The sequence below is a fragment of the Pan paniscus genome, chromosome 17 (genome assembly GCF_029289425.2).
Source record: "Pan paniscus chromosome 17, NHGRI_mPanPan1-v2.0_pri, whole genome shotgun sequence".
Classification (NCBI taxonomy): Eukaryota; Metazoa; Chordata; class Mammalia; order Primates; family Hominidae; genus Pan; species Pan paniscus.
The window spans coordinates 50,040,266-50,184,444 of record NC_073266.2 but is presented as its reverse complement, the minus strand read 5'-3'; the positions used below and the strand labels follow the sequence as shown (position 1 = coordinate 50,184,444).

Sequence of the window (144,179 nt, the reverse complement as noted above, 5' to 3'; positions counted from 1 at the left end):
CTTGATGGTAGTGACAATGTAAAATATTTGCTCGGTGATAAGTCATACTTAGAATAAGATAGAGAAGGATTTAGACTTACCATCCCTAGACATCCAGTCTCCTGGTGTTTCAATCTATGTTACTAGATGGACACCTTTGAATGAAATCTTAGAAATATTTTCTATAGGAGTTTAAGTGTATTTTTACATGAGCTTGTGTTATTGCTGCCTATAAGGCCTAATCAACAAAACAAGCAAAGAAAAGATTGAGTGACTTGGTTTAAAAAAAAATCAGTGGGGAGGCAGGTGCAGTGGCTCAGGCTTGTAATTCCAACACTTTGGGAGGCCAAGTAGAGAGGATAACCCGAGGCCAGGAGTTTAACACCAGACCGGGCAACATAGGGAAACCCCATCTCTACAAAAAATACAAAAATCAGCCTGGCATGGTGGTGCACACCTGTAGTCCCAGCTACTTGGGAGGCTAGGGCCAGACAGTTATGTAAGCCTGGAAGTTCGAGATTACAGTGAGCTATGATCGCACCACTCCAGCCTAGGAGACAGTAAGACTTTGTCTCAGGGAAAAAAAAAAAAAAATCAATGGAAATAGCCAAGCTGTTACCTTTACATGTTAAATAAATTAACATATTATTTGCATTCTGAAAGGGATTTTGGATAAAAATTCCTGAATAAAAAATCCGAGTTTATAATAATTATTGTGATAGTAGTAGTGTCTAAAATGAATAATTTTTCATCTATTATTCTTAAAAGTTGAGTATTTTGCACTCTGAGATACGTATTGTCATCCTCACTTTACACTTGAAGTAACTATGTCTTTGAGAGGTTAAGTGCCTTACCCAGGTTCATACAGCTTATAAGTAGCATTACACGGACTCAAACTCAAATCTACAAATGCTAAAGAGTGAGCATCAGTACTATATTTTATTGCCTAAAAATAAAGTGGCAGATTTAATCCCTAGGGAATATATAAACTCAGAAATCCAGATTTGCAGACAGCTTGCAAATGCTATATTTTAATGTTCTCACAAAATATCCTTCATCTAATCCAAAAACTATCCACTTGTGGACTCAGACAGACATGGGCATCCCTGCAACCAGCTCTGGCCTTAGTTCAGAGCCATGTGAAGGGCTGAGAGCCTCAGGACCACTCAGCATCAAACTCATGTCTGCTGTTTACATCCTATGCTTGTTATTCAGATCTTTTGAATAGCTTCTAATCTCTTGTTGTTGAAGGGTTTTGACCTGGACTCGTGACCCCATGTTTCAAAAAAACTTTTTTTCACCTCCTGACCTTGTAGTTTCCGCAATCCTAACCTCAGTATCTGATCCCTGATGCCTGTCTCCCTGGATTCTGGACCTCTTACTTGCTAATCTCTCCCTCAGCTGACCTCTCTGGAATTAATCAGTGATCCACCTGCCAGTACCTTTTGTGCCTAACCAACAAACCCCCAGTCCTGGCCTCTTTGGCTTTATCTCTGGTCCATTGTCTCCCAAACCCTGTTAGAATATGCTTTGAAGAAATGGTCTGATTTTCAAAGATACAAAATCAGTTTGAAACTTTGTAATACATGACCCTTGAAAATAAGCCTAGATACAAACTCCCAAACTGAAGACATTTAGTATGCTGACTACTTGTCAACAGACCATAACATCAGTCATGAGTCAAAAGAGGAAGGTGAGCAGGAAGGGGGACAGATATCAAGGAGCCACTTGAATGATAAAGTATTTTCAAAAACATAATTATCTATGTCTGGCTTATCTATTCTACTAAATTATAATTCCTTAAAAGCAAAGACTTGAATTTTTTCCATTTTAGATTCCACACAATGTCCGTATGGTGCCTGGTACTAGCTAGGCACCATATTATTGAATTAATGAATATAGCAATTGATTAGTGTTTAATGAATTGGCTACAGCCAATTGTTGTTCAGGCATATTTACAAAAAAAAATCTTTCAAGGTTTTTCTGGACAGATTAAAGTGAATTACAACTCAAGGGAAAAGTAAAAGAAAACAAAACACTCCACTCTCTAACATATATTTGAGAACAAATGGAAAATAACACTGGGACTTTGAAAATGAGGAGCGTGGCCCTGAGGATTTCAAAATGGACTGCCTTCCTTCTGCTGGAACAACGGCACCACACAACTGAACAAACAGCCAAGGGGCCGTGTTCTATCCTGCAGCCCCCACATGTTTGCATTAGTGAGGTAAGCAGCTCAAAGGGGAACTTAAAAGAAGACTTGTATTGTTCATGGAGTCTTTCAAGCGTAGTAAGGGTGGAATTCCATCTGTTCAGTTCAGTTCGGTTCAGTGAGCCGGTTCACTCGTAATGGTTCACTGAGTTGTGACACCTAGTAGAAATTACTACCAATGTTTTTAAAAACCTTTATGTTATCATTTGTGAAACTGTGTGGCTTGATCACTTTAAAGTTTTCATCTCCTTGTGTTTTTGATCTGTTTCCAGGGTACCTCTTTCCTGGTCTTTAAAAAAAAAAAAGTGAAAAACTAGCACTGAAAATGCCACTAAAAAGAGGAATATATTCGTTGAGCTCTGTTTTGCATACTGGCTTAATTTGTGCACGATTTCAGACAAACACAGAAGTTACAAAGCTTTCACTCCGGGTTTGCATTAACCTTGTCTCCCAACCATGAGCTCTTTATACACAGAAAGAGCCATGAATGGCTAACACTCTTTGCAGCAGCTTAGCAGATAGTCTGCCTTGAGGAACAGGTAGAATTCCACACTACTCGCTTGAATGACTCACTGAACAATACCAAGTTATTAAGTTTTTCAGGACCAAGATGGTGATGGGGGAGGGCACTCCATTTGATATCTGCCCAGTGGCATCTTACAAAAAGTCTCTGTGCTTGCACGGAACTTTGCAGGAGGCCAAGTACCGATCAGCAATGATTATGATCTCAGCCAGATCATCATTTTCACTTACCTGGAGGAGAAGAAACAAAGTGGTAAAATGTGACAATGATGTAAAGTGATGGATGGTTATTTGAGTGCATTTTGCAAACAGCACATTGGGTATGATGAAGGAGGACCTTTGTATGAAGTTCAACAAATAACAAAAGACATTCCCACTATACTTTGAGTAACCTGCCTCAAAGGTGCCAGATCTATTTCTCACAGGGTGAAGGAAGCGTGCAACCTATTCAGAGAAAAAAAAATGGAGAGAGGAATGCTTAAGAAGGATTTCCACTGCATGCGCTGGAGATCTGAAAAGAATGAAAGTAAATCTGTAAAGCAGAAATCTAAGGAAGAAGGAAATGCAGAAAGGCCGACCACATCAGGCACCTAGTCCAGTTGGTTATGCCATAATCATTGATACCATGGTATTTTTGTCTCATCTCGTATCATGTGCTTCAATTCACTCCAAAAAGTAGCTCCAGCATTTTCCTCTGACCATTGCTCAGTAATGAAGGAGTATGTAATGCAAACGCACAGACAATCTCTGGGTCTTAACAGTAAGAAGCTTCCTGTTGGAAATCTCATTGGGTTAGGTAAAAGGATCTTGATTTATTTGCCAATGAAGGATAGAAAACAATTCAAAATTATTTAAGTGATACTTTTGCCATTGCTTACTTCCTGTACATCTCTGGAATTATGATATTTATTCATCAGCTCAATTTACCATACTATCATCCTGAGACCGTTCCTTTGAACTGTGTCCTTGCCTTTCTTCAACATCCCTCCAGGTATCGTATCATCATGGCCACATCAAAGCAGGTAGGGTAACAAATGTTCACTGAATTAAAAAAAAATCTGATGTGTGCTTTACTTTTCTAAGTTCTACTTGTATTGCAGGTGAAATTCCTTCCTCTGGATTTTTTGGCTGTTGCTTGTCAAATGTTTTCGTCCTGGCTGTGTCCATTTGCATTTGTCTCAGACTCTAACTCTTTTAACTATCCTCATCTTCCATCACAGTGACTGCATAGCTCATCTTCGACATTTAGTAAGATAGGTGAACAGTGTGATCACTATTAATATTGAGAGCATTTGATAGTCTTGGTCTTAATCCCTTTTAGCATATTTTCTCCTTTACTAATCTTTCTTTCTAAAGCTTCTCATTTTCAAGAGGTAAACTCTATTGATCAAATTAGTTCTTATCAGCTGAAAACCAGGTGACCTGTGAAGCAACTAGTAGATTAACTCTATCCTTTTTACTTTTCTTCTTTTAAAAGAAAAAAAAGTTATGAAATGCTTTGCATGTGAATTACACCAAGAAACAGTAAGCACCAGAAAAAAATACTGTAATAACACCTGAATTTTTATTAAAATCTATAATAGGAGGAAATGTTTCTTTCCAGTAATGAATATAAAAATAAAAAAATAAAAACAACCTATATACTAAGAATAATAATAGTTACATGCTTCTGAGGACTCTCTGGAAAGTGTAGATTATATATTTATGTGTCTGTGGGTTAAATCTTTGTTTGACTATTTCAGAAGCTAACCTGGGTGGCATGTAGAAAATCACAGCATGATTAAAGATTGCTGGCATGCTTTACAAAAAGAAAAGAAAAAAAAAAAAGAGGAAGGTCAAGCCTCACTAACTTCTTGGAATTTCTAGAAGACACAACTGACCGTGGAGACCAGGAGAATAGAATGAACACTCTTATTCTTTGAATGTTTTGTTGTTGTTATTGTTGTTGTTGTTGTTAAGGAAGCTTTTTGATAGCGGTCTGTGTTAAATACTACAAAAAGTTTTAAAACAGGTAAGCTACTCCAAAGGGAAAGGTTAGAAAATGCCCAGGTGTTTCCTGAAAAAATGGTTTCATTTGCTCACTCAAAAGGTATTGAATGTCAGAATGTATGTGCAAACTTCTCAAATAAAAAAAGAAAATAGGCACTTACTGGACACCTACTATGTTCTAGGGATGTCACATGCTCACTCTCATTGAATCTTCACTCAGCCCTGGAAGGTGGATATGATTGTCCTCATTTACTACATGAGGAAATTGATGGTCAATGAGATTAAGTAGATTGCCTCCAGTCACCCAGCTGGTAACTGAGTCGGGGAACAGGGATTCAAACTCAGGTCTAGCTGGCACCAACCTTTGTGCTCTTGCTGCTGCACCACATGGGCTTCTGGAGAAGCTAATGGTGGTGTCTCCAGCCCTTGAATTCTCCAGCTCTCCTCCTCCACAGGACAGCCTCTGTTTCTGAATCACCTTGAAATCACTGTCTTCCAGCAGCCTCTGCTTCCAGATACCTAACTAAACAGATCCTGGTTTCTTCCTTCACATAAGGTACAAATGTTCTATTTCCACTTTGTAGGTATTTGGATTTCCCTGAAGTTTTCAGCCTTAAACTGAAGGGATTTTGTTCTAAGAGGAAATTCTGGCATCTACAGGGAATGAAGGGAAGAGAGGCTTTCCTGCTCCTTGTGACTTACTCCTGGCTCTGCACAAGACCCCTTCTGTGCATGTATAACTTTAAATATGTATGTGCAGTGTGCCATGCAGAGTTCAGCAACATCTTTTGGCTAACTAGCTGACATTTTGGCTCTTAATAAAAATGGACAGAGCCTGGGGAAGTCAATTACAAAAAGAGTACTGAGCTAGAAACTTGCTGGGAAGGAAGAGAAAAAAAAAAAAGAATATAATGGCTAGAATTGAAGAAAAAGTGTAACAGGTGAGCTTCAATAATGATTACATTAGTTCATATCATAACCAATTTCCCTAAAGCCATGAGATGCCTTTTAATGTTTTAATATCCATACCCCTCAGCTAGTAAATTTTAGACACCAAATATAGTATATATAGATAGATAGATATATAGATATACACATATATGTATTTATACACACACACATACATGCACACATCTAAAAGCCAATCATAAGTTAAATGCTTATAATCTTTTAAAAAATTAAAGCAAATTAAATTTGACACTTAGGTTTTTATAATCATCCCTTGAGATAGTTTTTTCATCCTAGGGTATCACAAAATCAAGGTACTTTATGCTCCAGTGCTGGAAGTATTTTGGCCTTCAGAGAATAAATGGCGTTTATCAGAGGGACTTACTAGTAAGGGAGAGTCACTTCCTGTGGATCTGCAGGAAGTCCATTAGCAATCCCGACCACTGCTCCAGAGGGATCCTTGATGATATTCATCACAGTAATTTTAACCTTGACCTGTCATGTTCAAACATGACATTTGGCCAAGATTGTTGAAGTCTTCCTAAGAGAGTGTGATTGAGAAATAAAAATGTTACCAACAGTCATTGTCTTATACTTCACACTAGTGATTCTCATACCTTTTGCTTCGGGAAACTTTTACACTCATAAAATATTGAGTACTCCGAAGAGATTTTAGTTACAAGGGATTATGTCTATTGATGTTTACCTTACTAGAAATAAAAAAAGTAGACATTTCTAAGTCTTTATTAATTTATTTAAATATAATAAATGTGTTATATGTTAAAATGAATTACGATTTTATGAAAAGCATATTATCCCAAACAAAAGTCAGTAATAGTGGCATTGATTAATATATTTGCAAATCATCTTAATATCTGGCTTAATAGATGACAACCAAACTCTCATGTCTGCTTCTGCATTCAGTTTGTTGTAATATGTTGCTCTGGTGGAAGCATATGAAGAAAATCCAGACTCACACTGACGTGTAATTAGAAAAAGAAAAACCATTTTAGTAGCCATTTCAGATAATTTGGGATGTCATTTTTAATACTACACCAAAACTCCGAAAGTGGTAGTTTCCTGTAGATTAGCTGCAATATGGAATATGAACTCATATTAATTAACTTTTTATACTCTGTTACATTAAAATCCATTGTTATTTCATTTTCCATGAGTTCTTTACTGTTGTATGATTTTGTATTACCAAGCATCAGTGTTTGGAAAATGTTGCCACATTGAATTATTTTTTAAAAAGCTTCTAAATGGCCACATATCATCATACAATATAAAAAAATTTGTCCATTAGTAACACTACCAATCTCATTAGGAAAGTGTTTAAGTCAAGTTCATGATGGTGTATACAGGTTTTTCAAAATTTGATTTTTCACTGGAAAGTTCAAATTTTATCATGGGTGATACAATCAGTTGTTTTCTTTGAATTTACAGCTTTACATTATTCATTGCCAAGAATATTTTCACCATATATCCAAGAATATCTGTCAGTCATTCTTTCAAGTAAAATCATGTTCCATGAAAAAGTGGCTAGTTTAGCTTGCAACTCAAACAATTGCATAAATGTTCTTCCTCAAGGCAAATGCTATACTTCAGTATGCAGGAGAGCTCTTCATTTTGTCACACAGAATATTAAAAAATATGTATTCAAAATTAAGAGTTAATAAAATCAATACTTTTATTGCTTCATTAAAGACTTTTTAAAGTGAGACTGACAATTTCTTTAAATGAGAAATGCATCTTTTGTGAAAGATCAGCATTCGAGAATACAATGACTGGTAGCTCAGCTTGGTGCTGCTGCTTTGATTTTTAATAAGATACCACCAGTTTTGCCGACCACTGCTTTTCTACCCTAAGTACAAATGTCAATACAGTAGAAAAGGCAAATAAAATCTCTGAATCATTGTAAACGCAGTTTTGACTTCAAGGATCCCCTCAAGAGATTTCAGGTACCCCCAGGGGTCTATGGACCACGTTAAGAACCACAGCTCTATGTAAATAATTTCCTGTGCCTGTGGCTACAAAAAAAATTAGATAGCTATTAGAAGTCCTGAATTCTTGCCTTTAAGCCTCCTCTCTCTGGTTTACCTGTGGTGTTATTTACAAGATGTGCATACTGCATATGTGTTACTATGAAAGTCCCTTAATGTGAGTGTGTTTTAGTTAGTGCTTTGCCTGCTGGCTATTTTCACTTGCCTGCTTTTAGTTCTGCAGTCAATAGTTGCTTGAGTTTTTACAGCTATCTTCTTTCTTTTATGTCCTGCAGAGTTTGAATGCTGAACTGTTCAAGAGCAGATACTGTGTCTTGTTAATCTTCAAAATCCTAGCACACGATACTTAGCTCAGGAAAGGTTGGGGTTCAGTAAAGTAAAGGAGGACAATATGACAGTCATCTTTCTTTCTTTCTTTTTTCTTTTTTCTTTTTTTTTTGAGACTGAGTCTCACTCTGTCGCCCAGGCTGGAGTGCAGTGGTGCAATCTAGGCTCACTGCAAGCTCCACTTCCTGGGTTCATGCCATTCTCTTGCTTCAGCCTCCCGAGTATCTGGGACTACAGGTGCCTGCCACCACGCTTGGCTAATTTTTTGTATTTTTAGTAGAGACGGGGTTTCACCATGTTAGCCAGGTAGGTCTCGATCTCCTGACCTCATGATCCGCCCGCCTCGGCCTCCCAAAGTGCTGGGATTACAGGCATGAGCCACCGCGCCCAGCCGATAGTCGTCTTTCAAGATAGTACTGCATCCTTAGGAAACTAGATGGTGATGAGGAAATTTCCTAAAAACCTAAGTTAAGATCATTTGTGGACATCATGGCTTTTGTTGCCATTGCTTTTGGTGTTTTAGTCATGAAGTTTTCGCCCATGCCTATGTCCTGAATGGTATTGCATAGGTTTTCCTCTAGGGTTTTTATGGCTTTAGGCCTTATGTTTAAGTCTTTAATCCATCTTGAGTTAATTTTTGTATAAGGTATGAGGAAGGGGTCAAGTTTTGGTTTTCTGCATATGGCTAGCCAGTTTTCCCAACACCATTTATTAAATAGGGAATCCTTTCCCCATTGCTTTTGTCAGGTTTGTCAAAGATCAGATGGTTGTAGATGTGTGGCATTATTTCTGAGGCCTCCATTCTGTTCCATTAGTCTATATATCTGTTTTGGTACCAGTACCATGCTGTTTTTGTTACTGTAGCCTTGTAGTATAATTTGAAGTCAGGTAGTGTGATGCCTCCAGATTTGTTCTTTTTGCTTAGGATTGTCTTGGCTGTATGTGCTCTTTTTTGGTTCCGTATAAAATTTAAAGTAGTTTTTTCTAATTCTGTGAAGAAAGTCAATGGTAGCTTGATGGGGATAGCACTGAATCTGTAAATTACTTTGGGCAGTATGGCCATTTTCACAATATTGTTTCTTCCTATCCATGAACATGGAATGTTTTTCCATTTGACTGTGTCCTTTCTTATTTCCTTGAGCAGTGGTTTGTAGTTCTCCTTGAAGAAGTCCTTCACATCCCTTGTAAGTTGTATTCCTAGGTATTTTATTCTCTTTGTAGCAATTGTGAATGGGAGTTCACTCATGATTTGGCTCTCTGTTTGTCTATTATTGGTGAATAGGAATGTTTGTGATTTTTGCATATTGATTTTGTATCCTGAGACTTTGCTGAAGTTGCTTATTAGCTTAAGGAGATTTTGGGCTGAGACTATGGGGTTTTCTAAATATACAATCATGTCATCTACAAACAGAGACAATTTGACTTCCTCTCTTCCTATTTGAATACCCTTTATTTCTTTATCTTGCCTGATTGCCCTGGCCAGAACTTCCAATACTGTGTTGAATAGGAGTGGTGAGAGAGGGCATCCTTGTCTTCTGCTGGTTTTCAAAGGGAATACTTTCAGCTTTTGCCCATTCAGTATGATATTGGTTGTGGGTTTGTCATAAATGGCTCTTATTATTTTGAGATATGTTCCATCAATACCTAATTTATTGAGGGTTTTTTAGCATGAAGGGGTGTTGAATTTTATTGAAGGCCTTTTCTGCATCTATTGAGATAATTATGTTGTTTTTGTCATTGTTTCTGTTTATGTGATGGATTACATTGATTGATTTGCATATGTTGAACCAGTCTTGCATCCCAGGGATGAAGCTAACTTGATCATGGTGGATAAGCTTTTTGAGGTGCTGCTGGATTTGGCTTGCCAGTATTTTATTGAGGTTTTTTGCATCAGTGATCATCAGGGAAATTGGCATGAATTTTTCTTTTTTGTTGTGTCTCTGCCAGGTTTTGGTATCAGGATGATGCTGGCCTCATAAAATGAATTAGGGAGGAGTCCCTCGTTTTCTATTGCTTGGAATAATTTCGGAAGGAATGGTACCAGCTCCTCTTTGTACCTCTGGTAGAATTCAGCTGTGAATCCGTCTGGTCCTGAGCTTTTTTGGTTGGTAGGCTATTATGAATAACATGGGTTTGAACGGTACAGGTTCACTTATACACACACTTTTTTCAATAAATATATTGAAAAATTTTTTGGAGATCTGTGACAATTGGAAAAAACTCATGGATGAAACACATAGCCTAGAATTATTTTAAAAAGTTGAGAAAAACCTCTGTTAGATCTGTTATGAATGCATAAGACATATGTAAATCTTGGTCTATTTTATTATTTACTACCATAAATTTATATAAATCTATTATAAAAAGTTAAAATTTATCAAAATGTACACTCACAAACGTTTGCAGACTGTCACGGCACCATTTGCTGTTGAGAGAAAGGCCAACAAATGTAAAGATGCAGTATTTAACCATACTGTAAAAATTTTTTAGCCACCCCCTGTTGTTACTGCAATGATCACAAGAATTAGTAGTATCCTCTTAAAATGCCACATGACACTAACAATCTTCCTGTGACCAGATCAGTAAATTACATATTGCAGTAAAAAGTGATCACTTGTGGCTCTTGAGTATTTCTCATTGTGTTTATCGCAACACTATAAGCATTGAATTGAATACAAAGTGGCACTAGTGATGCCGGAAATGTCCCCAAGAAACAGAGAAAAGACATGACATTACAAGAAAATTTTGAATTGCTTGATCTGTAACATAAATTGAAGTCTGCAGCTGTGTTACTCATCATTTCATGATAAATGAATCTAGCCTAATGATCATTGTAAAAAGAGAAGGAAATGCATGAGATTGTTGCTGCAGCTATGCCAGTGTGTCCGGAATTGGTGGGTTCTTGGTCTCGCTGACTTCAAGAATGAAGCCGCGGACCCGGACTCAGGAGCCCAGCTGGCTTCACCCAGTGGATCCCGCACCGGGGCTGCAGGTGGAGCTGCCTGCCAGTCCCGCGCATGCGCCTGCACTCCTCAGCCCTTGGGTGGTCGATGGGACTGGGCGCCGTGGAGCAGGGGGTGGCGCTCGTCGAGGAGGCTCGGGCAGCAAAGGAGCCCACGGAGCGGGTGGGAGTCTCAGGCATGGCGGCCTGCAGATCCCAAGCCCTGCCCCGCGGGAAGGCAGCTAAGGCCCAGCGAGAAATAGAGTGCAGCGCCGGTGGGCTGGCACTGCTGGGGGACCCAGTACACCCTCCGCAGCCGCTGGCCTGGGTGCTAAGTCCCTCATTGTCCGGGGTGGCAGGGCCGGCCGGCTGCTCCGAGTGCGGGGCCCGCCAAGCCCACGCCCACCCGGAACTCCAGCTGGCCCGCAAGCGCCGCACGCAGCCCCGGTTCCCGCTCGCGCCTCTCCCTCCACACCTCCCTGCAAGCTGAGGGGGTGGGCTCCGGCCTTGGCCAGCCCAGAAACGGGCTCCCACAGTGCAGTGGTGGGCTGAAGGGCTCCTCAAGTGCCGCCAAAGTGGGAGCCCAGGCAGAAGAGGCTCCGAGAGGGAGCGGGGGCTGTGAGGACTGCCAGCACGCTGTCACCTCTCACCAGGAGGTAAGAAAACGTTGCACTTTTTTGTGAAATACCTTTTTATCTCATATTGAAAATGCAACTTTTGTGTGGGGGCAGGATTGCTATAAGAGAGGTGTACCTATAGACTGGAATATGATTCGAGAAAAAACAAAGTGATATGATAGCTTAAAGCAAAATAAAGGATCTAAAGCTAGATAACTCAATACCAGCAAAGGACGGTTTGATAATTTTAGAAAGAGATTTGGCTTAAAAAAAAAAAAAAAAAAAAGAGTCAAGATAATAGGGGAGGCAGCTTTTGCCAACCAAGAGACAGCCGACAAATTTCCCAGATGCCATTAAAAAAGTGAGGAGAATATGGATGGAACTGGAGGTCATTATCCTTAGAAAACTAATGCAGGAACAGAAAACCAAATACCACATGTTGTCACTTATAAATGGGAGCTAAATAATGAGAATACAGCAGACATGGGGGCCCACTGAGGGTGAAGGATGGAAGGAGGGAAAGGTTCAAAAAAAACGAACTGTTGGGTACTATGCTTAGTTCATGGATGACAAAATAATCCATACACCAAACCTTAAGTCACGAGTTTACCTATATAACAAACCTGTACATGTACCACTTAACCTAAAATAAAAGTTAAAATTTTTTTTAAATGAAAAAAAAAATCATTGAGGAGAAAGGATATTTGCCTGAACAGGTTTTTAATGCACACGAAAGTATCGTATTTTGGGGGGTGTGGGAAACACACAAAAAGGACATTAATTAGTAAAGGCAGAGAAGTGAGCACTAGGATTTAAGGCAGGAAAGATAGGCTAACTACGATTTTGTGACAATGCAGTTGAGTTTATCATCAAAACTGCCCTTATGTATAAAGCTGCTAACTCTTGAGCCTTGAAGGAAAAGATAAGCACCAGCTGCCAATCTTTTGGTTGTACAGTAAGAAGCCTTGGAAAATGAGAACTCTTTTTCTGGATTGGTTCCATTGATGCTTTGTCCTTGATGTCAGGAAGTACTTTTCTAGTAAGGGCCCTTTTGTTTTTTTGTTTGTTTGTTTGTGACTGAGTTTCGCCCTTGTTGCCCAGGCTAGAGAGCAATGGCGCGATCTCGGCTCACTGCAACCTCCGCCTCCCAGGTTCAAGCAATTCTCCTGCCTCAGCATCCCGAGTAGCTGGGATTACAGGCACGCGCCACCACGCCCGGTAATTTTGTATTTTTAGTAGAGATGGGGTTTCTCCATGTTGGTCAGGCTGCTCAAACTCCCGACGTCAGGTGATCCGTCCGCCTCTTCCTCCCAAAGTGCTGGGATTACAGGCGTGAGCCACCATGCCTGGCCAGGCCTGTATTTTAAAGTTCCTTTGACATTGGACAATGCCCCTGGCCACCCAGAAACCCACGAGTTCCACACAGAAGGTGTCAAAGTGGTTTACCTACCCCCAAACAAAATATCTCTAATTCAGCCTCTAGATCAGGAATCATAAAGACCTTTAAGGCTCTTTACACACTCTATGGAAGAGAACCCTGATAGAGAGAACATCATGAAAGTCTGGAAGAATTACACCATTGAAGATGCCATTGTTGTTATAGAAAAAGCCATGAAAACTATCAAGCCCAAGACAATAAATTACTGCTTAAAAAAACTATGTCCAGTTGTTCTTCATGACTTCACAGGATTTATGACAGAGCCAATCAAGGAAATCATGAAAGAAATTGTAGATATGGCAAAAAGGTGGGGATGTGTGAAGGATTTCAAGATATGGATCTTGGAGAAATTGAAGAGCTAATAGACACCACATCAGAGGAATGAACAGAAGACGACTTGATGGAAATGAATGCTTCTGTACCTGTGCCAGATGATATAGAAGACGTAAAAGTTGCAGTGCCAGAAAACAAACCGACACTAGACAATCTGACATAAGCTTTTTAATTACTCAAGACTGCTTTTGACTTATTTTATGATATGGATCCTTCTATGATATGGGCACTGAATCTAAAGCAAATGGTGAAAGAAGAACTGGTAATGTTTGGAAGCGTTTTTAGACAAATGAAAAAGCAAAAAACTCACACAGAAATTATGATGTATTTCTGTAAAGTTACACAGTGTGTCTGCCTCTCTTGCCTGCCTTTCTCCCTCCACCACTTTCATCCCTGAGACAGCAAGACCAATCCCTTTTCTTCTTCTTCCTTCACAGCCTGCTAAACTCAAAGATGATGAGCATAAAAACCTTTATGATGATCTGTTTCCACTTAATGGATAGTAAATATATTTTATCTGCCTTATTATTTTCTTAATAATATTTTCTTTTCTCTAGCTTACTTTACTGTAGGCATACAGTATATAATATATGTAACATACAAAATGTGCATTAATCGACTGTTTATGTTATCAGAACGTTTTCGCATCAATGGTAGTTTATTAGTAGTTACGTTTTTAGAGAGTCAAAAGTTATATGCAGATTTTTTACTGTGTGGGGGACCTGACCCCTACTTTGTTCAAGGGTCAACTGAACAATATCAACCAGTATCTATGCATCCATTTATTTTTATAAATTATTTCATGTACCATCTTATTTTCTTTTATAACAATAACAGCTATTATGTATGAAGGACTTTCTGCTTGCTAGTCATTAGGCTAGAAAATTAATATGCATAGTTCTGTTTGAGGTTAAAAACTCTCTAAGACAAGTATTATTATTGCCCCCAATTTTTAGATGAGAAAACGGAGGTTTAGAGGAATCGATAACTTGGCCTTATAGCTAGTAAATTACAGAGGTGGAACTTGAGCCCAGTTTTCTAACTCCAAAACTTGAAATCTTTTCTACTAAAACACACTCTTGGAAATTTAATTTTGTGTTATTCTTATTGAACATACTCCAAATTATTTATCAGAAGTTTGTTTCAAAACACTGTGGTTTGGGATTTGCTTTTTTTTGGAAAGCTTACAAAAAGATTAAGAGTCTTAGAATTGATGTTATTTTTCAAGAGTCACAGAGCTAACAAAGAATATTAGCAAACCCTGAAATATTTGGTTAGGATCACAGTCCTGGAAAGGTACTTGGTTAATGCATTTTAGAAACTTAGCATTTAACTAGGTGCTAGTGTTTTTTTTAGATGTTCTTTATTTTCCCCCATCTTCTAAGACTATTTTTAATTTTTACTTTTAATATGTTTTTTAAAAATACTATTTAAGCTATATTTAATAAACTATGGAAGTATAATACCCCAATTTATAAGTATAATACCCCAATTTATAAGTATAATAAATGTACTTAAAAATATTTAAATCAATTCCTACATGTTGTATTTATGTTCTCAAAAAATTATATTCTCCTATCTAATAGTATTTAAGAATAACACAGAAAGAATACTGGTCTCATCCATGTGACTCAGTAGCTATCCTGAGTTTGTGTTTTCTATTAAAATGAAGACAATAAATCAATCTTTGCAGTGCATCTGTAAGTCAGTTAAGTATTAACCATTGTCAAATGTCTTAATGTTAAATTTATAGTTAGAAAATGGAAACTTTTAAAATAAGATCTCCTCTCTGTGCAGATGGAATGGACTTAAAACTCCCATAGATTCATCAGCCAATCACAGTTAATTAGTTATGCATTTAGGTGTTCATTTATTTAAAAATATGTATTTTAACAAGTATAGTTTCTAATGCTAAAGAAGCAGAGAAATAGAGACAAAAAAAAGAGTAAGACATGGCTCTGCAACAGTTTGTGTTTATGATTCCCTTCCTGCAATTAAATTGTATTGACTCAGATGGTATATTTGAATCCATTGCATAATCAAGTGAAATTTTATATGTGTTAGCACTTTAAAGACTGAAAAGTGCTACACAATTTAAGGTGTTATTATCATTAGTGCTATTTTAGTACAAATTGAATCATCTTATTGCCTGGCCCAGTTATCTGTAGGCTGAAGATGGATGAGATAAAAGTAATAATATAGTTAAATGTTTGATGGCCAACATGTGAGTTTCTCTAGGATTTCACTGGAGTAGATACGTTAAGGAATATTAATTTGTAAGCATTCTTGGTGGATTGATTTGAAGATATGACTAGACTCATTCTAGAACACTGATTCTCAAAGTTAAGCAGGCATCAGAATCACCTAGAAGGCTTCTAAAAACAAAAATTACTGGGCCCCACCTTCAGAGTTTCTGACTCAGGTCTGGGGTGGGATCCAATGATTTGCATGTCTAACAAGCTCTCAGATAAGGCTGATGCCAAGGACCACACTTTGTGAATCCCTGTTCTGTCATAACCAGGGTCACACTAAATGTTGGAATGTGAAATTTAATAAAAAATTATTTATGCAAGTGGATCTGTTGCCATCCCATTAGTCAATGTATCAGTAAAGGTGATTGTGTTAATGGTTGTAACTGCATTTATAGCAGAAAGTGAAAGAAAAGAAAGTAGGGTTAGAGAGAAGCCTCTAATAAATGACTTTAATAACTGGGCCAACGAGTGAAGGAAATAGAGAATCTTACTTTGCTTGCTGTATTTACACATCATCTTATCTTAAAAGTCAGTAAGGTTTAGAAGGGCTATCTCTACACAAAGATAATGACTTGATAGCATCAGATTTGGAATTAGAAGAAACAAAAACACTAATAGGAGAAAAGAAATACAATTTTTCCATCCTTAAGGTAAAAGAAACAGTTTAAGGAAGCTTTGAATGTCTTTAAGACACTGCATTTCATCCATATGTAACAGTCTTTGCCTTAAGTCTGATAAAGGTTAACTTCATGGAGCATAGAGGGCACCACTAAATGATCAATTGCTTTAACAGGCAATCGAGATTCTTGTATGTACAGGTGTCCTTGGGGCTGCTGCCCTCCCTAGAACCCCCTTGGCCAGCTGCAACTGCAAACCTGCGTTCTGTGGGCACAGCCAAAGGCACACATACCTTTCTGCAATTGTAAGCAAGACTGGGAGTATGCCTCTGACTCCTGAGCCCACAGAAACTTAACAAAATCACTACCAGTACTCAGAAACACTCTCACTCTCACAGTCAATAATAATGCTTGGGAAAAGTCGGGGTCATCTGAAGTGGAGAATTTAGCCTGAAGTGAATTTATAACCCTAAATGGGTTTCTGTGCCAGTTAGTAATCTCATTCATCTATGAATAACAATGATCCTGTACCCTCCCCAACAAGGGATGAAATATGCAAGATTTCACTCTTTTCATGCAAAAGAGGTCCAGTCATAGGTAATCCAGAACTAGTTCGGTGGGTTCACAGAATCTTCAGAGACCCAGGGCCCTTCAAGCTCTCTGACCCACCAATCCTAGGTATGAGTCTTGTCCTCGTGGTCCAGGCTATGCTACTGGGGCTGCAGCAGATAGAGGCACATTCTAAGCAGAAGATTGAAGGAAAGGAAGAAAAAGGCCACATGCCCATCCTTTGAGGGAGATTTTGTAAGTCCCATACAAAAGCCCCCTTTGCATCTAGCTGTCAGGGAGGTTGAGAAATGTGAACTGGGCAGCAAGGAGCTCAGGTAAAAATTAAGTTTCCATTACTAAAGAGAAAGGGAAATATGAATATCGGGTAAATAAATAGTAACTTATGCCATCAGGTCCAAGAAAATTAACATTCTTCCTTTCCACCATAGAAAGTGGTAAAAAGGGGCAGCACCTCAAAGCACACCTACATGATACTGTAGGTCCCACACTTTGGGGAATGTAAGAGCTACTTGGAATACTTGTTAAAGTCCAGAATTCTGGCACCCTCGAGATTCTAATTTAGCAGGCTTAGTGGTTATTGTGATTCAGGAGGTGCCAAGGACCACACTTTGAGAAACACTGCCTTACAGTATTATTACCATTTGTCAGCCAACTGTCTGCTGCCACCTGAGTTGTTACTGATTATCCTTGGTAACAAATTCTGTTCTGTCCCTTTTCAACTCTTTTATTCTCCATAATTAGATCTTGTAAATGGGTTGGACATGCTCCCCAAGTGTTTGTTCCATCAGTACAGCAAGATTGAAACATTAATGACAGATGCATTTTTAGCAATGAAATAAGTCCTTCCTTGAAGGCAAGCAGCAGAAAGCTTCCCCAGGAGGAGCTAACCTGGGTTCCAGAGTGGAGCAGCAGAGTCATGCTTTGTGGTGAGTCTGATGGCTAGAAGCAGCCAGGGTCAGGCTTGACAATCAATCTAACAGTGATGATTAATAGCCAAATAGAATCTCTGGAGCTTTATTCCTTAGCCTCTGCTCTGCCTCCTCTTTAACACTCAGGTAAATGTCAAAAAAGGAACTAGGGATTATAGCTGACAAGGGGTAAATGCCTTCATGTTGTCCTCCAAAGGTTAAGGTTTCCCAGACTTAGTGGAAGCCCCAATCTCCAATAACCATTAATCCACTCTACCCTGGTAAGAGTGAGCATATTTATGACTACAGTCACTAAAGGGTGAAATAAAGATTAGTTTTTAGTTAGGAACGCAAAGCTTTTGAGATCAATACAAACACACTGCTGAAATCAATCCAAAGTTTGGAATTTTTAAGTAAAGATTTACTAGGCTTCTTTGCACAGTTAATTTTCCAAAGGGAAAATAAGCTCAGAAATGTAACATAGTAATCAAATTGAGTAAACACTAGTCAGTTTGTAAACTGACCTTGGTTATGTGCATATCAAGTAAGTGTGTAAAGCAATAAAAATGCCCATAAAGTGGACTGTAAATTTGCCAATAAACAGGTAAAGCCAAAATACACATATAGATTTACATGATAAGAATACTAGCAGCTACATTCGCCTATTTGAAAACATAAATAATCAATAGACATTAATATTGAAGTTATTCATGCGTTTCCCTATTACTGTGCATATTAAGTGTTTCAATTATTTCTACTTTGATAGATAAATGTATAGCCATATTTTATGAAACCCTTTAAAAAGAATATAGAACTGTTCTCAAAAACAAAAGCTACTGTTTGGATGAAAGAGCAAGTGGACTGGAAATACATAGCTTGTTATAGTCCTCTGCTGTTCATGTTTGATGCATGTATACAATTTATTATGCAATTTCTTGAGATTTGACAAAGTAATTGTCTGGCAAACCATAGCTTTAATGATTTTTTTTCTGTTTCATATGAAGAGACTGTAGGTATTTTAGGAAAATGGCTTAATAGATCAGTGTCTATAAGTACTCTTTTGCTTGTTATATATCTGTAGGTTGTGGAGACCCAGAGATATTTTCAGAGGAGTGTGATTCCATGTAGTAAATTCATTTTCTCCAGCAGAGTAAGTGCATGAAAGCTTACTGTAAGCTATAACTTGCAGAAATTATTTAAGCTACCTTGGGCCCTTGTAGTGGAACTGCATATCTTCTCAGTAGAGAATGGAGAAGAAAGAACACGACAGCACCTCCAATGGGAAGAGGATACTGGAATAAAGGCACAGCCTTCAGTTAATTTCACTAGGCTACTGTGTAACAGGTTGATGTTATCTGCAGTTGTTAGAGGGTGGAATTATCAACCACACTCTAACTGACTCTGCAGCTAAGATTCATTTGCCACTGTTTGCTGCCTGGATGCCAGAGATGGACTCCTAAAGCTCATTTGCCTAAAGCATATTCCGTCCATTCACCCGATGCTTTGGGGCAGAGACATACAGAAATTTGGGTTCAGGAGATTGATGTTGTCCTCTTTGAAATATTTAGAGGGCACAACAAAATACTTTTAGTTGCTTAATGTCAGCATCTGCCACCTGGTGCCACACTCTTGGGAAATAATGCCAATATTATTATTTGAGTGTGCCAATAATGCACACTCACAAACAGTGAGCAAATATGTGTATACATTCTTAAATAGTAAAATCCACACTGGTCATAGGAGACAGGCAATAATTTTTGCTCTACTAACGCTATCACATAGGTCCTAAAACAACATTTTAGCAGCACATACTCTCCAAGAAAGGGTAAAATAATTCTTAAGTTTTATGAATTGCACATATGCAGTAATTACAATAGCACATATATGTGTATATGCACATACATAGAAATGTATTGGGTAAATACCTATATATTTGTGTAACATACATACTATATATGTATATGTACATATACATATAAACATAGACATATACATACAAATAAAATCACTAAGTCTGCACCAGGATAGAGAACTTGACCACCTAAATTGTTGTTCAGGTGTTTTGACCAATGATACATCACTTTACAGAATAATTCGGCAAACTTTAAATCATTTTTGTCAATTTTACTTTTTATTAGGAGATTCATTTAGCAATCAAGATGATCCACCCTCAGATTCTGAGTGTCGATGACATGTGACAATTGGAATAAAGCAGTTTGGAGTGGGGATAGCTAGGTTGCCATCATGAATCTGCATAGTTACAAGAAAAAACAGATTAAAGTTATGATACTGGAAGAGTTCCCAGGTCTCTGTAGATTTCAGAACCATATTGATGAGTAACAGAGGGTTTAAATGATCAACTTTTCTAGCAGTGCCAGTTCTTCCACTGTACAAATCTCTAAATATTTGTTCTAAGAATCCACATAAAAACACAAAAGCCATCTTACATATAACATTAAATGTTCTTTGGGAGGCCGAGGCGGGCGGATCACGAGGTCAGGAGATTGAGACCATCCTGGCTAACATGGTGAAACCCCGTCTCTACTAAAAAATACAAAAAATTAGCCGGGCGTGGTGGCGGGCGCCTGTAGTCCCAGCTACTCAGGAGGCTGAGGCAGGAGAATGGCGTGAACCCGGGAGGCAGAGCTTGCAGTGAGCCGAGTTCGCGCCACTGCACTCCAGCCTGGGCGACAGAGGGAGACTCTGTCTCAAAAAAAAAAAAAAAAAAAAAACATTAAATGTTTTGTTGAACAAATCAGTGAATCAATGATAAATGCATAGTTGAATCCATCTATGAATCAGCACAACTAGAATAAGCAAGTCCAAGTCTCCAATTCCCAGGGGTGACAAGCTAATTTCCTAAGTGGCTTCCAATAGTAAATTGGGCCCTTGGGAGCCACACTATTCTTCTAGGCCAGTAAGGGAGGAGGTTGCACAAACAGAAGGAGAAACCCTAAGAGCCCAGGATTCCTAGGAGAAGGAAAACACTGACTGAAGGTATGGCTCTAGGAGCTTCCAATTCTCATTTCTCAAGAGAAGATTCCTGAAATGTGAAGAATCTAAAGAAAAATCTATATACAGTCCTACATCTTTGTGTATCAGAGAAATCCATCTATATCCACAGCTACTTGTTACAGATTCTATGTGTTGGCAGGATTCTCAAAGAAGCAAACGTAGGGTAGATATAGGGGCAGATACACATTCTATGGTGCATAACATTACAAATTTTTAAAGCTAACAATACCATAAACATTGCCAAATCCAGGAAAATAATGTAAGATTAACTAATTAACTGTGTGACAGATCTCTATAATACTCCTTTCCCTGAAATTTTGGCTTCATACTATTAAAGTAGCAAAATGACAAAGATTTTATAAGACCGTTTTCTAGAGGGAAAAAAAGTAGATCAGTTAATCTGTCTTCTAACATGATTGATCAAAATTTGTTTTCTAAGGCTGAGGCAGGAAGATAACTTGAGCCCAGGAGTTCAAGACCAGAATGAGAAACATGGGGAGACCCTATCTCTACCAAAACAAAACAAAACAAAAACCTCAGGTGTGGTGTCAGGCACCTGGGGTCACAACTACTTGGGAGGTTGAGGTGGGAGGATCTCTGAGGCCTGGGAAGTCGAGCCTGCAGTTAGTGGTGATCATGTCCTACACTGCAGCCTGGGTGACAAAGAAAGACTGTGTCTCAAAAAAAAAAAAAAAACTAAGAAAAAATTTTAATTTTTAAAATTATTAATAGCTTAGAAAGTTTTTTTTCAGCTTCTCAAAGTTTCTCTAGAGTTTCATGTCTTGTTGCTGTGCAAGTCAGCACAGTGGGAATTCAGAATATTCCTTAGTAGTCCTTCCTACGTCAGGTCAGCTTGCAACAATTTAACTCTACATGGAAGCAATTGTGAACCACATAAATGCACCCTTCTACATCAATCCAAACCAGATTCCCAAATCAACTTCCCTTTAGCTATGTCTCAAAGTATTCACAACTCCTCCAAAGCCAACTGACATGAGGGGAAGTCAGAGTGGAAATAGCACTCTTAGTTGATTACAGTAAAAAAAAAATCTCATTTTTGTAAATTTTACACATTGCGAGTGCCCCTCCTAGACCCTTGGAGGGGGCCCATGAGAGTGAAGTGCCTTTCTAGTGGACAATTGCCTCTCATCACTCAACTGGGGTGTAGTTTTTCTGTGGCCCCTCATAGCTAAGTTGAGAGGCCCAATCCCTCCACTTATTTCAAGGGAATTTACCCAGGCCCTGTTACGAACTGGGATCCTGTATCCCATGCACCAATCAGCATTTCCAAAAAACAGAGAGATTCAGAATATGAACTTTAGAGCTGGAAAGAAAGGACATTAGCAACCACACAATCCCCTTCCCACCCAACAGATGATTAAACTGAAATCCAAGGAAAGTTAACATGTGGATAGATTTATTACTTAGTTGTCTTGTGAATCAATTATTTGGAGTTTACTAAACCAACATTGAGTATTTTCCATGTACAGGGAATTCTCCCATCAAATCCTTACAATGAGCTTATAGGATAAATGAACCCCATTTGACCTATAAGAAAAGTGAATCTCAGAGAAATTAAGGGTCTGTCTGGCCTGATTTCACACAATTAGTAAATTGCGTAGTTCAGGTCCACATTCTTGCCCACTATGCTATGGCGTCTCCAATTACCCAATGGGTATGATCTCCTCCCACTAAAGATAATATAAATAAGAATTATTTTGTATTGTTTTATTATTTCACAAATTACTTTCACACTTCACAGTTTTCTTAATTATTACACTGCCGCTTAAAATAAATTTTGTAGGAATTAATATTATCTACTCTATGAAAAAACTAAGGTTTAGACACACTGGGATACTTGTGTTACCAATAAATGATGAGTGAGCCTAAAGTCCATTTTCTTTCTAGTCTAGGTCCTATGTTCTTTCCTCTCACTCCCACTGGTCAGTGATCCATTAGGTGAACTGTAGCTGTAATCACCCCTCTTATAGAAACTTCCAGTGGTTGTCAAAAGCCATGGACTATAAAAGTAAAATGAGCATAGACTGAGATACTTTTCTTATAGCTTTCTCCCAGTAGGTCTGTGTTTGAGGCCTTCTTCTACAGTTAGAAGATCCTTAAAACTCTCTTATTGAAGATAATGGACTTCAGTTGCAAAGTATTTATTTTCTGCATGTTACACTAAAAGTATTTGAAGTGTAACCCTAGTAAATAATAAAGTTGAAAGTTGTTACTACAGGATGTGTTTTATTCCTTCATTACATCCTGTGAGAGCTTGGTATAGTCTGTGGACTCATCAACCCCAAAGTAGGAACACTGTGTTGCCTGTTCTTCCTTCTCATGTCTTTCCCATATAAACCTGTTAAGTTAAAATAAAGTTGGCCTGTAATGTATTAGGGTTGGAGACACGAGTATAATCTCATGTTTAGCTTAATTTAAATATAGATGGTTACACATATGTAAACATGTATAGATATGTGTACATATAGGGTTAGTATACACACATATTTCCTTGATCTTTCAGTGCAGAGGATCTAAAAGAAACAACACCTCAGCAGCAATGAGCACACCTAATGGCCAAATTTTTACTTCCAATACCATTCTCCAATAACAGGAAGCAGTGTTCCTTCAAGAAATGGTTGATTCTAAGATTGGGGTATAAAATATACAAGATGAGCCTGCAGTATATTGCTGAGAAAGAAAGAAGGAAGGAAGGAAAGAAGGAAGGGAGGGAGGGAGGGAAGGAAGGAAGGGAGGGAGGGAGGGAAGGAAGGAAGGAAAGGAAAGAAAGAAGGAAAGAAAGAGAAAGAAAGGCAAGAAGGCAGGAAGGAAGGAAGAAAGGAAGAAAGGAAAGAAGGCAGGAAGGAAGAAAGGAAGAAAGGAGGGTGGGGAGGACGGACAAAAGGAAGGAAGGAAGGAATGAAAAGGAAGGAAGGAAGGAAAGGAAGGAAGGAAAGAAGGAAATATATGTCCTTTTAAAGCTGGAATAGTTTAATCAGGAAAATAAAGCAGTATTGGATTATAACTCAAAGTGTAAAATAAATATCCATGAGTTTATATTGATATAAATAAATAAATAAATAAGGGTAGGAATAGACAAATTTTTCTTGCAGGGGAATTCCAAGTAATTTATGTAAATACTCCACCCAGAAGGAATTGAAGAAGTTGCTCTCCACTCCTTAAGATTGGACTGTGCATAGTGACTTTTTTCCAAGAAGTACAATATGGAAAGAGTGATAAAAAGAAAATAATATCTTATTATGGAGAAACATGACAAACACTAAATCAGCTAGGTGAATAAGTTTAACATCAGCAGTGATTAGTCATATTTATTGCACGTATCCCTGATATTATGTAATGAAACGAGACTTTACCACGGTGGTCCTCCTCCCAAAAACCCATAATCCCAGTCTAATCATGAGGAAAACATCAGACAACTTTTAACTGAGGATCATTCTACAAATTACCTGACTGGTACTTCTCAAAATCATCAAGGTCATCAAAAACAAGAAAAGACTGAGAAAATATACAGCCAAAATGAACCTAAGGAAACATGACAACTAAATGTCATGTGGTCTCCTGGATGGGATCCTAAAAACAGAAAAAGAACATTACATAAAAACTAAGGCAATCTGAATAATCTACACATTCAGTGAATAATGATTCAGCTAATAATGATTAATCAATGTTACTCATCAGTTATAACAAACGCATCATACTAATGAGATATGTTAAGAAAAACTGGGCACTGGGTATATGAGAACTCTGTATTCTCTTCTCAATTTTCCTGCAAATCTAAACATGTTCTAAAATTTAAATGTTTATCTTAAAAGTACTCTGTATCTTAGAAGACAACTAAATAAATTTTTTTACTAATAATAGTTTCAAAAGATGAAGTTAGCACATACTAACAGCTACCCATGCTGAGAAATACTAACTTTGGGAAACAACAACAAATACACAAACACACACAATTTCACCTTCTAAATTAAGTACTGTACATATTACCTAAAGAAAATCATTATATTTCAGTTTTCCACCAAACATCTACAGTACTTTTCATTAAATGGGCAAATAAGCATATACATATAAGATTCAACTGACAATTTTTACCCATTTCAGAGACTCTATAGAATTTTATGTCAATAATATATGTATTTCAGGTTTATGGAGACAGTTACATTAAAAGCATGTCTCAAAGATGAGAGCTGTAAAAATCTGCATCATACACAATTAAAGTGTTTCTCTTCCACATGGAGTGAAATTCTCTCTGCAAGTATTTAGCTGCTTTTGACACTACTGTTAAAAAGTCAAGAAAATTAATACACATCAAAAGGAATAAAACAAGACCAAATATTCTAGCAGTTGGAATTTAAAACCCTACAGAGGACTTGAGTCAGTCCTTATCTTGACCCATGTCTTGCTCTAAGCTCAATTAAGACATAAAGACAAAATGAAAAGACTTCGATGCAGATTTATTGTGTCGTATTAGCTGTGGCTACATGTTACTATTTGATTTTGAGAAAATATATCCTTTAGTTCCTGGGTTGTCTCTAAACAACTAAAAAGAAATACTCATCAGAATTCTTGATTTGTCACCTTAGACAATCGACTCCCCAAATTTATCCAAACTTTCAGACAATACTTCAATAATTACTATATTAACTCAGAATCTGAACAATTTGAACAACTTTACTGGAATACTATGAAATATGGTATTATAAAATAAACAATAGAAATGGAAATAGGATTGGGTGTACTGGGGTGGAGTGGAGGAATAAGGAGGATAAGGATAAACAAAACAACAGAGAAATATTTTTTAAATGGAAAGTTGGAGAGATTTGCACTAATATCAAAGAAGCAAAGAGCAATAATAAATAAATACCTCAAGATATAAACAGGTCACCTGTAGGGAATCTAGCACTGCAGTCAAGGTAATAGATCCTTGCAAAGATACAATAATATTTGATTACTATCTGGGCATATAGATATTTGACTAAGAAATTTAGATCATTTCTTTCCATTAACTATAAAACTTTCAATGGGCTGTTGAATATTCCAACATAGCAATACATATATTCATTTTTAAGAACTGGTAAGAGAAAGAACAAAATTATTGCCACAAATGAAAGAAAAATTTGAGGTGGAGAAGGTGATTTTAATAATTTGCAAATTTGGATGATAACTTTATGATGAAGATGCATTGTCTTGCTTATAGAGAGTTTCATACCCTTCTAAAATAAGCATTCAGAATATAAAAAATACTTTCCAATAAACTCCAATCCTTTGAAAACTTTTGATGCATATAAAATAATTTGTGAATATAAGTAATATAATTTCTGCCAATGCACTCAAAATACACTGACATGTTTTACTTGTTTGTATCTGATGATGTCCGCAAAGATGACTGGGTAAATTCTTCTGACCTCCAGCCTCTGGGAAGTTTTCAAGGGGAGAAGAATATGTTCCTCCTTATTCTCCTGTTTAACGTCCAACTTATCCCGCAAATCACTAGGAGAGCTCCCAATTATACTTTGGGGAACATTCAGTTCACTTCTCCTGAATGCAAGCCTATACAGTAGTTAAATGAAGGAAATGCTCTCTCTCTTCACATGTGGGAAAACTGAGACCTGAAAAAAGAAAAGTGATTTGTCTAGAGGCTCAGGTAATGTCAGAGACAGAAGCCAATCACAACATTCTTTCTCATTTCAGTCACTGTCATGAAGGCCTAGTGCCAAAAAGCTACTTTTCAGAGTTCTGAATCTATTCAGCAACCTGGTATTAAACCATCATTAGTAATAAATATCCTTAGTTTTTAATATCCAGTTGTGTTTATTGGGATGGTTCTCCATCCATCTTGATTCAGAATGCTTTTAGTGCTGCTTCCTCCTGCAGGAAAATCTGTATGTCCTGCTTTTTCACCTATAGGCTGGCAGAGGACAGTGCAGCAGCCAACACACACAACCACCATTGGTGCATGGCTAAAGATCATGGTGATTTTACAGTATCTTGAACATTTCACAACCACAAAGTAGGAACTGGAGCTCTGCACCAGGCACTTCTTGTGTTCCCTCTCCTCCTTTTTTGAAGAAGGATGAAGAATTTCCTTTACAAGAGGCATATTCTCATAGGGAGATCATCACTCCCAGAAAGGCGAAATATCCTTAATTTTTAAAAATCTTAATTACTCAAGACATGCGTGAAACACCAATGTCCCCAGAGGGAAAAGGGTGGTGGTTTTTAAAACTACAGGTAAACAACATATATAGATATACGATATCTAGAGAGCAAAGCCAATAATAGTGGTACTTTCATTAAAGTGACCAGTTGCCTCTTGAGTAGTATCATGAATCCTTACAACCCTAAGAAAAGTAGATGTATTCTTTTCATCATCCAATATTTGTTGAGCACTAGGCATAATCTGTAGAAAAGAAAAAAAGGAAAACTAGGAAGAGAATTCTCTAGCTACATCTGTCTACTTTTTATTTAACAAATGTTCACAAAGCATTCACTATGTGTCTGGTACTGTTTTAAGGACTTACAAATATTTACAAAAATTTAAACACCGTAAGATCCGTTGAGATAGGTTCTATAATTATCCCATTCTCAAATGAAGAAAGCAGGCACAGGGAGGTTATTTGCCCAAGGTCACACCGATAGAAAGTGGCAGAACAAGGATTCAATTCCAGGGAATCTGCCTCCAGAATTCATGCACAGAATTGCAGCTCTGTGCTACCTTTGTTGAGTAGTTTAATTACTATTAAAGCAACTACTCTCTTCAAAGTTTTGGAGAGCTTTGCTGGGTGATTGTGGCTATAGGTAAAAAGTTTGGAGGAAGCACTTACTAAGGTCCCATCAAACTCTTAGCTATGTGCTGTGAGCAGTAATTTCACAATAGAATAAAGATTTTATTAATTTTAAGACAGTAGATCAGTATAATCTGGAGATTGACTAATACCAGTTTAGTCAAATACCTGACAGTCTCTGATTGTTAAATTCTTCCCTTGTTCTCTCTGCTCTTTCTCTGATACATTTGAAAATTCACCTTTAATAGTCCATCAATATATTTATTGAATAACTACTATGGGCAAAGCACAAAGCTATGTACTATGGGAGATTTTTACCAGACAGAGAGCTTTTTCTCCCCTGGATGCTTATAATCTAGTTAAGATGATAACAGATTTCCCTGAATAAGCAATTAACAAAGCAGTAAATAATAAATGTTGAAAGAGTGTTACAGACAATATGTACTCTGAGGAAGTTAGAGGCGTGCTTCTTTCTGCTTCAGTAAGTCCTTATACATACCCGTATCAGAGCAATTATCAAGTATAATTATTCACTTGCTGAAGCTAATTTACCAGCTTGTCTCTTCTACTGGAGTGTAAGCCTCTTGAGGACAAGAATGCAGTTTTATTCATCATTGTTTCCTTGATGTTTAGCACAGTGTTTGGTGTTCAATAGATACTTAATATATACTTGATGAATGAATGAATGCATGAATAAATAAACAAATGTTTCCTAGAGGCAGGCATTTCTTTTGTGGCCAGTACAGTAGAATGGTAAATCCCTGGAGTCAGGCTGTGTTGGTTGGAACCTAAGCACTACTTTTGAAAAGTTGTGTGATTCTGAAAAATTTACGTGATTTCTCTGCATTTCATTTTGCTCATTGGTAAAATGACAATAATTGTACCTTTCTTCAGCAGCTAATTTGGCTATGGAACAAATCACCCCAAAAGCTAATGACTTGAAACAGCAGCCATTGATGTAGCTCAGGGTTCTGTGGATCTGTCATTTGGAGCATGTTGGTTCTCCTGTCTCAGCTGGGCTCATTCATGCATCTGAGTTCAGCTATTGGGCAATCTGGGGAATGTTTTGTCCATGTGATGTGTCATCTTCTACCAGGCTAGCCTGGGCTTCATCACGTGGTATCTGGCAGGGCTCTAAGAGGGAGAGTTGAAACACACAAGGCCTCTTGAAGCTTAGACTCAGAATTGGCACAAGGTCGCTTCTGGCACATTCCACTGGTCAAAGCAAGTTACAAGGCCAGCTCACATTCAAGGATTGGGTAAGTCGATTCCACTCTTGATGAGAAGAGCAGCAAAGCCATATTATAATGTAGTGTGTATACCAGGAAGGGTGGAGACATGGAGCTATTTTTGCAATCTGCCATAGTCTTCCATAGGATTAGCAAGAGGATTAAGAAAATAAAACATCTGAAGGATTTGGAACAGTGTCCACCATGCAGTAATAAACTCAATAAGTAGTAGCCGTTATTATTCTGTTAGAGGTTGCCAGGAAAAGTTTTATAGTGGAAAGAAATCTGAGTTTACTCTTGAGAGGTAAGTGGAATTTCTATTTGTAGAGAATGAAGGCCTCTCAAAAAGACACAGCCTAACAATAGGTGCTGCGGTTTAACAGTGGAGCGTGTCCAGAGCAGGCTGCCCAGAGGAGCTAGAGCTAAATACTGGGAACCTGGAATGTGAGCCACAGAGTTGGGCTTGACAGCAGAGCAATAGCAAACCATTGACTTTTGCCTAAATGTTAGCCAATAGCACCATTTCTTATTGTTATTTCAGATTTTGTGTTCTTTAATAAGCTTCTCAGTGCTGATGGTTCTGTGATATCTTTGACCCATCTACTCAAGATTTAAAAAAAAAAAAAAAAAACTAGAAATCTTGAGTTGTGCCTGGGTTTTGCCACTCCCCGACTTTGAAGGAGCTATGTGATCCCTCTTTACTCAATTTTATTCCATGTGTAAAATGGAATAATTTCTTCCCTTATACATCCATTCCACAATGACAGTAATCTTAAAGGTCAGATCACATTGAAGTAGTGTTTACTATCCAAAAGACACAGGGGAGACCAGGCTCTGATGTTTATGCAATTTGGTGATAACTCATAAATCCTAAGCAGAAAAGTCAAGAATAAGGAAAATAAAGTTTCAGTGTGGCTGCCCCTATATGTTAAGCAGCAAAACATTTCTAGAACTGCTCTAAAGATAATCTTCAGTTCCTCCAGTCCAGTGAGATGATCCTGAGCAACTGGAACCACTGATAGGCCTGGATCTCTGCCACCTTGAAGGCTGACCAGACCACTGGAAACTAATGGCAGCTCTAGTAGACTGCTCAGTGGCCATAGTTTCAGAATCTTTCCATTGTGCATGGTTTAAATGCAAATTCACTAATGAATAATTTTGATAATTCTATCGAAGTATGAAGATGGCTTGCATCAGATGACTACACAATCATATTTAATTTTTTTTTAAAAAAGACAATTCTGGCTCCTCTCATGCCACGTGAAATCCATCCTGCTGAGTGCTCCTGACTAGTCACGTCCTTCCTGCCATTTTAAAAACAATAGTGGCAGAGATGCAAGCTGCTGATAGCGCTCAGCAGGACAGATCAAACACACAGATGCAATTTCTGTATGTTGAACACTGAAGTAGGATAAAATTCAAATACTTAAAATCGCTTAGTAGCTAGCATCTGATTGCTGCAAATTGAATCTTTCATAACGAGATTTATTGTAAATAGTGTCGTCTCATTTGTGAGTTCTGCAATAATTTCAGTCAAAGCCAGTATAAGATACTGGAGGTGTGAGATTTACATGACATATATGCTAGTTTATGCACAGATTATGAAGGGACCCTTTATCAATATTCTTTTTTAATTGCTTATAAAATAACCAGAATTGTATTTTTTTCTGAAATTTAAACATTATCAGATAACTTTAGAATGCAGAAGAAAATGTTTTTATCCACTTCAACAGCCATTTTAGAATTGCCAGCTCCCAATCCCACTCTCTTCCCCTTCCACCCTAGTTGTTAAATAAGCATTAAAATTATAGGTAGCTAAAATTTTTGAAATGTGGCTTTTATATTGTTTGGATGCAATAAAGAGCCTGGTAATCATAATTAGTGGTCAATATATCCTATCCATAAAAAAATAGAAATTTGAAACTAAGTTATTTTGAGGCCTACAAACATACTTTAATTCTTTCAAGATAAAACAGGAAGGTGGCCATAATTTAAGTGATCAATAATATTATTGCCTTTGGGCTTAGTTCCAAATACTTCATGAGAAGTTCATAAAAGATCAACATCAAAATCATAATATAAAAATTGCACTTTACATGTATGAGAGTTTTGTGACACTCCACATACTTGATAGCTTTAATTGCTAGTGACACAGAACTCCAAAAATGTTCTATCTTAGAGTCACATGATCTTCCTGTTCAACACCCAAATAAGGGAAATTTAAACAAAAATCAAAACAATAATAGGGCCAGGAGAATTGGATAATCTGTTGTCTTTCTCTCCTCTGCCCTAAACAACAACAACAGCAAAATTCTTTTCTGTGATTTAATCATGTATTGGGGCATTTCCACTATAAACATAAATATGAGAATGCAGCATCTCAACAGGATCTGAATAAAGAAGTCTTACTCTCAGATAATCTAGAACCTTGACAAAAAAAAGTGGGGGGGCTTTGTGAGGGTTAAATGCTTCAGTTTGATCCTTCTTAATTCATTTAAGTGTGACTATCCCATGTGCATGTTAATGTTATCATTGTAAATGGGGAATCCCTATTTCTGAACCTCAGAATTTTTAATTTTCCTCCCTTTCCTAAGCAGGTGTCTTTCCATCTCTCACAAATCAAAGAGGATGATGGGGGATCTGAATAGATGTCTTGCAATGGTGCCCTGATACGTATTTTAATAAGTTTACTAATCAGAGCACATATAAATTAGAATGAATCATAGTCATATAGTTAATAGCAAACAAAGCTCAATTTAGTTCATGTCCAGCTTTCTTCGTGTTCATTTTACTCAAGGGCATACCTTCCTTTTTCTGCTTCTTTTTTTTTCTTTCTTTCTTGGACACCTCCAACCCCCATTGACAACCGAAATGCAGGGCTATAAACATAAGGGTGCAATACATCATGAGATAAGTCTGGACAACATGTCCTCTACCAAAATGCACATGAATCTCTGGTACAGCTAAAATTCCAGAAACATGCTGGGGTTCCTTTTGCATGCTAAGCAGGGTCAAAAATGTGAGCACTATGTGGTTGCCCTTATATATCAGATGAGCTCTAAAGTTGAAAGGTTACATTTGTGAAATTGCGGCTGGGTTTCCTAGCACTTGATTCTAGCTCCTGCAAATCAAAGACTCCTAATTGAAATACAAATCCAACAATATGATAATCTTTCAGTAAAAAAAAAAAAAAAACGTGACTTCTGCACCCTTATCTGTTGAAGAGCTGACAGAGAACTTCAGAGGCAGTTGTTTAACCAGACAAAATGATAGAGAAAATATGTTTTCAAATAAGATCATAAACCTTGAATAGTGCCTTATGGGAAGCAAATGTAAAGCAAAGGGCTGTCCTCTATTCTGTCTACCAGCTCTACTCCCCCCACCCCGGTGTGTATCCTCAGCCACTCACCTTTTAGGCAAGGGCTAGTGTCTTTCAGGACAGACCCAAACCCCAAATACCAAAACAGAATAAAGTAGTATCTTAGCATACTTTGAGATCAGACTGTTTCTGCATTTCACAGTGCTGGGAGTGGGGTGAGGTGTGGGGGGAAGGGAAAAGCAGCATACCAATGTAGTGAAATCTGGAAACAACAGCATATATACAGACACAAAAAAAAGTTTGCATATTGCACAGAGCACTTGAAGATCATAAATCTATGCATGAGAAAGATGTAGTGGAAATTTTGGGGGGGATTAGAGTTTATTTTTGTCATCTCTGTGAGACAGCTACTCATTCATCCAGATCACAGCTAAGAAAAAAGCTGGTCACAGAAATTAGCAGTTTCAGCTCAGCAGCGAAGTCGCCAGCCTGTGAAGGCAGAGAGAAATTGACTAATTAGCAATGCGCACTAAAACTTGACGGTTCTTTATAGAGAGAGAGAAGAGAGAGGGAGAGAGAGGGAGAGGGAGGGAGGGGGGGCTCGCTTTTTCCCCTTCTTTCTTCCAAAGATGTTTGAAATCGCAGTCATTTACGCTCGACAATTTTTACAATAGCCTTGAGCCATAATTTTGCGAGTCTCTCCAGCATCCATCCCCCTGTATGGTCTCTCTCTACTGGCCAAGCACGACCGTTTCTCTCCCCAACCGTGGATTTCCTATTACTCTCGTTACGACTCACTGAGCCCCAGGCCCAAGGATAATGATGTGTTGTTTCTTGGTAGCATAATTTGTCACACGTACATTTTTTCTTCTTCTTCTCTTGCAGAAAGCTCTGCTCCCTCTCTCTCTCCCTCTCTCTCTCCCTCTCTCTTTCTCTCTTTTCTCCCTCTCCTACATTTTCTTGCTGTTGCTAATTCATGGTGATCAAATGATGTACGACAAAATAAATTGTAAAGAGTGACTGCCTGGAGTTGGGAACCAGAAGGTGTTTTCCCCCTCCCAAGGAGACAGCAAACCTTTAAAAAGGAAGGACAATTGATTTTTGGGGGGAGCTTAAGTGAGCCTTGACTTTGCAGCTGGTTGAGAGCAGGTAAGTTTCTGGCCTTGTGTCTGCCTTGTGTGTATTTTGTTCTGTCTTTTGGATTGTTGGAGGGGGAAGGGCCGGGGAGGGAGTCTTTCAGAGGGGTTGGGGGGGGTATTTGTATGGCAAACGCTCATAAAGAAAAAACTCCTATTGCAAGAAATAAGCAGATGAGGAGGAAAGGCAAGGGAGAAGAACAAGAAGGAAGGGGAATAGGAAAAGATGGGGCGGGGGGAGACAACGAAGCGGAGAGAGCTAGAGAGAGGTATGACCGGGTCCTCTTAAAGGGAGAGAGACTCTGTAAGATGTTTCAGGCAAGCCAGAGCTTTGGGGGCGGGCGTGGGGGTGCTGCCGGCGGAGGGAGCGCAAGGGAGGGTAGGGTCCACCTGGAACGGGATGGTAAAGTGAGTCGAAAGGAGCCCAGTCCTGTACAAATAGGAAGCCGGCGATCCAGGACCGGCGCTAGGCAGGGCAGAGTGAGCCGCAGTGGAAGGGGCAGGTCCGGCGGGATCCCTCTGAGCCGGGCGGCGGCGGCGGCTCTCCCCGGCGGGCGGGCCGGCGCGCGGGCGGGATGCAAGCAGAGGGTCCCTTTCTGCTCAGCCCTGGAAGGTGCAATTACAGGTTAAGGACCTGGCGTATCGATTTCGCCTCGCCTCCCCCACCCTGCCCTCCTCTGCCTAGATGCGGGCGGCTCAGACTTTTTACAGAAGTAGTTCCAGGGCCGGGGAAGTGGGGGTGCCCGAGTCGGGGGCCGCTGGGGGCTCTACCGAGGGGGTCAGAAGGGAGCTGCAGGCGACGATGCTGGGTGGGGCGCAGAGACCCCGCACCCCACTGCTCCCCCGCCCCCCCCCCCCCGCTCGTTCGACAGCCCCCACCCCTCCCCCAACACCTGCCTTCTAACTTGAACTTCTCATAGTTACTGGAGTTAAAGCGACTGCGCCTGGTGCCCGGGAGGGGAAACCGTGCACACGAATCCCTCCCGGCCTCCAGGCCTCCCGGCTCCCTCTCCAAACGCGTCCTCGCAGCCCCACTTCCTCCCCCTGAGTCCTCGATGCCGCCCCGCGCTGGAAGGGGAGATAGATGCCTGAACTTCCGCGCTTTGAAATGAGCGAGACGGGGGAGAGGGGGCCACCGGGTGGGGGTGGCGGTGGTGGAAGGATTCTCCTGCCAGGTTTAAAGGCATCTCTGGAAAATTAGCCAAACTGAGTGGTGACGGGGAAGCCAACAGTTTGCGAAGCAGGGAAGCGGGCAGGGCCAGGGTGAGGGAAATGAGCTCGAATTGATAAGGACAGCTCCCGCCTCTGCCGAGTCCACTGAGCGGGTCCTCACCGCGCTCCGCTGCACTTTCCCGGGAGAAGAAAGGGCTTTATCTCCTCCCTCAGACTATTAGCCTAGGAGTTTCTCGGGGCAGCATGGATAATCGAAGGGGGTCCCAGCTTTTGGAGAGCTAAGATTCGCACACCCCGCACGCTTGTCCGGCCCCTGTTCCTACCCCCTCCCCCAAACTGGGCCAACTGCGAAAAGCAAAGCTTCGGACACAAGTTGACCTGGAACCTTCGCCGTCGGTCGCCTCTGAGCTTTCAGGGCACCCCCGGCTCCCCACTTCCCGGCCTTTCCCTTCATCTGGCCGGGCATGGACACGAGCCCACGAGGTGCCTCGGCCTCAGCCGCCACTTTGCCGTCGCTGCTGCCACTGCTGTTGCTGCCAACAGCCGAGCTGAGGTGGTTTTAGGAAAGTGAGGGACGAAGTGTGTGGGAGGTGGCGAGAGGAGCCGCAGGGCGCAGAACCGGCGCCGGGACCCCAGACTGGGCCCTTCTGGTGGCGCTCACGGATCCAGCGTCTTCGGACTTTCCTCCTAGGGTCGGGGTCCGGAGCGCGCCAGGAGGGAGTCAAGCTGAGCCTTGATTCTTGTTCTTCGCCCTCCCCTCCCCTCCACACCCTTCCCCACCCCGACCACACCCCACCCCCTCCACCACCCTGCTCCCCTCCCTCCCATCCCCCACCCCTGTCTGCCAGGTTGGAGGAGGGTTTAAAGCCAGGTGCACCGAGTCAGCTCGCCATGTCCAGATCCGGGGACAGGACCTCCACCTTCGACCCCAGCCACAGCGACAACCTGCTGCACGGCCTCAACCTGCTGTGGAGGAAGCAGCTGTTTTGCGACGTGACCCTGACGGCCCAGGGCCAGCAGTTCCATTGCCACAAGGCCGTGCTGGCCTCCTGCTCGCAGTACTTCCGATCGCTCTTCTCCAGCCACCCCCCTCTCGGGGGAGGGATCGGCGGCCAGGACGGCCTGGGGGCCCCCAAGGACCAGCAGCAGCCGCCGCAGCAGCAGCCGTCACAGCAGCAGCAGCCGCCGCCGCAGGAGGAGCCCGGGACTCCTTCTTCCTCCCCCGACGACAAGCTGCTGACCAGCCCCCGGGCCATCAACAACCTGGTGCTGCAGGGCTGCTCGTCCATCGGGCTGCGCCTGGTGCTCGAGTACCTCTACACGGCCAACGTGACTCTGTCCCTGGACACGGTGGAGGAGGTGCTGTCGGTCAGCAAGATCCTGCACATCCCCCAGGTCACCAAGCTCTGCGTGCAGTTCCTCAACGACCAGATCTCGGTGCAGAACTACAAGCAGGTGTGCAAGATCGCCGCGCTGCACGGCCTGGAGGAGACCAAGAAGCTGGCCAACAAGTACCTGGTGGAGGATGTGCTGCTGCTCAACTTCGAGGAGATGCGCGCCCTGCTGGACTCGCTGCCGCCCCCCGTGGAGTCGGAGCTGGCGCTCTTCCAGATGTCCGTGCTGTGGCTGGAGCACGACCGCGAGACCCGCATGCAGTATGCGCCTGACCTCATGAAGCGCCTCCGCTTCGCCCTCATCCCGGCCCCGGAGCTGGTGGAGCGGGTCCAGTCAGTGGATTTCATGCGAACCGACCCGGTCTGCCAGAAGCTGCTGCTGGACGCCATGAACTACCACCTGATGCCCTTCAGGCAGCACTGCAGGCAGAGCCTGGCCAGCAGGTAGGAGACAACAAAGAGGAGGGCGGGGGAGGGGGGGGTAGAGCCAAAGAGGCCGGAGGGAGGGGAGGGGGCAGGGAGGAGGGGAGAGATGGGTGGGCTGGGCGGGTGGCTCTGGCAGGATGAAAACAAACGCAAACAATTCAGAGTGTGTGGGGAAAGTTGATTTCAGAGTCCCTGAAAGGTCAATAGGGAACTGGCCTAACAGCATCCCTGAGCGCTCCAAAGCCGAGGTTCTAGATATCCCCAGAGCCGTAAACATGGGAATTGTGGACTCAGACTGAAATTGACAGGCAGGTGGGGCCAAAGGCCAGGACAGTTAGAAGTGTAGCTTTGGAAGTCTCTCTAAGCCAGCTCTCCCTACAAATCTTAAGATGGGCTTGCTCAAGAAAAAGGATCCTGTGGTGGGGAATGCCCACCCCACCCCTCCTCAGTTCTGCCTTGGGTGAGCAGAAGAGCCCAGGCGATGCTTGCAAAGGAAGGCTTTCATGGTCTTGCTGTCACACACTCAAGTTGTTTCTTCAACTTGGGATCTGCTCCCTGTCGATGTCAGAGCTCCAAAATGCTTTGTCTATTAGGGTCACTATTGGAAATGCTGGTATCATGTGCCCAGGCAAACTTTTCTATGTTGTGGAAAGCCTTTCCTTTTCACTTTTAAAGGAGAGTAAAGCAAGAGATTTCAGGGTGATGGGGTGAATCTTGCCTAGCAACTCCCATTTCTGAGAAGAGTGCAGTTGAAAATTGGGATGGAGGAGTGGAGAGGCTTCTAGCTCCAGTTGGTCTGTGTGCCTGCTCACCAGTGACAAAGAAGTTGGAGAGTTGTTGCTGCTTCTGTTGTTGCTAGTTAGAAATGTGGCTGTGTGTGTTGCAAGTAGGATTTCAGGGGAGAGAGAAATGATGCCTTTTAAAAATGCTGCTGAGATAAAAAGGCTGTAGGAATTGACAATCGTGTTTTATTGGCTCCAATTTTAAAACCATTTTTAATGAGCCCTAGCAAAGGGTTTCTTTCTCTTTTTAGAAAAGAGAAACAGTATCCTCTCAGTTTCTCATGATAAAACATCATGATTCCAGATGCCAGGCTACTCCAGCCTAACCACCAAAGTGTTACAAAGTGTAGCAAAGTACATGGTTTGAAAATCTAGCAGGGCATTTTCCCAGTCAGAATGATGTCTAAAGAATGGGGCCCACCTTGTGCAGCCTTATAGAATTAAATGGTGTGTGTGTGTGTGTGTGTGTGTGTGTGTGTGTGTGTGTGTGTGTGTTTCATTATGTTTCCACCAGACCTAGGTAACTAAAGTTTAAAGAAATGGAAGATATTCTCTACACTTTTTTAGGCAGCTCTAGTGTTAAGGAGAGGCCAACAGGAGGCATGAGAAATCTTGAACTTGTAACAAAACCCTGTAAGTTCATTTTTCTAACATCTGTGGGAGATGAGTTAATGAATCGTGTTGTCAAAAGATGATAATAGGACAATAGAAGAAACAAGAATCCAAATCCCCATGTGCTTTTAACAGTGAGCACAAGAGGCCAGTGAGGAAAAAAACATGAAACTTATTTTTATTTTACTGGAATTTTTCGTTTGTCTAAAGATCCAAATGGCAAACTCAGTGTGATGGGCGATGGGCCTTGGTGATTAATATTCTGTCATTTAAATTTTTATCACTTTTAAATGACCTACAAGTATACTTCATTTAGCATATATCATACATAGTCAATAATTCAGACAACACAGTTATAGTTCTGAACATACATTTACTCATACTTTTAAAAATATGTATAACACGGTATAAATTCAGAAACCCAGAGGAATAATAAAATTAAGATTTAACTTATTCTAAGAGTAATTTTGGCAGAGGAGCTTTATAAATTTGATCAGTAAATTTCTGAAGCCCTCAATGCACTTTTATCTAACAGGTATGTCCTAAGGTTCAGTGTTAGAAGAGTTGACTTTCAAAATGCAAAATCCATTTCCCACTTTAGTCAAGATTCAGCACACCAGCTAGTGCCTGCTGGCTCTGTCCTGGTGGATGGCTGAGATACCAGGCTGCCTGGCTCTGTGACGACACCTTCCAGCTTCACTGGGCCACATCATTTGAAGGATATGTAGTGGTGTCTGACCACTGAATGCTTACAAGTGTCATGGATGCTGCAAGAATCTGATACTTCTGCAGTAGGAAGAAAACTGTATTTTCTTTTAAAAGAGAAAGATATAGAAAAGCAAATAGTTCATGCGAACCTATCATTGACCTCAAAATAATATAATTTAGGTTTTATTCCTTTATTAGTAAAGGTAGCATTTTGAATTTTACAGACTAATTACATTATTTTAATTGTAATTCATAGGAAGAATGCCAAAATAACCATGAAGTTCCTAACTTTAAAGTAGACAGAAATGCTGTAAGTTGCAACCAACAATATTAAATCAGCCCATTTATTATAGCATCAGTGTAATATAAAAATGTTCCCTTAGCCTTATGTGTCATTTAACGGGGATAAATGTGTTAACCAATTGTTTTTGAGATTACATCACTTTCATTGAAGACAATTGAATAGAAGGACCTTGTATTTATTACTTTTTATCCACCTGTAGTTTTTAAACTCTAAATATAAAAGAGTTTCTTAAATTCAGAGAGGGAGATGAAAATGTAAAATTGACCAGTCTTTTGGAATAAGTACAAAGTATAAGCAAATAGAATAACTTCAAAAGAGAATTTACTTGTTTAAGAGTACATTATCTATAGAAAGTAGAGATATTAATATAATCATAATTTAAGCATTTTAAAGATTATTAATTTTGAGTTTTTATTAAGCCTAGAAAAGTAAAGGAACCCAAGTATGAAATCTTTATACAAATACTCAAATTAATATAAAATGTTCCCTCTTGTTGCTTGGTTTTTCTAAGTATACCAGTTGCACTTAAATTCATATTCCATTTTACCAAACTTAACATAAGGACAATAAGTAAAATAAGAAACTTGTCACTCTGTATTCAAATACACACATAAGTAATTTAAGATGACAGGATTGACAAAGGATATAAAGTTTCAGTTAGACGGGAAGAATAAGTTTTAGTGATCTATTGCACCAGCAACGTGACCACAGTTAGTAAAAAAGTATTACATATTTCAAAATTGCCAAAATAGTAGATTTGAAACATTCTCAACACAAAGAAATGATAAAGAGGTGAAGTGATGGATAGATTAAATCAGCTTGATTTAATCTTTCTACAAGTCAATATTAACATCATCTAAAGCATGAAAATTTAGTTTCATAAAGCGATATGATATGCAGTGTTTAGTATATGAAATGTAAATAACAGAAGACATAGTCTAAATTTAGCTTAAGTAACCCAAATAGTTTCTTTTTATTTACAGTTTGAAATTTTAATGTATAATTTAGCAATTATCCCAAATAAATCAAATTGGACTAGATATTAATTAACTGGATAAAATTAACTAACGTTTTACATTTTCATTGCACCTCACACAATATAACGAATAAATGCTTATTAAAAGTTGAATGAATTAAGATTATGAAAAAAGAAAGGCTCAATGTTGTACTTCATCAATACATTAATCTACATTACTATTGCACATAACAAAAGTTTACTGAACCTTCTCCAAGAAAACACCTGTAATAGAAATACATTCATGAAAGTAATCATATTTTTTAAACATTTAACAACTAGCTATTACGTCCCGTGTAGGGTTCCATATCGAAGTGTAGTTTTAAAGAAATTATATTTTATAAACAACAGGAGACTACCTAAGGTTTCATTTACTACAAAACATAGTCTATTTATAGATTTCTCATAAATTAATGTAAAAATCTACTTAAACATCAAGGGTACTAATTATCTATCTGCTAAAATGACTTGCAATAATTAAAATGCCATTACATTTCCTAATATACAGTTTTGATTCCTGGTTTTGGTGCTTAGAAAGTGTTTCATTAAATGTAGGACAATATTTTCTGTTGGTTCTCTTTCTAAGAACTGAACAATAACCTTAACAAAGCAAACTAAACTTGTATCCATGCATTCTCTAAATTGTTACTTCCCTTTATATCAATTTGATACCCTCAGATTAAAAATTGTTAGGTAGTTAAATTTTGTATCAGAAATTATTCAACCATTCAGAATACAATTTGTTTATTATCTGAAACAGGACCATTGATTACAAAATTACATCAACCGGTATGGGAGTCAAATAGTTACATCCTACAATCAGAAGGCAATTAAAAAGGATACTAATGCCTTGTATTGAAATAGAGGACTTACTGTTAAAAGTGGACATTTTCCAGTTTTAATTCATGCTTGTATTTTTACCATTTTTATGAACATGAGGTTCACTCATTACCTTAGCTAATTCTAAGCATCCCAATTTTCTTAACTTAAAAAACAGTAAAAAAATGTGTTACCTTATTTACAACTGCTACTGCGTAACAGGTGATGTTGACGCACTTCACATACATTACTTAATTGAATTCTCATAACAGCCCAAGGTATGGGTACTATCATTAGCCTCATATAGATAAAAAACTGATGCACAGAGAAGTTAAGCATTGCTCCATGATTGCACAGCTGAACCCAGGCAGTGTGGCAAGTCTGTGTTGTCATTCACAGTGTGCTGTTTTTTACTATCACTCCTCAAATGCTAGCCAGGCTGAAATCTAGTAATTGACTGAAGAGTTATATGTAGACTTAAGACTTTTCTTTTAAAAAGAAACTTGTGAGGGTTAAATAGTAATGTATCTGACTTAAAAAAAAAATTAGGAGAGTTGTTTTTCCAGGCCAGGGGTCAGCAATTTTTTTCTATAAAAAGCAACACAGTGTTTATTTTTGGCTTTGGGGTCACAAGGTCTCTGTTGCAACTACACTACTCTTCACCTGTAGTGCAAAAACGCAACTGACAGTACATAAATGAATGGGCATTGCCGTGTTACAGTAAAACTGCATTTGTGGGCACTGAAATTTCATGTAATTTTCACATCATGAAATATTATTCTTTTAATTTTTTCAACCACTTAAAAACATAAAAGACATTCTTAGTTTTCAGGCTATACAAAAATATAAAAATAGAACATGGACTGGATTTATACTGTGAGCCACGGTTTGCCAACCCATGTACTAGGCACTTGGGATATATCAGTGAAGAAAATGGACAAAAACAATTTGCCCTTATTCTAGTGGAAAAAATCCCTATTAGTCTTCATCCTTCCATTTGGAAAGAACTCAAGTCTAAATAATTCTACCGTGCTAAGTTAGAAGTTAATTTATCCAGAATATGACTTAAGGATTTGAATAGTGATCCTCGGAAGCTAAATAGTGATTAATTAAAACAATGGATGAGTTTCTCATTTTTTCAAGCATACTGGATATAAAACCTCCTAATGTAGAATGGTCATCATTATTCAGAAGAGGCTTAAATATTGTTTATATGATATTTTAATCATTTCGAATAGGAAATCAAAATAGGCGAGTATATTTAACACACTATTTTTCTGGGGTTAATGGGCACATATTCAGCAAACTAATCTAGGCAAACTAATCTAAACCAAATGAACATGTGAACAATTATTTTTCTAAGTGTCAATCTGTATCTCCAGCTGCTTTGATCAAAGGGCATGTGTTATCAGGATTCCTGACTTATGAGTGGATCAACTGGATTGAGTATAGATCCTGCCTGCCTTCTGCAAAGTGAATAACCTCTGGAGAAATACTTACCCCATTGTAGGTTTGTCTTATGTGTCTGTCTCAGATCCCAATAGACGGTGATTTCTCTGAATATGTGTAACCAAAGCACTTAACTCAGTGCCTGACCTTGATCCAAAAATGTGAGTTCGTTGTAAATTGCTATTGGTCTTAAATATAATTGAGATAGACACTTAAGGTTGGTGCAGTATAGTGTGAATCAAAAAAGCTAATGTGCAATAAAAATATAGGTAATTTTAAAGATGATTACACACACGCAAACATACACACAACCTGTTGTTGGCCAATAATAATAGTAGCTATCACTGACTCAGCAACTACCACAAGCTTGACTTATCACTTACAGTGTTTCTAATCTTTACAGCACCCTTTAAGCCTTTTTAAAGATGAGAAAACTGGGACTCAGAGAAGATAAGTAATTTACCCAATTATCTGAATAGTGTTGAGTCAGAGGTCCTTATCACCAGGGAAATAACCCTGCCATTATGAGTGTATATTGGAGATGTGGCATTTACAAAAGACAAACTCTTATCTACACCTTCCACTTCTGTTTTATCACACCACAAAAGTCATTAAAAGTTCCTGCCATCTAACTCTTCTTCAGGCCACTCAACCAATGAAGAACGAGGGGAAGACATTAGAAAGCCAGAATTCTATCCTTCTGGTCTACAGCACTTAATTATTAGTTCTGAATTAAGGGGCTAAATAATAAGTTGCTGAGATTTGGCACTATAATATTGACTTACTAAAAATAGAATGAGCCAATGAACTTTAAATAAAGAAAAGAAAGAAAAATAAGAACTTTCTGTTTAACTATGAAAAAAAAAAAAAAACCTTGAAGCTTGAATTTGAGCCAAAAGTTGGTTTCCCTGGATTTCTGTGCACTGAAGTACTAAAGGGGTGTCAGATTTGTTTTTGTGACAGTAAAACACTATTCATGTTGGTGATACTTTCAGGTGATTAAATAACCAGGTAGAAGTTGGAATTATAAAAATACCTGTATATTTTAATAACAAAATAAGACCTCTCTAACTGAAAATTTATTGTTTATATTTTGTTTCAAGAAAATCATTTTAATAATTGTTAGATCATAAATGTTTGTCTTCTCTCATTCATTTAGAATTCAGAAAACATGTTCATTTTCCATGTCCTTTCCATTGATTTCCAAGATAATTCACAATACAGGCATTACTAATGATGATTTCTTTAAATTAAAACAAAAAAACACTATTTTGATATGGGTAGGAGGATGACTTAACCAGAGAAAGGCTATCTGTTGTAATACAGATGACACAATGAGTGTGTTCATTTTACTGTAAATACCAGAGAGGTTTATCTCTTCACAAATAATATTAATGCAAATAGGATTAGAACTATTTGCAACACTAGAAGTAAAGCAGAAAGGTACTATGGAATGCCTACCATAAAAAGAGAAAATAAATTATAGGGTAATGAGAAAAAGAAGAAAAAACAAGAAGTAAGAAAAATGCGAGGAAATAAGGGGTATCAAACAAGTTATTAAGAATGTGAACTATCTGAAAAAGGAAGAAAAAGAAGATGGGCAAGAAATTTCTAAAGACTGGAAGTTAGGTGTTCAACATTTACAAATCAAGATAAGAACAAATCAAGAAACACTTAAATCATGGCATACCCAACCTTATATAATTTAGAGTTATAGACAGAGTTCCATTAAAAAGAAAAAAAAAGTCAGTCCTCAAAAGAAAGAAAATATTTTCACAAGAAAAAAATGTCAATCATGGTACCTTACCGCCTATAATACCATTCGGTTCAATACCTATGTATATGTAATCTGAGTTAATAAGATTTTTTTGTTGTTGTTGTTTTTAATCCATTGTTGTGCTAGGTAATGCAGTAGTTTCAGAAGTCTCGGAGTTCAAAGGGGACAACCCATTCTGTGAATATAAGGAGATAAACATATAACTGCATTCATTGCAAAATCATCTTAATTCCCATGTAATTTGACCTGGCAAAAGACCTGAGAAGCAAGGAGAACTTCAGGACCTCTGACAGCTTTCTAAATGCAGGCCCATGACTGTGTCACACTGATAGTGGAAACTTGGAGTGATGCATTGCAATTTACTACTAATCAGAAGTTGTGCTATGGAATAACCCCCACATTTGTATTGAACGTATATGGTACATCAAGCTCTGAGCTAAGTTCTGAGATACAGAGTTGAACAAGACAGCCACATTTCTGACTGCATGCAATTTACAGTGAAAAGAGAAAGAGTAAATAGTAACACAAAATAATCACACTGGCAATACATAACCTACAAGAGAAAAGTGTCATGGGCTGGGACACCCTATAACAGACAGCTGTAACCTTATCCGAGTGACTGGAGAAGACTTTCTCTGCAACAAAGGTATAAGATGAGCCTTGAAAGATGAGCCATTCTAAGTAATAGGCCTGGGGAGAAGGCAAAATATGCAATTGGAGAGGCAAAGCTGAGAGAAGACCACCTGCAAAACTCCTGGGCAGAAAAGAGCTTGGCACCTTCCAGGAACTAAAAAAAAAAAAAAAAAAAAAAAAAGGATGTGTGGCTACATTTGTGGCAAGAGGGGTTGTCCAAATCATACAGGAAGTTGTAGGCCCTGCTAAGGATTATTTACTACATAGATACATTTTAAAATGGAAAAATCAGCATGTTTTTCAGTTGAACTGAAAAAAGAAGTAATACTATTGTGGAAACACTGCTGCCTTTGAAATCATAAACCTAAATGAGTGGCCTGGCTCCACGTTAGCCGAGTCCTGCAGCAGTAAAATGGGTTAATAATTATAGTTCTAAATACTTACCAGCATTTGTAGAAAGATCAGCTGAGATTGTAGAAAAACTAAATATAAAATGCTGTTTTAAGTTTGTATATTATTAATTTTAAAAGACATATTTAGCAAAATTTACCTGAATGCACTTTTGCCTATCAAAAAATCACTAGGACATATTCATGATATCACTGATAGCACAGAAATAGTCAGAGACTATTAACACCAGAGGAATGAAGTTGGAGGGAACCAAAGGTGAAACCAAGGGCATCAGAAGGAAGTGGGAACATTAGAATTTTCGACAGCTCTCAGCAATTTATATTTCATTCTTCAAAAGGAAAATGATGGCCGGTTGAGTTATAAATGTCTTTCATTTTTTCCTTTCATAGAAGAGAGTTCCTCTTCTTTTTAATCTCATAAACTTAAGCTTAGAGGCTTTCTTTTCTGCTGCTCCCAAAGCCTTTCACATGCATATGTCTGGCTTCTTTGCTCCCAGAGCGCCTGTGAGGGGTTGGTAAATTGCACCTGCGAGGGGACTCTGAACTTCCTCAGAGCTCAGCTGGGCCACCGTATGGAGACTGGCTCACTGGAGGCTGCAGAGAAGTGAACTGAAGAATTACAGTCGGTTTCACTTCCCTGCCTTATGTGCCTTCAGGTGCCTCTGAAGACAGGCGAGGCCAGTGAAATGGAGAGGAGGAAGAAGAGAGAAAGCAGCAATATCTGAGAAAAGTCCTTGAAAATGTAGAGGCATTGTTGAAAAATATGGAAAGATGGATGTGCATGTTCGTGTGTGTGTGTGTGTGTGTGTGTATGTCTGTGTGTACACAGTCCAATCACATATTGTTGGGTGCTACCTTCAAATTTTCTATGGAGTGATTTCTGAGATGTGTTTTTTTATCAGATAAAGTCTATTTTGAATGTCAGGGTCAGGGTGGGATGGTCCACAATTCACAATCTGGTGCTGAGTGAGGAATTATTAGGCTGGAGGGTCAATTTGTCACCAGAAAGAAAATAGTCATATTTGTAAATACTTCTTAGAACAAAACAACAGAGGGCTGTCTGGCTCTGATTTTGAGCACCCCTCAAAACCAACCACATCAGAGCATCCTGTGCAAAGCGATGGGATTAAAAAAGGGAATGTAAACCTGTGAGTCAGAGAGGGAAACTTTGAAGGAAATACTTTAATGCTATCAGGTGTACACTAGGCCCTCACCACTTTCTATTTCATATGCATTAACAGGAGTTCACTGATACAGTGAGAGATCCCAGTCAGTATGGGTGTATTACAGAGGCAGAAGTGTGTGCCCAGTAGCACAGATGAATTTGGTGGATTGGTTACTATAGCAACTGTACCACCATTGTCAGTGGCAATTCCTGTAATCTCCCTCTCCTAAGGTTTCATAAGCATTCACTCCAAAATGACGAGAGAGAGAGAGAGAGAGAGAAAGAGAGAGACAAGGTTATAATGCAGATATCTTAAAACAGCTGTATTGTGTAGTAATTAAGACCTGAAAGTTAGACAAATGCTAGTTTAAATCTCACCTCTACCACTTACAAGCTGCTTCTCCTTGGGTAATTTACTTAACCAATTTTCAGATGCCTTACCTATAAAATGTACATCATAATACCCACTTCATTAGGGCAATTCTAAATGTTAAAATAATGTATGTACATCACTTAGTATAGTGCCTGGCTATACATATTCAATGATTGATAGCTTGGATTTTTATAGGAATAGTTTCATTTATATATATATTTGCCTTTCTGTTCACTTGTTAGGACTTCCACTTCCATACAAAATGTTTAGAGTTGGATTTCCACAACGTGAGTATTGACACTATTCGGATAATGATTATGCTTCTGCTGAAGCATTATCCATTTTAGCCATCATTTTAAGTTCATGTTCATTTTATCTACCTTTGAGTGATATATAGATCCCAAGCCAATCCTGGAATTTTATTCCATCCTTTTGATCTATTCATGCAATCAGAAAATTTAGAAAACCCATGGTAGATTCACATTGAGCAGCTTTATTGAGATGTAATTAATATACTATACAATTCACCCACTTAAAGAATATAATTCAATGGTTTTCGGTATATTCACAGAGTTGTGTGGCCATCACCACAATTTTAGAACATTTTAATCATTCCCTCCCCCAAAAACCCATATCTGTTAGCAATCACCAATCATTCCCTCACCACCACCATCATCCACCCCACTTTCAGCCCTAGGTAACCACTAATCTACTTTCTGTCACCAGAGATTTGCCTATTCTGGACATTTCACATAAATAGAATCATACAATATGTGGGTTTTTTTGAATGGCTTCTTTCATGTAGTGTATTTGCAAGGTTCATCTATGTTGTCACAGGTAATAGTAATTCATTTATTTTTATGGCTGAATAATATTCCATTGTACAGATAAACTACATTTTGTTGTTTATCCATGGACGTGTGGGTTGTTTCCACTCTTTGCTATTATGAATAATGCTGCCCTGAGCATTCCTATACAAGTTTTTTGTATGGACATATGTTTTCATTTCTCTTGGGTATGCATATACCTACGAGTGGGAATGCTGCCTCATATATTAATTCAGTTAACATTAAACAAATATTTAACCTTTTGAGGAACTGCCAGATGGCTTTTCAAAGCAGCTGCACCATTCTACATTCACACCAGCAGTTTATGACAGTTCCAATTGCTCCACATCTTCACCAATACTCATCTGTCTTTTTCATTATAACCATCTTAATAGACGTGAAGTAGTATCTCATGGTGGTTTGCATTCCCCTAATGGCTAATCATGTTGAGCATCTTTTCATGTGCTTATTGGCCACTTGCATATCTATTTTGAAAAATGTCTCTGGGCCTGGTGGTGCATGCTTATAGTTCCAGATACTCAGAGGCTGAGGCAGGAAAACTGCTTGAACCCAGGAGTTTGAGGCTGCAGTGAGCTATGATCGGTCCACTGCACTCCAGCCTGGGCAATAGAGCGAGGCACCATCTCTAAAAACAAACAAAAAAAACAACAAAAAGATACAAAAGAGAGAGAGAGAGAGATGTCTATTCAAATTATTTGGCCATTTTTTTTTAGTTGTGCTATGTGTCTGTTTATGATTAAGTTATAAATATCCTGTAAGCATCATAGGACTTCTTATGGTACCTAGATCACAGCTGGGGCCACCTTCTGCAGGAACAGGTTATACTATTTGCAAAAATGAAAAGAAAATGCATGCAGAAGTACAGTGCAAAATCCTCTAGATGCTTTTATATGACACTTATGACTATTATTAAAAATCTTGGTATTTGGTGTGGCAGAGAAAAATATCTGTGATTGATTTTGGTATTGTTTGTTTTCATGTGATCATTTTAGCTTTGTTGACTTGGGCATCATATTTCTTAAATGATATTCTGGACTTGGATAAGCAAATCTTTCATTTCAAGGAAAATATTTTCATTACTCGACTTATTTACTTAAATTTTCTTAAAGACACATAAGAAATATTTTTTTCAAGCAATGTTAATACAATAATTATTTTAGGAAATAAGGTGAAATTGTTTTGACTTCCAAGACATGACAACTGATAAGAAGCACTATAGAAGAAGAAGTACTGCATGTCAAAAGAAAACAAAACAAAAAACAGCAGCTCTCAGTTTAAAACGTTCCTTGTGGGGATCAGCAGGAAACAGCAAAGCATGGGATTTTCAGTCATGGCTGAGATTCAATGGAGGGCTTCACCACACATATCACCAAGTGGATTCTGACACGGAAAAGCTAAATTTGTCATGAGAATAACTTATCCAGTTTCATCTTTCCTTTGCTACAGTCTCCTGGCAGTTTTTCTTAAGGACAAAAACTGCTGCTACTGCTGCTCTTGAAGAGAAATTACTTTTACTACTCTTAGTAAGTTGGGTACTGTTACTTCATTGTCGCTTCTAGTGTGTGGATATGGAAGATTGGCCAACAAGTTGTTTCTTGGGCTTAATGTTTATGCTGCTGGGTAGAACAATTTCTATTTTGATTATGTATCTTCATGAACAATCAAATTCTTGCTTTCTCTGAAAAGATTTACATCTTTGATAGATAAGAAAGAAGACTGAGCCACTATGACAGCTCTGAGTGCAAGATGGTAGGGATTATAGTGTGGGTTTCTTTATATTTCAGGGAGACAAGGTATTATCAAAAGTATGTGATAATTTCACAGGTTTTAGAATGCATTTTCAACAAATCCCAAGAATGCAGAAAACCTCTAGAAATTAGTCACATGTTTTTGTCTTTAGAAGATATCTTCTTCCCTTGGCAGAAGTTCTAGTCATGTAGAGAAGGTATCTAATTCTAGACAGTCACTTCAGAACACCTAGAATCCTGACAAACTTCAATTGGCATTCTTGTATTCAAAACTGAAAAGAGAAAATAGACATGCAATGCAAAACTGAAATATTTAAACACCACCCTTGAGGCACTTAAATAAATTCAAGATTTGGGATTTTTCCAGGGTTAAGGAGCAGCAAATGAAACCAACAGCAAGTAGTCTAGGTAAAAATCTATCCCAGGAAAAGGGACACCTCTTGTGCAGGAAAGAGCCCCTCAAGCCTTCCATCAGTTTAATCAAACTGACAGTCCAACTTCCAGGAAACAGTCATTCTTTTAACCTATTAAGAGAAGGAATAATCTCACCTTAGAAAGGTTTTTTTTGAAAGTGTTTCACATTTGCATGTGTGTGTGTGTGTGTGTGTGTGTGTGTGTGTGTGAAGGAAACTCTAAACCCTAAAGTCTCCAAGTGGCTTAACAAAAATTTATTGTCTCCAATTTCTGGTGGTTGGAAGTTCAAGACCAAGGTGCCAGCAGGGTTGATTTCTGCGGAGCCTCTCTTCCTGGTTTGTAGACAGCTGCCTTCCTGCTGTATGCCCACATGGCCTTTTCTCTGTGCTTACATGCAGAGAAAGATCTGGTGTTTCTTCCTTTTCTTATAAGGACATCAGTCATATTGGATCAGGGCCTCACCCTTATGACCTCATTTAACCTTAATTACCTCCTTAAAAGCTCTATCTCCAAATATAGTCACTTTGGGAGTTAGGGCTTCAACACATGAATTTGGAGGGAACACAGTTTAGTCCATAACAAAGCCACGTTTAAGACACAAAATTAGAAAACAGGGAAATTAACTGAAATATTGCTTTTCAACTAGATCCATACAAGCAAAGTTATCTAGGCAGTTGAACAGTTATCCAAGTCAGCAGTGTATAAATAGCTCTTCCAGCAATGTAAAGCTAGTAGAGAAAAAAAAATTCAGATCCTTTTTCCTCAATTCCAGAAGATCTTGCCTAGACCAGTAGCTTTTTCAAGAATCAAACATAGAGCTTTTTAACAAAATATATCTTCCCTAGCTCCACCCCAGAGATTCTAAATAAATTGATCTGAAAGGAGGTCCCAAGAACCTGCATGTTTAGCAAGCATCATAGGTAGTTCTGCTACCAGTAGATTTTGGACCACATTTTGAAAATCATGGAACTAAACAAATAATTGCTTCTGTTTTTTGAATTTGCTACATGTCTATAAAATATAGGAGAAAATACTGATAGTGATTTCTTAAAAGATGGGGAAAAATTTTTGCAAAATTAAAAGAAATTTCATTAATTGATATGAGAAAAAGGGAAATGAATCATAGGGAAAGTTGCTGGAATTACCAAATTCTAGGGGATTTATTTCCTAGAGATGAAACTCGGGTCCCTAGCGCACTACAGAATTTGCACTAGAGAATAATTCAAGCCACACAGTATAGCATCCACAATTCAGCTTCAGAGAATATGGTAAACTTTTCAGAATAATTTGTTGCTGCATGTCAAAGATCTGATAATGAAAAGAATATTGCTCCAGATTAGCTGATTGGGTGGGTCTTAGAGGCTTCTGTGAATGCCCTTTCCAGTGGGGGATGACCTTGGAGGGCTTCCTAGACACCACGGAGCCCTCCACCTAGGGTTCATTGTGGCACCATGGTCCCTCAATGGTTGGTGATACAGCAAAGAACAGAAAGAACTGGCTCCCTACAAGGAGGGAGAGGAAAAGCAGAGGAAGATAAGAGATTCCATTTCACCCACAGCAGCAGGGTGTCCCTAAGCAGGATTCCACAAGCCACACCTCATTGTCTCCTCAGCACACACACCCACCAGGGCCTGCCTCCTTCCCTTGCTGCAGATCTACGCAAAAATAAGGATGACCTTCTTCTTTTATCTTTGCCCCAGGATGATTTCATAGCATTTTTCTTACCCTAAAAATAAGCGTTGAGTCCTTTTAGGAGGAATCCACTGAAACTCCCTTCTTGAAAATGGACACTTATTTGTTGCCATGAATATTCCGGGAGAAGCCTGGAGAAATCTATCCTGTCACTAACTTTTCTCACTATCTCCCTGCATGGCCACTCCTGCAGTGACTCTCCAACTGGAAACAGCCTGGTTGGCAGGAGGCTGGCTCCAGTTCCTCCGAAAGAGCCTCACAGTTTCCCCACAAGGAACCTCTCCCTGGAGTTAGAGTAATGAATGAAATTGGACTTTAGATCAGGAGGCTGTTGTCCCTCTCAGCATCATCTTGAATGGCTGAACTCCTTTCTTCAGAATGTCAGGTTGCTGTCAAAATATTCATTTTTACCATTATGTCTCACTCTCTCAGAGATATAATTTTAGTGGAAAGATGTTGCATCCTTCTGAACTTGAATTTTCATTATTATTTTGCGACCTTGGTGTCTTTCTGCACTTTTTCTTCTGCAGCAGGTGCCAAAGTTTCCTTAGGTCAAAAAGTCACTCTTATCTCTTCCAAAAGCCAGCCAGATGGGAGGGAGAAAGAAAAAGACAGGACGAAGTCTCAGTAATGAGATTGGCTCTCAGGAGGCAGCATAGTCTAATAATTGGGCTTTATTAGGAGTTTAAATGCAGGCATTACTTACGAGTCCATCACTAGCCTGAGAGTGATGCTTTATCTCCTTTCGTCACTAGGCTATACAGAGCTTGAATGGCTCCACTGTGGCAGGCTGCACAGAACCACATCTCTCTTGAACAAAGAGAAGAGCTTTCTCCTGTCACACACATGTTGGTTGTCCCCACCAGCTTGCTCAGTAGCAAGCATCTGTGCTAGAGAGCAGCAGGACCCTGCATCCCACTTGCAGGCAGGAGGATTAGTCTGAGAGCTAATGCTTGCCACGCAACTTCCTCACAGGGATGTGGGGAGGATTAATGAGATGCTATTTCCATTGGAATTTATGCTCTTCAGAAGAAAGGTGCTAAGTAGGAGGTATTAGAATTAGGGATTATATAGGTAATCAAGCAAAGAAGATATTCAACTGCTCCTAGTTACCAAAGGAAGCTTTAATCTGGGAGGTGGAGAAGGAGGGGGAAATGCAGTGAGTATAAACTTGGCTGGAAGCCATTGTCCCTCATGAAGCAAAGGGCCAAGGATGAAGTGTCAAGTGCTATGTATAATATAAAGATAAACTCGTCCTGATCCTTGGGGCTTATGAGCTAAGCCTTGGGTGGTGGGGGTGGGCTACATTTCATGGATTCAGATAAAGGTCTTAAGACTTTTTTGTTATATCTCCCTCTGCCATCACCAGCCAGTCTGCAAGTTTGGTGCCTAGAGGAATGTGGCAAAAGCATAAGCCAACTACCGTAACTGCATGCTAGAGGACACAGTAACATTCTGGAAGAATTGTGGAGGACCCATGTGAGCCACAGGGGCGGGATGAGAAGTGAAGGGGTGGGAAGATGGCTAATCAAAATTGCAATGTGTAAAGCAACAGCCAACAAAGTTGTTGATCTTCACATGGTCACACAGACAGGAAGTGGCAGAGTTGGAATGTAACAGGTTTTCAGAGCTTCAGATATTAAAGTCCTGATTTCTTCCATTTCTTATAGTGCGTCCCCAAGTAGGATTTATCTGCCACTGGTAGAATGTGAGACAATTTCAGATGGTACACAAGAAATCATTTTAACATTTATAATAAGTTAGGTATTGTTATATTTTAACGTGTGTTAGAGATAAAATAATTAACCCATGAAGCCCATGATTTAGTAAATATAATTGCTTAGAACCATGGTTCTCAATACCCGTTGCATCTTATTAATAGAATCACTGAGAAAGCTTAAAAGACACACACACACACACACACACACACACACACACACACACACACACAAATATGATGCTGGGTCCCATCCCAGATCATTGAATCAGAATCCCTGAGAAGTTCTGATAGCTTATAAAAGTTCCCACATTGGGAACCACTACAATAGCCTGGGATTTTTAAGGAAGCATTTTTTTTAAGTGAGCAGTTTTAAATAAAATATTTAGTGAATAATTTCAAAGCATGTGGCTATGGCAAAAATAATGAAAGTCTTCTGTTGTACTGATAACTGAAGTTTGGTAAACATTGTACTTTATCATGGTAGGCTCCTATTCTATAAGACAACACTAGACCTAAAGAACAAAGATAAGCAGAGACATCCAAAGAAAAATGATGAACGTGATAACGTAACAAGAGAAAGACGACTCATTATTTGGACATGCTCAGACAGGGATAAAAGGTGGAGGGTCTAGGGCAGTACACAGTAAAAATAGCAGCTTAGATTTGGGAGTTGGTTGATATGAATGTCCTTTTCCCAATATATGGCTCTCTGAGTCTTCCACCCTGTGGTTCAGAAATACGCTTTTTCCTTTTTCCCCATTGCCTTTTGACACCTCCACACCCCACTGACTGAACCTTGAAACAAGTAAGGAAAAAAAAAAGAATATAAAGAATCTATAACATCCTCCTAGATAGTGGGATTTTGTAATCCCACTGATCCTTGGGGCTTATGGGGCTTTTAGTCTGCCCACCTATTCCTTCTTCGTTGTTGGTGTTTGTTTGTTTGTTTTGTTTTGTTTTGTTTTTTTGAGATGGAGTCTCACTCTGTTGCCCAGACTGGAGTGCAGTGACATGTCCTCAGCTCACAGCAACCTCCACCTCCCAAGTTCAAGTGATTCTCCCGCCTCAGCCTCCTGAGTAGCTGGGATTACAGGCACACGCCACAACCCCCAGCTAATTTTTGTATTTTTAGTAGAGACGGGGTTTCACCATGTTGGCCAGGCTGATCTCAAGCTGCTGACCTCAAGTGATCTGCCCACCTTGGCCTTCCAAAGTGCTGGGATTACAGGCATGAGACACTACGTTGGACTCTATTCCTTCTTTTATTCGTCATATCTTCATTTATACAACAAACATTTATTGAGCACCTACTATGTAGTAAGTTCTTCTTGCTTTTAAGTATAGTCAGAAGTTTTTTTCAGTGAGCATGTATTATCTTTATGATATAATCAAACAAATCTTAAAGTTACTTCCATCTTAGGAAAACTAAATAATAGGCACGTGACTGAGCGTTCTCCAGTCACCACATAGCCAGACTCTGTGTGTGAGGAAAAGGGGGAGCCCAAAGTCAGACTCTGGGAAGTAACGCATTTTCAGCCACACCTTAGAGCCACAGAAGAGTTGTGTGAGAAAACCCTGGAGATGTTTCTTGTGTGAAATGGAGGAAAATAAAACACAACCTGCACACTGGAAAAGCTGCCTAAGCCCCTTTTCCTCTAGTCTTTCATCTGTTAAATGGGGATAATGATACTTTGTGTTTATCTACCTCCGAGAGGCATTATCAGGTCTATTTAAAGGCTCTTCGATGAAAGCTGCTGTGTAATTACCAAGAATAGCTATGATAAAGAAACCTAAATACAACAGCAAATCAGCTGGAACAAACTCTCAAAGGAGTTTACTTCGCTGGAAAATTTTAAGAGAAGGGTAGCAGCTCTCCTTGGGGCAGTTTTGGGTACTATTCTGGCTGGAAGTTTAGGGAAGGCTAGCTGCCTTTCAAAGCCTCCTTCTGGCCAGGCCAATTACTTGGAGTAGAGGGACCTACCTCTGTTTACTTCCTCCCCACGATCTGAGCAGCTTCCATCTGAAATTCCCCTTTCACATTTTTCCAGATCTGGACTCACAAGCTCTTTTAGCCCCCAAATGAAATTCCAGGAAGACATTTACTAATAGGAGAAAAAAAGAGAGAAAGGAAAGAGAGGTTATAATAAGATAGGTAATTGGGAATTCAATGGTTTTTAAGAAAAGGACTGATGTAATTGGTTATTAATGTTTGGCTTTGCTAAAATTCATTTGACAAAATATGTAGTGTTGATGGGGATGGGGGTCAGAAAACAGGGCTAACACTTTACAACAGCACAAGGGAGAACCAACCCAGCTGAATCCAGCTGATGGCAGCTCAGCTGGAATGAAGAGGAAGATTTAAGAAATATTACAGCTCTAGAAACTATAGAATATAGCAAGAAAATGGAAGAGTCAAGGATACCATGAAATTCGGTGACTTGAATATCGTAAGATTTGATGACTACCCTAACAGAGGCAGCTGGCAGCGAAGAGAGTAAGTAGATTATATTTTATGAATGAGATCTGAGTCAATACCATTGTAGGAAGTCCAGTGATTTTATATTTTTGTTAAACTTGCTTATGCAATCAAAGTTCTGGCTATTTATATACAGTATAACATATGGTATCTGCAAGGCTTCTAAGCAATAAAAACTCCAAAATTCCAAAGATGAATTTTCAAATGAGTACTTTGTAAAGTTAATAATTACACATAATAATAATAGCTATCATTTATCAATTTTGAACTATATAAATATTTTATTCCTATGTAACCCAGATTTCAGCTGGAGGCATAACAGATCTGGTAAAGAAATTGCTATGAACCCCTATAATCCTCTGGCCTGTGGAAAACCAAAACTATTTTGCTATGGTCTAAATGTTTGGGTCCACCCCTTAAAAATTCATACCTTGAAACCCTAATCACCAGTAAGATAGTATTTGGATATGGGACCTTTGGGAGGTAATTAGGTCATGATAGTGGAACCCTCATGATGGAATTAGTGGCTTTATAAGAAGAGAGAGGAGAGCACACACGTGTGCTCTCCTCTCTCTCTCTCTCATTGCCCCCCTCACCATATGAGAACAGAAATGGGAAGTGGGCCCTCACTAGGAACAGAATCTACCAGCACTCTGATCTTGCACTTTTCACCCTCCAAAACTATGAGAAATAATTTTCTGTTGTTCAAGCCACGCAGTCTATGGTATTTTTGTTATCGCAGCCTGAACTGACTCACACACCCATCCTCATGTCTGTGAGTCCCTGGAGCTTGTGTTTTCCTGGCCTTTTCTACCTCCCAAATCACTCCCATACATTGCTGCTGTACCACCAGATGTGAAAATGCCCATTTACTGCTTTTATGCAATACTAAGCTATCATAAGTTTAGTAAAGTCCACTGAAATTGGGAGGACATGGGAAAGAGTCAAAACTTCTTTCCATTTTCCACAGCCCCTTCCTCCTGGATTATGTTGAAAGTATCAATATTTTCCCCCTTCAGTATGCAGAGACATTCATCTTTCAAGGTGTCAGCAGCACAAAGGGCCTTTCATTTGCTGGAGGGACTGGCTCTACAGAGTGGCTTTGGTTACAAGTAGAAGGCATTTATTTTGCTATTACACCTAAATGACTTTATTTAACCCTTACAACATTCTTGTAAGAGGATACCATTATTCCCACTTTACAGATGAAGCAACTGAGGCTTAGAGTCAGCCCAAGGAGTTAAACATAAGAAAAGGCAGAGTATTTAAATCCAGGTCTGATGACTCTTAACTTGTAATTAACCTGGCTTCTGAAAGATGGGATAATGATTATCTACTCTGGATCGCTTTGCTACTTCAAAACTGCTTGTTGTTATTGTCGTTGTTTTCAATCAAATCTCCATGTTTCAAAAAATGGTCATACACTCCCAAAGACCCTATGTAGAGAATTAAAGTAAAAATCCCAATGATTTAGTATCATTTCAGGAAGAATGAGTTAGCATAATTAAAATATCAAAACAATTGAAGTACAACTCTTTATTATCTTTAAGTAATAAAACTTGGATGAGGGCATAGGCCACCTGCTTGTCAAACCTGCAAATTACATAAAGGAACAGATAATACTGATGATAATGAGGATGAGGAGGATAATGATGATGTCAATAACTATGAAGTTGTTGATGATGGTGGTGGTAATGATAATTAGCATTTATTTAGCACTGTTTTAAATGCTTTACATATATTATGCCTTTTAATTCTGAAAATTAAAGATGCCTGCGCCTTAGGTCTTGTTAGTGTTATCCCTATTTTATAAATAAGGTTAAAGAGAGGCAAAGAGGCCAGGCCCAGTGGCTCACGCCTGTAATCCTAACACTTTGGGAGGCCGAGGTCGGGGGATCACTTGAGGTCAGGAGGTAGAGACCAGCGTGGTCAACATGGTGAAACCCTGTCTCTACTAAAAAAAAAAAAAAAAAGCCTGGTGCGGTGGCTCACGCCTGTAATCCCAGCACTTTGGGAGGCTGAGGCGGGTGGATCACCAGGCCAGGAGATGGAGACGGTGAAACCCAGTCTCTACTAAATATACAAAAAATTAGCCAGGCGTGATGGCGGGCGCCTGTAGTCCCAGCTACTCGGGAGGCTGAGGCAGGAGAATGGCGTGAACCCGGGAGGCGGAGCTTGCAGTGAGCAGAGATGGCGCCACTGCACTCCAGCCTGGGTGACAGAGCGAGACTCCATCTCAAAAAAAAAAAAAATTAAAAAATACAAAATACAAAATACAAAAATTAGCCGGAAATTGCTTGAACCCGGGAGGCAGAGGTTGCAATGAGCCGAGATCACGCCACTGCACTCCAGAAGCCTGGGCAACTGAGCAAGACTCCATCTCAAAAAAATAAAATAAATAAAAATAAGAGTGACAAAAAGGCCAGCCTACGTTCACTTAGAACAGCTGAAACCAGGCATCTCACCTTAGCTAAGAGGTCTACACCCTTAACAACTAGGCTACTCTGCCTCAAAGATTGTGATGGCTTCCATAGATGTCCCCACTAGGGTGGAATTAAGTACCGCAATGAACAGGGAATTTACTCCTCTTGTTCCCATTATTATCTCCAATCCTTAGAACACCACCTGGAACATAGTAGGAACTCAGTTAACAATTGCTAACTGTAAACGAATTGAAGCAAAGTGTCTAAATCAGTAGAGGACAAAAAATGTTAAAAAATAGGCACGCATAGCTGTTTAAAATATTTTAATTAGAAGAAATATAGGATAGGAAAAACTTGGCTTGAAAACACTTGCTTTTTTAAAAAAAAGATTGATATTGATAATCAGTAGAAGCTGAACAGGGACCCAGCACTGCACTGTGACTGCTAAAACACTACTGTGATTTTAGAAAGCCTTCAAAGAAAACTAGTATTTCAGTTTTCTTTGGTCCATGGCCTGTTAGGAACTGGGCCGTACAGCAGGAGGTGAGTGCTGGGCAAGCGAGTGAAGCTTCGTTTGTATTTACAGCTGCTCTCTATCACTTGCATTACCACCTGAGCTCTGCCTCCTGTCAGATTAGTGGCAGTATCAGATTCTCATATGAGCGCAAACCCTACGTGAATTGCACATGTGAGGGAAGTAGCTTGTGTGCTCCTTATGAGAATCTAATACCTGATGATGTGTCACTGTCTCCCATCACCCCCAGATGGGACTGTCTAGTTGCAGGAAAACAAGCTCAGGGCTCCCACTGATTCTACATTATGGTGAGTTGTATAATTGTTTTATTATATATTACAATGTAATAATAGAAATATAATAATAGAAATAAAGTGCACAATAAATGTACTGCATTTGAATCATCCTGAAACCATCCCTCTGGTCCATGGAAAAACTGTCTTCCATGAAACCGGACCCTGGTACCAAAAAGGTTGAGGACCACTGCTCTAGAAAACCTAGGTAGGTTTTTCAGCTCAGCTTAAGAGGAAAAGATATATCTAACACAACTGTACAACAACTTTTAACAACAGAGTGTATCTGAAAACCTAAGATTCATTTCAAATTTCCAAATAGATAATAATAATTACTTGTTTAAAAAACTATCAGAAGGATTTCTATATTATGTAGGGGACTAGACCAAGTCAGTGGCCTCAAGTCTGGCTGTGTATTAGCATCAACTGGAAGGCTGTGAAACAGCATTGATTTTTTAAGACTCATCCTATTGAATCATAATCTCTGAGAGTCAAGAACTGAAAATCTATACTAAGAATCCAAAATTTCTAATGCCTTCAGTTGATCCTGGTAACTTGCTAGGGCCTGGGAATTACTGAACTAGATTACCTCAAAGTTTTCTTCTAACTCTATGAGTTAATGATTCTTAGAACATTGCAGAATATCTTCTTTCATAAATGAGAATTATTTGTTATCTGTAAAATGAATTTTGCCTAAATGTGCATTGGTGATTATAAAGTGCCAGCATATCAGCTGATTTCTAAATAGGTTAAAAGTTTTTTTGCAATCTAGTTCATGAAAACTTTTCTCATGTGTCATGGAAAGGAAAACTTTATCTGGCCTGTTTCCCAATTATTGAAGTTCCAAATCACTGAAATATAAATAAATGAGATTTTACAGTACTTAGAACACCAGTATGATGAAAAATTTGTTTACACCAGGAGGTTTAGGTCATCCTTCAATCATTCATCCTGGGAACCAAAGTATGTATGCACGCCAGCACTCACACATACAGGCGCACACACACGCCCAAATGTGACACATGGTAAATGTTGGGCAGTTACTGAGATGGAACAAAGGAGACCTTCAGATTCCATCGCCTTTGCAACCTTACATTTTTCTATGCAAGAATCAAGGAACTCAGATCAAAGACATTCAAATATTATTAACCACGATATACTCAGCTTTTTGTTTACATTTCTTTTATTCCTTGTCTTTCAATACGTACTTTGGTCTGGGTTGGGTAAAATGGGTAAAATGAAGAGTGAAAGGAGTATTTGAAAATAATAAAAGGTATGAAGAGAATATATTAATTTGGGCTAAATTGGTTCCCTATGTAAAGAGCTTCTAAAAAGTATACTATGTTGCCATGAGAAGAAGCTCTAGAGATTGCAATGAGGCTACATTTATAAATTTTGACTAATCTAAAATTAAACCTGTAAAGCTCTGCTGGAATTATTTGAAAAAGAATAATTAAAACCCCCTTCAGCACAGTTAGTTCAGCTTCTCTTAATTTTACTTTTCTAGTTCACAGGTATCTTTTTTTGTGGTGTTTTCAAATTGAAGTTCACACACATCAAATAAATAGTATGATAATCAGAAGTTCAGTATTCAATATGCATTCATTATTAACTGTCGTTATTGTCATTGTCACTATTATAATTGCACATTGTAAAAAGAATGGAAGCTTTTCCACAGGAATTATTCACGTGTATTGCTTTCTAGGAGTAATTGAATAGTTGACATTGCATTTATATCAAAGTAAAATATGTGATGGTTATTCTCATTTGTATTATTCTTAAGCAATAAGAAATGTAAAGTAATCTCTATTAGGTTTCTTTATTCGGATTCAGAAATCTTCATAGTTTTCTGTAATGTCCAAATGTGTACCTTCTTATAACAGCTATGGGAACTTTCTCTCCTCTCTGTAAAATGGAGAGTTATACCTACCACGTTGAGCTGTTTTGAGAGTCAATGGAGAAAATAGTGAGAAAACCACTCAAATGTGTTTTGTTACTTGATGTGTTCTTTCCTCTGTATGATCCAACTTCTTACATGTTTTATCCTATTTTGGGTTTCAATTTGGTTCATCTTCACAAAGTAGAGCTTCAAGTTTTATTTAGAATTAAATAATATTGATACTGGCTTGGAAAATTGAATAACACAAGATTTAGAGAAAAAATACTCTAAGTAAAATGTCACGACAAATTGAATGAATGATGATGTAAATATAACAATGCAAAAGATTTGGAAGGCATCTTGATTCACTAAGAAAGCCATACATAATGGCTTCAAAGCACTGCCCCTTTGTAGAAAACACACAGCCATTGAGGGTAAGTAGGATTTCCTTTTCCTCCACATAATTCTTTATTACAGTCTCTGCAGAGGCCTGAGTCGCTTAGAGATTTACCTTAGTTGTGTGGAATCTTTCATTGCTCTTTGCTAGCTAGCCCTTGAATCATGTCACTGTTGGCAGGGGTGGAGGGTGTTACCGTTTGCCCACTGTTCACTGGCTTTTGTATTGGTAGTCAGTCCACTTCTTAGAGGACAGATGGCAATGGCTGGCAATTTGGGCAAGAGAACAAAGACACTAGATCCTCTCCTTATCAGCAGAGATGGTCCATCTAAATCAGGGTGGAGAATCACCAGTGTAACTTGTCTAGGGAAGTTCCTCTTATCAATGAATGAAATGACCTTACAAACATGTGTGAGCCATGCATTCATCTCCCTTTGCCATCCATTAAACACATTTTTTTTTTTGAGATGGAGTTTTGTTCTTGTTGCCCAGGCTGGAATGCAATGGCGTGATCTCAGCTCACTGCAACCTCTGCCGCCTGAGTTCAAGTGATTCTCCTGCCTCAGCCTCCCAAGTAGCTGGGATTACAAGCATGTGCCACCACACCTAGCTAATTTTTTTTTTTTTTTTTTGACATGGAGTTTCGCTCTTTTTGTCCAGGCTGGAGTGCAATGACACAATCTCAGCCCACTGCAACCTCTGCCTCCTGGGTTCAAGAGATTCTCTTGTTTCAGCCTCCCAAGTAGCTGGGATTACAGGTGCCTGCCACCATACCTGGCTAATTTTTTGTATTTTTAGTAGAGACGGGTTTTCATCATGTTGGTCAGGCTGGTCTCGAACTTCTGACTTCAGGTGATCCGCCTGCTTTGGCCTCCCAAAGTGCTGGGATTACAGGCATGGGCCACCATGCCGGGCCCCATTAAATACATGTTTTAAGCAGTTAATTTATTTATATACTAAAATATATTTAATTATGTTGCTTTTGTCACAACTGCCACTTCCATGAGTTCTTTCCTCTGTGTCTATCCTGTTGATACTGATCTACCCCCAACTGCAGTCTGGCGGCATGTGGACGAGTGATGTTAGGACAGTCACAGAATCGTGACTTCCAGTTGAACAGGTCTGTCTACACATGGTCATTTGCAGCAACCTAAAAAGAGTATTTGTTTTCATCTTGACTTCTCTTACACACACAGAGTGGTTATTTGGGCTAAAAACTACAATAAGAAAAAAATGGTCATATATCAGCTCTGTGGCCATGCATCTAGGAGATTATATAGCATGTATGTATGTATGTTTTCCAAGTGAAAGAAAGGTACAGACTGCACTGATTTTTCTTAACCCCTCTTGCAAAAACACCCCAATCACTGAAATCCTCTAAGTATGGGGGCTCTTTGCTGTTGTATTCTATTTGCCAACTACTAGTCTATAAAGCATATGGGTACTGTTTGAAGGTACTTCAAATTCAGAGTTTGGGTTTGTTTGTTTTCCTTTTGGCTCAACTATATCCACAGAGTGGCAAAATTAACACTGCAAGCTGCCATCACATTACTCATTCCTCTGTAAGTACAGCTCCCTCTATCTATGAGTGTCTACTATGGGCAATTCTCCAGAAGGTATTTTTCCCACTGAGGCATAATAATGCATTCAATGGCACCAGAGTTTCATCAAAGGAATTCTCTTGTTCCCTTCCTTCACATGGAGATGTCATTAACTGTATTAAGTTAACTCTCCGAATGTTAGGTTCTTAACCAACAAACAATGCTTCTCCACAAGGGCATACTTCCCCAAGCATTCTTGAATCAGAACGAGCTGAATATGTAATCATAGATTCAGAGCCACGCCGTGGGCTTGTGATCATCACTAAGAGGAATCCTTTTGTATTTATTGACTTTTTTCCTTCAATCATTGTTGTTCCGTTTCTTCCACCATCACCTTGAGCCTTTCAGGTACATGAAAAGTTCAATTACATGTAAAGCGACTGTTAAATCAGCAGGCCCTTTGTAGGGGTCTGGGCCTCCTCTCCCTGCTTCAATCGCAAGTGTGCTCAATCCATTACTGTTCCTGAGGATTGTACATCCATCAGGTCGAGTGTGCTGGCCAGGGTGCATCTTACAGCTTTTACTGCATATGAGACATTGCAGGCCTTTCTCAGGAACTGCCAGGCGGACTGGGAATCACAGTCACGGTTAATAGCAGCGAATTGCCAGCTCTTGATGGGTGGGTAGTCACTCCTTTCAGTGGTTGCCCCCTGGGGGAGAAGGTAGAAAAACAGAGGGAGGGAATTAGAGTGACTTTGCACAGTTGAGCAGGTTCATGCCGCTGGATCAGTGGCAAGCATTGGCAGGGCTCCACTCTGGGGAGGCTCACAACAACATCACAGTCTCATTTTTACCAATTGGTGCTGCTATATCGCCAGTGGTGCACAGGGGGAGAGCAGAGGGGAGGGTGAGCTGGGAGTGGGGGAAGGGGAAGAAGGCAGAAGTCTAAGCTAAATTAAACAAACAAAAAAATTCATGTTCAAACTGGTTAACCCACCCCAGTTAGCCCTGTGCTACTAATTGTACCAAACTGGTATTTGAAGTTCCCTGGGTGATTAAAGAGTTGGCTCACAAACTCCCTGCATAACCTTAATTTTTTCAAGGTTCTTTGAGTGGAGAATGGCTTATAATAATGATTTTGACTAATACGATTTTTGACATGCAACTTTAATGCTTAACCTTAGTACAACTCCAGAGCATTTCATGTGGGATAATATAAGAAAAAGGTCGTTCTAGAATGAACCTCTAACAAATTGCATAAAGGGAGCTTATTATTCTATGAGTATGGGGATGTGCAGCTCTTCTGATCATTTTTCTGCTTGGTTCAAAAAAATTGTTGAGACATGAATGGGAGAAGAAACAGGAAAAAATGAAATAGATATCTGCAAGCAAGGAACATTCTTTGATGGTTATGATTTCGTTGCCACTAAAAAGACTCTACAATAATGTGGTTATTCATCTCCTCTTTTGTTTTGGGTGCAAAGAATTCGCTCTAACAAGAAAATGCTGTTATTGGTTGGAGGGCTGCCTCCTGGACCGGACCGGCTCCCCAGCAATTTGGTTCAGTATTACGACGATGAAAAGAAGACATGGAAAATACTCACAAGTGAGTGCATTATTTATTTATTTATTCACTCACCTATTTATTTCAGGTTAGCGCTGTCTTGATGAATTTGAAAACATGGTTAATCAAATTAGACATTTTATTGATTTGTTCCCCTTTGGAGGTTTGTTTATGTATCACGGGGGATTTAGAGTAAAAGACTAAATTAACATTGCAGAGGTGGCCAATTTGGTAGTCGAGTAGGCCTAGCCTAAAATCACTGTACTGGTTTACGTTTCTGTATGTGCTGCAATGGAGGGTGTGGGGGAGGAGCAAAGATCTTCCCCCCAAAATTCTTCTGTTCTTTTTGTTGTTGTTCATTGAAAAGCAAAAGGTTGGTTTATGGCATTCGCTAGTAAATTTTCTCACATCAAAATGGTTGTTTAGTTCATTGTCTCTGTAACTAACATTCATTTTGCTTTTTAGGCATTTTTGCTCATTAATATTTAGTCTGTGGAACTGGGTCTTTAGAGAAATGTCCCCTTATACTGCTGCATAGTTTGAATGGACAGATATATTTGTGGCCTATTCCAGCTGCATGAAATTGTGCTTGCAAACTTCTACCCAGGATTCTTCTCCTCCCCTTCTTAAAGGGCGATTGTGTTTTACAGCAAACCTCTTGCCTTGGGCACTGAGATTTGGAACTTATTGTTATATCGGTTATGATTCCCAATCGGACTCACTCATGGAATCAAAAATCATCGTTCCTTGAGTGCAGCAGGCTGTGTGCACCAGTCCCCTCGTGGGCACAGTGGCTGCACTGGTCAATAAAACTAAATTTTAACTGTCAAAATTGCCCAGAGCTGTATAGATAAAATAATAAATGAGCAATTTTAATCCATAAATCAAAGCCATACATTTAAAACCAACAAAAGTGAATGTTAGATTTTCTTATTGCATGTGTCTTAACAGTTATATATTTTACCATGTTTATTTTTCAAAAATCGTTTCCTTTCCTCTTCCTGAAAGCCCTTTAAAATAATAGAAACTGGACAACAGTTTACCCATAAAAGCAGTAGAGGAGCAGAGACATGTGTGGTGGTGCTTGAAATAATACATTTTGGAGCTGGCATCCCCCAGTGAAACCTGCAGTAGCATTGTCCAGGAACTGCAACAAGAAAGCTCCCTGGACACCAATGCACTACGGTTGTAGTAAAGAAGTAGTGGAATAGTAGCAGCAAGATTAAGGAGAAGAAAGAAAGAAAAATAAGTTAGTGATGTCTTAAAATGATTTTTATTTCTCTTTTGACAAAAATACCATTAGTAGTGGTTTAAACATCGGAGTGAGTGGCCAAGCTGAATTTTAAAGGTTTGTCAGAAACAAAAGCTAAAGCAAAACCAAGGAATTTATTTTTTAATACTTGACCAATAGTGAAAGCCTGCATAGAAAGAAACATGGAGACTAGGAGGAGGAGAGAGAAAAGAGGAAGGACAAAAGATTCTCAAAGAGAGATGACAGAGTGATAATACACCCAACCAGTAAATGATATTCATTCATAAATCCATTTGTTTTCCCAAATACAAGAAGCTAGGTCCAATTTGTTACTTGTTTGACACCCTTCAGTAAAGACAAAAAGATTAATTAAAGCATTGTGAACAATACCTTAGAAAAGTCTTAAGTGGATTTTAAACCTTGCTCAAAGATAGGTTGATTGTTAAACATTGTCCACACTGGGGCATTTTCAAGCATGAAAGGGGAATCTATTAATTATGCCAGGACAACAGGTATAGACTGGAACATATGGTCACCTTACTTCAAGTTTTCACATTGCCTGAATTAACGCTCTGCTTGGAGGGATGTAGGAAGAAAACATGAACTTTGAATCAGACAGACTTTGTTGCAAACCCAGATCCAGGACCTTGAGAAAATCATATAAATATTTGGAGTCATGGTTTCTTAATTTTGTGAAAGTCACTGTAGTATTTTTAAAATAAAAATTGTGTTTATAAATCATCTAGCACATAGAATGCACTCAAAAAATTGCAGGTACTATTGCTATTACTGTAACATCACTATCAACATTAGCATAAGGACTGTACCTTTACACCTAGAGGCATCAGTCAATCAATGCAAGCTCTCCATGCAGACAAGTAACACTGCAACAGACATACCACTTCAACCCACTGCCCGAGAGTAGGGAGCATATTCTCCATAGTTTTCATATGTTAGATTTAATAATCTATAGATTAAGAAGTAAAGAGAAAAGGGTATCTATTGACTCTATTTATTAGATTTGAAATTGAAGGAAATAAATGTGTGTGTGTGTGTGTGTGCAAAGTTCTTATAATGGGAACATATTTAAAGATCTTGAACGCTTTTTCTATACTCAGACATACTTATGGCTTTGAAATAAATATTTACTTAACAATGTTCATTTCACTAGAACTTGTACTTAAAAATATATAGTTTATTACCTGCTAGACTATGACTATATGGCCCCAAGTAAAGGCATATTTTTTACATTTGTTGAAGAAATGTAGAAAGTTTACCTAGATAATTTCTGCTTGGTTTTTTTTTTTGTTAAGATATCTTATTCTGCAAAACAGAAAGAGGCAACTGACAGATTGCTATGCTTTGGGCCATCTAATAATAAATGAAGAAATCTTTCTCATCAGAATGCCAGATTCTTCCCAAATCTAATAAAGCCTAAGGGATTGGAGAACTTTCCACTGCCATTCTTTTGCCCCAGAAGAAATACCAAACTAGTTTGTCATGGAGGTGAGGATGACAGTTAAAGGTAGGAGACAGTCCCCTGGTTTGGGGTCTACTTATTTATTGAATGACTTTCTCCATGCAAACTAACTAGCAGACACCTAAAACATGAGGTAGATGGAGTTTCTGAATCTCAGCATACTTTGCCCACTTATGTTGAGCAAACATTTCTCAGTGTGCCTCACAGACATGCTCCTCTTAGAAAGAGGCCAGCCTACAGGCAGGTGCACAGATACTCACTCATGGGTGCCACTCCATTTACACACCTTATATCACAGAAGAATTAAGAGGAAGGCTAGTTTTCTTTAGATCTTATCCTATTATGTTATTTATATTTCAGAAATACGATGTAAGGGGTACACTTAAGTAATAGTGAGTTGAATGGAGTGGAGGGGAGTAGGAGTGAAAAAGTGGGTCTATATAACACGAAGAAAACAACATTCAAATAGTTGGCCAACCAGTTGTTTGGCCTACCCAAACAGTAAAGGAAACAATTATTCTCACCAAAAAGATTGTTTTGGTAACATGCTGGCACAGACTGCATGTTTATCTTCCTTTTTGGAAAAATCATTTCATATATCATCATAAAAACTGATTATAAGAAAAGCCTCTATCAGAAAAATATTGAGAAATAACATGTAAAAATGACTGCAACGTCTTTTTGTAAATGTGAAGTGTTAAGTAAAAACATTATAAGTTTGGCATTGTTGTTCTCTCGCCTGTTAATAATAAAAGGGAAGTCAAGATGCACTTTTGTTCATCTTTATTTCTCAGTACTGCTTTTCTTGCATCTCTCACTCCTGCACGCAGTCTCCCGTTTCATCTTAACTTATTAGAAAGCAGTACAGGAGACATGAATACTAAAATGGCCAATGCAAAAATCATGCCTCTTGCACTTTGCAGGCCCTAAATCCTCTGTGCAAAGATTAAACAGAACAATTGCTGGGGCTACCGTGTACTTTTGATAATAGATTTCTTTTATATCAAAGTTTTTATGAAGTCCACATGTGGAGACCCCTTTTATTTCTCCCCATAGGGCAGCATTGGAGAGCTCTCCATTCCATTTTTATTCCCTGTGGACCGATTTCTTTACTGATGGGCAAGGTATTTTCCAGGAGCTGGCATCCTTTTTCCAATGTTTCAAATAAGAGATTCTATTTATTAGATGCTTCTTTGTTGCCTTTTGTGACCAACAACAGAAAAGAGGGACTTTAAAATATAGATTTATCCTTCCGTGTACCAATGATGACTTCTTTTTAATAACATTAGAATGAAAATTATGGAGCTAAGTAGAAAGGCGTGTTCCTTCTCTTGATAACTCTAAGTTCCCTTTGTTAAAGGTAGAGGAAATGCCTTTTGTTTCTCTTCCGTTCTGTTGATTTACAACTCTTTTCTCTTTGTAGTGGAAGGATTTGGGAATTTTCTAGTGTTCAGTCATGGAAAATAAAGGAAACTGTTGGGTGGTGGTTTCCTAGGTTGTCTCCTCTGACCCACGGATGACATTTAACTTGATCCCATCCAGATAGGAGGGGTCCTGTGTCTGGTTGTTATTTATTTCTTTAAGAGGAGTCACAAAGATCAGAAAACTGGTGGATTCTTCACACTTTTGAAAAACTATACTTTCTATAAATGGTGATGGAATAGTCATGAGCAAACAAAGCTTGTATAAGACATTGAACTTCAGTTCCAAATGATAAATATAGGTTTGATCATATTCAATAGCCAAGCAATGCAGAATGGTTTAGTTGTTGATTATTCAGGGAATAATTAATAAACCTGCATGTTGATACATTCAAATGGACTTCTCTCCTTGGCCCTACTGTTTCTTGATTTCAGTTCATTTCTGTTCCCTAAGGATATAAAGGGAGGAAAGTAAAATTAGTCAAAATCTAATAATCATTTATCATTATTTGTTTTGAAGAAAATAAAATATAAGTTAAATTAAAGGCTTTGTACCTGTGGGTTTCCTTTATTCATATTACCTTTATTACCAAGAACTAAAACCCACAAACCATTTAATTTAATGTTATTTCTAGACAGGTAGGTAGGGTTCATAGACAGTGCGTTTCTCATTGCAGGAGAACTTCAGAAAACTATGAGGTACTTTTGAACGACTCTGAAAATGCCTAGGAAGAATTTAGACTTATTTATAGACCTCATTCCTTTATGTAATAAGCAATTATTGAATACCCACTCTGTGTTGGATGGTAGGATAGAACATGCATAAGATAATCTCTCCTCTCAATAACCTAAGGAAGTAATTATAATACAGGGTGCTAAGAGATACATAGAGAAATTCTAGGGTGCTATGGGAACACAAAAATGAGCCCCTAAAGTAAACATGAGAGGTTAGGAAAGCTTTCCTAGAAGTGACCATCTGTAACTGAAAAAATGGGTAGGAATTACCTAGGCAAAAGGTAGATGGAAAAGTATTTTAGTAAGACCACCCAGTATTGAGAATGCCAAAAGACAAGAGGGAGTATAGTGTCTTTTGGCAACTGAAATAAATTTGTGTATCTATAGGAAAATCTGAAGTTGGACTAGTAAGCAATGGGGCTGCAGAATTAACCAAGAACCATATCACATGGAGACTATTTCAAGGAATTATCAAGACAGGTTCAAGAATTAAGAATTGCAAGTAGGGATACCCCTCTAATTTTTGTTTTCAGGGTTACTGAAAAAACAGTGATCTAAATATTATATACAATATCATAGCAGTTGGTCTCTCTTAGCTTGGAATTTTTTGTTTCAGTGCATGGAGCAATCGTTTCCATGGCTTTGGACAAAGAAGGAGAGACAATTGTGTTTGGACTCTTTAAATATGTTAGCATCTAATTTTACCTTCAATGAGCTCAATTCTAATTTGAGATACATGGCTGCACATTGCTATATATCTTGAATTATTTGCTACTGTGTATTCATGCACCAGTGCATTAGTGAATTTTTCATAGATTTTTAAGAAAATATGTGTGGTGGTCACTCCAAATACTGTATTTCAAGGAAGCTGGGTACCTAGAAAAACTGGTTGACCTTCTTTGGCCATCTCTCATTTATTTCTGGCTTATACCTCTCTTGAATATAGCAATTGTTTTTTCTCCAGAGAACAGCATGTGTACAAATAATTCTGATACCTTCTTTAGACATAAGCTGTGGTATGTGCTACTGAATCTGAAATGAAGGAGGTATGAGTCATGCGGGCTGTTTAAATTTGCTGTGTGTCATTCCTGGGCAAATTACAGACTAAGTCTGGCAAACCATTGAATGTAAGTACTGAAAGAATAAATGATCTCCATGCCCAACCCTCTCATTTTACACACTCATTTCATTCATTTAACAAATATAATTGGTATCTTCTATGTAACAGAGATTGTGCTAAGCACAGAGGATACCACGCTGAGCCAAAACAAATATCACCATGTTAATAGTTTAGAGAGGGAAACCAGCATTAATAAATAATCCCAGGTTGCAATATATAATAAGAAAATGTGATAGTGCTCTGAGAGAAGGGTATAAAATATATAAGATCTGGCAGTGGAGAGTCCTGATCTAATAATCAAGGAGTCATGGGGAATATTACTAAAGAAATGGCATTTGCACTGACAACTGAAGGATAAGAAGGAGTTAGGCAGTGCCCAGGTGAAGATGTGAGATAAGATTGCTCCAGGTTAGTTAACAGTAAAGGCAAAGATACTGCAAAAAGAAGGTGCGTGGCTGAACTCAAAGAGTGAGGGGGAAACAGGAGATGTGGCTAAAGACACTGGCAGAGACCAGGCCATACAGGAACTTCAATGGCAGGCTCACAATTTTTTCATTTTGGCTTTTACTTTAAGTTATGCAAAGAGAGGAGGTGCTATATACCTAGGGTCACACAGTGATTTAATGGCAGGGTAAGGAATAGAACACTGGTATCTGTATTTCCATCAAACTGTGCTGCTCCAGATCCCACACCAATTCATCTCACCAAAAGATGCCGTTAGTCAAAAAGTCCAAGCAGATGAATGGAATTTAATCTGTGCTGACCCATTTCACCCATGAAAATCTAAACGGATCCAATGTACTTGAGGTAGTACCATGTTCATAGAATAGAGCTAGAATAGGCTAATTGAAATAATAACCTACTCTTAGAGGTCAATAATATAATCTTGGTTTATGGACTAAATTGCAAATTATGACGTGTAAGTGACAAAATTTGCATTTAAGATTATGGACAGGCCACAATTCAATGCAACTTTTTGACATTTTAACTGTGTCTTGGAAGCAACATAGCATCAAAGAGCATGTGTGCGCGTGCACACACACACACACACACACACACACAGAGAGTAACATCTTTAGAGACAGATAGACCTGAATTGAAATACACACAAGATGTGTGTTGACCGTGTGACTCTGGGAAACTGCTTACTTTCTGATCTTTTAATCTTATCTGCAAATTAAAGATAATTGTACTCACCTCACAGGGTTATTGTGAGAATTAGATAAGATAATACACATAAATGTCCAGGCTCAGGATCTGGAATAGAGTTGTTCCTCAATACATTTTTATTCTATTTTTGCTAACTTTGCATTATTTTTAACAAAATAAAACCAAAATATTGAATCTTATATTCTGCTCATCTAAAGTTTGAGAAAGAAAACACACTTTGATTCAGAATGAAATCTCTATGTCTATCATGAAGTTTATGTGTATCAGTCAGGATGAACTAGATTATGCTGCGGTAATAACTCCAAAAGTCTCAGGAGCTTAAACTGACAAGAGAAAATGATTTCTTGCTTATTCTACATGTCCAACACAGGTTGATAGAGGGCATCTGCTCCACAGAGTCATTCAGGGATCCAGGCATGTGGGGGCTCCATCTTGACCTGCATTTCCATCATGGATGCAGCAGGGAGAAGAAAGAGCTGCAGTGTCTTGCACTGGTGATTAAAAGTGACATATATCGTTTCTTCTCAGTCACAGGACCACACCCCATTTCAGGGAAGCAGGAAAGTGCAAGCTCACCAGAGTTCAGAAGGAGGAAAACCAGAGAATTTTCAAACAACACAATGTGACTATCATAATTATACTACTAGACATCAAATATTCAGTGTATTCTTCTGCTGTGCTCAAAGCGCTCTCACCTCTCCTCCAAGTGGAGATTACCCAAAATCATCAAGCTCATTGTGGAGGATCTCTGGGTGAGAAGAATAGTCATCCCAACATCAAGCTGATTTGAGACTCCTCTTGACCCAGAATGAATAAACTAAAGAGAAATTATCTGGTCCCTCACACATAATGCACCGTGATGGAATAGGGACAGGATCACCCCAGTAAACACGTTCATTTGGAAAGACCGTAGCAATTTAGCAATTCTACCAAATAGACATTTTGAAGGGCACCTATCCAAGAGGTGGGTTGTGTTCCTTGATTGGGGTCCTGCCCAATTCTGTTCATTTTTTTTGTTTTGTTTTCCCATGCCCCCTGCTTCTCCCTGTGGGAGATCCTTCTTTTCCTGTTATCTTCATTGGCCATGTCTGAAGTGACCCTGATGAATGAATATGCTCTTCCTGGGAGCGGAAGAGTTTTCTAAGTACATTCCATGTCTATAAACACTTAGAGGACCATAGTGGTTTTAGGTATCAAATTGTCAACAGCTTCTTTTACTCAAGGCTAGCAGTTCTTTCAGCAATTAACTCTCAAGAAAACTTTGCTGTTTTCTTATGTTTCCAGCTACTCCAAGGCCGGTGACCATGCTACATTTCTTTTCTGATAAACTTCTCAGATTGCTTTTTCCTTTGTTTTCTTGTGTCCTTCTCTCTCTCTCTCGTCTTTCTCTCTCTTTCTCTCTCTCTGTCTCTCTCACACACACACCACCACCACCATCTAATATTCTTTATATTTCTGTGTCTATAAGACTTCAGTGGGAAAGTTTCCTTTTTACTCTTTTCTCTGAATTTTTAGAATTTACTGGTGGTTGTCTCAGCCTTAATTGGAACTTTCTTCTAAGACATCCCAACTCAGTGAAAGTACTGTGAAAGTCACACTTTTAATTTTTTCTCTCCACTAAGCTGAGTTTTAACTTACCTTACCAGATGAAATTGAAAAACATCAGTCTTCCAAGGCTACACACCCTAGATTTCTGGACTCTGTTTCCTTTCAATACTGCTCATAAATGGGCCAGCTTTTTCTGAGATCATCTCTTTTTTGTAAATCTTGCCAAGTCCAGCCAACAGCAACCAACACATACAATCAGCATTCTGTTTTCAACCTCTTCCCTTGGAGGTGGAAGTTCATTAAATAACTGATTAGCCTTCCAAGTAAGAGCAAATAACAGTTGTACCCAGTGATTTTTCTCACCATGATATCCATTTCTGTCTTTCCACTCTTCCATCTCAGTTTCCTTATCAGCCACTGGACCTTCTTGGTACCAGCACCTGTATCAGTCAGGTTAGGCAGTGACAACAATCCCAAATCTTAGTGGTTTATGTAAGTAAATAGTTATTTCTTTTCATGTCACATGTCTATGGCAGGTTAACTGGGAGCCTGTTCCACATCTTCTCATTCTAGTCCTCAGGTTGATAGACTCCACTATTTGACATATCACCATTTTCATGGCAGAGAAGAGGAAATGTCACACTGACTCTTGAAATTTCTGCCCTGAATAACATGGCATATCAGCAAAAACAAATTGCTCAGCCACATCTAATTTCAAAGTGGCTGGAAAAGTGCAATCCTCCCAAGATCTCAGAAGGTGGATAATCAAAATATTTACTAGCCCCTAATGTTTACAACAGTGCACCCTTATGTTCCCAAATACTTGTTTCACTCTTCTTGTCACATGCAAGATATTCTCACTTCTCCTGTGAGGGGAAGTTATTAGTCAGAATACAATTGTTCTATGTATCTTTCTATCACTTCCTACATAGGACTGTATTGTCAGGAATGATATTCATTACCAGGATATAAAACCACTTCTTTTTTCTTTTTATTTTTTTGAAATGGAGTCTTGCTCTGTCTCTCAGGCAGGAATGCAGTGGCACAATCTCAACTCACTGCAACCTCCACCTCCCGGGTTCAAGCAGTTCTCCTGCCCCAGCCTCCCGAGTAGCTGGGACTACAGGCATGTGCCACCACGCCCGGCTAATTTTTGTATTTTTAGCGGAGTTGTTGGGGTTTTGCCATGTTGGCCAAGCTGGTCTTGAACTCCTGACCTCAGGTGATCCACCCGCCTCGGCCTCCCAAAGTGCTGGGATTACAGTTGTAAGCCACGGCGCCCAGCCAAAACCATTTATATTAAAAGGAGGTTTAGAAAAACACTCTAAATATTATTATAATGCATTTGGAGTGAATTTTTAAAAGTCTGATTTCCCTCAGATAGTTTTAATATGTCTGAGTTTATACAATTGTCATTGTTTCTAGTATTTATTGTATGTAAACTATTATACATCTAAAATATAGTTACGCAAATATGTATATACATAAATTATTTATATAGATATATACACATAGATCTCATAGAACAGGATGGTTTTCAACATTTAGAGAGACCTCATTTAAAAAAACAGCTGAAATGACTTCTTTTTCAACTTTTATTTTAGCTCTGGGGGTACATGTGAAGGTTTGTTACATATATAAATACATGTCACAGTACATATTATTACATCACTCAGGTATTAAGCTCAGTACCCAATAGCTATCTTTTCTGCTCCTCTCCCTCCTCCCACCCTCCCCGTCAAGTAGACCCCAGTGTCTGTTGTTTCCTTCCTAGAGTTCATAAGTTTTTATCATTTAGCTCCCACTTATAAGAGAGAACATGCAGTACTTGGTTTTCTGCTCCTGCATTAGTTTGCTAAGGACAGTAGCCCTAAATGACTTTCAACATGACAACAACAACAAAACAAATAGATAATTTTGGAGAGCAATTATTATGTGTACATATCCCCATCAAAATAAAGATGTAATGAAGGCAAAGTACAAATAAGTAAACTGTTTCTTTTCAAATCCATGAGATGACTCTATGGTGACATCATTAACTAAACCTACATTTTAGGAATAGCCAAGCCACTTAGAATTTTTGGTTTTGTGGATCATACATAAATTGACTCCATTGCTGGGGAGTGTATGATTACTCTACAGTCAAACCTTTCTATTCATTAAGTGTTTCCAATGGAGCAAAGAGCTGTGCTGATACCTTAAGGACCTGGCCACATTTAGCTGGGATTAAGGATGGTTTTGTGAAAGGGGAGTGCTGAGCAGACACTTTCATACCTCTGTGTCTGGTTGTCAAGGCAGACAACCGCTCCTCACAGCGTGTTCTAATTATTAATCCTACCGACCTGCCTTGTTTGGTCATTAAGTCTTTATTTTTTTAAAACATTGAGATTGAATTCTAGTTATTTAGCTAGAACAATAACCTTTGTGAGTTTCGAAGACCATAATGTTCCCACATTTTTATGTTGAGAACCGCAAAGCACTTTCAGAAAACCCTACTGCTAAGGCAATGATGTATCACTTTCACTTTCATTATATGTTTTTAATCAGAGCGTGACTTCACACTAGACAAAGCGATGCTTTATGCATGGTCTCACTTGTTTTTGCTAAAATCTTTTGACATGATTAATTTTACTTTAATGCTTTTGTCTTGTTGTAATGGTAAGGATGATGGGTATAAACCAGACAAAAATACATGCTTTTCTATTATAATGCCTCTGAGCATTAAAAATATCTTAGATGAAAGGGGAAAAAATCACAGGAAACTGGTCTGACTGGAATTAAATTTCTTGCTACCTGAACACAGAGTACATGAGATTTTTGTTTTAATGGTTCAGTCATTGTTTTTAGTTTTATTTTTGGTATTTTCATAGCAATTTATTCATCTGTATGATTAGATCTGAAGAGGAGGAGAGAGATCGTAGCTCATGGATTTCTTGATCTCATTTGTTGCTTTGCAGCATTTACCTCCTTCACAGAGTTAAGGGATCAAAACGTTAACCATTTCTCTATGAGGTCTATCTCCAGCAGATTAAGGTGAAGCAGGCTATACTTCTCCATGCTGATCTCTGTCATTAGATATAAGCCAGTTTCTGGCTGTACTGATTTTTAGTCTAAAAGAATTGAATATAGTAAATACCTTTTGTTCAAACTACAAAAAAGCAGTGATATACATGACTTTAAGATGAAAACAATAGACCATTTAACAAGTGAGACCTGCCTCATATGCAGCTGTTGAAGTATCAATTCTACCATATTCTCTCTTCCTTTTTCCTTAATGAATTATGGAGTTGCTTGTCTGTATTACAAGAGCATAGCACCTTGTAATACAGATTTTTCTATGTCTAGTTCTATTTATTGGCATTTTCTAGGTGTAGTGAGTTGAATTGTGTCCCCATGAAAAGATATAAGTCCTACTCCCAGTACCTATGAATGTGACCTCATTTAGAAAAAGTTTATTTGCAGACAAAATCAAGTCAAGATGAATCATATTGGATTAGGGTGGATCCTAAAACCAATGATATTATGACAATGACATGTTTCTATTTTGTGGCCTTATTTAGAAATAGGCTTTTTTGCAGACAAAATCAAGTTAAGATGAATCATATTGGATTAGGGTGGGTCCTAAAACCAATGATATTATGACAATGACATATTTCTATTTTCTACCCAACCTGTCTGCTTACTTTCCTTGTCTCCTAAACAAATCCTATTACAATGTAAATATCATCTAGCACAGGCCAATAGCACTTTACGTACACAGTGATGGAAATGTCCTGTATCTTTGCAGTCTAACATGGAAGTCACTAGCCCCATGTGACTATTGTATGTTAAATATGGCTCGTATAACTGAGAAACTCAATTTCTAATTTTATTATTATTTAAGTAACCCCCTGTGGCAAGTGGCTTCTGTATGAACAGCACAGCTCTAGGTAATAGAGAGTTCACATTCCCACAGAGGCACTGCCTGCCATCCTCACCCTCCCCATCTCCCTACAGGCAAGGAAACAAATAGGTGACCCCCACGAAATAAGGAAAGTCAAAGGACACCCAATGAACCACGTGTCAGCCTCATTCTAGGTACTGAGATTTCATCTTTTGGCTTCTCATTTTCTCCTTCCACAAACCCCAACTTTTTAATCTAGGTGACCTGTAGGATTCGTTTCCCAGGGCTGCCATAACAAAGGACCACATATTGGGTGGCTTAAAACAACGGAAATTCGTTCTCTCACAGTTCTGCAAACTAGCCGAAATGAAGGTGTCAGCAGGGCCGTGCTCCCTCCAAAGACTCTAGGGGAGAAGACTTCCTTCCTCCTTCCTAACTTCTCTTGGCTTCCAGCCCTCCTTGGTGTTTCTTGATGACAGCTTCATCACTTCAATCTCTGTCTCTGTCTTCACATGGATTTCTTCCCCGTGTCACTCCTCTGTATCTCTGTGTCTAAATCTTCCTCTCCTTTCTCTTATAAAGACTTTAATGCTTTTGTCTTGCTGTAATGGTAAGGATGACGGGCAAAAATGCATCCTTTTTTTGACCAGGCAAAAATACATCCTTACCATTACAACAAGACAAAAGCATTGGTGTTAGGGCCTACCCTAATCCAGTATGACCTCATCTTAATGATTTTATCTGCAAAGACTCTTTCCAAGTAATATCATGTTCACAGGTACTGGGAGTAAGGACTTGACATAACTTTTCATGGAGACACAATTCAACTCATTACACCTAGAGAATGACACACATAAGAAAAAGATATAACAAAATTCTAAGCACTTCACTTGCATTTGTTAATTTAATTCAGACATCAGCCCTCGACCATGGTAGGCACTATTATTTTTCTACTTAAGATGCAGAAATGGAGGCACAGAGACATTAAGTAATTTGCTCAAGGTCACACAGATGGTAAATGGCAGAGCCAAAATGTGTACCCGAATAAAGCTTCAGAGCCTGCAGTCTTTGCTATTTCTCATTACTGTAGTTAACAACAGAGTGCAGGTTGTAAAAGGAGTCAAAGGTGAAGCAAGACGAGACAGGCTACTTCAGCATTTTATGCAGAATCAAATTGAACATCCTCTGCACAAATAGAATATACCAGCATCCTAAATATGTATGCATATTTGTTGAACCTTCTACTATCCTCTTTGTTATTAATTGAAGATTGAAGAAAGAATATAATATTGGATTATTTTCTAGGTGAAAATTATTTCAGAATGAGGCGATCACTTCCAGGGGAGTTGCAGCTTCTACCGCTGCTTTCTGTGTATACTTCCTCACTTGCAAAAATCACAATGGTAAGGGCTGTGTGCCAAGACGTAACTTTCTAAAGAGAGAAAAACTGTGTATTTGTGCCTTTGGTTCTCTGAGTACTAATGACATGGGGGTACCCCTCTGTCCATGTCATACTGGTAAATCTCAGATCTTTGTTTTGTGTTCATTCATAAATTTGTTTGAAGCTTTTCATTACCATAATCATTAACTTTATCAAATATCAGTAGCTGCTCTTGTGTGTACATAAACATTTCATGGGATTAAATTACTCCTTCCACTTTAGAGCTTTCATTTTAAAAAATGATAAAGTATCCTTTTTTTGTCCTTATTCTTGTCAAAACCCAAGTCATTTCCCTTACCTCAACGATAATGAAAGGACATATGTGCAGATAAGGGGATGTGTAATGGTTGTTTGGTTTCAATCTATCATTAAATTTGCAAAGATTCAATATGCTATATTGTTTTTGTCACAAATACATGTAAATAAGTTTCCAGATGTAATTCCAAAGACAATCCATGATGGTTCTCATAATTTAAATGTATCTTTAGTGCCCAGTTCATTTGCTAATCTCAGCATTGGGGCTTCATCTTCTATGTCTTACTCCATCTGATTTCAGCCCTAAACTGAAAAGCCTGAATAGATACGGATACAGTGTAAAACCAGGAGGCAGGCACTACTGAGTACTTTTGCTAGGCAGAGTAACCTTTCTTGACCATTGAAAAATTGTTAAGTTTCCCATACTTTGTTTAAAAAAGACCAGAAGTATAAAATACATACCTTTTTAAGAAGCAGCCTTTGTTCCTTTTACCAAATAAAATTTAGTCATTCACAAATATAGTAGCCAACACCTGATTCTATTGCGGGCTGCATAAACCTAAGGTTGGGAGTTCACTCCCCTTTATAGCTCAGCTGCCTTCCCATATAGGGAAATTCTTTCTCCAAAGCCTGCACCCCAACCAGCTTGCCCCTTATAAGCATATGTGACTGTGGATAACGGAAGTCCATTGAAAGAGAGGATGGAACAATGCAAATCCAGGAACACTACTGGAAAATAACAGGATGTTTATTCTGCTGAAAGTGGGTTAGTAGCATCATCCTCATGCATGATGCTTCTTTAAGCAGAATTGATGAGGGTTAAGAGAGCACATGGCAGCCCCATCTGAGGTCTTCTTGGTTGCACTTATCTGCAGTGTGTAATATGTCCCTTGAAAGAATGCAGAAGCATTAATATAAAAATATTTCCCAGAATAAATAATTGCTATGCCAATTTTTTCTTTTGAGAAAAATATGTTATTTTATTTTATTTTTATTTATTTATTTATTTATTTATTTATCTTGAGACAGAGTCTTGCTCTGTCACCCAGGCTGGAGTGCAGTGGCACGATCTTGGCTCACTGCAACCTCTGCCTCCTGGGTTCAAGTGATTCTCCTACCTCAGCCTCCCAAGTAGCTGGGATTACAGGCACCCACGACCACGCCTGGCTAATTTTTGTATTTTTAGTAGAGACGGGGTTTCAACATGTTGGCCAGGCTGGTCTTGAACTCCTGGCCTTAAGTGATCGGCCCACGTCTGCCTCTCAAAGTGCTGGGATTACAGGCGTGAGCCGCTGCATGCGGCCAAGAAAAATATGTTAATAGTAGTTGTCTATCCAGGGGTCAGTCCTCAAACTTTTTCTGTGAAGGGCTAGGTAGTAAATATTTTGGGCTTTGTGGCCATAAGGTCTCTGTCACAACTACTCAGCTCTCCCATTATAGCACAAAAGTAGCTATAAACTATACCTAAGTAAATAAGCATGGCTGTGTTCCAGTATGACTTTATTTATAAAAATAGGCAGAGGGCTGGATTTGGCCAACAGGCCTTATTTGCTAACCCTTGCACTATAATCTAAGGTCACGACTACTTCACTCACAAATCACACCACTTGGTAATGAGACAATACTGATAGTAGTAACTCCTATTTATTAGACTGACTGAGCCACTTACATGTATTAATTCATTTAATCCTCACATCAACTGTATGATGCAAGTTCTGCCAGAACTTCCATTTCATAGAGGAGGAAACCAAGGCATAAAGAGGTAAAATAAGTTGTATGACACCATGACTAAGAAGCAAAGCCAAGAATTAAACTCAGATAGTCTAACTCCAGAAATCACACCTTAAGTCACAAGCTGTACTGACTCTCAGGGGATATTTTGTGACCTTCATCTTTAACTTGAGAGGCAGATGCTATTCTGAATATAAAAGAAACACTTTCTCTGTCAGCAACATGAGGGCAGATATTATGTCTACCTCCATGACTGACAGCTCCCCCATGCCTAGCTCACAGGACACATTCCGCAGACACTGGACAATACTGAATCAGGGAATTAACTCTCGTGCTGTGCCAGGGCCATGGGCAAGCACCAAAGGGGGCCAGACATTGGCTCATTAGCCACGGGTTCCTCCAGTGGAGCATCTGCTGGTTGTAATGAGACAACAACAGCCTTTCAAAGATATGTCCAGCTCTTAAATGTGTGTAGTGAGATTTTTCTGCTTAAAACTCTCTTTGAACTGCAAATATCTGTTACATAAAATGAGCCTATTTGATTACTCCATATGCAAAAGAAGTAAGGAATAAAAACGCAAGGAAGGCCAGGTGTGGTGGCTTACACCTGTAATTCCAGCACTTTGGGAAGCCAAGGTGGGAAGATTGCTTGAGCCCAGGAGTTTGAGACCAGCCTAGGCAACAAAGCAAGACCCTGTCTCTACAAAAAATTGAAAAATAAGTAGTCAGGTGTGTTGGTGTATGCCTGTAGTCCCGTCCCAGCTACTTAGGAGGCTGCATCAGGAAGATTCCTTGAGCCCAGGAAGTTGAGGCTACAGTGAGCTCTGATCTCTGATTGTGCCAGTGCACTCCAGCCTGGGCAACAGGGTAAGATCCTGTCTCTAAAAAAAAAAGGGAAGGGAGGGGAATTTTTATTTTAGCAACACCATGCTAAACATGGTAATGAACATTTTAATTGAGCACTTATGTGTCCAGCATTGTGTCAAACACATTACAAACATGGTTTTATTTAGTGTTCATAAGGCAGACGTAACTAGCTTGATGAGGATGGAAAAAAATGAAAACTTAGAAAGATTAATAATTTGTCCAAACTTAAACAGTTAGTAAATACATAAGTTAATAATCCAAGGTATGAAATTTTTACTTTGAAATCTGGATGCTTAACCACCATATGACACTCTGCATTGAAGTGCTCTCGCTGCAACTCTAATGGCTTGAGGCTAACATAGACAAAGAACTTCTATACACAAGACATTGTGCTCTGTGCCTAACATAAATTATCCCATTAAATACTCAGAGTAACAATGTGAGGTCAATAGCATTACTATCCCCATTGTGTTGGTCAGAAAACCAAGGTTAAGGGTGTGTCCAAGCCACTTTGGAGCCCAAGCAACTGGCTTCAGAGCCTGCCTCTGAAACCCAACACTGCACTGTTTTTATCTGGTTGCTATGATTTTAAGGATAAGAGTAAAGACATGTATTGAGGGCTCTCTAGGGTAATGGAGGTTTACACATTTATTTATTGGATAAATGTTATCCTCATCACCACTCTGGGTAATATCCCTGTGTAATCTTCACAGTTGGAAAGCACTTTCAAATCTATCATTTATTGGTTCACCCTTAATAACCCCAGGAGATAAACAGATCACTTTTTATTATTACTATTTGACATATGAGGAAACTTAAGATCAGAACGGTTAAGTGACCTGTCAAGGTCATGCTATAATTGATGAATTTGTGACTTAAACCCTTGGCTTCTGACCTACTTTAGTTCAGTGTTTTTTCTATTAAGCCATGTTCTATGAAACCTTATTAGGAGTTCTTTGACCTGTAACTGACATTATTTGATCTCTTTCTAACATGATATTTTTTTCCAACTGGATTTATTCAGGAAAGTGTTTATATATCAGAAGCTTTTAAATCACTATGGCCACTTTGAAATAAAAATAATTAACTCCTTGTTTGCAAATAATGCAGAGAAGAGAACCCACAAAGTGCCATATTAAAATTGAGCATGCTTGGTATATAACATAGGGTTCCAACAGGAAACAGGTGACACCGTTTAATAATAAGAGAGCTACTTTGAGAGATGTGGGCAAAAGGCAAGAATATCTTAGAACTAGTGTACCCCCCTCTCCAACCCCTGGTGCTAGTAAGAGGGGCACTGTTCAACTGGGCTCATAATTTGTCCCTAGCACAAAGTAGCTTGGACACATCCTTGACCTTGGTTTTCTCATCAACGCAATGGGGATAGTAATGCTATTGACCTCACATTGTTACTCTGAGTATGTAATTTAAGCCCTCAATACATGTCCACAAGGGAAGAGAGGATTACCAGAACCAGACACAGAGAGGGCTCTGTGAAAAGGGCCAACTAAGGACCTTCATTAAGATGAGAAAGGCAGCTTGCACTGACCCAGAAAAAGAAAGTGAAGAGTAAATACCCTGACCTTCCTCTCCTACCTCCCTCAGTCTTCTGAAAGCAAATCCATCCAGAAGCCAGAGGCAAGAGAGCCCCTAATTTGGTCAGTACCACTGGAGTGGAAGAACAGAGCAAGGACCTGGGGTGGAGAGTACATCTGTAGGGTCAAAATCAAAAGATGCCAGCATCCTTGGATTCACTATCTATGAATACTACCTTTTATTAGAGATCAAAATCAACTATTTAAAATGTCAAAATACAAATACATTTTTGGTTCTTTGGAAATGTAATATCTAGTTTGGCTTAACCAAGCTCCTTAAAACCTTAGCTGTTTTATGTTTTCTATTGTGTCTAACTGACCCAATAGCAAATAAACAAATTGAAGTGGAAGCAAAGGGGAGTGACATGATTCCACTGCACAAGCCTGTCCTCCATTGAAGGAGGAGCAAACCAGTGTTATCCTAGGCCCATTCCCTACAGTGAAAATGACCACACCTGTTAGGTTTTTGTTTTTGTTGTTGTTGATTTTTAAAGACATGGTGTCACCCTGTCACCTAAACTGGAGTGCAGTGGTGTGGTCATGGCTCCCTATAGCCTCCAACTCCTGGGCTCAAGCAATCCTCCCACCTCAGCCTCCCAAACAGCTGGGACTACAGGTATGTGCCATCATGCCTGGCTAATTTCTTAATTGTGAGACAGGGTCTCACTATGTAGCCCAGGCTGGTCTCAAAATCCAGGCTCAAGCAAATCTTGCCTCTGCCTCCAAAAGTTCTGAGATTACATATGTGAACCACTGTACTGGCCTGATTTTTAAGATGGATTACTGTTTTTTTTCCTCTCCCATGATTTTCTTTGCCAGCTGAAGGTAGTGTTCATGGTACAGTGCTGTGTTGTGGACACATTCATGGTTATGGAGTGAAAATTCACGGTTTGATTCACCTTTCTCAGAACGTACAAGTGACATTCGTGGTGAGAACTGAGACCATGATATCTTCAGTACTGTGGCTCCCTGCTGGGCTCCATGAGTTTTTATTTGAAGAGCTCAGCTCTGCTGTGGACAGCTCCTCTCCATTTTCCCAGGTTCCTTCTGGTTAAGCTTCTCTCGTTTTTTGGTTGTTGTTGCTCACAGCATATTGGGCTTGAGGCTGTTTCTGGTAAAGTCACTGCATATTTGAGGGATGGCACAGGTTTGAGCTGGGGCCTCCTGATGGTCACAAAATGCTGAAGGAAAATGTATTAGTCTGTTCTCACCCTGCTAATAAAGACATATCTAAGACTGGGTAATTATAAAGGAAAGAGGTTTAATTAATTCACAGTTTCACATTGCTTGGGAGGCCTAACAACATGGTAGAAGGCAAGGAGGAGCAAGTCACGTTTTATACGGCAGCAGGCAAGAGGGCGTGTGCAGGGGAACTTCCCGTTTATAAAACCATCAGATCTCATGAGACTTATTCACTATCACAAGAACAGCATGGGAAAGACCTGCCCCCATGATCCAATTACCTCCCACCGGATCCCTCCCATGACATGAGGGATTATTACAATTTAAGGTGAGATTTGGGTGGAGACACGGAGCCAAACCATATCAGAAAACCAAGGCCAGGAGGGTTCTAGAGAAGGGTCGCAATTTTTAGGTCACATGGGTATTCATGCATTTAAATGGGTGGGTCAGGTAGGCGGGTTCACTATCGTTGTGATTTGAAGAGAGATGATTGGCAAAATTTTTCCCAACTTTGTTTACACTGGAGAATTAAATATAACCTTTTTCACCACATGAAGAATTTCAGATTGGTACTTGAGGAAAGCCAGTCATGTGAAAAAGAAGAGTTGGAAGAAGAGTTTGATTAATTATCCATTGAAAAATAATGTATCAAGGTTGGGAGAGAAGATCCCTTCTCTCGAGTGAACAGAAAATAGGTAGAAATATAAATTTCACATGGATAAAGCCTGAACAAATGCTCAGTGAGTGTAGATATCAGTAATGAATCATTTTTTAGTATTATTAACTTAAAAAAATTCCAGTTTGAAAGTCACTCTTTTCCTTTCTTGTATCCCTGAAATAGCTCCCATTAGGAAGAGCTTATGTCTTATCTCTTAGCTCTACACATTCTTGTGACAAGTGGCACAGGGGTATCAGAGTGGCAGACAACTGCTGCATGTCCAGCCTCTCTAACACTGCACAAAGGTGAAGGGTTCTCTGCAGACTACAAATAGAAGCCTGGGTTTTTTCTCAGTAGGATGTCAAACGTGGGTTTTGCCCCTTTTTTGTCTCCTGCTGCTATCATTATCTAAGTGTCCAGCGGCATGGAATTGAGGGCATGACTATTGAAGTGCTCAAAACGGCCAGCCTCAGAGCACTGCCACGCTCCTGGCCCATGTGGGAGTCAAAAGCCTTCTCTGTAGAAAACACACTTTGTTGGCAATTGCGCTTTCATCATGCCACTTTGCCATCTCATTATTCTCCCATATTTCCATTTGATGAAACCAACGTGAAGAGGATGATCTTAAAATACATGTGCTACCAAGGGAGAAGAGGAAGGACTTATGGAAGAGGAGAGTAATGGCCATTATAAACATATGAAGAAGCCTGATGGGCCTGGCATTGAAATCATGAAGAAGGTAGAGTATTTTCTTTGCCAATGACTTCTGGTCCAGAGACATTCATTTCGTACTTGTAGTACTGGTGAGATGGCCTTCATCTCAGTGAAAGTCACATCTCTCTGGCTAAGTCATCTACTTGGAAAGCACAGCTTTGTGAAAATTGTGCTTCCTCATGTAACTTCCTGGATGCCTTTTTTATTCTAGTCACTCTTGAAGCATTAGTGTTTGGCCGCATGTCATCACAAGCCCCCTTCTCATCCTGAACATTCATCCTTGTGACAGCAGCCATAAGAATTGTTGGGTGACCACTAGTCTGAGTTTCCTTCCCAGACTTCTTTCTTGAGGCAGACTGCTGTATTTCTGACTGCAAATAGAAACCCAAACATCTCCACTTGGCCTTAAAATTACCTTGCCTTTGAACCCATTCTGTCTTTGTTGTTCTCTTTTGGGAGAAATAGCATCTTCATCTCTCCAACCTGAAATCCTAAGTGTCATCCCTGACCCCTCTTTCTCCTCCAACCCCTTCCTCAACTGACCATAAGCACTGTCACTATGATCTTCTGTTTCCATTCTCATCCATTTCCTCATCCCATTCTCACTGTCAAGTCTTAGCATATAATCTTTCAATGAATCTTCAGAATGTACAAGATGAAATCCAACTCTTTAGCAGGGCTCCTAAAACCTGCCTTCTCAGATTTACTTTCTGCTCTCTCTCCTATCCCACACATCTTCCTCCAGTTTTTGCTAATACATGCAGACCTCTAAAATGTCCTGCTGACACCCAGGCCAGTGCTCATGCCTCTTCTTCGGTATGGAATGTTTTTCAGTCCTGTTTAATTCTACACACAATTATGCTTTGTGCAGGAATTTTGGATACAAATACGACATGGCCCACATTATTAAGGTCTCCACAATTTTTACAGAAAACATAAATTTGTCAGTTACATATACTACTATTGGCTGAGATTGAAGTAGGTACAGGCTGCGAAGGGAGCACATCCCATTACACCTGGCTATGCACGTCCTTCTGACCAAGCACCCGGGTAACTCCTGAGCCACCTCTGACAAATGCTTGCTATCTCCTCTGTGTTGTCACAGCTCCCTGCCCATAAGTACCTTAGAAAGCTTGTTGTTTTGTGACATCGTTGTTTAAATGTCTGCCTGCCTACACTGAAAGCAAGGATATCGTGCCTTTTGGAAATCTTTTAGCCACTGTGTCAAGCACATGTAGTAATTATTGAATAAATGAATGAATAGTGCCTAAACGACAAGAGCAGCTTAAGCAACCCTAGCTATCATTAAATGGATGACATCAAAGTCAGTTTACCTTCACATCTTATTTATACAGGGATCAATTCAGATGCATTACATCAACTTGTTTGACATATATAAAATGTTATATAGTGAGGTCTCAAAATGCTCATAGTTGTTAATAATGAGAGAAGTATCCATTCATAAATTCATCCTCATCTTTGACTCATTCGTGGACTTACAAGATACAGACACAGTATACTTCAAGTTCAAAAATTCTAAAGTTTTAAAATGTATTCTTTCTTATGGCCAGTTTTATTAAGTGCCTGCCATTGGTGCATAAAACAGGCATTAGCTTAACATTAGTTGAAAGTGCAGGTTTCCAGCTGGGCGCAGTGGCTTACGCCTATAATCCCAGTGCTTTGGGAGGCCAAGGTGGGCGGATCACCTGAGGTCGGGAGTTTGAGACCAGCCTGACCAACATGGAGAAACCCCGTCTCTACTAAAAATACAAAATTACCCAGGTGTGGTGGCACATGCCTGCAATCCCAGCTACTCGGGAGGCTGAGGCAGGAGAATCGCTTGAACCTGGGAGGCAGAGGTTGTGGTGAGCCGAGATTGTGCCATTGCACTCCAGTCTGGGCAACAAGAGTAAAACTCTGTCTCAAAAAAAAAAAAGAAAGAAAGTTCATGTTCCCATCAAATTATAGCATGATATAGTGAAAATTTTGATGAAAATAGCCGGTACCATTTTTACAAAATGTTTATGGAAGCTAGACTGTGTCAATATTGTGAGTATATCTATACACTTTAAAGATACACAAAGTTTAAAAAGAAGGTAGAGTTTATCATAATAGCTATAAAATGTTGAAACTATTTTTTAAACTCTGATTAGTGTCATAAATCAAAAGATATATGGAATTTTAAAATGGGCTTTGCTTTCTGTGTAAAAGAAACCCTTAGATTACAATATATGACACCAAATATTAATGGAAATCTGTATGCTGAATTCATTTTGGTGGTAAAATACTACACTTCATCCTAATCTGTTTCTTGGTGCTACTGCCCATTGATGTTTAGTATCTGGGCTCTCTTGCTAATCATAAGCAAGATTAGCTTGCTCAGTATGTCACCTACACATTCAGAACCTTGACTCTTCCAGCTCTAAGTCTGGGGGGAAATATCTCTGCCTACCTCACAGAAGGTGCATGGGAAATTTCACTGTAAACTGGAAAACAACATACAAATGTGATGGATTCTTATTGTGCCAGGAGAAAGAGAATAATGTAAACAGGGCAGAGTATGACATTGCATTTTAAATTCAGGAAATTGCTCAGAGTTGGGGAACTCCTGAAAGGTAGGTTGAGATCAGGTGTAAAAGATTACGTGAAAAGCATTTGGATCCTATTCTACAGTCAGTGGGGAGTCACCAAAAATCTTTGAGCAGAGAAATAACATAATTAAATCTGTGTTTAAAAAGCTAATTTAAGATGAATTGGAAAAGGAGAGATTGGAGGCAGGGTAATCATTTATTGCATAACCCAGAATAGGGATAATAAGGGTCTGATTTATGGCAATAGGTATGAAAACGATGAGACACTAGCAAATACAAAACTCATTTTATAAATAAAGTTAGACATCACTTGGTAACTACTGGGCTGTAGAAGTAAGAGACAGCCTGGCTTCGTTGGCCAAATTGATCTGATGTCTTTGGTCAAAAGATGAAACCAAGAAAATGAACGTTTAGAGGAGGATGGAATGTGGTTAGTCTTCAGTATGTCAAGTCAAAATATCTATATTCATCATACTCAAGACTTGTGCCTGGCACATGATAGGTGATCAATAAATATTTAGTGAGTGTATTGATGAAGGAAGGAAGAATTAAAGACTGGGAGAGATTCAAGGGAAGTTCTACAGAAAGAACTAGAAAATGTTGATCTATATGACAGACGAGAAAAGAGTAGAAATAACCATTCAGAAGTCAGCATTTAAGCAAATAGCATCATTGAGATCTGGAAGGGGGAAGAGATAGAGAGGAAAGAGGACAAAATACCCAACTCCAAGAAAATAGGATTACGTATGCCCAATCCTTGGCATAGAATAGGGTTCAATAATAATCATTCATTGACTACATGAATGAAGAAATGCATGAGTACCAACTTTTCAGGGGTAGATGAAGAAAGAGCAGCTGGGAGTCTCATAGTAGCCCTTGGTGTTTTCTGAGGCATTTCGTACGAATCATAGACTAATTCTACAGTTCAACATCTGGCTCCCATGAGGATATGTGAATGACATAGTCTAAATTTCAAGCAACCATGAGGAATTTCTTCCCCTTGTCTTTCTCACTTCAACATGCTTTATTTTTGGTTTGACTCATTTACTTAAATCTATCATCAAATTGCACTTGCAACAGATTATTATTTCCATAAGATTTCACATACCACATCAATGACAGGAATTTATAACATTTTCTCACGTAACTAAAAGTGGGCCAAATAGAATAAAAATATTCATTCCATTCACCTCATTTATTATGGTACAACCAGGTTGACCAGAGGTTTTGGAGCTATTAGTTCAACATCTTGCCCATTATTTGGTAAAGCCCTCCAATTTGGAGAGAGAGGATATTTCAATCTCATTCCGAGTTGGCCTTTCTCTTATAGGCCCAGTCTAGACATCTGTCTAGCAGATGAGGATATTGGGACAAATAAGAATATGTAAATAATAGAAAATTAAAATTAAACTAAAGCTTTTAGGAGTCATAATGTAAAAGGCTTATATCTACAAAAGTCATATTTGAAAAAATAAAAATATAAACTAGGTATAAAACAATGAAAAGGAAAACAATCAATTTTAGAATATCAACTATATGAAATGAAGGTACAAAATTGATTGCCAAAAGTGAAGCAAGCTAGGGCTGGGTGCAGAGGCCCATGCCTGTAATCACAACACTTTGGGAGGCCGAGGTGGGTGGATCACCTGAGGTCAGGAGTTTGAGACCAGCCTGGCCAACATGGCAAAACCCCATCTCTACTCAAACATACAAAAAAAATTAGCTGGGCGTGGTGGTATGTGCCTACAATCCCAGCTACTCAGGAGGCTGAGGCAGGAGAATCACTTGAACCTGGGTGGCAGAGGTTGCAGTGAGCCGAGATTGTGCCATTGCACTCCAGCCTGGGTGACAAGAGCGAAATTCCGCCTCAAAAAAAAAAAAGTCAAGCAAGCTAAAATCTTCACAATTTATAATAATTTTAACTTTCATCATTCTGTTCTCTCACCAAAAAAGCCACTGTTTTTTTCACAGCTGATACATGATTGATAATTTGTATTTACCACTGCCCTTTGGCTTTGCCCGCTCTCTGAAGAATTAAATAACAAAAAGACAGGTTGAAAGGAGGTAACTGAAGAAATAATAATATTAGAATAATATATAAACCAGAGCACTGGTCATTGAATAATCACAAGTTGACTATATTTTAAAAATATAGTCATCATTTATCATTATAATCCAAGAAATCTTGTTTCTCAGTTAATAAAAATTTTTCCCATAAAATGACTTCTAAATGTCAGATGAATGTAATTCAAAGAATAAGAACATAAAATTAGTGTCTGTTTTCAGAAGCACCATTAAGGCTTTTTAGTAATTTCACTGACTTTTTAGATTTTCCAATTGAAGATCCACCTATAGACCTTTCTTTCAACTCATTACTGTGTAGTAGAAATAAACTTTGTGCAGCTCTTCTCAGCTCAAGGGCCCTGATGGATTTGAAAACTATTTTCCCCACAAAGGATGATTATACAGATTTGCTACAATCATCTTTGACTATTAGGGATTAGAAAGTCAACTGCTACTTGAGGTGAGGAGCTATAATTCATAAAGGATCTAGGTTAAGATGACAAGAAAGATTAGAAGATAATGTTGAAACTACTTAATCAAAAAAGATCACCCGTATTTAAATATACGTGTATTCGTAAAAATCTGAGAGGGCACTTTAAGGTAAGGTAAAGACTTTTTATCTTTTCAACGTTGTCATTAAAATGTTTGCTCCTAACTTAAAACAATTTATTATATAAAAAAGTGAATTCAATAAAGTAAAGGATAGGTTGAAGCTACTAAAAAAAAAAATCATCTGTCGGTAAATACCCATGCATTTATAAAAACCTGAGACACCTCTTTAAGGTAAGGAGGAAGACTTTCTCTTTTAACTTCTCCAAAATGTTTGTCTCTTAAAGCAATTTACCCACTTGGAAAAGTGAATTTAATGTGTTTGTCTCTTTTGTGAAATTATTCCCTGAAACTCAAAGAAAACCATATCATTTTTCCAAACACATATACACCCTATATAGAAATATAAGTTTATATTGAAACATGGATCAAAGTTGCTTATAGACTAAAGGGCAGAGCTAAATTCTAGCTCATTACATCTCTGCTATGTCAACACCATGGGACTTATCTGCAGATTTTTCAACATATTGAGAAATCTGACCTATTTTTAAAAATCTATCTTTAACAATATTAGCATAGGGTATGCCTGCTAGGTGTCTGTACATATGAGTTTCTAAAGGAGAAACTACTTTATAGTGCCTTCAGGACTCATGTATGAAATTCAAAAATAGGTTGCTGTGAAAGGTTGAAATAGATTTTGGTCCAGCTCAAATATTTGGTATACTAAGGAAGAGTAGAGTCAAGAAAATAATATTGACATTCTCCAACTCAGTGTAATCTGCATCAAAAGAAAAAAAAAAAAAAAGACCACCAGAGTTTTAAAAGAGAGGCCCTTAATTTTGGCCTTAGTGTTGTAAGTTTTCCTCTTTGTTTTTGTTGGCCTTGGAGTCCTGTACCTGAGCATAGTTCTTGATGTTTTTTCTGGAGGGTAAGCAAAGAACAGTGTACACCATCTAGTGGCTCAGTTCAAAATTGCTGCAGTTAACGAAAGGTGAGTTTGAACAGGAAGCAGCAACGGGTGTTTGCAACCATGGGAATTAACAGACTTCATTCTTCCTTCAACATTTCTCCAAGAGGCTGAGAAACGCTGAAGTAGTTGCCATGAATTCCAGAGAGAAGCTCTCACAGTACACAAAAAGATTCAATCTAGGAAGTTAATTTAAATAGCCCACAGTTAAAATCCTACTTTATTTCAACTATGTATCTATAATTACTCTGCTTTAATGAGAACTTTTTACTTGCCTTCTTAGTACCAGAATTAATATTACTACTGTAATACTTTGTTCTATCAGGAAGTGGGCAACTTGGGTGAAAGAGGAAATGGGTTCCATTTGTGATCATATGCTAAATGAATTGCTTCTTTAAATAATCACCAAAGCTGTGGTCACCAGCCTATAAACTCATAGAGAGCCATGGAGCTAACACACAAGGAGTTCCTGAATCCACAATCAGAGGTACATTCTCTATTAATTGAATGCATAATATCTTCTATATACACTGGGTTCACCACTGCAGTTCAAATGCAATTAGTAAATTGCATTTGTAAATTGCAATTTGTAATTTTAGTAAATTTAGTAAATTTGTAAATTTACTAAAATTTAGTAAAAAAGCATTACTAAATTATCAATAATTTACTTGTTACATAATTTTCATCAACAAATATTAGTATATCACTCTCATGCAGGAACATGCAAAAATATGTTTATTTATATGTAAATTTTATCAAAGGTAGATTTTTAAAAGAAATTTAATGGTGTTGATTTCTGCAGTCCCACTTCTAGGAATTTACTCTTAGAAAATAATTATTTGCATGTTCCAAGATATTCATTTCAGTGTTGTTTATAACAGCAAAAACAAAGAACCAAAATTAAGTGTTTTACAATTAGAGATCATTGAATAAATATTAGTTTAGCCATACCAAAAGAAATATCATACTACTATTAAAAACTATTAATGAACATCTACATTTATTAGAATGAAAATAGCTTACCATATATTTAGGTGAAAACAGCATATTACAAAAGCATATACACCATAATTCATGTTTACATATTAGTGAGAGAGCAAAGAAAAATGTCTAAAGGTTGTCATTTTCTTTATAATACAGATGTGGTCTCCCTATGTTGCCCAGGCTGGTCTCAAACTCCTGGGCTCAAGGGATTCTCCCACCTCAGCCTCCCAAAGTGCTGGGATTATGGGTGTGAGCCACCATGACTGCCTAAAAGATATTTTTTATCCCAAGAGAAATCAGTCATTTATTTTACAAAGCATAATAGAAAGAGAGGAGTCAGGATGAGCCCAAGGCTTTTGTCCTGAGCAAGTTGAAGGATAGAGTTGACATGGCTTAGGTGGGAAGGGGAATATTTGGAGAGAAAAGCCAGGGGTTCGTTTGGGGGCATTGGTAAGTTGAAGAGCCTATATGATACCCAAGTGGGGTTAGATTGAGGTTTTTAAAGTCATACTCTGGGGTTAACTTTATTAACTTTTTCTGTAAGGGTGAGGACAGTAGATATTTTAGGCTTTGCATGTCATTAGGTCTCTGTTCCAACTATTCAACTCTGCAGTTGTGGCACAAAAGCAGCATAAACTGTTGGGAGTGGCCATGTTCCAATAAAACTTTATTAACAAAAACAAAGTATTAAGTGTGGATGGAGGTGAGAAAGATTTAAAAGCAAGCTCTTGGAGCATGCTGGCTTACAGATTGAGGAGATGAAGAGCAACCAGCAAGGAGTATGAGCATGGAGCAGCCAATCAGGTAAAAGGAGGATCCAGAGAAAATGATCTCCTGGAAGGACACATTTGAAGGCGTGATCTACTAGGTCAAATGTTTCAGGTAGATGATATGAGATGAGCATCGAGAAGTGACATTAGATTTAGCAACATGAAGGTTAATTTAACAACATTGTGTCCATGGAATTATGAAACTAAAAACCTAATTGGAACAGGTTGAAGTGAAAATGGGAACAGAAACCCTAGAAATCTTGAGCAAAGACAACTTTTTTGAGGACTGTTTATATAAAGGGAAAAAGAGACATGGGATAGGTAGAAAGAAGAGGATATTGATTCAAGAGATGTCTTTTTTAAAAGTGACCAATATAGCAGCATGTTTCCCTTCTGATAGGAGAGATCTCATAAAGAGGGGAAAATTAATGATGCAAGACATAATAAAATTGCTGGAAAAAATATCCTTGAGTATTTGAGAGGACCTAGTACACAAATAGCTTGACTTTAGAAATGAGCATGGAAGGTCCATCCAGGCTAACAAAAGGAAGGCACAGTACAGGTCTACTGATGCAGGTAATTTGGTAGGTATGAGGCAGGGAAGCTGTGGGAATTCTTTTCTAAATGTTTATATTTTCTTAGTGAAATAGAAAACAAGGTTATCAGCTAAAAGTAAATCAGGGAGCAGATGTCAGAGAGTTGAGGAGAAAGAACAAATGTGAAATAGTCATTTAGGACAAAGGTGGGCAAACTTTTTCTGTAAGGGCAAGATAGTAAATATTTTAGACTTTGCAGATCATTAGATCTCTGCTGCAACTATTCAACTCTGTGGTTGTGGCACAAAAGCAGCCAGAGACAATACATAAATTGTTGGAAGTGGCTGTGTTCCAATAAAACTTTATTAACAAAAACAAATGGTGGGCCAGTTTAGGCCCATTAGCCCCTCGATTTGAGAGAATAGGATAATTAATGGTCTAAGAAAACATAATAGGAATTTCAGGCAACAATAACATGAATGTAAAATGAGGCTTATTCACATAGCGATGTAAATTTATCTAGTCACATTCAGCTCTGTGGGTTTTCACATGGGGCTGAATATAGGCAAGATTTGGTTCAGCTATACAACTACGAAGGATAAAGCAAGAGGCAAGAGAGTTGAGTGTGTATGCCAGGAAATTACTGCAAAGATGAGCTATGAAAACTAAGCTGAATCAGGAGGGAATAAAGATATGATGGTATGATGTATGAGGAACAGTGAAAAAGAGTCAGGCTTAATGGATTTAGGCCTTGCTACTAGCCCTTGATGCTCAGATACTCTTCCTGAGGGAAGAAGACAGTTCATTAACTACTTTATTAAAGAGTAAGAGATAAATTGTGACTCAAACTTGTTGAGTGACTGCATAGAGCAGCCAACGTTTTGCAGGTAAGAGTGATGTTACTCCCCATTTTGTCACCAGGAAAAAGAGAATCCAAATCTATTGAGAAGTAGTGTTTGAATAGATTTGTACTGTATACACAATACAATTGAATAGATTTGTATTGAATAGATTGTATTGTAAACAGTCTTGTTTATAATATCTAGTTTCTCAGTTATTAAAATTACTCCTTTTCTTCCTCTTTTTATTACATAAAAATGTTCTTGCCTACTCCTTCTCCCCAAATGCTACATATACCCACTGTCACGTGCCAATTAATGGTCTTTTTCTTTTCCTGTCCCCCATTTTCTTTGCCTCTTAGCTTTTACATGTAGCTGTGCTTTACTTTTTGTGGGCTGTGACTTGAAGAGGTTTATACTCTTCCTATTTTTTCCCTAGAGACCTTTCTTTTGTTGGATTTCCACACTTTGAGATGATGGCTTTTTTATTTTGGCAGATTCTGCACTGGTGATAAATGTTACCAAGATCTAAGGAGGGGGCCTATTTGCTGTTCACACAGTTCAGGCTTTACTCCCCTTCTTAAACTCTTCCAGGCCTTTCTACTGAGAGCGGTAGAGTTTGTGGAATTCAGGGACCTCCACCATCTTGGCTCTTGTTTTCTTTCACTTTACATCCCATTGCTTCTTAGACGTCCCCTACACGCCAGCCAACTGTTAGGCACCCAAAGGTGCGTAACAGTTCACCAGCCACCATGCCTTTGTGACACAGATGGCATTGATGGGAACTCCCTGAACCCCTCTCCATCTGTCCATTTCTCACCCTTCCTTCAGTGGCCCAACACAAATCCACCTGTAGTTATTTTCCAAGACAACTGAAAAAAGCAATTACTCTTCTCATGCCTCATCTTTTTCTGTACTTTGGACCTCTATTACATCATTAACTACAGTCCGTTTTATGTTACATTTACATGTGCATATAAATTATCCCTCTCTGGGACATAAGCTCCTGGTAGAGATGCTTACATTCTTTTCTGTTTCATATACAGCACATAGTAGGTGTCTGATATATGTTAGTTAAAAATTAAATGAAATCCCTTATCCTTCTCATGCAAATGTCAGTTGTTAGCTAGTAAGTGTAAACCAATGTAACTCTTAAAAATATGGGTACTCGTTTCACTTCATCCTATCCACATGTCCAGATATCATCTTCTGGAAACCACACATTCCTGCCTCCCTATAACTCAAAATAGTATTTTGATTCAGTTCTGTAGTAAATCCATACTTCAACAATTGCAAACTTTTGTTAAGTCATTAGCATCTCAAAGAAACTTTGTTTACTTGGAGATGTTTTGCTTGGAGAATATTTGTGAAGAAACTAGAGAAAGGGGACAACGAAAGAACAACCTTTTACAGTTTGTTTGTAATGAGGCTTGTACTTTACATAAGTTATCCAATTCAATTGAATTCTCACAGTAGCTCTGTGAGGTAGATATTATAATCAACATTTTACTGATGAAGAAAATCAAGGCTCCTAAACTGACACAGTTAAATGATATCAAACCCGGTTTGTATGACAATATACTGTCTTCCATTTTAAAAAGCAAATTGTACATAAATCTGTAATACTGAACCAAGTAGCTAAACCTACATACTTATTTAATTACCTTTTCACATTAACCAAATTGTTTCACTTTCTCTATTTAAAATTTCAAAGTATTATTTGCAAATAACAGAACTCCAATTCTATATCACTTTAACTATTTTGTCTTTAATTTAACAAACACTTATTGGGCATCCACTATGTGCAAAGCATTTTTCTACACATTAGAATTTCAGTGGTGAGCAAGACAGTCCTTGTCTTACCTATGCAGTTAGTACACTAGCATAGAAATAAATCACTTGAGGCCAGGAGTTCAAGACCAGCCTGGGCAACATAGCAAGACTCCATCTCTACAAAATATTTAAAAATTACCCAGATATGATGGCACACACCTATAGTCCTAGCAACTTGGGAAGGCTGAGGGGGGAGGATCCCTTGTGCCCAGGAGTTGGAGGCTGCTGTGAGATACGATCACATCACTGCACTCTAGCTCGGGTGACAAAATGAGACCCTGTCTTTAAAAAAAAAAAAATTCTAAAGGTAGGCATTATCAAGTGTTATCACAAAAGAAGGGTAAGGGAGCAGAGAATGATAGGGAAGGGCTTTCTAAATGGCACTGTCAGGAAAGGTCTCTCTTCCAGCAGACACCTGACTTAAATGATGGAGTGAACCATGAGAATATTCAAAGGAAAAACATGTCAGAGGCAGAGAGAAGAGCAGATGCAAAGGCCTGACACAGGAACATGTTTGGAGTGTCGCAGAAGCAAAGCAGCCGGTATGGTTGGAGCACCGTAAGTGAGGCAGAGTGTGGAAAAGGAGCTTGGAAAGGTATCCAGGGCCAGGCCGTGTGATCTTTGCAGACCATTCTGGAAACTTGAAAATGTATTCCAAAGAGAAGGAAATGACTGACTAGAAGTGAATGTCATCACCTGACTCTGGTTTTAGAAGGACTTTCTCAGTAAATTGTGAAAAATAAGCCAAAAGGGGACAAGAATGAAAACAAGGAGACCCGTGAGGAGGCTGTTGCAAAGGTCTATGGAATATAGGGGGTTTACTGGGCCACATGACCAGGAGGGCAGGGCAGTACTGGCCTAAGAATGACTAAGAAACAAAATTTCAAAATCCCATCAGGATGCCTTCTCTGAAGGTCTCATTTCTCACAACACGAGCTCCTTCTTTGCTCAGACCTGCTTCTCTATTGCTGTAAGCAGCTCCAGGATTTGTGATCAGAAAAGAAAGTGTTCTCCTTTCAGCTCCAGTGTGAAAACCCCTCGCAAGGACCTGGCTGGATCATGCAACCCTCTCTAGACCAGTCACTCACATTCTACTGCTGTGTGTACAAGCCTGGCTTGGTGGGTCAGGTAGTGGGGTGCTCTAGAAGGGGCAGCTAGAAGGGAGAGCAGGATGAAAGAAGTTTGCATTTTCTTTATTTTTTAAAGATATAGCAGGGCACCCTGTGAAGACAGCAGAAGAATGTAGTGTCTGGGGAGAGATTGAATAGGGCACGCTGCTACCTAACTAAGCCAAACTCCAGTGATTTCTCCTATCTCTAGATTTTTTGACACAAATCTTCTACACCACTGCCCTGTTCCTTTCAAATGGCCTCACATGGATCTGTATCAGTGTTTCAAATACATTGCAAATGTCCCTATGGAATAAAAAGGGCGATAATGCCAATTTCACTGGCAAATCCTCTAGCACCTCTGGTGGGATGGTGCTGGGCACTAGTGGATTCTCAGGAAAGATACGCACATTGGCCCCAACCAGAGGAAATTGGAGCCATGCTTTCTTAAAAAGTGTTCCTCAGGAGCCCAGAAGCAGTTTGTCAGAAATACGTCCATCCATCCATAATCAGTTTATTGAATGAGCTTCACATACGAGGCCAGCCAAAAACAACTTGATTTTTTTCAGCCACCGATTTTCAAACCCTCTCTGTTGGATAATTTATCTCTCCCTGTGGGTTGTACCTTGAAAAGTTCTAAAGCGGACCCAGCCACTTTGGACCATTAAATCATCCAGTAAATACATTTAAAGTTTCTCCATCTCCTACTGTATCAGGAATCCTCAAGACCACCCCCAGGTTCAGTGACTCACTAGGAGAACTAACAGGATTATGGAATAGCCATACTTACAGCTATGATTTATTACAGCAAAAGGATACAAAGCAAAACCACCAAAGGTTAAAGGCACACAGGGCAAAGTCCCAAGGAAACCCAGCTCAAGCTTCCAAGAGTGCTGCTCCTGTGGAGTCACACGGGACACATTCATTTCCAGCATCGAATGGTGACAATACGCTTGAAATGCTATCTACCAGGGAAGCTTGGTTAGAGACTCCAGCCCAGGGGTTTTATTGGGGGCTGGTCAGGTACGCATCTTCTAGAACACACCAAAATTCCAGACTACCAGAAGAAAAGGAAGTATTCAGCATAAATCACGTTGTTTATACCAACAGTTTGGGTACAGAGAGCTACCCTTATCAGCTAAGGTAGTGGGAATACTCCTGAAATCTAAGTTCTCAGATGCCAGCCAAAGGCTAGCTTTGCAGGCAGCCCTTTCTGAGGAAGCAGCCTCAGGCCTGCTATGTAAACTCTTTCCTGCACACCTGTGTTAAGATGAGAGTGAGCTAGGCTGGCCTGCCCTGAAGGAAATCAGCCATGCTGTGTATTCTGGTTTCACCATGGATACAGCTAGAGGAGGGTGTGGAGCAAACGAAGAAAAGCTCTTACTGGCCTGGTTTCCAAGACCTGGCTTCCTGCTCCTCAGGAGGCAACTGATATAGAGCTGAGTTTCTCTGGTGATGAGCTGTCTTTATGAGTTCTGTTGTGAGTCTCTTTCTGAAGACATCCTACTGCCCCATGGGCTATACCCACCACATAGCTTTTATTAGGGTCACCTTCAACTGGCAATTAATCTTCTTGTGGTGGGAGGGGGTGTCCTTTCAAAACAGCTCTGGCCAAGCAAGCCTCCACTGCACCAGCTTAGCCCACAGGAAGGTACCAGGTACCATTGCCCCACCAAACCCAGAAGTGCAGGTGACTTCTCCCCCAGCTCTCCCTCACACTCTCGTGACAGACAGCTTCCCCCCAGCCTCATGCCTTCAGACATCTCCCTGTGCCTGTCAAGCTCCAGGAGACATGCACACATCTGATCCAAGAATTGTGCCACTCTCTGCCTCATCTTTAGGGTGGAGGGTGAGAGGATCATTATTTTCTCTTATTGATGGAAAATGCACAGTATTCCCACAACGACTTAAAAAAAAACACCTACTCACCAATTGTCTTCCACATCTTTGTATATATAGACTGAATACATTTGTGTGTACACACAGACAACCAGTTCAAACCAGTTTAGGGACCAAGTTATCAAGTCCTGCATAGATAACCCGGTATGTATCTTTAGATTGTCTTAGCACTAGGGTCTCAGCCTATATTCTAAGACTGGAGAAGTGGCAAATATTCATATCATTCATAAATATATTCATAAATAAATATTACTTAGTATTCAGTGAATATCTAGTTTTGCCAGTTAAAAAACAGTGCCAAAAAAGGGGTAAAGGGATTCATCATATTGTTCTACATACTCTGACCTGCACTGCTTCGGTTCTTCACCTTTTCCCAGCAATCAAGATTGCAGAACCTCCTGGAAAGATGACTCTAGGCCTCATCATGGCCCTGACCATCCACCTTGGGCACATCTCCTAAGATCACGGACTGCACCTTAATTTCCCTTATGTGTGACAAGCTGTTGACTCAGTATAATCCTGATGTCCTGGCACAACTGCTCTAGTACTTACTGGACATCACGCATACACATGCACACACCATGAAATGGCCATTGGAAGACTGTATGACAGATTCTTCTGAATCTTTGCAGTGAAATAGGCTTTAAAGTCAAATAAGTGCAACGGCACCAATAACACACTGAGTTAGCTAGAACAAATGCAATGATGGATTATCTAAAAGGAACAAAGGTATTGCTCACAGTTCTGATAATACTACCAATTGCTTCCAGAATGATTAGGTGGCTCCACATGTCAGGAAAGATTTAATTAGAGCAGAGGCTATGATCACCGGATTGTCTAAGAAGAGAGTGGTCCAGAAGGGAACTTGAGTAGGTAGAGCAGGCCCGCTGTCCAAAAGGACAGTGTAGATAAAAGCACGTTCCTCTTATTTGCACCATTGTGTCTCAACACATCTTCTCAGGCCTCAATTAAAAAGTTGATATTGTAATAATATAACATACATTTATTTATTTATTTAGAGACAGTCTTGCTCTGTCACCCAGGCTAGAGTGCTGTGGTGTGATCTCGGCTCATTATAACCTCCACGTCACAGGTTCAAGCGATTCTCCTGCCTCAGCCTCCCGAGTAGCTGGGATTACAGGCATAAGCCACCATATCCAGCTACTTTTTGTATGTTTAGTAGAGATGGAATTCCAACATGTTGGCCAGGCTGGTCTCAAACTCCTGGCCTCAAGTGATCCACCTGCCTAGGCCTCCCAAAGTGCTGGGATTGCAGGCATGAGCCACCACACCCAGTCATAATACAATCTTTTAAAAATTTTTATTTTGTAATTGATAAATAATAATGTATAGGGTACACTGTGATGTTCTGCTACATATAATGTATAGTAATCATATTAGGGTAATTGGCACATTCATCATCTCAAACATTTATCATTTCTTTGTGTTGGGAACATTCAACATTCTCCTTCTAGCTATTTGAAGCTATGTAATATGTTATTGTTAACTGTAGTCATGCTACAGTGATATAGAACAATAGAACTTATAAGATTTCAGACATTGATCTAATTCTAATAATTCATTTTTTAAAAATTAAGCTAATATTTAAAAATTATATCACAGGGCCTTGCCCAAGGCCTGGCACTTAGTAGGTGCTCAGTAAATGTTTGTGGAATCTGTGTGCCTTTTCCCAATAATGACATTTACTGCTGCAACAGCCTAGAAAAATCTCTTTTCGGAATCATGATTAAGCTTAAGCCTCACTTTCTCACTGAAGTTTTAGTCATTTCCTCCCTGGAGCATCTATTGCTCTTCTACCTGGAGTACTCTGTATCCTATTTATCTGTTCTCATGTTCTCTCTCTCTCTCTGTCTACACAGTGAGCTCTGGGATGAAGGAATGGTGTACAATTCATCTTCATATGCTCAGAGGTTGGCATAATAACCAACAGGTACACAGTACAGTACATATTTTTGAATGAAATGAATTAGCTGCTTGAAATATGATTCTTTTTTTTTTTTTTTTTTTGAGACAGAGTCATGCTCTGTTGCCCAGGCTGGAGTGCAATGGCGCGATCTCGACTCACTGCAACCTCTGCCTCCTGGGTTCAAGCGATTGTCCTGCCCCAGCCCCCCGAGTAGCTGGGATTAGAGGCGCACGCCACCATGCCCGGCTAATTTTGTATTTTTAGTAGAGACGGGGTTTTACCATGTTAGTCAGGCTGGTCTCAAACTCCTGATCTCTGGTGATCTGCCTGCCTCGGCCCCCCAAAGTGCTGGGATTACAGGTGTGAGCCACTGTGCCTGGCCCGAAATATGATTCTCAATTAGACCTTCTGATATCTTGTAGGTTTTCAAGTGAACAACTAGAGTTCACTTTCCCATATTTGAGTATGTGGGTTTTGCATCAGAAAACTCCTCTTATAAATCCTTATTATGTAGGCCACACCCATTTCCTTCCTTCTGCCCTCAATAACTTGGGGCAACTATGGGGCCATCATCTAAGATAATTTAAACTACATAACAATCATTTTTGCTATCCTGTTGCCATATCATCCACCTTATAAACAGCCCTGACTCCCTTAACCTTTGTCAAAGATTTTATTATCAAATGCTTAAATAATATATGTTGCTCTGCTACTTTAATTCATTTAGAGGTTTTGCTATTTTTGACACGAGCCTTTTGGGGTGTGGAACAATAAAAAGTATCAGAATGATACTTTCTCCCAGAAAAATATGATCAGGAAGACATTGTGTTGATGCTTGGAAAACGGCAATCATCAAAGCTCTAGAGTGTTTCATTGACATGTCTCTGAAATACACAACACTTTGTAAAACAGGAAAAAAAAAACTAGCCTTTGAGGCTAATATCCAGAATCTACAATGAACTCAAACAAATTTACAAGAAAAAAACAAACAACCCCATCAAAAAGTGGGCAAAGGACATGAACAGACACTTCTCAAAAGAAGACATTTATGCAGCCAAAAAACACATGAAAAAATGCTCATCATCACTGGCCATCAGAGAAATGCAAATCAAAACCACAATGAGATACCATCTCACACCAGTTAGAATGGCAATCATTAAAAAGTCAGGAAACAACAGGTGCTGGAGAGGATGTGGAGAAATGGGAACACTTTTACACTGTTGGTGGGACTGTAAACTAGTTCAACCATTGTGGAAGTCAGTGTGGCAATTCCTCAGGGATCTAGAACTAGAAATACCATTTGACCCAGCCATCCCATTACTGGGTATATACCCAAAGGACTATAAATCATGCTGCTATCAAGACACATGCACACGTATGTTTATTGCGGCATTATTCACAATAGCAAAGACTTGGAACCAACCCAAATGTCCAGCAATGATAGACTGGATTAAGAAAATGTGGCACATATACACCATGGAATACTATGCAGCCACAAAAAATGATGAGTTCATGTCCTTTGTAGGGACATGGATGAAATTGGAAATCATCATTCTCAGTAAACTATCGCAAGAACAAAAAAACCAAACACCGCATATTCTCACTCATAGGTGGGAATTGAACAATGAGATCACATGGACACAGGAAGGGGAACATCACACTCTGGGGACTGTGGTGGGGTGGGGGGAGGGGGGAGGGATAGCATTGGGAGATATACTTAATGCTAGATGACGAGTTAGTGGGTGTAGCACACCAGCATGGCACATGTATACATATGTAACTAACCTGCACATTGTGCACATGTACCCTAAAACTTAAAGTATATAAAAAAAAAAACTAGCCTTTGAAAGAGATGGCAGCTTTCATTCCCAAAGATTTTTTACTCTCCAAAAGTAAAAATAAAACTACATTTAAGTTCCTACTAGCATGCCAGGAAGTATTCAAAGTAAAACCATTGATATTAAAATAACACGATCATAATTTAGGAATATATTAGTGAAAATATTTGAACTAAGATAAAAATAAGACTTTGAAGGTCAGTTTTGCTTAAAAAGGTAATAGAAGTCCAATGTGAAATCACATTAATGTCACTGCTTTTTAGCACTTCCCCAAGTTAAGTGTTCGGAACTAAAACTGTAAATCAACAAGGTTTTATTGAAAACCTTTGCCCTTGACACAATTAGGTGTTATCATAGTTCTGGAAAGAAATAATATATGGCCAGCCTTTGAAAAGCTTACAAACCTCCTTTGCTTAAAACTGACATATGTGTTGCATGGGTGACATCTATCCTAGAAGCCATAGAATCCTTACCAAAGGCACCCTTTCTTCTTTTTTCCTTCTTTAACTTCCTCCCTCCTTCACATCTTCTGGCATCCATCACAATCTTTTCCACCTTCCAAAAAAATAAATTCCATAGTCTCTTAGCTAGCATTCAGTCATTCGTGCTATTCATTGATCAATAAATCTATATTTACTGATCCATTAATATTTCTGATTACTATGTTATGCCTAAATGCTATAGGGATGCCAGAGTCTGGCCCAGTACTATGTGCTGGGATCTGTGCTAGGCATGAAGCTACAGAGATGATAGCATCTGGCCTTCAGGGGCTCATAGATCTTTTGGGGGTGACAAGCCAAAGACAAGCCTTTTAATACACTGTTTCATCACTTGGCAAGTGATACAGTAAAAGTATGCATTTAGTCCAATCATTGCAAAGATGAGGGAGTGATGAAACGATCCTCATAGTCAAGAAAACTGACCCTTAGATACAATTTTGAACTATGAGAGACAAGCTCTCTTGGTTCTTGCACAGCCTCCTAAATGTGCACTTTTTTTTAGATTTATACACCTTAAACTCACTTAAATAACTTCATCTCCAGGGATTATGAAAATCTGGCTTGGTATGTGCAGAACAAGTAGGAGGTAAGGGAGAAAGTGCTGGCCACCTTTGGGTTAATTCAGAACATTTGCCAACTCATAACTGGATTCTGACCATAAAAACTCTTACAGAGTTAAACTTTCCAGACTAACTGTCCGTAATGATAAAATCATCCCCAAATACACAAAATGTTTCCATTTATTTGTAGTTTGAAACTATAGTAGAGCCCAAATATAACAGAAAAAAAGTAGCAGAGCTTTTTTCTATTTATTTATTTAATAATATCTTAAATTATTTATTCAATAATATCTATCAAGCCCTTCCTAATGTGTAAAATGTGTAAATATGTAAAATGTTTTACTGTGTGTCTGTTTCTATCTCCAGAAATGCCAGCTTGCTAGATCTTTGCTGAAAGACTGAATGGTAGGATTAAACTAACTAGCAAATTTTAAAACATTTATGTTTCTCAATTGCATTTACTATAAAATTGAAGACTTTAAAAAAAAAAACAAAAAAAACCTCTAAGAGCCCATGGCAAGGAATATTCAATATTATTAAAGGGAAGCATCTTTCTTTCAGGTTATTTGTTTTCAACAGCATGTAATTGCTATTTGAATTTGCTTCAATGAGTAAATATTTCACAAATATGTATTCTAGCAGTATGATGCTTCCAAGATACCATTTATTTTGTCCGTTCCTAGAAAAGAATACCTTAAAACAGAAATTATGTAATTATAAGTAACATAAGTTATATCAAAAACTCAAACCCAACAAAAATGTATAAAATACAAATGGATTTTAAATGTATGAAAACATGCTACACCTGTACCACAAATAAATGAAGATTTAGATTTTAACTAGACATCAATTGTTCACTCACCATACTGGCAAAGATACAAATGTAAAAATGGGTTCCATCAAAATGTGAAATGTACCTATTCTTTGGCCCAGAAATTTCACTTAGAAGAATCAACCCTACAGATAAATTATCCACGTGTGTTATGTATCTGCAAGGACACTCAACACAGCACTGCTTGTAACAGCAGCAACCTTCAAAGCATAGCCCTTCTGTCCATCTCTACTGTCCCCTCCTGGCCAAGCTGCTATCTTCTTTCATCTAGATCACAGAAGGAACCTCTGCCTGATCCTCCTCTTTTCCTTCTTTCCCTCCTACAACCTCAATAGTAGCCAGACTGATATTTTTAAAACATAAATCAGATTATGTCATCCTGCCACTTAAACCCCTCCCATGCCTTTTTATCATGCTTAGCATAAAATCCACCATGCTTATTCTGGCTCATGAAGACCTGCATTTCAGCCTGTGTCTGCCTGCTGACTTCATCCCATGCCTGTTGGGCCCTCATCCAAGGTGCTCACAACACACAGGCTTTCTCTCTGCTTCTCAGACACAACCAACTCATTCCCACTTCTGCACCAACTGCTTCAACTAAAGTAATAGACAGGCACTCACTCTCTAGCACATCGTCCCATTGTATTTCTCTTTATGTCATCTGTCATCACCTGGCTGTGCTCCTATTTGTTATTTATTTATCTGTGTTGTTCATCCTCTCTATCATATAAGGTCTAGGAGAGCAGGGATATTGTCTGCCTCGTTCAGTTGTGTATTATCAGCAACCAGAAAGGTGTCTGCACCTAGTGAGTGTTTAGTGAATGTTTGTTGAATGAATTAACCATCAGAAGGAAATGGAATCAATTATAGAATGCCCATCAAACGGAACACTGTGCAGTCACTTAAAATAATTCAGTGGACGATAATGCCAGTGTTATCTTCTGACCATGTCCTTCCACACTGCACTGGTCTGCCCTGGGCCTCTCTCCTCAACTTCATCTCAGATCCCTGTGTTCTGGTCTTCTTGCTGTCCTTCACACATTTCAAACCTGTGCCTCAAGGTCTTTGCACTTGCTATTCTTGCACCTGCACCCTGCACAGCTCCCTTACTCACTTCAGCCAATTCTCTCCTTACAAGTCATCTACTCAGAAAGGCCTTCCCTGAGCACTGTCAAAACTCACTACCCTTGCCACTCCCTCTCCCCAGCCCAGACTTATTTTTCTTCTTGCACTTATCATTTGAAACAAAAGAGCTTATTTACTTGTGTCTGTGTTTATTATGTGCTTCCCCTGACTAGTGTGTACCCGGTTTGCTGCTTACCATGACCTCCCCAGCAGGTACAACATTGCCTGGCATGGAGTAGCACCAAAACAAATACTTGATTAATGGAGAAAGAAAGAATGAATATATTATTAAGTGCTAAAAAGCAAGACACTAAACAGTATGTCTACAGTATGCTGCTGCCATTTGTGTTAACAAAAATGACGCATATATATAATGTCTCTGGAAAGAAAACCCGAGAACACAGTAGCAGAGATTGCCTCTGTGGTAGAGAACTGAAAGGCTGAGGGTGGGCCGAGGGTAAGAGGAAGACTTATTTGTTCTGTATGTCCTTTTTTTTTAAGATTGTATTTTTACCATGGGCATTAATTATTTTTTCAAAACAATTGAGAACTTTGTTATATCTGACAGTTTTGCAAGCTTATGTATTTGAGACCAAAAATATCAAGGCCTTCACAAATGTCACATCCAATTGATAAACATTCAATAACCATCTATTTAGCAAGTCTATATTCTTGGCACAGCCCTTTGCAATCTCTTGTTTGGATATTCATGAAAATTTGGGGGTTGCAAAGGATACGTATACTTTCTGCTGGAAGAGGTTTACATTCCTTAGATGTAAAATGTGGGAGGAGACACAGTAGTGTGGATCTCTAGTACAGTAAGGCCTTCATGAATACAAACAAGACCCCTGGACATTTTATAGGCCAGGAAAACAGCCTCTGTAACCAAGATATTTTGAATCTGCTTGCAAGGTTGAAATATGTCCTGACTGTTTAAAAAAAAACAATCTGCCAACAGATTCTACCCACCCTTAACTGGCTGATTTTCTCAGTGTTTTTTCTGGCTCCATCAAACAAATGTACTCTGCTTTAAGAAAACCAGCTATTTGAATATCCAGATTTATGGGAAATCATTTAAAGGAATGTCTTCTTGCTTTAAGGATTCATTCAAATATCATAGTAATAAACACATTTAAAATACGATTCAATATAAAAAATTATACACAAATTTCAGAAACACCATCACTGAACACTCAGGAACTCAGTAATTACTTGCTGGATGGATGAACATACCTATTGAAAATCAGTAGAGTGAAATGGATAAGAGCGTGAGTTGGGGTCCAGATATCCCCATGTTTGGATTCTATCTCTGCCGTTTGGTACCTGAGTCTGACCTTCAACAAGTGACTTACCCTCTCAAGGCCTTTTAGTGTTTCTAAAAAAATAAAATGAATGAGTAATGCCTCTTTTGTGATTAGTTGTATTAAATGAAAGATGTGAGCCAATTTAGGTAAATATACTATCAGTATATTTTATCATTTATTATTTCCTTCACTTAATTTCTACTTGCCTGAATGTGAACAAATGAATAGCAAGAACGCAAGTGTTGTTGTATTTTCAAAGCTATCATATAGATCAATATAATTATATATTTAATGTACATATATGTGGCACATAGTAAATGTTTGGTCAATGCTGGTTATTATTGCAAAAAGTAATAGGGAATTCCCGGAGAGTTTGACTCCTTTTTCCCATCCACAAAGACCAACTTTGTGCATAAGATCTCAGGGCATTTTATTGCTCTGGTAGAAGGAGGGGTAAAAGACTGTGTAACTGAGATTTTTATGGCCTTAAAATTATGGGAAAACAATTAACAGGTACATAAGTTAATTGTGGCAGAGATTCAGCTTGTTACGAGTACTAACATCTATTTCCTGTGTGGTGATTAGTCATTCTGCAGAGTAAATACTGTGACAATATCCTCTCCAAGTTTATTTTACAGTATTACCTGATTCCTACTTTCTTAATTAAAAATATTAAATGTAAATGTTTTATTTCGTTTCCCAAGACTAGAATAGAATTTTGGGTGTTTGGAGTGGAACAGGCAAAAATGGTACAAATTGCTTGAAATTTAGAGATGAAATGAAATGCTCCTTCAGGTGATGAAAAGTTTTTTCTTCTCCAATTTTCTGGCTTTTTCTTTCTCCTAGCACTACCTGTTTGTTTAATAAAGTTGAGAAGTCTCGCAAAGGGCCTTATGAACACGTGTTATTATATTTTAAATCTGATTTGAAAGTGCCTCTTTCCTACTCCCTCTGAGTAAAGTGACCTTTTTAAATGGAGGGAAGTGGGTTTAGATGACAGTCATGATAAATGCGGTCATGTTCACTCAATAAAATAAGGCCCAGTGCATTTGAGGATAAATCAGTGAAATGTACAGCCCCACCTGTCTGTCTCCATCATTCATTTCCACTGTCACTTTCACAGTGGCTGATGGATCACAGTTGCTGTAAAATTAGACAGCCTTTAATCTCATTTCATCCTGATTAGCTTCTCTTTCCCCTTTCCCTCTAACTCACTGACTGACACGCTAAAAACTCACACTGGGCTGTATGTGAACCTGGAGTACAAACCTCCCCCACCATCTGCTTGCGAGGGCGAGGCACTTGTCCACCTCTGGAGAAATCTGGAAAGGAGCAGGCATGTATCTGTGGTTATTTAAAAGAAAATCAATAAGTACAGTACCCAAGGCCATTTTAAACAATTGTTTGCTCTTGTTCACTACCCTATTTATTTTGCTTTTCTTTGGGCTTAATCAGAAGTCAAAGAAATTAAGTCTTTTGCAAAATTCAAACATTGATTGAATATAGATTTTTTAAAATAAATTTGGGAGAGTTTTACATTCAGAATAATTTCAAAGAGCATTTGGGTATATTTATAGCCTCTCGATTCACAGTAATAATTCAGAAAAGACAATAATTCAGGAATGAGAATACCGAAATGCTCAGCCAAGAAATATAGCAGACAGGTTTTAAAACAAGGGTAAAAATGTGTAAATAGATGAGAATTCCTTCAAGTAGCCTTTAAATTAGGACTTCAAAGACCTTCTTTTCTCTTATTTTGAAGAGTTCAATAGTTAGCTTAGTGCAATAGTTTCATTTGTTTGCATAAAGCATAACAATAGGGGTAATCAAATGAAAAAGAGGCTTAAAAATAAATCATGTATTATTTCCTTCACTTAATTTCTGCTTGCCTGAATGAGAGCAAATGAATGGCAAGAACAAAACACAAGTGTCATTTTATTTTCAGAGACTGTACTTTATTATGAAGCTGGACTTCTGGTTTTTTTTAAAAAAAAAAGATAATGCCATTTTTCATTATTTATAAGATTTGGGCAAAATGTTGAACTGACCAAAAGTTTAAAAGAAATATTTGAAGAGCTATGGTCATAGAATAAGTTCGTTGTAGCCGATGGCCTCTATGACTGCACTGTATCTCATGTGAATTGATGCATACAGCTGACAATTAATGCTGAGTAAGTTTACCACTGGCCAGAGGACATTACCGTCAACTGGAGTAGCACCAGGTTGTTCGTAATATGACAAGGGAAGCTTCGTTTTGTTTTTGGTATTTTGGAACCAGCATTATGATCCAAACAATGATGAACTAATTAAAGGGAAGAAAACCTTTCAAACATATTCTACCTCTGTTGCTCAATGAGCCTCACGTGTACTCTGCCACAATGAATTCTGAGTAGTGAAGCCTGTAGCATCTACGCAGGTAAAAGCGTTTTTCACAGAGATAAACTGAGGATTCATGGGCTAAAGGACATTCTTGAGATGACTCTCGAAGTCAATTGACCTAATTCATGGACCGCACAAACCACTGCCCACCCAATTTCTACATTATCCCCCAGATTGGAGGTTTACACACCAATGCCTTCCGCCTTGTGGATATAAGTTCAAAAACAATGCATATTTACAGTACAAATAAATAAGTCAGTAGGTAAATAAACAAAACAAAACTCCTAAAATCCCTTGGTAAGAAGCTTAAATGATCTGATTTGCTCTTTCAGAGGCTGTGGTATGAGTCTCAAACCTGTGCCTGTTTCTTATTTTTTATTTACATATCTTAGCCAGCGTAAATGCTTTCTGAGAAAAATAAAAGATAATAAAAACAAAATGAAATGAGAGCTATATAGCACCCAAAATAAGTCAGGCGTGAGATAGGTCTCCTCACTTTCTCTCTCCCTGCATTGGCAAAGGAGCACAAAGTAAGAGTTGGCCCTGACTCATATTGATTTCCCACTGCACTGGTTTCTTAAGTGCTCTGTTGATCCGTGTCAAGGAATAAGTTCCCTGCCTGAACATGCACATCACCTCCCCATTTGTCCTCACCTAGATTTAAGGTGCCCATATGATGAGCTGAACAAGGACATCATTTTTCCTACTGGGCCCAAACCACTGTAGGAGATATGATAACTAATGCTGTATACGTTTACATTTACCATAGGATATTATTGTAGCAGAGACTAACACTGCACAGCACAAAAGGAGACAGGAGCATCCTGTTCTGGTACTTTGTGTCTCCCCAAAGGAAATGTAAATCAGAACAAATACAGAGAAAGCTGGCATTAGTGGGTTTCTGAGTAATGCCCCCTCCTCACATCCACCACATTTGGGCAGAGAGAAGGGAGAGGCAAGGAGAATAGATATTTGTGATGTTCCTGACAGTTTTCATCTTTGTTACAGAAGAGCTCCTAAGCAGATAGATAGAGAATGTGTGATTGTGCTGCTAATGACATTGTACAGGATATTAAGCGTATACATTTGGAGGAGGCATTAAATCAGCAGGACCTTAATTTAAAAACTTAAAACTGTATGGAAATTCAGCTTGTTCATTGCCATGGAATAGAAAGCGACCAAGCACCCTCAGTCTGTTTATGGAAAGATTGCCAGCAAACCACGTTGGGCAGAGCATCTTAATGGCTCCAAGTGTATTCAGGGTTACTTCTTCCAAGAAGTAACCCCAGCCCTGACCATTTAGGAGTGTCAGTCATTCAGATCACTATCCACATCATCAGGCAGGCTAGGAGAACCTAGGTTTCGAAAGCAGCATGACAGGTTGTTCTTGACTAATTTCTGGAATAACATTATGCAAAATTAGTCAAAAGGGGTTGGGTTTGAAACCGCTGGGAACACACCGCCGAGTCACTGCATAGGGATCCCTGGATTGGTGAGTAGTGGCTTGGCTACCTGTTCAATCTTCTTCCTCTGACTCAGTCTCACATTTTATGCACTTCAGTGAAACAAATAGCCAGTGAGCCAAGGTAGCAAATCCTGAGATGGAAAATTTCATATGTCTTTTTTTTTTCTTAATTTCAGTTATGCCATACAACAGTGCCCACCACTGCGTTGTGGAGGTGGAAAACTTCTTGTTCGTGTTGGGTGGAGAGGACCAGTGGAATCCGAATGGTAACTATTGAACAACTTAATTGGAGGTGCTCAACAAGTATGTGTGTAATGAAGGGCATCAGTAGCAGTCCATTTTGTAATTAGTGTGGAAAATACATTTCTGTGCAACGGGGACAAATGAAGTAGTAAGGAGATGGGGCTGACAATTGGAGAGAGGGTCAATCATTGAGCTAACTGGGGACATGTGTAGCAGAGCGATCACTCATCAACTGTCTGGGGATTTGGCTTCACAGTGATACCCCAGCCCCTCTCCTTATCCATCCCCTGAGGAATGCCACAAGCATGAGCACAAACTCCCTAGAGGAAGGGAGCAAGCTGCAGCTGTTAAGAATCCTCACCATCTTCTCCACCACCTTTCTCCCATTTTATCAATATAATAACGTGGGTTGCAATACATAAGCATTATGCCCAGTCATGCCGCACATAATTTTAGCTGAAATTATTTTGCAGCAGGTATTACTCAACATCCATTCCAGTTGCTGTACCTTTTGCAAGTGCTTCTTCCATAGATTATCCACCATCCTCCCCGTAGATGTGATTACATCATAAACTTATTGCAAAGAGAAATTAAACATTTTAACGCACGTCCCAAATGGAACACAAGAACCCTGTGGCTTGCAGAACATGCAAAATTATCAAGATATTTTTGGAAAGCTTGCACATGAAGGAGGAGTTGCAGTTGTAGCCTTCTGTGTAACAGAGATAATTATGACTGAGAAACCATAAAACAGCTTGCAGGTACACATTTTTACTTTAAAACCCCAGAACATCCAGCTGAAATTACATATACTGCATATATTTTATTGTGAGTGCTCTCTTTCAGCATCTGCACCAAGGCAAATTATAGAAAATTGTTACATCTGTTCACTCTAGAAAATCTTCAAGGAAAACAATCCAGGCCACCCTCCAAGAACATTTCTTTTAAGAGAGAGGGACATTCTTTCTCAAGACCTGCAGCTTTGTTGTGCCACATTTTCTAGTGTTGGAAAGAAGATGGTTCCTGGGCTTTGTGAGAAACTTGGAACAGGAGCAAGGATGATATTTCATATCTCTCCCCTAACTTACCTTTGTAATGATGGATTCGATATGTTACCAGAAAACCCTGACATGCGCACAATGCATTGTAAACTCCTCATTTACTATTTAACTTATCCTTCTTTAGATGTGATTTGAACTGTAAGGAGCATTTGTAAGCAAACACACAGTGTGCAGCCACTGGGTTTATCTAAGCAAATAATCTGCAGAACATTCTTTTTGAAGGCCAGGTTAAAACTAAAACATGACAAGAGAAAACAGGAACATCTTCAGCCTACTGCACTTTGCAGGTAGAATAGACCTCTGTTAAAATAGCAGTTTTGGTGCCACAATTCATTCTCAACAAAACACTGTGAATCTCCCTGACTTAAGGTCTTAAGTCAGATCTTAAGCAGCAACACAGAAAACCTGTTCCAGAGGCATATGCAAAAAAACAAACAAAACAAAACAAAACAAAACAAAAAAACACCTGTAACTACTTGCTGTTCAATTTCTAATCAAAGGCACATCTGAGAGAATTGGGTGGGGGGAACACGGGAGAGTTGAAAGGACATATTCCTTCCTCTAGTCTAGAGAATCAAGATTTTATCTTTGAACTAATTCAGACTCCCATAAAATCATGCTGTTGGATTACACTGATTTTCTCTTTCCCAGCCCTGAGAGGAACAGCAGTTGGGTTTAAAGCCATCAGTGAATATGCTGTGAGAAATGACTAGAAACAGCACACAACGGCATTTACCATAGGGATGGTTCTCACCATGGCCACTCATGGGCTCTCTATGAAGCCCCAGAGGATAAATTCTTTAGACCAAAGTACTGAGGCATTGTGTGCTTTTGAAAATTATTATTAATGCTAACGATGTGACTATTGTGTCTCTTTTCTTTGCTGTAACCACTAGGATGCACAGAATTAAATTTTAGTATAACTTTAATTACTATATTTTAATTTTACCTTTATCCTTAATACAGGCCTGGGAGTGCTCTCTCTCTCTCTCTCTCTGTGTGTGTGTGTGTGTGTGTGTGTGTGTGTGTAAGATCCCTTTTTAGAATTTTGGAAGCTTCCACATGAAAGGCTGAGTCATTGTGTCCCTGACTCATTTGGCACGTGAGGTCATTTAGTATAGATCTGGGCAAAGGAGGCTGGACCATGGGCTGGGCTTACCTAAATAGAGGAGAACTGGTTACACCTTGCGGCAAGCAGGCCAGCCTTTTGCACTTCATGTCAGTTATTGGCCAAAGCCTTCCCCCAGGTGGGGGATGAGGGAAGGCAATGAGGTGGCCTGTTCAGCAGGAGGAGCCGCCGTGACCATGAGCAGCCAGCATTCAGCAGCCAGGGAATGGGTGCACCGGTCTGGTAAAGGAATCTGGGCTAATGAACAAGAGCATCCACCACAATCCCGTGAATGGTTTCCATACTCCATCCATCTGGTCAACCATAGTTGACTTCGTTAGTATTAGTAGTAGTACTTATTGAGTACTCCTTATTGCCAGGAACCTTGCTAAGCACTCAACTGCATCATTTCACTTAGTCCTCACAAGCATCCTGCAAATCATTCCATGATAGCTCTAGTTTTACTATGAGAAGACTAAGCCTGAAGAGGTTAAATGACTTGCCAGAAAACATAGCTTACAAGAAGCTGAGCTGATTTCAACCTAGGTCTATCTGATTTCAGAGCAGTCGTCTTTAACCACTGTAATACACTGTGTTTCACGTAAACATATGTATTTGGTTAGATGTGTAACAGTCATGCTTTTGCTTTTGATCTTGTGAAATTAAATCAATATTTGATCACATGGATAGTGGCTCCCACTCACTCACAAGGAACTCTTCATCAGTCCTCATTTTAAAAACTGTGAAGAGACTCAACCATCTCTAAAATATGAGAGTCTTGTATTATAATACCTCATGCAATTAACACTAAAACATATAAAGGACAGCAATCCTATGATAATATATAACATGCTTTAATATCATTGCTGGCAGGGAGAAAGCTTTTAAATCCGTGGGTTCGGATGTTATGTATGTCAGTCCCAAAGATGAAATCTTCTTAAGTTAAACATTAGTTCTTATGAAAATGGTATCTGAGATGTGTGCCCTTGAAGTACAAAATTGCAAATTTCAATACATGCTCATAAAACACAAACATGTACTCATTGAAATAAATATATCTATTGATGATCTATTGATGACCACAGTTTGAAGTCAGCAAATATATTAGTTACTGGAAATATAATCAAAATACACACATAAGGTTTTCTACTCAGATATAATTATTAACTCCTATCAACTCTCTTCATGTCATTAGTGATAGGAATGCATGATCATATTCTAATAGAGATACATAGACTCTGTCAGTGCCCCAGCTTATGGAAACCCAGTTTACATTTGTCACTTCCTGATAACTGGTTCCCAAAACAACTGCTCATAGGGAACTTCTTTTCTTCCCACCTCCTTCTCCTCTACCCATTGGCTGGAAACTGCCACCCTTTGCCCCATATAATCACATCAGCCAAGTGCTAAGCAACAATGGTGTCTGGTGACAGGGCACCAGCACAAAAAAGAAAAGTGGAGGAAAATCACAAAAAAAATGAAAAGGATGAGAAAAAACAGAATGTGTGAAGGATAATCCAAAATTTCATAGCATATGGCTGCCACTCTCAAGCTGCTGGTAGCATCTCAATAGTAGCCACAAGGAAGGAGAATAACCCCATTTCATCTCACCTTCCTCACTCTACCACACTCATTCTTCCTGAGGTTCATTATCCTCTCTGCACCTCCTTTGCCACCTCCAGAACGCCTTCCTTCCTTTCACCTTCCCAGTCCTCCATTCTTGACCTATTTTTGCATCTTCTTTGGGGGGTCTGGGAACAGGATCTCACTCTGTTATCCAGGCTGGAAGGTGCAATCATAGCTTACTGCTGCCTTGAACTCCCGACTTTGAGCAATCCTGTCACCTTAGCCTCCTGAGTAGCTGGGACTACAGGCATGAGCCACCACACCCAGACTCTTTTGCATCATTGACCCTGCCTCTGGAAACCATTTTCTCATCTCACATCCATGTTACACCAGTTTCTGCTTAGCCTCTTCTCTGAATCAAGGCCACTACCATTACAACAAGAAGTGAACATTGCTAGTTTCTACCACCAATGCTCAGCACGTGAAGGCACTCTCAGCCCCATTGCCAGGAGGAGGCAGATATCGTCTTCCAAATGGAAATTCTAAACCAAACATCTAGAGAAACATTCCTATATATGGTGGGTAGGTTCTACTTTCCTATGAATATCATTAATCTTCAGCTGAATTTGGGGATTAACCTTGGAACTTGACGTAAGCATGATGATATTTTTTTCTACACAGAAATGATTGCAGATTTCACAAAAACTCACTTATTAACCAGCTCTAGACAACTCTTTCTTGAGGTGGAGCCTCCTTATGTGAAATCCAAGTCTTCTGAGTCTTCCTTTCCCCCTCGTACTCTTATCTCTTCCTGTATGTCCCCAAATAAAACTCAATTTACTACTCAACCTAACCATCCAAACTTTCCCACATGATTCCTATAACTCATGATCTCACATCAGCAAAATATCTATAATCCTTAAATTCTCCTCTGAATGGTTCCTTCAACTTCTTTTCTAATCAAAACCTAGCGCTGTTTTATTTTGTTTTGTTTTGTTTTTGTGGAGTCTCACTCTGTTGCCCAGGCTGGAGTGCAGTGGTGCGATCTTGGCTCACTGCAACCTCCGCCTTCTGGGTTCAAGTGATTCTCCTGCCTCAGCTTCCCAAGTAGCTGGGATTACAGGAGCCCACCACCATCCCCAGCTAATTTTTGTATTTTTAGTAGAGCTGGGGTTTCACCATGTTGGCCAGGCTGGTCTCGAACTCCTGACTTCAAAGATCTGCCCTCCTCGCCCTCCTAAAGTGCTAGGATTACAGGCATGAGCCACCATGCCCAGCCAAAACCTGGCTATCTTCTGAGAGTACTGCTTTCCCAGCCACTCTTTCTAATGGGAGCCAGTGTATATCTCCTTCCCCCACATACTTTATATTATTGGAGGCAAGCAGCTTTTCTGTTTTGTCTTTATTGCCATTCTCAATCCCTTAAAACCCCAAGCACTTTAAAGGATATCTGCAGATGAGACCATTTGCTGCCTCTTTATGTGGCAGTAATCCACTGTTTTGCCGGTAATGCCACCTTTTCACTGTCTGTCATCCCCTTGTGTCCTTACTTCCCATTTTACTGAGCTTAGCTTCTATGGCCCATCCCTATAACCACTCTCCTCATAAACCTGCCGCCCTTTTGTTCTCTCTCTCCTTCCTCTGTATTTGCCTGGCAATACTAGTCCTGGTTAAACCTAACTCTCTTCCCTCTCTTCCCCTGCCCCTGAGCAGCTAAATGTGGATACAGAAAACCACACAGCCAAGCTGGCTACTATTCAGATCCACTAAATTTCTGTGGTCAATGTGCCTTTCTACCCTCCAAGGTAACTACTTCATTCCTCAGTCTTTTCAAATGCCTCCTTCTTCAAAGGCACCATCCTCAATCTCAGTTGTTGGCCTTCCTTTTTAGTTCAATAGAAGCACTCAGAAGATAAACCCTTCATTTTGTTGCCTCCAATCTATTCACTTATTTCCACTGCAACTTATATATTCTGTCTTCCCCCTATTATTGTTTCTGCCCCAATCCTAAAGTCTGTTCCTCATTCCTTCTTGCCTGCTCAAGGACTTTCCAGTGTGTCCGAACTTTGAAAACAACCAAACAAACCTTCCTTCAATGCTGCATCCTCCAGCTATAATCTTCTTTCTATTGCAAAAGTCCTAAGAAGCAGTGCCTATCCTCTTACCTCCACTTTCTTACATCTTAGTCTCTCCTGAGTAGTCTGCACTCAGGCTTTCATCCCCTCCGGTTCACTGAAGCAATTCTTGTTGAGGCCACCAGCAACCTTCATGCTGCCAAATCCTATAGTCACTTCTCAGTTGCTCACTTCCCTTCCTTTTGAAACACTATTTGCTTCCAAAATACCACACCTTTCCCCCTATCTCTGAGCATTCTTTTCCTTTGTTGGTTTTGCTTCTTCTATGCCAGGGCTCACTCTGAGGACCCATTGTCTTTCATTTTCATACACTCTCCATACATGATTTCACTCAATCCTATGCTTTTAAATAATAACTCTGGACTAATGACTCCAAAATTTGCACCCATAGCCGCACTTAGCCAGTGGCCTACCAGATACTTCCTGTTTGAGATCCTATAAGTCTCTCAGGTTAATTCCAAAACAGAGCTCATAACTTCTCTTCCCAACTCCCTACCTACTCCTCCTTGGTCTTCCCCACCTCAGCAAACTGCATAACCTTCCATTCAGTTATTCAGGCTAAAAACCTAGCAGCCATCCCTAATGACTCATTTTTTCTCATACCAATATTCAAGCCCTCAGGAAATTTTATTTGGCTATGCCTGCACAACAGATTTAAAACTCAACCATTTCTCACCACCTCCACCTTCATTCAAGCCACCACAGCTCTTACCTTGATGATTGTAGTGGCCTCCTGACAGTTCCCCTCTTCCACAGTGGCCCTCCTATAGTCTACTCTTTATACAGCAGCCAGCATGATAGATTGGACTGTTTTTCACTTGCTCAAAACTCTCCAGTGACTTACTATTGTCCTTATAACAAAATATAAAATCCTGCATCAGCCCACAAGGCACACTATGTTCTCGCCCTTGACCCCTTTCTGACCTCTGCCCAGTTACCCTAGCATTCTTGCTGTTTTTGAACTCACTGCCAGCCCAAGGACTTAATTCTTTCCTGCCCCCTTGCCTGAGAGGCTCATTCTGCAGATATTTGCATGGCTTGCAGAAGACATCTGTGAGCAGGTGACTATGCTACTGAAACTGGCCTCCCCTTTATCATTCTTGGCTTTATTTTTTAATAGCATTCATCGCTACTTGATATTATATGTTTGTTTATTCATTTATAAGGATACGGACTACATCTTTCTTGCATACCAATATATTTCCAGAGTCTAGAATACATGAAACACACAGTAGGTGCTAGGTGCTTGATATATATTTGTACAGTTAATAATTGTGTTGGGTGGACATGTCTGTGTGAGCACATGCACACACACTCACACACCCCTATCTGTTCAGTCCTGTAGTGAGTTTGGTACCCATCTCTCAATGTTTAGTTACACATATATAAATAAAGGTAGACTTTTAGAGTTAAGGCTTCAAGTCCTCTAGAAGATTATCATCTCAGGTGCTACAGAGAATGTAATATATTATTTTGCTTCCATTTCTTGTTTTAATGTTAACATGTATATAAAATAAGATTCATTTTAATACCTTGGAGGCATTACCATGCTTCTCAGCTCAACAGAGAGGATAAGCTGGTTAAGCAGCTCAGAGGACTCACATTTCCCATTTCAGCAAATACACCTGTGTATATGTCACAGCAACTGTGCTCCCCCCAAATACACACACAGAACTTACTTGATATGCATAGGACAAAACTAACTTTCCCAGTCAGGCTCTTTTTGTAGTGGCTGCTATTGTTTGAACAGAGAGCAGACTCTCCCACCGATAGAGAGGCCATGCACATGTGAGGGCTGGGGACACGTGGGAAATCTCTATACCTTTCTTTCCATTTGGCTGTGAACCTAAAACTTCTCTAAAAATATTATCTTTTAAAATAATTTTTTCTGAAAAGAAAGAAGATGTAAGAAGTTTTTGTTGTTGTTGTTGTTGTTGTTGTTTTTTAAATGGCTCTAACCAGAGATACCATCATACAAGGTAGTCTTTGGAACTGATAATTTACAGACAATAACTTACTGTGTTTAAAACATTAAAACATCAATAACACCTGAGATATTTTTATCCTAACACTGTAACAAAAGCCAGTTTGGTAAATGTAGTTGCTTTGATTATTGTGGTTGATTTAGTTTTTCCTAACTCATTGCAAAAAGAGAAAAAGGAAAGAGAAGGAAAGAGGAAAAACACTTGAGGTGGCACATTTATTTTTCTATTGACTCATCGCCCGTGCTGTGTTAGGTATTCCCTCTACTTAATTCATCTATTTGTTAAACCTGAGAATAGAGACGTCTTATAAAACACTACTACATGTGCAAATCAACAAAAGAATCTAAGTTTTAAATGTCTCGAATGCATTTTTACAGGAAAACACAGTACAAATTTTGTCAGCCGATATGATCCTCGATTTAATAGCTGGATTCAACTTCCACCCATGCAGGAAAGGTAAGTGTTTATTTCTTGCACCTGAAACGTTTGTGACGGCTTTACAGGAGGCATGGGTGCTAGGTGGTTTTTTGTAAGAAGGAATGCTAAATAGAGTCAATGAAAGACATATGAGGCAAAATAGAAAACTTGGCCTAGCCAGTTTACATGACCTCCCTTGTTAATTCAATAGAGAAAAATAAGTCAATTATTTGTCCTAATGTAGGAAGAAAAAAAAATGTGTGGCTTGTCTTTCTTGATTATATTGATTGGTATTTTGCAAATAGAGCTACAATTTCTCTGGCTATACCACTCTTTTTGGTGATAATATATTTAAACCCTAAAATTGAAATATAAAACACTATACTTGCAATGATGTGCATTTTAGTACAGACATTTCAATACTCAATATTAAATTATGTAATACTAAATTCAATATTCAATATTAAAATTCAATATTTAAATATTAGATATTTAGATAATTAGATATGAAATATTGAACTTTAACATCTCAATAGTAAATTTTGTCTTGTTTACATTTTCCTCCCCAAATGTCTTTGAATCCATACATTCAAGAACAAGTAATTTGTTAGCTTTAAAAAAAATTAGTCTTGCAACGTGTCATCTCATTTTTTTGCATACAGAGTAGTTATCTCGACCAAGTCTCCTGGCTACCAAAGGACAAGATGGCTACTATATTTACATATATTTTGTCTCTCCTAGCTGTTCCTCAGGCATGACACCATGTCTTTATCTGCACATGCAAATTCACAGCCTAGATTTTGAACACTTGGTTCTTTTCAAATAATATCTAGACATCCTCTTGAGCAAATTCTCCAGTGTGATACACAGTAAGCTGCAAACTGTTGCCTCTTCAGCATGCACTTTGGGAGGCCGAGGTGGGTGGATCACGAAGCCAGGAGTTCATGACCAACCTGGCCAAGATGGTGAAACCCCGTCTCTACTAAAAAATACAAAAAAAAAAAAAAAAAAAATAGCCGGGCACAGTGGCAAGCGCCTGTAATCCCAGCTACCTGGGAGGCTGAGGCAGGAGAATCGCTTAAACTCAGAAGGCAGAGGTTGCAGTGAGCCTAGATTGCGCCACTGCTCTCCAGCCTGGGCAACAAAGTAAGACTCCATCTCAAAAAAAAAAAAAAAAGAAAGAAAAAAAAAGGGAATCAGCAGCAGCATTCTTTCTCTTTTCTATTTCTTACATGACCTCTCACCTGAATATCTCTTTTTATAACATTCAAGTAGATTACCCTGAGATTAAATTGGATCCTTAATCCTAAATTCCAAGCTAAAAGAAAATTTTCATACAATACCATTTATTCACAAATGTACTTATTGCAGCAAGACAGCATGAATCTATGCTCTAATGAAACTCAATATCTAACTTTCCACTCTATATACAGGTAAATATATTAAAACTCCCTTAGAAAACTAAAGCTATACACTGAAAATGATGAGGCATGATACATTAAGGACCACAGACAGTTTTAGGAATGTCTAGTTCAAAGGTACCTGAGGAAATAATTCTAAGTCAATTAATAGCTTGACAAACTTAATGAATCCGAAGCTTCCTGGTATCTTTCTCCAGTGCACCCTGTTTCTCTCCTTTGGAGGTTACTTCCTGGTTGCTGTTATTACAGCTGCATCACTTTGCCCTTTAATCAAAACTATTCCAAAAAGTTTTACTTAAAAAACAACTATCAATACATGTTTGAAATGTCATCATCTCATCACCATGGTCCCCTTTGCTGGGGGCTGTACACCATGATAATTAACCTTCATGCCTTTGGCTTGGGAGGCATAACTCACGTCGTGGTCAATTATCCCACTGTAGAGCCCCTAAGGATGGGAAGTATTGCTGCAAAACCTAATTAGTAATTTTTTTGAAAATGTGTATTGTTTACTTGATAGTCTGTAATGACTTCCTCTGAGGCACTATGGCCTATCATGGCAGGGTCCTACTTAGACAATTTTTAGCAGCTCATTGACCTGATAAAAAGACCTGCCATGGTCTGTCGGCGCCCGGCAGCCACCGTTGACAGGATGGACTGTTTAACGTTTCTTTCTAAGTCATTATGGTATATCATGTCAGGTCCCTGGTAAAAGAAGTTTTTTTTTTAGATTTAGAACAATCAACTCGATAGACCAAATAAAGAGCTCCTTACAGCGCTGAGTGGGAAAAGGCAGATCTCACAAATGCCCCGTCAATCTTGCAGCTCCATCTCTCCTATGGGCTGGCTGACCCAGGCAACAATCCATAACTTAAAATGAAATTTTTCTGTCATTGCCCAGTTTCCATTCAAAATAGCAAGTACAATCAGTTACCAGTGTAGATTAATTGGTGGTTTAAAAAAGGAGGAAAAAGAATCTAGAAATATATGAGACACTCTTCAGATCAGAAAAGTTGCTTAACACATTTAGTTAATTTTACATTGTGTAGATCATGAATGAAACCGGAAGTTCCCCACCTACCCTCCTCCACTATGCTGCTACCAAACTGCTGAAAAATTATTATGCTGAGAAATCACCAAACCAATTGAGAATAATGAAAACACATTGTAAGCCACCTCTGGGGTAACCTACCCTTACAGAGCTATACTTGCTATTTTGAATGGAAGCTTGGTAATGACAGAAAAATTTCATTGTAAGTTATAGACTGTTGCCTGGGTCAACCAGCCCATAGGAGAGATGGAGCTGCAAGATTGACGGGGCATTTGTAAGATTTGCCTTTTCCCACTCAGTGCTGACAGATTGAGTCCCAGGATAGCCTACCTAGGCAACCCTTCCAAAAGAATAGAGAAAAAGTGCAGAACACCTTCCCAGTTTAGCAGGGAAATGGGCACATGGCCTTCAGACTCACTCAACCATGAGTCAGCTCATGAATTGCATGCCTGCTGGCTATGAATTTACTGACAGAAATGAACAGATGAAAATATAAATTTAAATGTAGTGCCAATGAATTGTTTTGCTCTCAGATTTAGAATTTAATTCTTCAGTAAAGAGAGGAAAAATTAAAAACTTGGAACAGTAGAAATGCTTTGGTAACTTAATTTTTTTTCAGTAAAAATTGATGTTTGAAGTGTTATTCTTATGGAGATCTTACTCCCTAGCTAATCTAAAAAAATAGAAAAAGAAAAAGCAGTTTGGGAAGCGTTAAGAACAAAGCCTCTATTTCACAGAGTAAATAAAAGACAAGAACTTAATATGTCAAAAATGCATCAAAGTTTAAATATTTTGTTTTTCTAGTAATATTTTGTGTTACAAGAAACAATGGGAGACAATATTCTTTTTAACATATCCATTGTTTTTAATCCAACGACAAAAGTCAAAAATTCAAGCAGGGTAAGGATATAGTAATCCAATCTCATGCTTTAGGATATAAACTGACAACTCCAAGGGCCAGAAAGAACTTGTAAAGATCTGCAAAATAAGCAGAGTTTAAAGTATATTTGTACGCATTATTATTAATCTTTTTAAAACTTATCTCACAAATACTGAATATTGCTTCTGGCAGTGGGGGCAGGGGAGGCTGAAGGAGGGAGAGATGAACAATTTGAAATAGAAACAGTGTAATCCCAATAAGAAATCTTTAATAATCTTGAACTTACTTTCCCCCCAAAATAAAATAGCCTAAACCTTATATGTTCTTCATGTGGCGAAGAGGGGCAGGGAGCATTGTCAAGAGAGACCTGGTATGGTAAGATTTTAGCCTAGAGCGAATGTTCACAGTTGCTGGCAGACCATTAACAATCAGGTTTCTAAAATGCATTTCAGGAACTCTCACTTTGGTCATGCAAGGGAATAAGTCAAAGACTCAGAATCTTTACTATTGGAATTTCTACCTAAAAATGCACTTGTCATCAGGAAGTGAAATCTGCTGATTTTTTCCCATTTAGATCCTAACAGTGACACTGTGTGGATAAAGCTAGGAGTACACACGAAGTGTCGCATGAAGAATGCCTTGGCTAGAAAAGAGAGCAGGTTCTGACAGGCTGACCAGGTGTCACGGTGAGGAAGGAACCAGATCATAAAAAGTGAAAAAAAACTGAATTTTAGACAAGAAAATGAGTTCACCAAAGGGAGTTCTTCCTCTTATTCTTCAAAATCTATACTCAGTTAAATAGAAGGTTTTCATACTTGTTGTGACTAAGTGGCATCTTTTCTTCTAGACTAATGCTGCACAGAACTCACCATTACCAGCTTATAACCCACATAGTCCCAATTCTTTAAAGATGGCCCATTAGTGAAATAAGAAAATGCATTGTTTCAGAGGCCCCTAGACCTACTATAGAATCACATGGAAGAAGTGTACTGACCTACCTTAGTGTCAATGTTGGAAAAAAAATATGTTTTACTTTAGGATGGATTTTTGTAGACATGTGTCAGTCTTTTCAATGAAACACTTTAACTTGAAAAGGTAAATGTACTAGTAGAATAACTTTGACCTATCATATTCAATGAGAAAGTAACTGAAGCCTGGTTGAGGAAATAGAAGGAATCAGTTTATCTGTAGGCACTTAATTTTGCAACTGCTTTGAAATTTTATTTTATATTTAGATGAGTTTTTAGTCCCTCATACCAGAAAAATCTCAATTTTTTAAAGATAAGAAATCCCTTTGATGATCACATTAAAAAGCTTCCTCCAAAAAATGCACATGTGCAAAAACATCTATCTACAGCATTTTATTATAATTTCAGAGGCTCATGGACCCCACAGAAGACATGCACCTGCTTAAGTCTTTACTTTATGAAATCTGACTCGTCTTCTCTTTATTTTATTCCTACTTTTCTTCCTGCCACTGTTTTCATTATTGTTCTTCTTCATTATCTTTCTGAATTTTCCAAGGCACATATTTCCTTCAAATATATCAAGAAAATCTAGAAAAAGCAAACATAACTAAAATATTGCTCTAAAATTATCAATGATGTCTATTGGGATAATTTCAGGACTATCAAAAGTTGAATACATTAACATCCATAACAAATATCATGCCTATATGGTAACAAATTATCTAAACAAATATTAAAGTATTTAGTTGCCACTTAAACATTATTAGGAAATGTTTAAATGCAAACATCTTCATGGTCAATTTTTAAAAACCTTTTATCCAGATAATATTAATTGACAGTTCCTGAACATGAACAAAATGCTGGACACTATGACAGGCACTTATATGTATTTGCCAATAGCCCTGTGAGAAAGAGACCATTATCATCCCCATGTTCCAGATGAGCAATCTGAGGCTGAGAGAGGTTGGGTGACATGTCAAAGGCCACACACCTAGTACATCATCTAGCCAGGCAGTCTTACTCAAGAAGCCAAATCGTTAATCACCGTGCTATATACTACCTCCTAAGTGTTTTGGTACTTCATAAACACAACCTGGAAAATCTCCAAGCAACATACATTTACTTGATAAAAACCTGTAGCACTCCTTGTCTTGCAATCGACAATGAACAAGAATCTTGGCATCTATTTTAATAGAGATCATTAATTCATTAAATATAAACTATATAATCTGAGGGGCACGGCACTTAACAATTACACTTATTCAATATTGGACCACATGTTTTCCTTGTGAAGTATATTATTCCAGTAGTATCAGTGAAAAAAAGAAGCAAAGAGTCAAAGGCTTGCTCAAAGTTTCAAACTAGTCATCCTAACTCCCAATTTTTGACTGCTGTTTGAATGTTATTCTCCCTCAGCTCTCATATTTTATTACTTGCCAAGTTTTACATCTTCTTCCTTTAAAACATCTTTTGCATCACCCCTTTCTATTTCTTCTACTAAAACTCTAATTCAGGTCCTCAGTGTCTTCAAATCTCACTCCTAAATTATGGCATATTTTAGGATTGGTCTCTCTGTCTACAATCCTTCCAACACAGCTTGTATCTTTTGCTTTGATGGCATAATGGGATAATATAGTCAAAAGCCTCTCTTAAAAAGGGATTTAAAATATCTTATAGCCTTTTAAGAATCAACACGAAAAGCTACTTAGATGAAATTCCTGTAACTGGTTATATAAGTGCAAAATTTGAACATTATATGAAGTTCACAAAAGTTATTCTATTTGCAGTAGTAGTACTAAGGGTAAAAAAAGTGATAATTGAAGAAAAATTTTGATGATGTAGTTCTCTTATAAATTGGGAACAATGACCCTTGAAGGACCATAAAGAAAGTGAATGTCAAGATAATTTATTATTGTTACATTATCTACCTCATTTTTCACTTTGTCTTACAGAGCTACGATATCCTTACAAGGTACCGAATATCCCAAATATTAATGAACACTTAACAGTGTATAAAAAGCAAGATAACAAGGGCTGAAACAAAGAGTTGGTGAATTTCTCCTCTACTATTACTTTAGTATCAAGAATATTAACCAGGAAGGGCAATACATATGATTACTGTAGAAGGTCTCAGACTTATAAGGTATACGTGTAATTTTTAAAGATTTGCAACCCTTTCTGAAGCAGAATGCACCCCTTTCCCTGACTAGCTGTGTGGTGCTTATCTTATTTCGAAAGGTAACATTTCACAGCTCCTCTTGTGATTTACTGTGGTTCTTTTCGTTGTAGAAGAGCCAGTTTCTATGCATGTCGGTTGGACAAGCATTTATACGTAATTGGTGGAAGGAATGAAACTGGCTACTTGTCCAGCGTGGAGTGCTATAACCTAGAAACGAATGAATGGCGCTATGTGTCCTCTTTGCCACAGCCTCTGGCGGCTCATGCGGGAGCAGTGCACAATGGGAAAATATACATTTCAGGCAAGTAATTCCTCCACTTTCTGTTACAAAGTTCAGTTCCAAAGCACTCTCTTGACTTGTATGTCTATGTTTATTTCACAGGGGGTGTACACAATGGAGAATATGTCCCATGGCTATATTGCTATGACCCAGTAATGGATGTCTGGGCTCGAAAACAAGATATGAACACAAAACGCGCAATTCACACTTTGGCTGTAATGAATGATCGCTTGTATGCAATTGGAGGAAATCATTTGAAAGGTCTTTTTTTTGTTGTTTTGTTTTTTAGTCACAATAACATTTGCACCTCATATTTCTCGCTAAGGGGGTTTCTCCTTAGATAATCATAGTTAACCAAGTAAAAAACATGTTGACCTAATAAAATCTACTCTGTGTAAATTGGCAGTACCCTTGAGCAAGCATTTATTTTGGCTTTGCTTCAGCTAGGATTATTTTTAAGTTACCATACACATAAAAGAAATGAATAATGATGTCTACAGAAAATAAGAAACAGGAGCATTAATAACTGAAGAACACAAACAATTTGTCGTAACAATGAATTCACTGAAATAAATTATTTCTTATCACCAAAGTTGTAGTAATGAATTTTTTCCAGAAAATTGTTTTCTGCTGTAATCATAAGGAACTTTAGTCATAAGTGCACAAAGCTAATATGTGATTTTTTTAAAGGTAATATTTACCAGATATTTGTGTCTAAATTTAGAATTTTTTAAAGAATTCAATAGCAAGCCACTTATGATTATCAAATTCTGTTGCTTTTTTTCAATAAAAAACTTAAAGCATAGCATTTTTAGAGACATGTTTTGGCAGCTTTCCTTCCCTAGATATGTATACGACTGCAACTTTTTGTAGTGTATGTGCACATATATAACATTATGTGCATGCATGTAACACTGAATGTGACAGGAAACCAGAGAGACCTATGATATAGAGAACATTATTGAACTGCTTTGGGCCTCAGTTTCCTCATCTGAAGATGAAGAAACTGCTCTATGATCTCTAAAATCTCCTTCAGCTCTCCTAGTCTATGATCCCTGAAATTGAGCTAAATGAGAAACAGGCTATCTAAGTATGGTAGATAATGCACATGTGTGCATTTATTTTTTAATAGTATATACATCTTTTTAAATGGTTTAGATCTAGATGTTTTTTCTATTTTCCTAATACATATTTACCTGTAGATGTAATAAAGCCTGAACAGGTGTAATGTTCCAAGTTCATGTTCATTCGTCAAGTTCATGTTCAGAAATGCCAATAGCCTAGTGCATGTCTGCTGCTCAGCTTAAGTGCTCTCCCCAATGAGAACGGATTTTCTTTACTACTGTGATGCTTACCTTTTTATTCTTTATCTCTTTCAATGGTGCTCTTTCATTTCAAGCCACACACCATTCCTTTACGTCGACATGTTTTGTATTAACTTTGTATCCTTCTATGTTAAAATGTGATTTCTTTGCATTTCTTTTGCACAAGATATTGTCCAAATGCTCTAGGATCTTCTAACATTTAAGGTTAGGTTTGGACAGAAAGACTCAGGTAATGACAATCTAAATGAGAAATAGTGTGCACACATCAAAACTGGGTTAGCTCAAGGAGGCATCATGGTGAGGAGAGGATATAGACATTGTATCTAAGCCTAGGTTTGATTCTAGTTATGCACTTTCTAGTTGTGTGGTCTCACTCAAGACACTTAACCTCATGTCTGTAAAGGAAGGATAATTATCCTTGCCTTGATGGTTTCTGTGAGGATTACAGTTCCCATGTATAACATTGTCACAGAGAAGGCACATATATCTTCAAATGATGCCTCCAAGGTCAGAACCTGGAATTTGCCCAAGTGCTCATTCTAAGTGTATATGCTTCAAAAATTATAATCAATAATATTAATGGTAAAGGAAAGGAATATACTCTGGAGTTGCAGTGAGTACATTGTTCTGTTGTTCCACCATCTATGTGATTTATTTTCCGTAGGAAGTTAGTAACCGAAATAACCTGTCTACCTCTTCAAGAACAAAAATTTCTCCACCTTTTTATTCATCTTCTCAATTATTTTAAAGAATACAGTATGTTGGTTACTTTAGAATACACACTGAGATTGTCAGCTAGCAAATATCCATAGCCTGCATTTAACTACGGGAAAAATAGATAAAAACATTAAGGGTTTGACCTGCTTGGTGAGCATGAAGATCCCACTAGGTGTTTCTCACCCTCTAAATTAAAGGCAGGGCTCCAGTAGAGTCCAGGAACTTAAGTTGTTCTCAGTGACCTAGGTACTGCCCCAAACACCAAGAACCCTATCAGAAGCTGTAGGAGAAGCTCTTCAGTGAAAGTTACTCAGCCTCCTACTCTAAACCTTGATTCTTGGTAAATACTAGAAACCATTTACATCATCAGAGTTGTTTATAAACATAGTCAAATTGTGAAAAACGTAAAAGATGCTGAACAACATATTTTTAATCTATTAAAACATTCTGAGAGAGTTAAATATTCATTTGAGAAAAAGCAATACAATTTAGTCTGCAAAAGTCTGAGTTCTGAAGCCTCTCCTGGATTCAAATCTCAACCTGTCTACTTACTGACTTGTGACTTACTCAAGTAATTGACTTTCTCTGTCTCTCAGTTCCCTTATCTATAAAATGAAAGTGAGGACAGGGACTATCTCATAGAGTGATGGAAGGGATTGAATGAGTTCATTTAAATAAAGCCCTTAGAAAAGAAAACTAGCATATTGTAAGTGCCTTGTACAATGCTTGCTTAAACTATTATTTTAAACATTTTTAAATAAGGTTTTAATAAACCATTTTAATAAGATCTATCCACATATAATCAACCTTTGCTAATGACATCTGCTCAGGCATTCTTGCTTTGAAGTAATCTAAAACAACTAGAGTTTCTTTGGGGTTTTCTAGGTCTTTCTGACATTTCTCCCAATCTCAGTGAATTTATGCATTTGTGTCTTCAAAAACATAATTATCTATTTTGGCTTGAGACTTGTTTTTAAAAGAAGCCCTAGCCTTAAATTGGGACCCTGAGCATTTATCATTTTGTTGTTCCACTTTGTTCTGTCACTTAGGTTTCTCCCACCTTGATGTAATGCTTGTGGAATGCTATGACCCAAAAGGTGACCAGTGGAATATACTCCAAACTCCCATTTTGGAGGGTCGAAGTGGCCCTGGCTGTGCAGTGCTTGATGACAGCATTTACCTTGTGGGAGGCTACAGCTGGAGTATGGTATGTGTCCACATTTACTGCATCCTCCTTTATTTCGTTTGTGCTTAACGTTTTCTGTATCCTTCCAAATGTGTTATCCTCCACACATGTACCTTTCAAGAGTATCATACTTACATGCAAGCAGTCAGTTGCTTAGATAGTAAAATAGGATCAGCCTGGTGGCTGTTGAACTGGCTTGCTAGCTGATCAACAGCATCACAAGGTGCGGTAGGTCTCCCTTCTCTCCTGTCTCTATGATCTTGTGATTCTGGCTTCCCAACTAAAAGTCAAACTGAGGTGATTTTACAAATGTTCTGCAGTTCAATAAGAGAGTCTGAAAGGTTTCTGACCGGTAAAGCATGAAAAATGGAAATTCATTCTCCAATATTCATGAAATCTATTTAGGATGTGTGATTTGCCATTGATTTTTCCCCTTATTTTCCCTCTTTATCGTGAAATTTTCTAAACATACACAAAAATCGAGATTAGAATGGGACCTCATTAACCCATCATTCAGCTTCAACATCCGTCAACATTTTGCCACACTTCATCTATCCCCACTTTTAAAATCTTTGGCTCAGGCAATATGAAGTAGATCCCAGATGTCATATCATTTCACCCTAAATGCTTCAGTATTTACCTTTTAAAAATCGTTAACTTACGTAAATACACTCACACTCCAAAAAATTAACAATAATTCCTTTATATCCATTTTTATATTCAAATATTTGCCATTGACTTTTTAAAAAGATGTATTTTTCAAATTGACATATCCAAATCAGGATCCAACAAGTCTTTCTTATATTTCATCATTATGTCTCATATATCTCTTGCAATCTAGAACATTACCCTGACTCTTTTTGTTTCATGCCATTGACTTCTTGACAAAAGAGGTTCAGTTATACAGAATACCCTACATTCTGAAATTGGCTAATGACTTCCTTGTGGAGTCATTTGAAATAGTCCTCCATCTGCATATTTTCTGGAGACTGGAAGTTAGAGATAAGGGCATAATTAAATTCAGCTTCTTTCTTTTTCCTTTATTTATTTCTTTTGTTAACTTCTTTTATCTTTCTTAGCAAAAACACCTGCGAAGGTGGCTTTGTAGTTCAAATTACAGTACATCAGGAGACACATTGGGTCTAGCAGATTACATATTCACTTTTAAAATGATGAACATTTTTATATTTTCCTGATTACCTGTGTTAGTTTTGTAAGATTAATTTGGTGGTTTTAATAATGTTATTTGGTTTTATTTCTTTTGCCTCTAACAAGATTGTGACAAAGTTTTGGGGAGCTTTAAAACATTATTAGTTATATAAGCAAATATGTATTGACATATATAACTAGATATTCATATGTGCACTTGTTTGCTTGTACAAATTGTTAGCTGCAAGAATGTATTTGTTTGGAAGCACACATTGGGGCATTTTCAGAAAAATAATTATTAGGTTGGTTGGGTCTTTCGTTTGTTTCCTATGATAAACACAAAGCTGCCTTGGTTTGGGGAGGAAAATGTTACACAAGCACTAGCCTCTAAAGTTGACAAAGAAAACAAGATTAAGGACATTTTATTTCTCATGTGGCCTCTTGAAAATAAATAAATCAATATATGAGAAAGTTGACAAACTTTCATTTCCAGTTTACTTTGAACTGGTTTTCAATCCTAGCTCTGATTCTTCACAGTAGCAAAATTAAAATGGAGAAGTGAGACAACAATCTGAAATATAATTGTCTTAACTATTTGAATGTTTAAGGTAAATTTGTTCTCTTTTTTTTTTAACTTAAACCAGCTGGATAACTTCTATTTTTGGTATATTATTTTTATGTATGTATTTCTTTATTTAAGCCAAGATCTTACTCTGTTGTCTAGGCTGGAGTACAGTGGCATGATCAGAGCTAATTGTAACCACGATCCTCCTGTCCTAGCCTCCCAAGCAGCTGGGACTACAGATGTGCACTATCATGCCCAATTTGTTTTTATCTTTTTTAGTGTGTGTGTAGAGATGAGGTCTTGCTATGTTGCCCAGGCTGGTCTCAAACCCCTGGGCTCAAGTGATCCTCTCGCCCTAGCTGCCAAAGCTCTGTGATTACAGGTATGAGCCACTGGGCCCAGCCAATTTAGGATTTGTTGAGCATCTAGGATCCTCTAGGTATTTATTTAACTTTTATTATTAGTCACACACACAAAAAATTTTTTTTTGAAATTTTGTCAATCTTAGCTTTTTCTTTGGAATAGAACAGTTTAAAATCCATTGCTTTCATTTGGAATTATTTAGCAAGAATGGAGAACAGATATTTTCTTTTCAATATATTAATAAATGTGATCAGTAACATTGCCATTGCACTTCTCTAGCTTCCTTCTCTAAATGCTCCCTCCTTTGTCATTACAGGGGGCCTACAAGTCATCTACAATATGCTATTGTCCAGAGAAAGGAACCTGGACAGAACTCGAAGGAGATGTAGCAGAACCGTTGGCAGGCCCTGCCTGTGTGACAGTTATTCTGCCCTCTTGTGTACCATACAACAAATAACACCAGGAAACTCTGGAATGAACAGTATCACATTCTAGGAAGCAATGGCAGGTGACATCACTATTATAATAGGAACAATGCATTCTAATGGTACAACTGCCAAAACCCACCCTTGGTTTCTGATGATTTATAAGTAACTACAAAAGAAAGAGACCTGTTCTTGAACAGATACTATGTCTATAACTCAGATCGCACCAAACTTCCTGTGGTGACAGACTCTTCCATTTCAGACTGGTTTTAACTTATCCCAGCTTTACAAAAACTCTTCATGTGAATCTTAACTTGCAAAAGGAGAAAGATAAAATACAGAAGACTGGCCCCAGAGAGACCTCAGATCAGTATTGTGCATTGTAGTCTACCTGCATGTGATCTATGTTGACATTTCGGGGATATTGTGTTCAAGAATGATTCCAAATTTGAGCCACCAAAATACACTGCATTACAGAAATTGCCACTTGATTCTGTACTCTTAACCTTTGGCTACTTCACAGACTCCATTGGCAACACTGTTATTGAAAATCATGTAAGATTAAAGAGAGGCATTTTCGTTTCTATACAACTTCATTTCATACACCTTCTGCCCTTACAGCACCTCATGGGATCAGAAAAGAGAAAGATGTTGGCTCTTGTAATAAATGCTTTCTACCCTATAGGTTCTAGGCTAGACAGAGTCGTCATTTCTGTGTCCTCAATTTTATCTGAAAGATTAAAACAAAATATATTATGTCACTATTCAGTTCATGGAGGTTTGTGCTTTTTCATATTTTGTGATATATAAGTAGTGAACACACATGTTATTTACTTCAAAAGACAGGATTGACAAATTCAGTCAATACTATTTTAGAGATTCTGTTAGATGATATGTCTGACCCAAATTTAATCCATAATAAAAAAAATGGGAGATTGTTTTCAGGAATTCAGGGATGAAAAGAAAGAATAATTTCCATTAAGTAGAATTCCAGTTGTCTTTCTGTTTCTAAAACACAGAACTTACAAGAGCCACAGGAGCCAATTATAGCACCTGACAGAATACTTCTCCTCTTCCTCACCTTCGGGTGCCTCTAGACACTTGACTTACGATCGTTATTCCCCCAATTCATCATATTTTGTTTGTTATCACCAGAGATGCCTGAACTCAGTTAAGCGAGCAATTGCTAGTTGTCTTGAGGAGCATGAGGAATTCAGGAGCAGAAGGTCAGGATAGCATGAGATAGTCTCAGTGTGGCCAACCAAAAGGACAAAACTGACAGGAATGCACATTTGATTTTCAAGCCCTCCAGAGCTTGAACAACAACTTTAGGAGTAAATAAAAGCCTAAAATATATTTTAACCATCCAGAGATGGTGTTGAATCCTTCAACAAATGTGTCATTCAAAACAGTAATTAGGGAAATCCCACAGATGAAAAATGCCTTAGTGATAAGCTTTCATGGCAGAGCACGTCAAGATAAATGGGTATACTGGAATCCGATGCCGTTTCTACAGTAAAGTGCAATCTTCGTTGTTTTTGTATTTATTTGTATGTTCAGATCCAAAGGATCCGTTGTAAAAATATATATATAAATATATGTATATCCAGTGCAATCAACTGTCATTTCTTTTTCCTTGAAAACATATGAGTATATAGAAAGAAAAGTTACAGTACTCTGTGGGAAAATCTCAGCTGACATCATGAATAGAATGAGGTCTGCTTCAGAACCTTTTGTTGTCAACTGTCACTGTTTCTTCCAAAAGTCACAATTTGTACAAGAACCTTTGCTTTCCTTAGACTTGTTCTGCATTTTATTTTTTATTTCTCACCAAAATAAAAGCATTTATGAGAATTATAAGTAAAGCTTTCTGTATTTCAGAGAGACATAAGTTACTAGAAAGTGAAAAGTGAATAAATAAGTCACAGAGAATGTAAATTTTGTACAGTATTAGAATGTGTAAATGAAGCTTGCTTGGAAGGGGAAAACTTTAAATAAAAACTTTATGTACTAATTCAACTGTCTCTCATATCCTACTTACATATGTATAAATCTCTACATTAAACTGTTTGAAGGTTTGTGATATGTAAATGCCTAAATATTTTTGTTCTGAAGCTGTGATTTACAAGTGTATTTGGCTTTCTCACAATATGTAAATGTATACAGTATGGACAGTGCTAAAATTATGGAATACTTCTGGAAAATGCTGTGAGTTAAAAATCATATGAGTGGAATCTGATGTTTTCACTACAAGAGTGTTATAATAAGACATAACTTATCTGAGATCAAATAACTAAATATTTATACACATTATTAGAAGCACCATATGTGTTAAAAATAACTGCACCCTTTTTAAAGAATAAGTGAATCACACATTTAATTAAATCAATTATCAAATACATAGTATTTAATTTTATTCTCTTTTGAAGATCTAATGAAGTAGTTGTACAGGGCAATTAGAGGGGCAATGGGAGACATAGGGGGAACTAAGGCTTGTAGTTAAGGGTAGCAGTTGGGCAGCCTTCCAGGCAAAGAGCTGTGTAAGATCAGGAGCTACGTTCGGAAGCCTGTAAGCTGGGGGGAATTTACTTTAATGCTTCCCAGCCAAATCTATCATTAGTGATGATTAAACTCAAAATTCGAGGATATTTTGATTCTCCCTAATATTCCACAAGAAAGAGTAATGGAGTTTCTTTCTCCTTCCATTGGATCTTCTCCTCCACATACTAGAGTAGCACACTGAAAGAAGACCCTTCTCCTGAGCCAATGGCTAGTTGCTGAAGGGCTTCTCCAAATCCCCTGAAATACCCAAGGCTCCAGTGCTGACTAAATATCATGAGATGTTAAGAAGGCATGCTTATCTTTTTCCTAATCCCAATAAGCCACCTACTTGATGTCCCTCGCTAGACTGTACTTTCATGTTTTATATTTAGTTAGTTAATACTTGAAGGAATTTTGGGTAAAGTGGAAATATACTGAGGGGACAAAAAAAGATATTTTTTCCAAGAATACATCTTAAAACTGACTAAAACTGGAAGAATGCATATACAGACCAGATTTTTAAAATTAATTAAGCTGTGTCTGTGAGCTTGAAATTAGTGTCTGCATTTGTTCTACCTTATTCAGCCAAAGTCATATTTTCCCAGCTGCTTGACACTTGTATCACTTAACAAACTATCATCATTATCAACATGGTAAGTATCAAGTATTCATTGAATATCCCAAAGAGCATCATTATAAATGCCAGACTTCTGATTAAACTTAATTCTTTAGGTCAAAATAGTTTTTAAAAACAAATAAGCTAAAACAAGAGTAGTAAAGCACACCAAAGCCAACTAATACACATTGATGAGTACCTTGATAGACTGAGTTCTCACAGAAAGGACTGATCATGACTGGTCATGCCTGACTTTCTAGAAGCACCTAACCTTGAGGATATTAAAACTTTAGTGGAAAATATTATGCCAATAAGCAGCAGCAGAAGGGTCAATGTAGGAATAAAATATTCAAATGCATAGTATATTTGCTTTGTGTCGCTGTAGCTATATAGTGCTGCTCTGAATTGTAGAATAAATATACACCAAATATAAGGTGGGGTGTCTTTATGGAGGTTATCTTAGTCCATTTTTTGATGGTAGAACAGAATACCTGAAAGTGGGTAATTTATAATGAGCATAATTTACTGGTGCACAATTCTGAAGGCTGAAAAGTCCAATACCAACTTTCTGCCATCTGGCCAGGGCCTTCTTACTGTGTCATCCCATGGTGGAAACCAAGAAAGTGAGAGAGACAAGGGAGGCCCAATGTGCCCTTTTATAGTGGCACCAATTCCACCCATGAAGGTGAGCCCCTGTGACCTAAACACCTCTGATAGACCTCACCTCTTAATATTGTTACAATGGCAATTAAATTTTAATATGAGTTTTGGAGGGGACAAACATTCAGGCCATAGCAAAGGTATTCTACATTTGTTGACTCTATAGGCTTGGTGCAATAACAAAAAGTGCATGTTTAGATATGCACAGTAAAAATGTGCTTCAAGAATGCAACACAAAAGTTTAGAATAAGAAAAATTTTTCTATAAATTGAAGCTTGAGTGGCTTATTCTATTCTATTCTAGGTTGTTGCCTAGCATATATTAAGGACCCAGTAAATGTTAATTGTTAACATTAGCAGCAGTAGTATTATTTTAGTGTATTTTAGTTCACTAATGATGCTAAAGACAAGACAATGAAGTAAATTAATGCGTGGGACTGTCTACTCCTCAAGCACAGAAGAATTATATCACTTCAGATAAAGTAATAAAGTGATCCTTGATTGTAACCTCCCTTTCCCTTCTTTATTTATTAAGCTGACTCTTATTCTGTGGCCTTCCAAATCCCTTATATACAACACAATGGCCTGTAGGGGTAGGCTGGGGAAAAGTGAACATTTGGTTGCAGGGAGATAGCAGGCTCTTTGCTTCCAATCACGTTGCTCAAATCTGGAACAGTTGACCCATCAGTCACCTCAGGTGCACATGTGTACCATAATAACAGTCCCACAAAACCTGCCACCAGCACCCAAGCATACCATCGAAACCTGAGAATCACCCCACCTCATCTCCCGCCACTGACGTCTGTGCACTCTTTTTGGAGGCCTAAGAACAGGCCCACTCAGCCTGCTACCACCACCACCACTGGTACCACCCACACATGTCACCAGGGGCCTGGGGACTGCCTCACCCAGCCATAGCAGCCACCGCTGACACCAGCTCATGCCATCTGAGAGCCTGAGGTTATCTTACTACTGCTACTGCCATCATGCATGCCATACACACTGCCCAGCAACCTGAGGCCTGCCCAGCCACCCAGCCCACTGCTGTCACTGCCATCAGGTAGCCTGGAGGCCCAAGAATTGGTCTTCCTAGACCCACTAATACCAGTGCCCATGTACACCACCAGGGGGACCCAAGGACAGGCACGCTTAGCTCACCACTGCCATTACAGGAGCCCAAGGACTGGCCCACTTGGCCTCCCCATCCTAAGCAAAGTCTCACCATAGCCTCCACTAACAACTTCAGCCTATGCCACTGAGGAAATCACAGACACCATTGACACTACTGACAGCCAAAGAAATCATACAACAACTACCCTACTGCACATACCCAGAATCAAAACTAAAGCGCCCTACCCAACTAATGCCACCGATACATCTACAGGAAGAAGTCTTTGTCTATGAAAGGCAATCTAAAAACTGGAAGAAACAACTGTTATGTCTGTTTTTTTTTTTTTTCTGATTCCCTTTCACCAGTTTTACTCTACAGTTCATGTTCTACCCAACTACTATTATTATTTCACCATAACACTTTGAAATCTCTAAGTTTCGGATCTTCAGGGACATTGCTTATTTGGTTCATCTCTGATCCTTTTTTTCATTTAACATTTCTGATGAGAAACACTGCAGCTCCTTCCACCTGCAGGCTCTTCCAGAATAGCTGTGGTAAATTGTACTTTTTTAATGAATGGACTTAGACCACCAAGCTTCCACACCAGGCCAGATGGCATTCATACAGTTTGGCAGGAAGTTCTTTACTTGTCTTACAAGTTTTTCTTAAAAGCAATTGAGACTATTAAAGCCAGCTGGGATGGAAAGCCATATTAAGTTTATTCTTTTCTCTTCCAACACAATTGGTTATATTAATCCAACTCACAGGATAGAAAGAAAAAAGAAAAGGAACTTTAAAGCCAAAGTCCCTTGAGGCTACATAAGCTACATGAGGCTATATGAGGTCCCATGAGAAGATATAATCCTGGTGTCTAACTAGACCACCCCTAGAATGGTCATCATCTCCTCTATGTCTTTAGAATATTTACCAGCTGCATTATTCATGTAGCTTCTGTCACATATTTTCTAATATTGATGGTGTTTTATGTGTAATATTTATGCCTTGTTTTAACTAAGCCCCTTGGTGTATAAGAGGCAATGTCTGAATGTTGTGTTTCCCCACCATGTTTGCTCACAGCAGTGCTCAGTTGCTTAAATGGTGGTTGATTTTAGGGGTATTAGAATTCCTGGAGTAGCAGAGTCATTTCTGACTCAGAAATTTTATGTGCATAATCTTGAAAATGTAAATTGTACATGGATGTTCTGGATCCTAACTGCTACCAATATAATAGGCCCTACAATAGCCTTTGATACAAAGGTCTGTAAGTATGTGACCACTAGTTGCTTTTGTCATATTAACCATGTTCCCCTTATTTAATGGCTATGAAAAACCAGAATTTTAACCCTACTATTATGAAAATCTTTTTTCCAAAAAGCAAATGGACAGTACTGGTGTGATTCTTGCCTCCAGCTCAGGAAACATTCACAAATATTGCTTCCTAGGTGGTCTCTTCACAAACAATGAGGATTAGTATGTAATAACTCTCTTGGTATCCCCAAAATATATCCCCAGTATTACAGTCTTTTATTTATTGATTCCTCCCAGTGTGGATGAAGCTCTTAATATACATAAGTAACCATAATGTAAGGTATATGTGCAATAAGATCATACAAATAAGGTGTTGTGGGAGTTCCAGAAAGAAGTTTATGTCCAACTAGGGGACTCAAGGAAGACTGAGGCAAAGGCTGTATACAAAGTCAGTCATGAAGAATGGGTAGAAAATAAGAGATATTTTTTCAATTAATGTTTGTGAGGTAGTCCTTGAAAATACAGCAAATAATAACTAAGCCATTTTCACATGGAAAAGTGCTAGATCAAAAAAAGTAGTACAATCATTTCCAGATTAGTGTATTGGATGATGGTTTGAATAATGAAGTGTGAGGGCAAGAACTTTTATGTCCAGATAGAATAAAGTAGTTCAGAGCAGGCCAAGATTTTCAGTGTGACAAGACAACTAGCAAAAGATGAATGGTATTTTGTTTAACATTGTTAAAGGCATGAGAGATCTATGAAAGCAATTAGGACTAGATTAATTAAAATTCCAGAGGAGAACAGAGTTCCTAGATGAGCTGATTATGGCCACTAATATTTTTCTCTAGGAACGTTTTCCAGTTCTGACCAAAAGTTGATCAACCTTGGCTCAGAAAGAGAAGAGGCTATGCTACTGGAAAGAGAAACCAGCAAAAGTGTTAGCTGCCACACAAAACTGGACTGACAAAAATGAAAACTTGAGAAGCCTTAAACACATAGCCAGTTTTCCTTGAAGGGAATTTTGGAGTTCTGGTATTGCCCAGGAAGATAAAAAGCTAGGCCAAAAACTTCCAAAAGGCAGAAAATAGCTCCCACAATCTCACAGTGCTTAGAAATTAAAGATTTTCAAGGTGAAGAAAACTCTTTCAAATATATGACTGCTCACCCCCTAAAGACATTTGCCAATATTAAAATGGTATGATTTGTGAGGACAAAAAGTTACGCTGACAGAGGCAGGCAGATTGCTTGAACCCAGGAGTTCAAGACCAGCCTGGGCAACATGGCAAGACCCCGTCTCTGCAAAACATACAAAAATTACCTGGGCGTAGTGGTGCATGCCTGTATTCTCAGCTACTCTGAGGCAGGAGGATCACTTGAGCCTGGGAAGTAGAGGTTGCAGTGCGCCGAGATAGCACCACTGCACTCTAGCCTGGGCAACAGAGTGAGATCCTGTCTCTAAATAAATAAATAAACAAACAAATAAATAAATGTTAGGCTGAACTCCTCTAAAGGGAAAATCTGAATCTCCTGCAAACTGCAGGGCTGACTGGACTCACAGCCAAAAGTCTGGGAGGGCCTACCCTAGGAAGAGTGACAAACCAAGTATAGATTGAATCTTACTAAAATGAGTTCCAGCCAAGCTCGATCCCTGAATGAATTAAGATAATAACTTCCTCACTCTATCTGCATAACAGAAAAGGGGACTCCTTCTCTGATAGAAGATAAAACCATATGGAGCCTACAGTTCTTTCATACACAAAAGCATTCATTCAGCCAAAAAATATTACTCATGAAAAAAAATCATGTGACTTATAATCTACAGAATAAAGCAATGAAGAGAAATAGACCCACTGATGATCCAGATGTTTGAATCAGCAAACAAATAACTATGATCAATATGTTAAATACAAAAAAGCAGAAAATATAAATGAAACGATGAAAGCTCTAACCACAGAATTAGAGTCTATTTTTTAAAAAAAGAATCAAGTAGTTACTCTAGAACTAAAAAACACAGTATCTTAAATTAAGAACTCAGTGGATGGCATTAATGGCAAATTAGACACAGGATTCGTGTCTAAACTGGAAGAGAGATTAACAGAAAGTATCCAAAATGAAGCACAGAGAGAACAAAGAATAGAAAAAATATATAGATTGAAGTGGAAGAGACTTCTAGGACATGCTCAAAATGTCTAACATGTGTATTATTACAGTTCAAGAAAGCAAGAAGAGAGATGATAGAAAACCAGCAGTCTCAGAGGTATTGGCCAAGAATTTTCCAAAACCATTAAAGGATATTGACTCACAGATTTAAGAAGCTCAACAAACACCAAGCAGGATAAAGACAAAGAAAACCACACAGTACATTTCTGAAACATACTGTATGAAAGTACAGTAAAATTCCTAAAAAACAGAGATTCTTAAAAATAGCTAGAGAAAAATATCATATTATTTTCAAAGGAGCAATAACGTGGCTTTCGACTTAGTTCTGAACAGAAATGACTGAAGCCAGAGACATTAGAATAACATTTTTGAAGTGCTGCAAGAAAACAAAAACCATTCCAGAATTCAGTATCTGGTAAAAAATATTCTCTCATCACTGAAAATAAAGACAATTTCAAGCAAAAAAACAAACAAACTAACTAACTAAGGGAGTTCATTGTCAGTAGGTCTGCATAAAAGAAATACCAAAGGAAGATTTTCAGGCAAAGGAAAATAATCAGTGATGGAAACATGGAAAAAAACAGGAGAAAATTAAGAACACAGGAAAGGATAAATATGTGAATAACTATAACTAAACATAGATTGTATAAAAACTGTGAATTCTTGTGAAATTTTAAATTTATAGGCACCTAAAATACATAACATGAATTATTTGAAAGGCAGGAGGGAAAGATGAATAAAGTCCAAAGGTTCTAGGTTTCTAGTAACATTAGGAAAGAGTTCAGAGTAATAATTTGTAATAAGTCAAGGATGTATGTTGTGATCTGTAGGACAAATATTAAAAGAAGAATAAGGTGTAAAATTAATAAATGAGCAGGATGAAAAAGAAATAATGTAAATATTTAATTCAAAAATCAAGAAAGTAGAGGAAAGATAATATTAATACAGCCAAAATAGAAAGCAAATAGTAAGATGGGAGATGTAAAACCAAACATACCAGTAATTTCATTAAAGGAAAAGGAACTAAATAGTCCTAGTAAAAGAATAAGTTTGTCAGATTGGTTTTAAAAATGAATGATGCTTATAAAAGACAGCATTTAAATATAAAGATAGACCAAATGAAAGCTTATATAATTATAATACTATCAGGCATAGCATGAAGGAAGACTAAACAAAGTTCATCAAAATGGCCTGACTTTCTCCTACATTAAAAGCCTAGGACCTCTGGGTTGGCTTTTTAAATAACTCATGACACTGAATTGATAGAGATGTTATGTAATATTTGGGCAAATTAGATGTTGTTTTATGGATAATAAATCAGTTGTAGGTAATCAATGTTTTAAGAAATAATTTTATATAATTATTTGACTTGAAAGAAACAAGAAAAGATAGATGAGAGAGACAGATGGATGGACACATAGGTAATCTTGAATATTTATTAAAAACTCTCCAGGATTTATAGCTGGAAAATTTAGGCTTAAATTTCTTTTTTTTTTTTTTTTTTTTTTTTTGTTGAGATGGAGTCTTGCTCTGTCACCCAGGCTGGAGTGCAGTGGTGTGATCTCGGCTCACTGCAACCTCCGCCTCCCGGGTTCAAGTGATTCTCCTGCCTCAGCCTCCCAAGTAGCTGGGACTACAGGAGCGCACCACCATGCTCAGCTAATTTTTGTATTTTTAGTAGAGACGGAGTTTCACCACATTGGCCAAGCTGGTCTCAAACTCCCAACCTCATGATCCACCCACCTCAGCCTCCCAAAGTGCTGGGATTACAAGTGTGAGCCACTGTGCCTGGCCAGCTTAAATTTCTAACATGAGTCTTAGATATCGAGGCCATCCCCTACAGTATGCTTTCTTTAAACACAGTGCACACCCTCCAGGAGGTCTGAATGGCGTGAACCCACCACCTACCTTTCCACAAACAGCCCCCTCAGCAAAGGAGACCCTGGCACAAAGAGCCCTAAAGCTGGTGGGGCAGGGGTGTAAAGTCATGTTGGAGGCAGTATGACATACTCTGAGAATCAAAGGTAGGGGTTTGTTCTGTAGAAAAGAAATATATAAAGGAAATATTGTTCATCCCAAAATTTCAAAAGAAAAGTTCTATTTGACAGTAAAATGTTGATATGGTTTGGATCTGTGTAGCCGGTCAAATCTCTTATTGAATTGTAATCCCCAATGTTGGAGGAGGAGCCTGGTGGGAGGTAATTGGATCATGGGGGTGGGTTTCTCATGAATGGTTTAGCACCATCCCTTTGCTACTGTTCTCCTGATAGTGAGTTCTCACAAGATCTTGTTCTTTAAAAGTGTGTGGCACCTCCCCATTCTCTCTTCCAAGAGAGAAGAGAGGGTTCTCTGCTCCACCCATGTGAAGATGCCTGCTCTGGCTTTGCCTGGCGCTACGAATAAAAGCTCCCTGATGCCTCCCCAGTCATGCTTCCTGTACAGCCTGCAGAACCATGCACCAACTACCTCTTTTCTCTCTAAATCACCTAGTCTCGGGTTATTTCTTTATAGCAACGCAAGAACGGACTAATACAAAAGTCAAGAACTATGTTTCTGGTATATATGACCTCAGATATCAGTTTGACTCACAGATGGAGGTTTGACCCTTTAAAATGCCAGCAAAGGCACATCAGATGGATTGTGTGAGAAGGGAATAGTTAATAGGAGAGGCAAATGATGTTAATAAATTCCAAAGGGCTTGTTCCATCAAGAAAGATTCCACTAATCTGCAGAAGTCTAACTCGTAGGACTTCATAGGACACATTCTGTTAGTGTCAGTGTTCCACATCAATTACAGATTTCTGAAGGGCCATCAGAGCAAAACTATGCCTTTAATATGTAAGCCAACACTGCTGTAACTAAGATTGCAATTGGACTGGGACAAATCTCTATGATCTTGATATATGAAAATCCAAATAGATGGTTTCCATAGAAATGAATAAAAACATTTCCAAATTACTTATTCAGGATTAATCCACTGTAGCTCTGCAAAGCAAATACATTTGATGAGGCTCAGTAAAGCAGCCAATAAAAAATAAACTAAAATTGTCCAATAAGGTGGTTCCCTTCATAACAGAAAATCCATGCACAGGTAAAATATGCATTTAGACAAAGTGTTATTTTTTAATTCCAAGTGCATAAGTCCATAAAATTAATCATTGGAAACACCTTAAGGATTACTGGATGGAGTTTAAAATAGATGAAAAGAATAAACACTATATAGCCACCAACCCTTCTATCCAAATTTTTATCCTATTGTGTCCTAGCTAGGTTAACTTGGGCAAGTTAAATTCTTCTCTCTCAGCCTTAGTTTCATCATCTGCAAAATGGGAATAATAATACTTTCCTCTTGGGTATAATGAAATAATTTCATATTTTCCAGATCAAGAAGGCATAATGCAGAGAGATGGAGGGATGCATTCACAACCATAGTTAGTAAGGGAAAGAGATAAATCCAGGAGCCAAGTGGCTGGTCTCAGTCCCAAATCAACCCTCTTCTGTTATTGTGCCATTTCCTTTATAGTTGAGTTTCCATTTATACAAGTAAACTGAACTAAAAACCTGGAGAATTATCTCAGGAAGCTATACTAAAATGATTTGTCTCAAATATTCTATTGATTCAAGTTTACTCCCCCATTCAACCACCCAAAAATGTTTTCGTTTTAAAAATCTGGCATTAAATCAAATATTCCAAAATTTGAAACTACAGCATACATAGCAAGACATTAAATGGGATTTTTTCTGTTGCCTCAAGTTAGAATTTTAGCTAAGTCTTCAAAACAAAGGACAGTGGGCATTAATTACCAATGTGTTAGTTTGGGTTCTCTGAGGAAACTGTAGATGTGAAATAGATGTATTGGGGGAAATGCCTACTAGGGAAAAAGGAAGGGCACCAGTGGCAACAGAGAGAACCTTGAAAATACCATTCTGCTCTCACCCCTGTGAAGGAGAAAGGGAAGAAAGGGTTGGATAGGAAGTTACTCA

The 144,179-nt window shown here is 38.6% G+C and overlaps 1 protein-coding gene across 2 annotated transcripts; it reads left to right on the top strand.

Moving 5' to 3' along the window:
• Window positions 1-32,722: 32,722 nt before the first annotated feature.
• Window positions 32,723-134,234, top strand: KLHL14 (kelch like family member 14). Of its 2 annotated transcripts, XM_034943935.3 has the most exons (9): window positions 32,723-33,174; window positions 35,183-36,172; window positions 63,631-63,752; window positions 111,010-111,099; window positions 119,309-119,387; window positions 125,958-126,148; window positions 126,230-126,388; window positions 129,219-129,376; window positions 131,749-134,234. In XM_034943935.3, exons 2-9 carry the CDS (start codon window positions 35,226-35,228, stop codon window positions 131,887-131,889), a joined length of 1,887 nt encoding a protein of 628 aa, XP_034799826.2. In that variant the 5' UTR covers window positions 32,723-33,174; window positions 35,183-35,225; the 3' UTR covers window positions 131,890-134,234. The 2 variants fall into 2 exon arrangements, with proteins under 2 accessions (XP_034799826.2, XP_054958563.1); XM_055102588.2 differs by lacking the exon at window positions 32,723-33,174 and having other exon boundaries at window positions 34,041-36,172.
• The last annotated feature ends 9,945 nt before the right edge of the window (window positions 134,235-144,179 follow it).

Excerpts from the sequence above, each read along its gene's own strand:
- KLHL14 (XM_034943935.3), top strand. The coding sequence starts at position 35,226 with ATGTCCAGATCCGGGGACAGGACCTCCACCTTCGACCCCAGCCACAGC. Across the intron at positions 111,100-119,308 it reads GGACCAGTGGAATCCGAATG|GAAAACACAGTACAAATTTT; the intron begins GTAACTATTGAA and ends GCATTTTTACAG. Across the intron at positions 126,389-129,218 it reads TGGAGGAAATCATTTGAAAG|GTTTCTCCCACCTTGATGTA; the intron begins GTCTTTTTTTTG and ends TCTGTCACTTAG.